At 46.9% G+C, this 144,179-nt stretch overlaps 1 protein-coding gene across 2 annotated transcripts; it reads left to right on the top strand.

The window, feature by feature from the left end:
* Positions 1–50,079: 50,079 nt before the first annotated feature.
* Positions 50,080–111,719, top strand: LOC147677582 (chymotrypsinogen 2-like). 2 transcript variants are annotated; one of them, XM_086945241.1, is made up of 7 exons: positions 50,080–50,213; positions 63,872–63,975; positions 79,842–79,921; positions 92,517–92,595; positions 96,294–96,474; positions 108,273–108,406; positions 111,498–111,719. In XM_086945241.1, the coding sequence occupies exons 1-7, from the start codon at positions 50,162–50,164 to the stop codon at positions 111,657–111,659; spliced, it is 792 nt and encodes a 263-aa protein (XP_086801367.1). In that variant the 5' UTR covers positions 50,080–50,161; the 3' UTR covers positions 111,660–111,719. The 2 variants fall into 2 exon arrangements, with proteins under 2 accessions (XP_086801367.1, XP_086801366.1); XM_086945240.1 differs by lacking the exon at positions 50,080–50,213 and having other exon boundaries at positions 63,814–63,975.
* Positions 111,720–144,179: the final 32,460 nt, after the last annotated feature.

Below are 144,179 nucleotides of genomic sequence, written 5' to 3'. Positions count from 1 at the left end.
GGATGGTTATCAGTGTGTCAAGTTTATCAGCGTGCATGTGGGCAGCATTGGCCATGGAGATCAGAGCTTGGTTGGTGGCAGCGAGAAGTGCTTCAACTTTACGCATTCCTGGGATAGTTTGAGAGGCCTATTGCCTTAGGCCTGTTGTGAAATGATTATTTTCAGTGGGGTGGTTGTAGACCAAAGGTGAATTGATAGGTGAATTAATTTGATAATTTTGAGGATTTTTATTTGAGTCTTGGTTGGAACTACAATCTTTAGTTCCTGTTTTGTGGCTGCTGATAGTTGCTGATGGGACATTTGATGGGCTTTTTTTGGTCGCCGCCTTGAGTGAATCATTATTTCTGGAAAGAGTGAAGTGAAGTGCCCCATTAGGGATCGGAGTGGATGTTTGCGACGAAAAATCAAAACAGCGTTTTTGAGTGCAATCATTCAATGGACCCTTTGGCAGATTTGACGCGTCTTCATTCGGTGGTAGACTTTGCAGGGGCGAAAGCTTTATTAATTGAGTCGAGGAATGAGTTGATGAAATCCAGATTATAGAATCGGCTGGGGTATGTGCCGTGGTTTTGCCTTTATCTATGCCTTTTTCCAACTGGGGGGTTGAATATTCTTTCCCAGGATCAGAGACACTGACAGGGCTGTTGTCGTACGATAAAGCAGGGAAAGCAGACATTGCCGAAGAAAGCATGATTTCAGACGATTTGCTAGGACGTGGTTGTGGAGGTTGTTTCTCTGGGAAAGACAGGGGTAATACCAGATGAAGGAAGGAATGACTGGCTGATAGATTAACTGGATCAGTGGCAGAATCAGTGGCTGTGATCTTGCGACAGATAGTTATTTCGGGGTAAAGAGAGGGTGGATTAGGAGGAGCTGGCGGAGTTGGTGGTTGGTGGGGAGGCTTTATATTCTTGTCTCGTGAAAATTGAGAAACAGAATATTTAGTTGGCCGATCCGGAGAAAGTGGTCTCTGATGTCGGCAGTACCGTTGATTATGATTTTAGGTGAATGTGAAGGACGAGCGGGTTGCGCGAAAGGATTAATTGGCGTTTTTTCCCGCTTGGGGGCTTCCAGTAGGGCCTTTGAAAGCCTCACGTCGGCCTCTTCCGTTCGTTCAAGGTGCAATGGGCGGGAGGGGGATTTATAACCACGCCTGCCTCCTGGGAATACAACAGCTTCGATTTCTGACGTTTGGCAGTCTTATGGGGACGGTGAGTGGATTGCAGTTGGAAACTGCTCCTGGTGCGCATCGTAGTAAAATCGTAGTGAGAGCAGGCGCTACTTCTGATTACAGGAGAGTTTTTTGGTAAATTGAGAGGTGCTTGGTGCCCTCAGTTAAAGTGCTTCTGGCACCTTTCGGGGAGTCTACGTCTCTCTGTTTTAGGGCGCCGCTGAAGGGCTGGCGAAAAAGTGCGGAGCGCACAGAGGGGGCCGCTGGCAGAGTCGGACCTAGTCAGACCTGCCTGGACCACCGCCCCGGGCTCTTACTTTGCAGCTGCCTCTAACGGCAGCCGCGCTCGTGTTTACCCGGTCTAGACTAGGCAGCCCAAAATTAGTTCTCTATAGATCTGTGTAATCTCACCTCGATTTGCAGCTTAGGTGAGGGCGCTGGGTCCCCCGGTGCAGCTTCAAGAAAACCATGCGGGGGGATAGCAGAGACTGCACTGCCGCGGTCTCCCCTGGTTGCCGCTTGATTATGGGCGGTCACTGCAGCGCTGGTTGCTGGTACTGGTTTCTGGAGTGGCTGTCACAGGTTCCTTCGTGGCGGCTTCGCGACCTCTTCGGGGGTGCTTTTACTCTTGTTCCAGGGGGCTCAAAGCAGAGCGGAGCTGCCCCTTTATGCTGCGGTGTCCGCGGCAGCTAACAAGGGTCTTGCATGACGTGGTATCACGGTTACTCAGCTTGCTCAGCTCCTCGCCTCTCGTTGTCCTCGCTCCTCGCTCGCAGCTCTCTCGCAACTCCTCCTCCAGGAAATCTGTGGGTGTGGTTCTGGTCTAAGGAGAAATCACACTCTCTTATCTCCCAACGCGTGACGGAGAGCTCCAACGGTTGGACAATTGACCAAATGTATGGTCTTTTCTAAACAGAGGGCGACCTATTGGAAGAGACGGATGCTGGTAGGTGACACCCCAATTGATGCGATGACCAAATTTGACTATTTAGGCATAAGACTCATGCCTAACCTGTCCTGGGCACTGGACATGGAAACGGCATCTGTCCCTGATCTAGCATGCAGAAAAATATAGTAAAAGTTGCTCTGCTTTTGATTGACTTATCTAATTTTAAGTTTTAAGTTCAATATCTCATTGAAATCCCCTGCTATAAATACAGGATACGGAAAATCCAGCAGAATTGTAAAAACAGCTTTAAGTGGCTTTATATCGTCACAATCTGGACTATAGTCCCCATCAGTGCTATCAATCTATCAAAATAGTTAGTTTTTGCTATGATCCACCTACCACCTTTATCCACAACCATTTCCAAAAGATGTGCCTTTCACCTGTTTTTTCACCAATATTGTCAACACTCTTTCACTCACACTCTGATCAGTACATACTACCTGCTCTTCCCATCTTTGTTTTCTAAATAGCTCAATGCACTCACTTTTCACCAGGTGGGTCTCTTTTAAGATTATACGAATCCCTTAGATATAGCAATATGCTATCCCTTCTCCCTTTTCCTGCTAACCCATTAACATTCCATGTTAATAACTGAGTTTACATACCCTTATTTCTGCCTCCCTGCTCACTACCTGGGCAATTGCCACTCTTCTAGTCGAATCATGGATCGCGGAGATTTTTGGCGATTTTTAATGATTTTTTTCCCTTATGCTTTCCACCGTGTGCTCCCCCACCCGTCCCTGCCCGCTCCCCTCTCACCCTAGAGAACCCACCCGGCTTCCTCATGGACTTGAAGGGCCCAATACACAGAACTAACTTAAGACAAAATCCTAAATTTACTACTTTTGGTATTCACAGAAGTTAGGATTTTGTCTTAAGTTTGTCTTAAGACAAAAGTAGTTTGTTTAGGATTTTGTCTTGTTAGTTCTGTGAATCGGGCCCGATGTTAGTATGTTCTAGTGCCACTGAGCGCCCACCACAAAAAGTGAAAATGTGAGTTTATTTGTTAACCCTGCCCCAGACAGGGCGAGCAATAACCTACAGTAACACTCTCACCCTTAATACTATCTGGGCCACCCTTGTCAGGTTTTATTAGTTTACTGCCCCTCTCTTGTTAATAGCCTTTAACAACTCATCTGCCTCTCTATGACTTCTTGATTTGTGCATTTTGTTATTGTGCATGACTCTTAGAGAGGTAAGAAATCTAAACTGGGCCGTGACCCCATACCTTTTTCATTAATTCTTCCAGGCACCTCCCTATCTCCCATTGCCTATCTAAGGTGGCTCAAGATAAGTCTGATCTAATCTCAAAAGAGAATTCATTCCCCTTAAGGTCTTCATTTTCAATGCACTTGAGAGAATTTTTGCATTCAAAGCATAAGTCTGAAAGTTAGGGAGAAACTTCTTGGGTTTAACCCTTTTGGGATTCTTTCCGAATGGATCTCTATGCAACATTTGCATATCCTTTGTTATATCTTCCTCACTATCCTCAATCTGGGCCCCTACTTTAAAAGAGAAACAAAAAATGCCTTTAATTTATCACATTCCGTCCCCTCCGGAACATTCAAAATCCTAAAGTTATTTCTTCTTGAGTTGTTTTCCAACTGTTCCAACTTCTCCTGTATCTTGCTCATCACCTCTCAGGACCTGAATTGCTGCCTTACTATTCCTCAAGTCTTCTTTCAAATTAGTATAAAAACTCTACAAACTCTGCATCACACAACTCCCTATCGTGGACGACAGACTGCGTACGGAATGAGAGACAGATTCGGGTCACCAGATTACAGACGACCAATGGACAGTCTGTTGCAGGACCACAAAGGACGTTTCACTGAATAGTCGCCATAAATTATTACACTACAAGTTTTTGCGACGAATACACGTGACACCGGCCAAGCTACATAAAATTGATCCCAGTAGACCGCACACATGCCAGAAATGCGGCACTCAGCACGCAGACTCTGCCCACCTCTTCTGGACCTGCCCCTGCATACGCCCCTTCTGGGACCTAGTGCATTCAACGCTAGGTGAGATCCTTGGTCTTACTATTGTTCCTATTCCGGAGGTGGCACTCCTGGGATACACTGTGAATTTTCCTAAAGCAGTCCGGAAATAGGCATCCCTTAGCTTACCGCTGGCGAAGCGAAAAATCGCATTACGCTGGGGCAGCAAGACTTCGCCCACACTACAAGGTTGGTTACATAGCTTAGCACAAATAGCGAGATATACTCCATGACATTACTGAGCACAGCAAGTCCCATATCTGGTGCCCATTGATACCCTAAACAATTCCGCCACGTCACAGACCAGCTCGGGTATAGTACCAACGAGGGTGGGATAGCGCAACTACATCATGCATGAACAAGTCATATTGGACATCTCCCAGCACTACAGGTATTATCACTTCCAAATACACGCCACCTTCATATAGTTTTGTGTTTTCAGGTTCATGACCCCTTTGGATCCACGGGCGCAGCTTGTTACATGAATGGACATGGAGGGACTCGTTGGATGTATGCTTCCTTTATTTCAATTGTTTAACATCTATAGTATATCACTATTACTACGAGACTGGACAATGCTGTTTGTTTTCTATTCAATGCTAACGTGATATTCTCATGTTGAAAACATGTGTGATCTACAGAGACCAATAATAACTGAGATGGTTATGTAAAATTGGATAATCAATAGAAATAAATGTTATTAAAAAAAAGTCTTCTTTCAAATCCCAGACCCTATTCTCAAAGGACATCTATTATTTTCTCAAGGGCCTCAAAGAAGCTCAGTACTCCACCCTGGTTTGCTTCTGAAACAGAAAAACCTTTCCTGATATCCACAGTAAGTGAAGAAAATATGCCTTCTAGAGAGCTAGCCGAAGCCTTCGGATTTGTGTCATTTTTTCCTGCTGACTTTGGGGCTATGTCTAACAGAACTTTGGGGCATATTACCAAGGAGTGCTTTGGAAAACGCGCAACGCACATTCCGGTATCGCCGGCTATCGCCGGATTTCATTGCAGTTTTAGCGCGCAATTATCAATGCGCATCAGGCAGGCGAATTGAAATCCGGCGATAGTCGGCGATATGCCACATTAGCCCATGAAAACACACATTGTTTTCACGAGCTAATGTGGGCCTTGATAATATGGGGGGGTGGATTCAGCTTTATGATCCACACCCCCATGTTATCAATGCCTAACGCTTGGTCAGAGCAGGCGTTGGGAGACCTGCGATAAACGCCTACCTTGGTAATAGGGTGTTCCCACCTCCAACCACATTTTTCATGTGGTTGGACGTGGGAACGCCCACTTTGCATGTTATTAGCGATGTTTATTGCCGACATGCAATGTGGGCTTGGGCCAAGCTTATAAATGCCCATTTTAATAGGGCTCTAGCTTTATTGCCGCTTTCTCTGCACAATTCGCCGAAAAAGCGGTGTTACTTGCCCTTGGTAATATGCCCCACTGTCCTGTGTAGAGTCACTAACTGGGGAACTGACTTTCTCCTGTTGGTGATGTGACTATCCTAGCGCTGTTTGAGGATTCATCCTGATTAATCATAGACCGGTGTCTCCACACACGTGGCTTGGGCATCCTCCGTTCTGCTGCCAGCCCTTATAAGGCCACCTGTCCCCCTACCTGTCCCCCCACACCTATAGTTTTTTTCTCTAATAGTCACTCTAAGGACCTAGAATTCTTCTTGAGTCTTTCACTCATCTGCAAATCTCTTAAAATCCGGTCCTTAGGTATGCACAGCTAGGGCTGGGACAAATCATCTCCTACAATTTTTTCTGGTGTATGAAATACTGAGAGAACCTCTTGAGGGAGTTTGTGAGGGGGCTTTTTCTGGGCACGCTCTGATTTAATGTGCCTTCCTTTTGCAAAAAACTTGCCCCAATCCTGTTGCTCCCTACCTAGACTAACCCAGCTGTCTCTTACTTGTTTAGCTGCTCCCAAAGGTATCAAAATTATAGCCCGAATATCCTGGACTCGCTGTTCGGGAGGATAGACCTGAAACTGTGTTATGTCCATAACCGCTCCGATGAAAAGGAGCTTCTCAGAGGGACTCAGGTGTGACTTCAGTACATTGATAGAGAACCCCAGCAAATGCAGGAGGTCGGCCGTAGTCTGGAGGTGGGAGACGACTGCACTGGGGCGAGCCCGCCTTCAACAACCAGTCATCGAGATAGGGGAAGACTGAAACCCCTGATCTGCGCAGATGAGCTGCGAGGAATGCCATCACTTTCGTGAACACCCGAGGGGCGCTGGTAGGGGCAAAGGGGAGCACGATGAACTAAAAAGGCTTTGTGATCTACCGTGAACCTAAGGTAATGCCGGTGGGATGGAAGGACGGGGATGTGAAAATAAGCGTCCTGCAAGTCCACGCTACCATCCAGTCTTCCGGGTAGGGCGGACAAGACCTGAGCAAGCGTCAACATTTGAACTTCTTCTTCCGGAGGAAGCGGTTGACGTTCCTGAGATCCAAGATAGGATGCAGGCCCTTGTTCTTTTTGGGAACCAGAAAGTAGTTGGAACATCAACCATGACCTACTTCTGGGACAGGAACGTGCTTGATGGCTCCCTTGGCCAAGAGAGCCATAACTTCCTGCTGGAGAAGGGCCAGTTGATCCTCCAACATGCAGTGGTATTGCGATGGCATGGTTGGAGGGGTAGCCTCAAAGGGGAGTGAGTAGCCCCTTCAGACTATCTGTAAAACCCATCTGTACAACGTGATGGTGCACCAGTGGGGGAAGTGATGCTGAATCTTGCCGCCCACTGGCGTTTGATGGGCCTGAAATGTCGGACTAGGAAGGTTTGGAGGCTGCTGCAGAGGGGGGCTTGGTGGACTAGCCCGCCCTCTGGCACCCGGAACTACGACAGATGTTCCCACGTCCTCAGCCGTGATAAGGTTGGGTAACTTGCTGCGGCCTGTGGCACTGGGCTGGATGTAGAGGGGCACTCCTTCAGTAGCCAAAAAGGGGCAAAAAGTGGACTGCGCAGGGAGGCTGTAAAGGCCCAAGGACTTGGCCGTAGCTCGTGAGTCCTTGAAATGCTCTAAAGCGTTGTCCGCTTTGTCACCGAAAAGTCGACGGCCATCAAAGAGCATGTCCATGAGGGTATTCTGGACATCCCCAGAAAAGCCAGTGGATATCATCCAGGCGTAGTGTCTAGGCGTAGAGCTACTGACGTGGAAATCATTCTACCCAGAGTGTCAGCAGTATCCAGTTCACAACTGCTGTGAAACTTGGCCAGATCCCTCACCAGCAGCAATAACATGGGAGAGCACTGTCCGGGCCTCCTCTGGACACTGAAGCAGCACCTGCGCAATTGAGTCCCACACTGAGTGAGAATAACGGCCCAATAGACATGCAGGGTTTACCAACTGCAGTCCCAAGCTTGCGGAAGAGAAAATCTTCTTTCCAAGATGATCCAGCTTCTTGGATTCCCTTTCAGCTGGAGCAGTAGGGAATGTGCTTTTGGAAGTAGAGGCTTGGACCACCAAGCTCTCAGGGGTGGGGTGTTGGGAAAGGAAATTAGGGTCACCCGGTGCCGGGCGGTGGCGTCGGGCAATCTTCCTATCCATGGGAGCCCGTGTTGGGCCTGGACCAGGTGGCCAAAAGGACGTTAGTGAGGGCCTTGTTGAACGGAAGCAGAGGCTCCGAATAGCTCGCTGCCAGCTGAAGCACCTCTGTCAGGAGGTTAGTCCTGACTGGCATGGTAGGGAGTTCGAGGTTGAGAGCTTCCGCTCCCCTAGGCAACACCACTTCGTACGAAGCTCCTCCGTAGCCATGGTAGGAGTAGACAACATGCCAAGGTCAGGGGAGGTGTCCAGACCACTGGCATCCCCCAGTTCCTCTCTCCAGTCCTGTTCACTGTCCAACTGATCAGTCAGAGGGTCCCCTGATGTCAGACCTCCAAATCGTGTGCTAATCATAGCGAGAACACAGGTTGGTAAAGGTCATAGCCTGGGTGTTAAAATGTGGCTAAAACCCAGCAGTTAGGCAGACCTCCATCGGTCCCGGAATTCTAAGATGGCTGCCGATCTCGAAAATGAGATCGCGGTCTAGTTTATTTCTTTCCCTTCCACACAGGTGCTTCGAGGGGAGTTGAAGCGCGCTCTATCAAAATACTGCGCACTTCACTAAACATTCTACACAGTCCGAACCTGTTTCCGAGAAGCTCCGTGAGAATAGCAAATTTAGTGTTCCGTCATCGGGTGTTTGTCCGGGCCTCGTTCCGTATCCTCCGTCGGGGGTTAGGGAACTCCTAGTGACCGCCTTCGTTACAAGGCATCGAGCAGAGTTCCTGTCAATTTGTCATCGCCCCTCCCCATAGCTCATTTTGAAGACTACAACGTTTTCCACTTCAGACTTCTCTTCACACTGGGAGCTCCTGAGAAGTGAAGGAAGAGAAGAAGTTAGAGCTAAGTGTTTTGGGAGTAAAATGACTGGTTAAGTTACTTATAAAGTTAATAGGACATTGCATACTTACTGTTGCCTGAAGAAAAGTTTGCCAATAGAAAAACTCTGAAGAAGGAGAAAAAGGACAAGTATTAATAATACAAATAGAAATTAAGAGAAACTGTATATATTAGAGTTCATTGAAGAAACAATAAAAAGAAGAAAGAAGACATAGGAAATATTATATACGATTAGAACACAGTAAGAGAAGTAAGTAGAAAACACATGTAGTTAAATAAATAATAAATACTATAGGTAGGTTTTGAGGATTGTTAAGAGAAATATCTTGTTTTGTAGGCTACGTATCGAACTGTGTTACATAGATGTAAGAAAGAAAAGAATTTCTAATAGGAAAAGACAGAAGAGGAGCACAGATCTTAGAACAAGTGGTAGGTATAGGTAGTGTAGAATAAGAGTAGGAACAGATTAGAGTAGGTGTTAGGAAATTAACGTTTGTGTTTATATATTTAGGTTCTCATAGAAAGAAAAACAGTCTGCAGGTCGGACACGAGCAAACAGAAGAAGCAGAGAGAACCAATTCCAGGACAGTCTCTTCTTGTTTGTTATTTTATCCACGCCCCCTTCCCCCTGGAGGGTAGTCTGGAGTCTAGGTACACTTATCTGGATCTCCAGGGTATGTTCTGGAGGGATTTGGGAACTAGCGTCTCTATTCCTGTGCAAGTTCGAGGTCAGAAAAATATTGGGGTATATTATCAAGGGGGTTTATCTCCGCTTTTTTAGCTTTAAAAGCCAAGAAAGCGGAGATAAAATTATCTCCCTATTACCTATCTGTCGCTAACACCAGTTAGCGACAGCTAGTAGGGGATAGCGACCATCTTGGGCCCCACTTTGCATGTCAGTGATATTTATCATTAATGACATGCAAAGTGGGCGTGCCAAGATGTTAGCGACTGAAAACAGTCGCTAACATCGCTATCTCCTATTACCAACTTTTGGAGATATTCGCGCTAAGCGCGAATATCTCCAAAAGCTAACACCTGCCCTGAGCAGTTCTTAGCCATGTTATCCAATAGGAGGTGGATAACATGGCTAAGAGCATTAGCTCGGTAATGCATGAATATCGCTGACTTTCAGCGATATTCATGCATCGCGGCCGATTTTTATCGCATTTGCGATAAACCTTGGTAATACCAAGGTTTATTTGCGATAAAAATCGCCGCAGCTCTGCGATAAATTTTTGTCTCTAACCTGACTCCTGAGCCCTCCCAGTCCTCCTACTGATTCTCTGGGTGCCAATCAGGTTGAAAAGGGACCCCAGGAGGGGACAGGGGCACAAAAACCCCTTTCAGCACCGGGTCAATGTCGGGGTGAAGGCCGCGGTTGACGCCGGCTGGGGGATGACCGGCGTCGAATGCGGTAATGGTGCCGGAGGAAACTGCGCCGTTGGAGGTGTAATCAGGTCAACCGGCCCGATCCGATCCAGGCCTGGATCCAAGGGGGGCCTGTGGCACTGGGGCCGGAGCCATCGGCGGAGAAGGCCTTTGCCCCCAAACCGAGTCTGAGTGGCTCGAAGGCATGCCGGAGGGTTCGGCCATCCAAAGATGGCATGCATTGCCTTGTAGAACGCACAAAGCTGGGCGGGAGTAGCTACTGGGAAGGGAGGGAAATGTGGAATCGTCTCTTCGGGCTCAGCATGCGGAGCCGCAGTAGGGACACCACCCGCATCCCTCGTCGGTTCGGCCGACCGATGAGGAGAAGTCGAAGAACGACGGTGCTTCTACGATTTCTTCTTATGCTTCGACATACCCGACCCCGAAGACTTCGATGACTTGGACGAATGGTGGTGGTTCTGCGACCAGTCCCTTGACCTCCCTCACGACTAGGACCTAAAACGTCACGGAGCCGTCTGCCAGCGCTCAAGCAGCTTTCGTGACCGCTCCCGCAAAGCCTTCGGTGCCATCGTCCGGCAGTCGGAGCACGACTTCGGGTCATGCTCCAGGCAAAAGAGGGACATGTGGTGCGTATCTGTCACCAACATCAGTCGGTTACAGGAACCACATTCCTTGAAGTCAGGCATCCCTCTTGTACCAGGAGTCGATGGACTCAAAAAATAATTCGACAAAAGTAAAAAAGTGACAGAAGGTACTGCTTTTCCCGGATCTGCGCTGGCTGGCGCGGAAAAAGAAAGAACTGACATCAGCACGCGAGGGCGGCGTCTAAGTAGCTGCTGCGACGTCATCCTGGCGACACAACGCCAACAACGAACGCTGAGCCGACCAACACCACCTTCCGATGCGCAGAGGTACTTCTGACTAAAAACACTCCGTATCCAGTGTGACGCCTGGGGTAATTCTAAGGTAAGGAACCTATAATGTGTTTCTTTCAGATTTGATCTGCAGGGGGCATATTGGCGCATAAGTGATGCATTTTCTGGGTTAGCAGATCGAGTTGAGAATGCATTGAAATGCCGTGGGCCGTGCACAGCCAAAATTGTAGGGTGGCAGATGGGCCCGCGGGCCGCATTGCAAGAACAAGCCCCGTGGTACCCTGGGCTTGAACGTGGGGACTGCGGGGAGAAGCCCTGCTGCTTGATGCCCACACCGGGCGTATAGGCCAGTGCACTAGATGCTGTGTGCCAGATCTCTTTCCCAAAAACTGCACCACAATTGGCACAACTTCAGTTGGCCCTGTAAGTTCCTTGTAAATTCTACCCCAGGTACCTAGGGCATGGGTACTGAAGAGGGTCCTTTGGGGCTGCAGCACTGGTTGTGCCACCCCAGGAACCCTTCACTAAGGCTATGCACTCTGCCACTACAGGCTCTGTGTCTTGGTGCAGAGAAATCTGAAGTGTCAACATGGCACGCAGCCCTGTGTCATGCCACCAATACACTGCACAAGACATTAGTAAGTCATCCCTACTGCTGGCCTTTAGCCCTAAGGCAGGGTGCACTATATCCTATGTGTGGGCATACCAACATAAGCAGATATGTCCCTACAATGCCCGGTCTATTCTGAGATGTTGTAAGCGCACAGGGAAGCCATGAATAATACATGGGCAGAATACTTGTTAACACAAGTTTCATAGCTCCATGATGGCTTCATTGATCCCTAAGATTTTTGGAACCAAACATCTTGTCTTATTAAATCCTTCTCACTGATGCCAGTGGTGGATCTATTAATAAATTCACACTGGAGTCCCTTTTAGAGAGTACCCTGCAAACCTACCAAACACTGGTGTGGTTCCTGACTTGTTTTCGCTAGCCTGCCACAACCAGACATGTTTCTGACCTCATGGAGTAAGAGCCAGCACTCTCACAGGACAGAGGCAAAGCCTGCTCTGGGCAGAGGTGCCTCACACTCCTCCAGGAAAGGATGGCCTTTCTAGGCGGTAAGCTTCAAAGGTAATGTGGCCTTTGAAATCCAACCCAGGAACCTCAAGATAGTGGGGGAAGCAAGCCCCCTTTCCTGCTCAACGTTTGGCAGAAGGAAAGGTGGTAAAATTAATTGATCAGAAGGAGGGTCCCCACTTAGCCTACACCACCCCTAGGGTGGGGCAGGCCATATGAACTCTTTTCCTGAAATTTTTCAACCTTGATATAGTGAGAAAACCTATCAGAGCAACAGCATAGCAATACTCAGGGTACCGGACACCCAAAGGCAAACACCAAGAGGTAGTGTCCACACCAGACTCTCAAAACACCAGAAGTAAGCACCTGTCGAGGGATGTCGAGACACCTGAGACCCATTTCCTGAGTTGTCCAGCTGTCCCGAGATCGCCTCTCCAAGTTAGCCGGCTCCTGACCACGATGACCTCAAGATGCACGAAGAAAGACAAAAAACTACGCCTTCTTACATGCGTAAGCCTCACAACTATGGGGGAAGCATTCATTAACTACTTCTTTTGACCGTGGAGGACATTTCACAGAAACAGCTACATACCCCATTACTGACATTCTCATATTACTGTCTTTGAGCTGCCCTACGCAAATTCTATTCACAATTCCCCAGGAACCACCTACCTTAAATGCATTGCAAGTCATACTGACAAGTGGTACTCGTAGACACCTGATTACAAAATTGTATAATGTGGCGCAGACAGATAAACCACAAATTTATAGTAAGGCATACTCAAGAAAACATTGGAGGTGGCAGATTGGCAGTTCTGCTATGCACAGCTGCATATCTTCACATCCAACTGAAATTTGTGTTTCATACATTTGAAATATTTGTACCAAATATACTGTATGCCTGCTAAATTGAACAAGTTTGGGGTACTGGCAGATGCACAGTGTATGCAATGTGGGGCGCCAGAGGCAGACTTTCTACATCTAGCCTGGCAGTGCGACTCTGTTAGACGAAACTGGTCTCAAATTCCAGAGACGTCAACAGATATGGTGTTAAAACAAGTAGATGGTGAACCTAGAGTTTGCCTATTGGGATGGGCCAAGAGCTTACAGCCCTCCAACCATAGATTTGTGTCAATGGCCCTCTTCTTAGCACAGAGGAGGTTAGTGCTTCACTGGGGTGCTCCTGCAATTACTACCAAGAAGAACTAACAAGGCCTTCGCGGCCTAAAGACATTTGGAGACCTTTAACTAAATATTTGCTTTCTGCCCCGGATGGGCCATAGTAAACGATGCATTCCGAGCAACTGGTAGACCCATATGTCTTGTTTTAATACTTGCATTCGGACATACAAAATGTTCTTTCTGGTTTAAAATGTTTCCCCTCCCCGGTCTACTGCAGCACTATGCTGTTTGAGTGGAGGAAGGGCTGCTAGGTTTCACTGCTTCCGGTTTCTTCAGCCTTAGGAAGGGAGGCGGTCAAGTTGTCTCTCCCACTGCGCCCTTTCTGTATAAAATACTACAATGACGCTGCCGCGCAGATGATATTAGCGGGCAAACTTAGGCACACTAGGTAATGAGCTGGTGCAAGGCTGGTCAGTGCTTTTAACCTAATGATTCTAAACTAACCCCCACATGCATCAAGCACTTTTTCATTCGCAAACGGTGCGATTCCTTAAAATCGGCCGTTTGCGAATGCAAAAGTGCTTTTTGGGATGCATGAAGCAATTTTAGAATTCGCAACATTGTTGCGAGTTCTAAAATTGCGGGTGCTTTTAAGAAGTCGCAGATGTGCGACTTCTTAAAAGCAATGCATCATCACTTTGACAAGTGAAAATTCGCACTTAGGGTTCCAAATTTACCGAGTGGTTGAACCACTCGGTAAATTTGGAAAAAGTGTTTAAAATGCTTTAAATGTTTTTTTTTCAACATTCATGTTACGGACCCACATGTCCTTAGGACATGTGTGTGTGCAACATGATGCGAAAAATACATTTCAGGGGTGCAGGGGGGGGTCCTTTGGACCCCCCCCTGCACCCATGAAATTTTCTAAGTGCCACTCGCAATTTGCATTGACTCCTATGGGCCTTTTGGCCCATAGGAATCAATGGAAATTGCGAAAATTAACTTAAGAATTCGGTATTTCTTTGGGATTCGGTAAAAAATGCGATTTTTACCGAATCACAAAGAAATACCGAAAAAAATGATGCATAGCATTTTGCATTTCCTAAATAGCGATTCCTTAATTTTCGCTATTTCAGAAATGCAAAATCCTACATTGATGCATGTGGGGTAAGATCTTTAACTTTGGCTCTTTTTAATTTGCCTTTAATTTTATTATTTTAACTCGTATTCCATTTTCAAACTTGAGGGGTAGAGGGCACTCCGGCGGTGGCAGGTGGTTTCTCTACTGCCTCCGGTTTTTCGGCGTTCTTTCCCTCCTCAGCCCACCATAGCAATGTGCTGTTTGAGTGGGGGGAGGGGCTGTTAGGTGCAACTGGTTCCGGTTTCTTGGGCAGTAGGAAGGGCGGGGGTCTGGTTGTTTCTCCCACCGCGCCCTTCCTGTATAAAATACAACACTAATACCGACATGCAGGGGGCGCGACGGCAGCTCATCAAAGGCAAGCCCGTCTGCGCCCGTCCGTGCCTGGCCCGTGCCTAGTGCCGGTCCCCTTGGTGATTGCTCCATCCAATCCCATAGGGCTTATAATTATTCCAAAGATTCACTCCTAGAACTTAACTCAGGCACCTCCTGCAATGGCCTGGCCTTATCACCTGAAAGTTAATACTCTCCACATACCTGATGGAAAGATTGCTACTGATACAAATGAGGTTCGGTGCACCCTTATAAATGCACGTTCCTTGATTAAGCATGCTCTGGAGTTCACCTCTTTTGCTTAACTTTCCCAGGACCAAATTTTAACTATCCTCCTGCAAACTAAATCAGGCTCTCCACAGGATCCATGTTCACCAAAACAATTCATTTAGTGGCTGACACTATTTCAGACCACCTAACATATATTTTTAATCTTATAGTTAGGTCAGGAAAATTCCTTAATGTCTGGAAGATAGCGCATATTCTCCTTCTCATCAAAAATAGCCAATCTAAATCCTTTAGATCCTGGGAATTATTGTCCTATTTCCAGATTGCCCCTTCCGGCGAAAATAATTGAAAAAGTTCTTAACTCACAGCTGACAGCTTTCATCGAGGGCCAGAGCCATTTAGACCCGTGCCAATTTGGATTTAGGAAATATCAGAGAACTGAATTGGCTTTGATAAATGCCTCAGAACAGATTAGATGGACACTGGATGTAGGGGGCAGTGCAGTGCTGGTCCTACTAGATCTCTCAGCGGCATTTGACACCGTAAACTACCAAATCCTGCTGAATAGACTGGAGGATATTGGGGTAAAAGATACAGCCCTCGCTTTAGGCACATCATTTCTGTCAGACAAAATCCAGTTTGTTGCAGCTGATAATTTTAAATCCCCATCCTTCTATCTCACTTGCGGTGTCCCCCAGGGTTCGTCTCTAAGTCCAACCCTTTTTAACATCTATGTGGCCCCTTTGGCCAAACTAATTAGATAATTTGGGTTCTCAGCAGTTACGTATGCACACAACATACAATTAGTGATCTCCGTATCATCTAATATCTCAGAGACAGCAAAGCGCTTTTCCAACTGTATGCAAGAGATTGGAAAATGAATGGCCCTAAATTGCTTAAAGCTGAATTCAGGCAACACTGAGGTGATGCTCTTTGGGAAGGACACTTACTTCTGGTCCCAAGACTGGGGCCACCTTAACTTGGACAACTTCCGCCGCCAGTCACGAAAGTAAAAAATCTTGGATTTATCTTTGATAACCAGTTAACCTTCGATGGGCAAGTGAATACTATCACGTCTGCCTCCTTTTTTTACGATGAAACTCCTATGGAAGATCTTTCTCTTTATTCATAAAGACCAGCAGAAAATGTAATCGCTGCTTTGAAACTTTCAAAGATTGACTACGTAAATGCTCTTTTTGTAAGTGTAAGAAAAAAAGTTTAAATAAGCTGCAGATCCTACAGAACTCAGCTGCTTGCCTATTATTAGGCATTCCTGTTAGAAATGGGATTTCTGGTTGGCTGAGGCTTGCGCCAAAGTCAGCCAGAAACCACCATTCTAGTCAGGGCAAGGGAGTTACACACCAAGATAACCCCTGCTCACCCCCTTGGTAGCGTGACACGAGCAGTAAGGCTTACCCTGGAGGCAATGTGAGTTAAGTATTTGCGCACGCACCCACCAGCAACAACATCCCAGGCCCCCCACAAAAGGAACTCCACACAAAGTTATATATAAAAATAGCCTTTGTATTATACCAAACACATTAGATAAAAATACACACTTTACAAGGTGCCAACAGGCACGGGCAGAATTTACAGGGGATATATGTACAGGACAGGGCCACATGGACCACTGTCAGGAATAAGCACTTTTAGAACTAGGATACTTGTAGGAATTAGCACTTAGAACACAGAAAAATAATAACTGTAACACAAAATAGAAAATAGAGCACACAACCAGTAACCACTAGTGAGAGGTAAGTACCACCTACCCAACCCTAACTACCTTAGGAGAATGTCACGCAGGGAACCAGGACCTCACTAGCAACACCTGTACTAGGAAGAACAACCACCTAAGTATCGCTATACGTTTAGGGGTATAGGCATAAGAACATTACACATGATGCATCACAATATTCAGAGGTGTAGGTAAAAACACATGATGCATAAACATACATTCAGCGGTGTAGGGAAAAGCACATGACGCATAAAAACACATTCAGAGGTGCAGCAAAGAACAATTGCGCAGAAATCACATAGGCCACAACCTGTGACTGTCCCCAGGCCAACTGGCCTCTCTGGGGCTGAAACGCCCTGTGTCCCAATGTCAGGGGGGCCTAAACGGAGCAGCTTCCCACTAAGTGCTGGGCAGCTGTAGATATGATGGGACCAACACGGTGGAGCCTCGCAGGCTCTGGCCACCAAGACACTCGTGGCCCCGTGAGCCTTTGCTGGGCTCGAGAACAAACTGTGGGGCAAGGTGGGAGCGGCCCGCTGCCTTCCGGGGCCACTCTACCACGGAGGAAAATGCTGCCCCCAAAGACGTTGTAGCCTCTCAGGGCTCGAGAACAAATGCGGCACTCAAGAGCCTCTCAGGGCTCGTAAAACAAATATGCCCCCTTGAGCCTCGGGGGCTCAGGAAAAATGTCGCCAAGAACGTAGGAGCCCAGCTGGGGGGGGGGACTCTAATTCACAGTAAGGCCCCACAGGCCTCACGGGCTCCAAACACCAAGGACCTCGCACTGGAGGGGAGGGGCGGGCACCGGCAATGTGCCCCGACACCCCTCTCTCCTCACAAAGGCACTCACCTGGTCTTGCGGCGGCAGGAGAGCTCCCGCTCCTCGGGGCTCTCTCACTCTGCGCTTCTCCTTCGCTCTCCAGGGCTCTCCCTCAGTCTTGGGAGCCCCGGGGGGGAAGAAGCTGGCTTTCCTTTCTTCGGCGCAGGAGCACAGGGTAGGCTCCCGTTGACTTCCTGCTTAGGGGCCAATCGCAGCGCGAGTTGCCCGGCGAGCCTCCCGCAGCCTCCACCAATAGCAGCGCGGCTCCCGGGTGATGTCAGCGGCTGCTCCCTCGTCTTCCTCTCGGCCCGTGTGCTGCGGAGGTGATCCCGGGGGCCAAAACGAGGGGTGGGCTCCCTCGATAAATTATTACTAAATTAGGGCAGGGTCCCTGGCGGGGTGGGCACCCGTCAGGGGTCAAATAAGAGACAGGAACACAGCAATAAGCGGTGTGGGCAGCCGCCAAAGTGAAAATAAAGCGCTCGGAGCGCTAGTGGCAGATCCAGCGCTCCCAGGCACTGTAGTGCTTTAGCAAGTTTAAAAGTAAAGTGCTTCTCATGCGCTAATGCCTCCAAAGTCCAGCAACAAGTCCTTCAGGGGTGGGGGCAAGGCTGGGCCCAGGATCCAGCTCACAGGGCCCTCCAGGCAGGGAGGCAGTCCCAAGTGGCGGTCCTCCTGGCACCCAGCAGCAGCAGCCCCCCTCAAGAAAAGGATCCAGGAAGAGCATCTTGTAAGGGGACCAGCCCCTTTTTATACAGTAAATCTCTTTGTTGTACAAGGTGCAGGCAAGGGGCGAACCAGATACAACTGGTTCCTGAGCACCTCGTTTTGCTCAGCTCCTCTGCCTATTCACAAGGTGGGTCAGGCACATCAGACACACCACAGGGGCCGGAGCCAGCATTGCAAGTTAAGTGGCGCCCTGGAGCACCTTGATGTGTTCAGCCCCTCTCACTATTCAGAGGACAGGCTAGGGTCATCAGTCGCACCACAGGGGGCGGAGCCAGCATTGTGTGGGGAAAGCCCAGCCCTATTCAGGTCCCAGGTGCACCCCTCCCTCACATCAGCATGCTAATCTCTCCACTCACCACCGGGGCAGACCCATCCTGACTCCTGGAGCCAGGCTCACCAGCCAGCTCCAGCCAATCATAAGCTAGCACCTTCACTGCACAAGCACACCAACGTCTAGAAGTGGCACTTCCACACTAGACACAATCACGCCGCATACATCATTGCGCAGCATTTAATCACACGAGTCCGCACATACCAAACTCGAGCCTGTACTCCCCACACATCAGGAACTAACATGGTCACACACATTCCCCATGCATTCCTATAGGAGGGCAGGGGAACCTCACTACACGCACACACATTACCCTGGGACACAGTGGTAAAGTGCGCAGAAACCAAAGATCACTACCACCAATTCACATTCATAAGCAAAAAGTTTAGGGGTGAACCTGCCAGAAGGGCCAAGTCCAACACAACCCCCTTCCAGCCAAAACGCAGGGCAAACCAATCACCACCGTGATGGGCTTCCTTGCTTTGGGCGATAGAACACGGATGTGGGCCCGCAACTGCAGGGACACCCTCCTGTTCTACGCCACCGTGAACCCATGGGGTTCCTTCTAAAACCACTGTCTAGGAAAACTGGGCTACCCCACTGGTACTCCCAAGCTGTCCGCGGCCAGGACCAGGTTCTGGGCCACCCAGGTGCCACCGGTCCTTGCCTATTCACAGATTGGGGGGTAGTAACCCCTGGCATATGGTAGCCATTCTCCACTCTTCCTGTGTGTAAGACAGGGCTAGACTGCCACTGGTTCTCCAGCCTGGGGTCTACACCCTCAGGTGGACCAGGAGTCTCAGGGGAGGCTCTCCTCCCCCTACCTCTCCGTCTAGGGTTCCTCCTCCTCCTGCGAGGGGTACCCTCAGAACGCCATTCTCCAAACCTAGGGTTTAACCCCTCAGGTTACACCGGGGTCAGAGGCGGGCTCTCCCACCCTCTGCACCCCCTTCCAGAGTTCTGCACCCTCCCAACTGGAGTGGTACGCCTCGAAGAAGCACTGGTCAGGACGCTGGTTACAGACGTCCCACCCTTCAGGTCAGGTGGATCCTGAACCTGGCCTCCCAACCTCTGGTCTGAAACCTTTGGTGGAATAATTGCCTGGCACTCCAGGACTTCCGGGGACTTACACACCATCCCCCTGAGGCTAACAAATGACTCATATGTCATGTGACCGTCTGTCTGGCGCAGAACTCCCGTCCCCTGTCCACCTGACAGTGCGCGAAGATCCCCCAGAACAGAAGTGGTGTCACCATGATCACTACACGGGAACTTAGCCCAACTGGGTAGTCCCTGACCCACTGGTTCTTCCACTGGGGAACTCATCCCCCAATCATTCCTCACTTCGGACTCCTGTGCCCTCTCAACTGGAGTAGCACTGCAGGACACTGGAACCCCTGGAACTCTATTTACAGATGCTCCAGTTTCCCTAGACACCAGGTGATCTTCCTCAAATGGACTAACAGGACAGCCTAGGTCCCCTACCTGGTGTTCCCTAAAGAAACCACCCAGGTTCTGAGATAGGGCTTCGGGCATCTGGGGACTCTCAGCCACCTACTCACTATACTGGGACCTAGCTGGTCTACACTGAGCCTCTTCCACCACGCTGGGCTGGAAGATACCTGAACCACTACTTTTGGAATCACTCACCAGTGACTCTTCAGAACCTCTAGTACTTTCCCAGTGCTCTGCTTCCTCTGCAAGCGCCCAAGGACTAAAGTATTCAGACTTCAACAGGTGCTGGCGCAACTCTGGACAACAAACACTGAGCAACTGCTCTTTGAGAAACATATTCACTACTCCGTCCCTCCTATCGTCCGAGTTAGCCGCCAGCCAATCCTCCAGTGCATCCGAACAGTCATCCACAAAATACACCAAACGCTGGTGAGGTGGTTTACTATGGCTCCTGAACTTTAACCTGTTCTCCTCCTCTTGGGAACAAGTTACCATACATTGGGAACTGGGACTGGGACTTTCTGCACTGAAGTCTAAATAGCTGCTACCACTGGACTCAACCCTCCCTGGGGAATCCAGAAAATTATAACTGCGCTCAGGGGACAATCTACCCTCCTGAGCTAATTTCTCTCTGGCAAAGGCCCTCTCAGCCTCCGCCATCCTCTCCTGCATACCCAGCTGCGCTACCTCCTTGGCATGCTCTAACCTGAGCTTCTCCAAAGCCAGCTGGTGCTCCCTCTCCTCCCTCCTATCTACCCACTCCTCTGGGGTCAGGGACAGGGAAAGGGATGGGGTGCTGCACCTGGCACTGGACCCAGCAAGGGACTCCCTATCTATGTGGTCTTCACTATCTGCTGGTGCCCATGCACTGTCATCTTCTTCCTCTTCTTCAGACTCTTCAGGGCTCCCCACAGACCCACCACCCTCATGGTGTGCGGCCCGGGCCCTATCTTCCTCATTATTCTCACGTTCCCGGTCATCCTTCTGCCATAAGATCAGATTGTCCCTCAGTTTGGACGGGGTGTCTGCCCCATTCACTGCTATATCTCTTTCTTCACAGAACTCTACCAACTCATCTATAATGTATCTAAGCAGACCACAGTAATTAAAAGCAGACTCCATTTTGGCAGGATGCTCAGGGACACGTGCAACACAGGGGACTTAACTGCCTGAGCTGAAGCAAGAGTACTCAATTCACACAGTATTCAGCAAGCTCCCTATCCCAGAGAACTCACACTCACTTGTCTAGAGCCACACACCATTCATCCACACACAACCCCCCCTCGGACTGGTAAGGCAGTTTCTACCGCCCCTGATTTCTCAACCTGACCACACGTGGCACAGGTACCAAACCAAACTCTGGGAGTGGGGCGGGGAACAAATGTACTGGACACACTTTAGTTGCCTCCACTGGATCCCACCCTCTGGTGAATCCAGAAAATTCAAACTGCACTTGGGGGATAATCTACCCTCCTGAGCTAGTGACACCTAACTTACAGTGCACAAGAAACATATTTCCAAAGAAATGACATTTTGAACAAAACTTAAAACAATAATCCCCTTCTATGTAACTATCTAAAATGCAGAGTTTTGTAGTGGAGCCAGTTTTTTTTTTAATTCAAAAGTTTACTTTATTCAGTTAAAAAGTTGAAAACCATCAAAGTACAATAGTATACATTTCAGAATCATATTAACATATCACAGTCAAAACATCTAAATACATTATGAAAGTGAAAAGTGCATTACATTTGGCGAACGCATGAACAAGATTAAAAAGTTTGTCACCCACAAAAGATTATTGATTAACTAAATATCCAAAATTCATCTAAAAATCGTCACAGCGTAAAATTTCTTAAAAATACTGGGGCCAGCGTACCAAATGGGGGCGAGACGGGCGATTTAAGGCAATGATAGTTTCTTTCTACATCTCATCGCCCCGATGATATAACTCGAGACCCCAAAACATACCACAGTGTACCCAAGCATTTGTAGATAGACCAGGGCTGGTCTAACCTGCTTTAAATTATAACCTCTTAGCAATGGCAAGATGAATTTCTTACGTGGTAATGCATAAAATTTACAAAAGAAGATCATGTGGAGCACGTTTTGCTCAGAGTTATTGTCACATGGGCACGGCCCCAATGTCCCTCTTTTCGCAAACCCTCTAGGGAAGGATAGCAGCCATGGTAACATATTGTGCTTAAACCTTAATAAGACAAACAGGTGAAAAGGCTTGCTTATATAGGTTAAGTACGGCTGCATCCCTCTCCCTATGCTTAGCATAACAAGTTTTCTGATGGAGGGTTTAACCAGTTCATCTTCTTCCCTTTGTAACATCGCCCTGTTTAAGAATTGGGATTTAACTGCCCTGATTCCATTTGCGTTTTAATATAGCGGATCCAGGGTATCGCCAAGGCCCTACCTAGGGACAAACAATCTTGGATGATTAGTTGGTTTAGATTCGGAGTTTGTTGCGCCCAAATTCTTAACCACCCTAATATCGGTGCCCCTGCAATCTGGTCGGAAATGTAGCCAGCCCCCAGATCTTCATGTATGTTAAAAGTGGCTGCGGATTGGGGAAGCAACAACACTTTTCTTAAAAAGATGTTTTCTACCGTTTGAATCTCACTCACTTCAGTCTAGCCCCATCACCCATGACCTTCTGTCATCAAATACAATGCCCAGGTATGGGAAGGTAGGAACTTTAGTGAGTGCCTGCCCTTTGCAGAAGAAAGATGCCTTTTTTGTCTGTCCGCTGCCTAATGACATGGTATGTGACTTTTTAAAATTATTTTTCAAGTCCAGTGAGTCCATAAAATTAATAAAACAATCTAAAAGAACTTGTAACCCTCTTGCTGTCCTGGCCACTAACACAGTGTCATCTGCGTAAAGTAGAGCGGGAATCTTTTTTTGACCCACTCTCGGGATATCCTTACATGCGGAAATTAAGGCGTCACCCAGCTTATTTATATAAAGAGTAAATAGCAGGGGAGCCAGGATGCAGCCCTGTCTTACCCCTCGCTTCACTGGCCAGGCGTCCGTCAGGCTCCCATTTTCATTATAGCGGACGGCTGCACTAGTGTTCTCGTGGATGTCAGCTAGAAAGGATATCAGTCCGGGGTCCAGCCTAATGTCAGACAGGGAAGTCCAAAGTTTTTGGCGGTTTAAAAGGTCGAAGGCAGTGGGCAAATTCATAAAAGCTAGATGTATGTCCCCCTGCCTTGCGACCGTGTATTTCCCTATCACAAGATGTAAGTTGAGGCACTGACCAACAGTGCCTCTCTCTTTTCTGAATCCGTACTGTAGGTCGGAAATGACGGCATTCTCTTCCAGCCAATTTGTCAGCCTCTCAAGTATAACTTTTCCCATTATTTTTGACGCCGAGTCCAAGAGGGAAATCGGCCAATAACAGGCCGGGTCCTCCCTTGAACCCTTCTTAAATATTGGGACAATGACCGCCTTGGCCTAGGAAATGGGAGGACCCACTTTAGTGGCTGCATTAAGAACAGAAGTTAAAATCTTTGCCCAATAATGGGGATCTGCCCTATAAAGGTTTGCCGGAACCCCGTCCGGACCTGGGGCTTTCCCGTGGGCCGTGGACTCAATGGCTTCCAAAACTTCTACATTCGTAAAATTAATTTTCCCTACCTTATCAAAGTCGCCTTGAGACATGGATGATGGGTTGTTTATATCTGAAAAGAGTCCTCCAAAGTGCTCCACCCACTTTTCTGCTGGGATAAAACAATCCTTATTTTTATTTTCTGACTCACTAAACAACGGGCTATTAATCACTCTCCAAAATTGAGTGCAACTTTTCAGGACACTCACCTTGGAGAGTTCCTCCCAGGCCAAGTCTTTTAGCTCAGTTTTCCTACGTTTAATGGCCTTCTTATAGGCCCTTCTTGCCTCAGCGATCCTCTGTGGATCCTTACCTGGCTATTTTAATGCCTCTAGGAGCACCCCATGTGTATCAGTACAGGCTTGGTTAAACCAATTTTCCAGTTTCTTGGGCCTTGGTTTACTTTTCACAGTCAAGTTGATTGCTACCTGTTCTATGATACGATTAAAGGCGCAGAGGATATCCCTTGGATCTTAGCTTGCACTTAAACATAAAGTCAGGTCCTCGGTGTTGCTCCAATACAAACATTCCAAGAAATCAGTAGGAGTAATCATCTCCCACCTTAATCTTCGGCCTTGGCATTTGGGGTCTATTTTTAAATTTGTAACAGGGGCAGACACAGTCTCGCTTTTAAGGGCCCTAATATTAATATCTAGCGTGAGTGGGTTATGATCGCTGTGTCCTGTCTGTGTGACGGACAAAGACCCTGTTAAATTACTCATAAGGCATGACACTAAAATATAATTAATTGTGGATTTTTTGCCTTGCCCAATAAACGTTGGGACAGGGCACTGGGTTTCCCCTTGCACTGGGGCAAACAGGTGGTGTGCAGCTAAAAAACTCTCTAGAAACAACCCACTCTATGTATGCTCGAAATGAGTACTCCCAAATGGATCATTTTCAAGGTCCATATTCTCTAAGCAATGCAGATGACAAACATGTATATTAAAATCGCCAAGCACTAGGGGATAATAAAACTTATCATACTGCTCATCATAATCATCCAAAAACCCAGATAATGCTTTTAAATGCTCCACTTCATCACATCGGGTGAAAGAGTTGAAAAAATTAATCACCAGGATGGTAGGCAGATTATCATCCTCCAAACTTACTGCTAAAATATTTTGAGAATTTGTCGCTATTTGTGTGGCTTTATACAGTAATTTCAGACTAAATAACAATAAGAGCCCCCCCCTAGCTCTCCCCATCGTAGATGGTGTGGCAAATTTGCTAAATGATTGGTAGCCATCCAGATGGTAGCCTTCGCTGCCTTCCAATGTTTCCTACAGGGAAATAATATGATGGGCTGAGAGAAAAGTCTCCCAGTTTCTATCCCCTCTTTTGGATCGTAGTCCAGCGATGTTCCATGATAGGATCATGATCTTATTATCCCCTGCAGTGGGTTTTAATTCCTTACACTCCTTTTTCCCTATATATACTTGCTGTGTTGTAGGTGCGTTAGTAGCCCCACCTTCCACTGTGGTGCTCATGGCTGGAAATTCCAAAGCTAAGAGGCCCCCCTCAACTACTGGTTTTAGAGTGGAACTACAACTCCTCTGAACCCCTTGACTAGTAATGATTGGTCAAAACATCTGGGAAAATGTCCTTGCGACGGCCATTCACAGCAATCAAATATTAATTCGATTCTTTTTTGTAAATTCTTTGAGGCACCCAGGAAATTGTTTTTGAAACCAATCTTTTTAACTTGGGGCATAAGAGGAAATCGGGCAGCGTATTATAAACTTAAGCAGCTGGAAACAGTCCTGGAGGTCAAAGCCGTGGATTCTTTTTTTGAGAATTTTGATTGCCCTGAGGAAGACCAACAGGTAGATCCATCAAGCTAAATTGCTCTTGCAAAGGGCCAGATTCTGAGAATCTGGCCCTTTGCGAGTGCAATTTTTGCATTTGGTATTCATCATCCCAAATGCAAAAATCGCTATTTGCGAAATCGCATATTTGCGAGGAATTGGATTTAAGGAATCTCTATTAGAGATTCCTTAAATGCAATTCATTAACCAATTTTAAATAGCGAATTCGCAATATTTGGTCGCTATTTACCACTAAGTCTGACTTCGTGGTAAATTGCGAACAAATAGAAAAAAGCACTTTAGTGCATTTTTCTCTGTTGCATGTTACACACACACATGTCCTTTGGACATGTGTGTGCGCAACACCTGTGTAAATTTGCATTTCAGGGGTGCTACAGGGTGTCCTTTGGACACCCCTGGCACCCTTGAAATCGCTATCTTATTTGCGATTAGCTAATTGCTAATCGCAAATAAGGAATACTCCCCATTCATTCCTATGGGCCTTTAGGCCCATAGGAATGAATGGGGAGTTATTCCTTAGTTGCGATTAGCAATTTGCTAATCGCAAATAAGGAATGTGTAGGAATGGCTATTTATTTTGCGATTCCTACATGAATCCCGTTTTGCGAGTCTGTAATAGCGATTCCTTATGAATCGCTATTAAAGACTCGCAAAACGGGTCTTTGATGAATCTACCTGCATGTAACTTATGAGAACTGCCCAGAGGGTCACTAAACTAATGACCCGTATTGTGATTCTTTTTAACCCCATCCTTTTTATTAAACAATTTTTAAAGTTTTTTATGAAACATAACGTTTTTTTATCTGTTTTTAAAATCATGTGTTAATAGTAACACTTCATTTATGTAATACTAGAATAGCTAGTTTTTAAGCATGGCTTATTATTTCCAACAAAACGTCTAGTTCCGGGATTGTAGCATATTTTTGTGACCTTTGCTGATTATTTGAAATGATTTTATTGAATGTTTTCTATACTTGTGCTTTTATGATTTTGTGTAAAAATCGAATAAAGATAAATAAACTGAAACTGAAACTGATATATCTGTAAGAAACATTAGTTGGTTATAGATTCATTACCTTAGAATTACCCCCAGGTGTCAGACTGGATCCGCAATTTTTTTCGTCAGCAGTACCGCTGCACGTCTGAAGGTGACAATGGTCGACTCCGCGTCCGTCGTTGGCGTCGTGGTCACCGGGATGACATCGCGGTAGCCACTTATACACTGCCCTTGTGTGCTGACGTCAGTTCTGTACATGACTTTCCGTGCCAGAAACCCAGAACCATGCAAGACACTGACCCCTGGTGCACAAAACTAGGGCCCTGAAAGGATGTCCTTAACTCTAGAAATCAGTTTGCAGAACAGGGAGGATGGGTGGGGTGGTAAGGAATCTATAAATAACTAATGTTTCTTACTGATATAGCATTACCGAAGGTAAGTAACTTGTTCATCTAAAAGAAACACGTTAGTTATAGATTCCTTACCTTAAAATTGATACCCCAGCAATACCAACCCCAGCGGTGGGCCTGCAAACCAAGATCACATCAGAAAATCCTGGAGAACAGACCGGCCAAAGAAGCCGTCTCTCCGGACTTGGCTGTCCAGGCAGTAGTGTTTGGTAATTGTGTGCAGCGATGCCCACGTAGCTGCCTGACAGATGTCATTCAGAGGAACTCCTCTTCCCAAGCAGTTGTGGCTCCCATCGCCCTGGTGGAATGGGCGCGTAGCCCCACTCGAGGCTCCTTTTAGCCAGAGAATAGCATGCTTTTATTCACAAAATGACCCATTGTGCACGTCCCGACCTTTCTTGGCACCCACGTAGCCACCAAAGAGTTAGTCATTCACCCGTAACTGTTTTGTTCAATCCAGATAGAAAGTGCACGTTTTGGGTCCAGACAGTGGAGCCGCTCTTCCTCTTTCGAAGGATGCAGAGGCGGAAAGAAGGTGGGCAAAGTGATAGTCTGCCGGATGTGGATGGCAGTGACAACCTTGGGTAGGAAGGATGGACGAATCCTAAGGACACCTTTGTCTGGATGTATAGAGAGAAAAGGAGGTTTAGAAGAAAGCACCTGGAGCTTACTCACTCATCTGGCAGATGTGATGGCCACCTAGGAATGCAGGTTTGAGAGTCAAGAGGCTTTAAGGACAGTTGTGAAGTGGCTCAAAGGGAGCGCACAATAAATGAGTTAAAACCACGTTCAAATTCCACTGAGGCATAACGAAGGGAATAGGAGGAAAGAGGTGAGTTATTCCTTTCAAGAAGCGACTTACAACCAGGGACTTGAAAAGGTAAGGCTGATCAGGAAGCCGAAGGAAGGCTGAGATGGCCGAAAAATAGCCCTTGATAGTGCCCAGAGCAGAGCCCTGCTGGGGAGAGAAAGAAACAAGATAACCTCAGAAAGAGGGGCAGAAAGGGGATCCACAGCCTTTGCTGTGCATCATGCCACAAATGTGTTCCACCTGCAGTAGTATACTGTCTTAGTGGAAGGACGCCTGGTTGCCAAGATTAAATCACAGACTTCAGGAGGTAAGTCGAAAGACTTCAACTGCTGTCGCTCAATCTCCAAGAAAGGAGGTGGAGGCTTGACAGGTTCGGGTGGATGACCATCCCCTGCTGCTGTGACAGAAGATCCTCCCAAAGAGGCAGCCTTGTCGGAAGATCGATAGCCATGTTGAGCAGCTCGGGATTCCAGACTCTTTGTGCCCAATCCGGAGCCACAAGAATTACTTGGGCCCAGTTGCGCATGATCTTCTTCAGCCCTCTGGGCAGAAGTGGTATAGGCAGAAAGGCGTACAACAGACCGCAACTCCATTCGAGACCAAAAGCGCTGCCTAGCGAGTGCTGCCATGGAAATTCCATCGTGCAGATTTGCTGACATTGCACGTTCTCTTCGGTGGTGAATAGATCTAACCAAGGCTCTCCCCACTGTTGAAAGAGAACTTGCCCCACCTCGGAATGAAGACGCCATTCGTTATCCGTCATGCACCTACGGCTGAGTTCGTCTGCCCTGGGGTCAGAGAACCTGCCAGGTGTTGAACCACCAGGGAAATGCCCTGATGTTCCAGCCATGTCCAGAGGCGGAGGGCCTCCTGACATAGGGTCCACGACCCCACCCACCTTGATTGTTGCAGTACCACATGGCAGTGGTGTTGTCCGTGAACACCTACACTACTCTTCCCCGGACAAAGGAAAGGAATGCTTTCAGTGCAAGAAGAATCGCCAAGAGCTTCAGAAGGTTGATGTCGAGCCCAGACTCCACCTGAGACCAGAGGCCTTTGATATCCGCCTCTCCCATGTGGCAGCCCCATCCCAGAAGGAATGCGTCCATCACCACAATGTGGTCTGGTTGAGGAAGGGAGAGGGATCTGCCACTGACCCAATCCAGGTCTGTGAGCCACCACTGCAGTTGTCGAGCAGTACCCTCCGAGATCTGGATGCAATCGGACAGATTCCCCTGATGCTGGGCCCACTGGAAATTCAGGTCCCACTGCAGAGCCCACATATGCCACCTGGCATGGCCGACTAGCAGGATTCAGGAGGCCATGAGGCCCAGCAGCCTCAGAGTCATTCTTACCAAACCCGGGATAGAGGCTGAAAGATCGGAATCATAGCCTGAATATCCCAGACTCGCTGTTTGGGAGGATAGATCCGAAACTACGTCATGTCCAGAACCGCTCCGATGAAGAGGAGTTTCTGAGAGGGAACCAGGTGTGACTTCGGCATTGATGGAGAACCCCAGCAAATGCAGGTGGTCAGCCGTACCCTGGAGGTGGGAGATGACTGCCTGGAGCGAACCTGCCTTCAACAGCCTGTCGTCGAGATAGGGAAAGACTGAAACCCCTGCTCTGTGCAGATGACCTGCGACCACCGCCATCACTTATGTGAACACAAGAGGGGTACTGGTAAGGCCAAAGGGGAGCACAGTAAATCGAAAATGCTTGTGGCCTACAGTGAACTATAGGTAACGCCGCCAGGCCTGCAGGAGGGGGATATGAAAATAAGTGTCCTGCAAGTCCAACGCTACCATCCAGTCTTCCGGGTTGAGGGCAGACAAGACCTGAGCAAGTGTCAACATTTTGAACTTCTCCTTCCGGAGGAAGCGGTTGACGTCCCTGTAATCCAAGATAGGATGAAGGCCCTTATCCTTCTTGGGGACCAGAAAGTAGTGGGAGTAACAACCACGACCTACTTCTGGGACAGGAACGCGCTCAATGGCTCCCTTGGCCAAGAGAGCCGTAACTTCCTGCTAGAAAAGGGCCAGATGATCCTTCGACATGCGGTGGCATCTTGGAGGGGTAGTCTTGAAGGGGAGGGAGTAGGCCCTTCTGGACTATTTGCAAAACCCACCTGTCTGACGTGATGGTGCGCCAGTGGAGGCGGTGATGGCGAATCCTGATGCCCACTGGTGTTTACAATGGCCTGAAAGGTCAGACTAGGAGGGTTTGGAGGCTGCTGCAGAGGGAAGGTTGGTGGACTGGCCGCCCGCTGGCCCCTGGAACAACAACAGTTGTTTTACTGTCCCCGGCCACGCAAAGGTTGGGTAACTTGCTGCGGCCTGTGGCTCTGGGTAGGATGTAGCGGGGCACCCCTTTCGTAGCCAAGAAAGGGGCGAAAAGCAGACTGCGCAGAGCAGGAGAGGCTCAAGGACTTGGCTGTAGCCCATGAGTCTTTGAAATGCTCTAAAGCGTTGTCTGCTTTATCGCCAAAAAGGAGACAGCCATCAAAAGGCATATCCATCAAGGTGTCCTGCACATCCCCTGAAAAACCAGTCAAAATCATCCAGGCATAGCGAAGGAGCGCTACTGACGTTGAAATGGTTCTGCCCAGAGAGTCAGCGGGGTCCAGCCCACAACGTATCGCAAACTTCGCTGCATCCCTCCTGGCGGCAACAACATGGGAGAGCACTGTTAAGGCCTCCTACAGACACTGAGGTAGTACCTGCACCACCATATCTCACACCAAGTGGGAGTAATGGCCCAAGAGATATGCAGTGTCTTAAGCTAGCGGAAGAGAACATTTTTTTCCAAGGTGGTCCAGCTTCTTGGATTCCCTTTCCCGTGGAGCGGAAGGGAAGGGGCTTTTGGAAGTGGAGGCTTGGAATACCAATCACTCCGGGATGGGGTGTTGGGAAAGGAAAGTGGGGTTGCCCGGAGCCAGGTGGTGGCGTCGGGCAATCATCCTGTCCACGGAGCCCCCATGTTGGGCTGGGACCATGTGCCCAAAAGGATGTCAGTGAGGGCCTCATTAAACAGTAGCAAGGGCTCCGAAGAGCTCTCAGCCGGTTGAAGCACCTCAATCAGGAGGTTAGTCCTGACTGCCACCGTAGGAAGCTCGAGGTTGAGAGCCTCAGCCGCCCTATGCAACACCACTGCATACAACGCTCCCACCTCTGTAGCCACAGTAGGAGGAAACAACATGCAAAGGTCAGGGGAGGTTTCCAAACATCTGGCATCCCCTAGTTCCTCTCTCCAGTCCTGTTCAGATTTTACTTGATCAGCTAAAGGGTCTCCTGACCCCTCCGAATCATGCTCCTCATCCTCTGGGTGAAAATCTGACTGAAAAGGGACCCCAGGAGTGAATAGGGGAACAAAAACCCCTCTTGGTGCCGGATCCGACGTTGGGTGGCTTTGGTCCGGCTCTGGGTACAGGTCGGGATGGAGGCCGGGGTCGACTCCGGCCGGGGGGGGGGGGGGGGGGGGGGGGACCAGCATCGAATGCGGTAGTAGTGCAGGAGGAAGTGGTGCCGGTGGAGGTGTAATCAGGTCAACCGCCACCGATCCGGATCTAGACCTGGATCCAAGAGGGGCCCGCGGCGCCGGGGCAGAGCCACCGGCAGAGAAAGCCTAAGCCCCCCAACTGAGTTTGTGTGGCCCGAAAGGCGCAGCAGCAAGTTTGCATCGCCGAAAGATGGCATGCATCGACTTGTAGAACATACGAAGCTGGTCGGTAGTCGCTCAGGGTCCCGGAAAGGGAGGGAAACATGGAGTCGACTTTTTGGGCTCTGCACGTCCCACGTCAGGTCAGCCAACCGACAAGGAGAAGAAGTCGAAGAGTGAGGATGCTTCTTCGACTTCTTCTTATGCTTCGACTTACCCGACCCCAAGTGCGAAGACTTCGAAGACTTGGACGAATGGTGGTGGCTCCGCGACGGGTCTCTCAACCTCCATCGCGACTTGGTCCCCGAATGGTGCGGAGCCAACTGCCGGTGCTCAAGAAGCATTGCGCTGCGTTGGTAGGCTCTGGGTACAGGTCGGGATGGAGGCCGGGGTCGACGCTGGCTGAGGGGGCCGACCAGCATCGAATGTGGTAGTGATGCAGGAGGAAGCGGCGCTGGTGGAGGTGCAACGCCGATCCAGATCCAGGCCTGGATCCTAGGGGGGCCCGCGGCACCGGGACCAGAGCCGCCGGCAGAGAAGGCCTAGGCCCCCCCAACCGAGTTCGCAGGGCCCGAAAGTTTGCGTTGCCCAAAGATGGCATGCATCGCCTTGTAGAACTACGAAGCTGTGTGAGAGTCGCTCCGGGTCCCGGAAAGGGAGGGAATCACAGAGTTGACTTTTTGGGCTCTGCGCGTCCCACGTCAGGTCAGCCAACCGATGAGGAGAAGAAGGCGAAGAGCGACAATGCTTCTTCGACTTATTCTTATGCTTCGACTTACCCGACCCCTAGTGCGAAGACTTTGAAGGCTTGGACAAATGGTGGTGGCTCCGCGACCGGTCCCTCAACCTCCCTCGCGACTGGGTCCTCGAACGGCACGAAGCCGACTGCTGGTGCTCAAGCAGCTTTTGGGACCGCTCTCGAAATAGCCTTCGGCGCCATCGACCGGCAGTCAGAGCACAACTTGGGTTTGTGGTCGCGCTCCAGGCAAAAAAGACACATGCAGTGCGGATCCATCACCGACATCATCCGATGACAGGAACTGCATGGCTTGAAGCCGGGCATCCCTCTTGCACCTTAGGAGTGGAACACTCCAAAAAGAAGTTGCCAAAAGTCGCGAAAATGTCAGTCAAAAGTGACTGGAGGTAAGCTCTTCCTGGATCTGCACTACCTGGTGCGGAAAAAGAAAGAAATGATGTCAGCAAGCGAGGGCGGCATCTAAGTAGCTACGTGAGGTTATCCCAGCAACCACAACGCCAACAACGGACACAGAGCCGACCGACGCCCCCTTCGGACGCGCAGAGGTACTACTGACGAAAAAAACTTTCAAGTCCCAGTCTGATGCCTGGGGGTAAATTTAAAGGTTAGCAATCTATAACAGACATGTTTCTTTCAGATAAAGGAATCAGACCTTCTCTGCCTCAGGAAAAAATAAAAAAACATGGGGGCATATTAACAAGGGCCTTATCTCCACTTTTTTGGCTTTGAAAGCCAAAAAAGCGGAGATAATATTATCGCCCTACCTACAAGGGGATGTTAACATGCATAGCGCATGTTAGCATCCTTTTCCCCGACTCCTCGCGCTGCATCTCTAATGAGATGCAAAGTGGGCGTCACTGGGTGTACCTCACACAGACGACTTGTAAAATATCGCTAAGTGCACATCGCAATATTTACAAGGCGGTCCACAGCATTTTAGCAGACATTCGTTTTTGGCGAAAACCACGGTTTTCGCCAAAAACTAACGTCTGCTAAAATCCTTACTAATGTGTGTGTAACATGGGAGGTAGATTATTGTGTCACGACTCAGGGTCGTATCATCAAGCATATCGCCATTTTGCAGGGAATATCGCTAAAAAACCAGCGATGTTCACTGTAAAACGTCGATTTCCCCACTATCGCTGGAATTTATATCGTCATTACGCTATGCGTTGTTAATACAGCGCAAGCATGGAGATAAAGCCCAGCGATTGCCGGCGTTAACAAAAACTGCGCTAAGTGCTGTCAGCGGTATTTAACACTGACTCTTGTTGATATGGCCCTCTGCTTTTTAATCTCTAGGGGGATATTAAGAAAAAGAGCCTTATCTCCACTTTTTTGGCTTTAAAAGCCCAAAAAGTGAGATAATCTTTACGCCTTATTTACAAGGCGGTGCTAACATGCATTAGCCCATTTAGCAGCCATTTTCCCGACGCCTCGCTTTGCATCCAAATGAGATGCAAAGTGGGCGTCACTGGGCGTACCTCACACAGAAAGACATGTAATGGGAACATCATCGCAAAGAGGGACATTGCGCAGTTGTGTGGTTCCCACCGGCACCCCACCGTGTCAGTATGGAAGGAGAATATGGACTGGTGTATGTTTATAGAGAAGACTATGTATTTGGCTAGGGGCAAGCCTGGGGCGTGGACTAGAATCTGGGGCCAATGGAATGCCTATCCAGGAAACATATGTACGCCCCCGTTTGAGGACAATCCAGACATCTCCCTATCCCCCGATCCTACATTGCTTGTTTACTCTACTTTCTTTCCTGATTGTTGACTTCCCCACTGATTCCCCCCCTGACCATCTCTATCACTTGCTACTTTGTTTATCTTGTATTAAGGGTCCCCCCGTATGAGCGCAACATCGTATACATTGTTTTATGCCTTGAGATTTGTTCGTTTCTTTTCTTTGTTTCTTTTTATAAAACACAAAATACCATTATACTATGATTTCATCCTGTGCTGCTACGAATCGTATCCTGTACTATTGCCGGACCTCTAGGAGGTTGGCCGCAGTTTTGTGATATACAATGATCGCTTTTACGTGTTCTAGCGGCCGGCCCCTGTGGTTGGAGGCCCATGGTTGTAATCATATTTAAAATGCACAATAAAGTTTTTTATATTAAAAAAAAAAGAAAGACATGTAAAATATCGCTAACTGCACATCGCAAAATTTACAATGCGATCCACAGCATTTTATCAAACATTAGTTTTTGGCAAAAAACGTGGTTTTCGCCAAAAACTAACGTCTGATAAAATGCTGACTTAGGCTACTTATCCTATGGCAGGTGGATCATAATGCTAAGTGCTCCTTGGCCTATTAACAACGTTTTCGCCATCTACGTAGTAATTTCGCTGGATTTCCAGCGATATCCCCTCAATAAAGCCGCTATCACTGGAATTTTTATCATCTAAGTGATACACGTTGTTAATAACGCGCTAACCAGGCGATAAATTCCAGCGATAGACAGCGATAAATAAAAAAGCGCTAAGCGCACTTTGCGATTTTTAGCGCAGTCTATTGATAATATGCCCCTTGGAGTCTCTAGCCCTTGGCCCGCCTCATAACCTGGTACTGCCCAGTTTGCAAGATTGCACGCCTAGATACCTCAGGGTAGTAGAGTGCATTTATTATACATTTTTATTTCATTTCAATCATTCATTTCATAGAGTGGATGAATTTTAGGAGCATGTGGGGGCATTGGTGGACATAATGAGGCATGTTCTCAAGAACGTGTGATAACCATCGCAAATTTAGCTTAACGCAACTTTTATCACGGATCATCACGAGAAAATAACACTGTCTTAACGTCCAATTCCCAACCCGGCGGCACCATGCGATAGTAGCAGGATAACACGCCAAATGACCGCGTAAAAGTCAACGCGATGCGCAAAAAATGCAGAACACAAATGCCCAAAAAGTTGCGATGCCCCAAATCGAGATACCAAAATCAACGACAACCAGCAACAGGCCTGCAATTCCCACGCATCATGCGGGAAAATGCACTATAAAAACAACAACAAAAACACACCAAAATCAAATCCAACTGCATAGCACCTTGGAAGCACCCAGACCGAGTGCAGAAGACAACCCGAACCCCACAAGCCCCATGGAGGACCAGCCAGGAATCCTGTGGTCGGGGAAGGGCAAGGAGAAGAGGAAGACGGGGTTCAGTCCGCAGGAAGACCGGATCATCGTCACGGAGGTGACAGAACACTACCAACAACTGTTTGTTACCTCCACTGAGGCACTGGTAACCCAAACGGAAATATGGAAGACCATCATCAACAACGTCAATGCAGTCGGAATGTCGAGGAGGTCAATGGAGGAGGTGAAGAGGCGCTGGCATGATGTGCAAAGCCAGACCAAACAGAAACTCACCGCCAACAGGAAGGCAGCAACGTCGACAGGAGGTGGGAGTCCTGTGCTACAAGAGGAGCTGGATGAGCTGGAGGAAACGGTGGCCACAGTCACCAGTGTAGAGAGAGTGCAAAGAGTTGGGGGTCTGGACAAAGCTCTATATGACCTGAGCCAACAGCAACAGGGTGAGTAACGACCAGGGACTGGGGGGAAGGGGGTAGATGGGCACAATGGCACATGGAGAAGTGTGGCTCACTCGTTAGAGCAGGCAGACCCTGAAGCAGAGGTCAGACCCGGGACCAGGGTTCAATTCCCGACGCGGCAGGGTCTTGAGCTCAAATCTCCACGGACTCGATAATTCTCGCTTCGGTGCCTGACCTAATCATGGGTTCACACTCTGCAACTCTGGGCATTAAGCTTGCTTAATCTCCACAACAGCCCCTCGCGGCGGGATGCCTGGCTTTCACCTTGGGGATGCCCTGTAGGGGCTATCTCACAGGGAAAAGCCAGGACGGGTTCCCAAGGCAAGCGCTTAGAGACCCCTGGGTGATAAGCGCTATAGAAATCCAACATACAATACAATACAATACAATACATGCACAATCATGGTAAGCACACTGCACACGCAAAATGATAGTGCAACATGTCCCTGATACCCTTGGCACATTGCAGCACACATAGAAACACCAAGTAGGGCCCCGTCCACCATGTGCACATATGGGCCCCCTCCATATCACCAATGACACAACCTACCCATGCACACGTGCAGAATCCAGAAAAACAGCTGCTGTGTGAGCCACACTGGCTATGCAAGAGACACTGCATGACCGATACATTAAAAATACATAGCAGTTCACGATTCGACATTGAGGTGTCCCAGTGTGGATCACATCCGTAAAGGAGAAGGTCACACTCTGACACATCCACGTGCACCTACATCCCATGATGTTCATTACTCATCAGCAGGCAAACAATGCACAAGACCACAAAATCTGTCCAAGAGCACAAATGACACAAGTCGCAAACATTTCAGCCCCCGAAAAGCACAAAGACACACTGTCTCAAAGGGATAAGGGTCCGCGAAATCAGAGCTGCAGGGGCGACTCTCCCACAATGCAGCCCACACACAAAGCAATCACAACACACCAACATTGATGGCAATGTGGTATAAAGTGCAACACCTACACCACAGGACGGAGGACACAAAAGCTTTCGGATTGTGCGTAGTAACTTGCCACTCACATCTGGCATTGCCTGACACTGTGTGATGATAATGTACAAGTACAACCACACATCCGTCATGTAGTCATAATTTCCAACGTCTGCATCAAATAGCCAACACCACCAAAACAGTTGCAATGTACATTGTCATGCAGTCTGTATGTAAACATCTACAAAGCGTCAACAAACATGGGACACTCTGTTAACCTGCATCTCCCCTTTACATTGCAGAGGGATAATCAACACCTACTGCAGAGCAGACCACAACTCTCATCAGTGATGATGAAGAGGACAACCTGCACATGTGTTCAGACACCCTCCAATGGCTAATGGACAGCCTCCGTACACCACTCCCAGGAGCAGGGCAGCCAGCTGCCTCGAGGTGAACCCACTCCCTACACAGACCACACAGAAGGAAACACTCACCACCACAGCTGTCTCACTGGACCCCGCCGAACAACACATGGAATTCGATCTCCGTGTGTTGAGTTGCTAGGTGGAGATGGCTGATCAGCTGCGGGTGGGTTTTGAGCTTGTGGCAGCCACTCTCAATGCCATATGTGGGTGTCTGAGTCCCATCAGGGGCCACTTACAGTCCATAATGGACACCCACTGTCCGCACCATGCTCCCCGACAATCCTTGGCTGACATCGCTGGGGCCATTACTCGGATACAAGAACTGTCTAGTCAGACAGGCACAGCAATGACAGCACAGAGTTGGCACAGATGCGCAGCACAATGGAGACCATGGAGCTGATGCAGGCTGGAAGTATGGCAGTCAGGGCTGAACACCAGTAAGATGTATCTGGGATCTTCCACGCCTTGCAGTTCCTGACCTTGCCATTGCTGCCATTGAGCCTGTCACAGATAACTGCTGCGGGAACTATGACACTCACATCTCCGACCCCTGATGTGTCAGTAGCAGATGGTGATGCAGTCCTATCACCTTCGCAACCTGATGTGTCAGTGGCACACAGTGATGCAGAGTAAGATGCGGATGGTAATTACTTTGTGAGGAAGGAGGAGGTAGCATCCATCCCCACCATATGGCCTGTCCCTGCCTTGTTCAGCCCTTTGCATCATGCCCTGGGACAGCACCTGCCACTGACCCCCGGAACACTGCGATATTCACCTGGACCCCGACATGGCCTGCCATATCTTCACTGGTTGTCAATTACACAGCAATCCTGCTGCGGACTGCACTCTCCCTCTTCCAATCACTTTTCAATCCCCAAAGGACTCTGGTTGGCCCACCACTTGGCTACCATGTAATGTGGGCTTGGCATGGCCATGCACAGCTTCAGCTCCGGCATTAACAAGAATGTGAATAAAACATTCGAAATCACACAGATGTGTCATGTCTATGTTCACTTAAGTATGAAAGTATTGATGGAGGTAGGGACATTAATTGTACAAGAAGGTACCCCTGGTAAATGACATCAATGCGCATGTTTGACCCTGACCCACATGGTCAATTAGATGACTGTGAAGGTGTGAACTAGCTGTGGCCTCATTGCACATGAACATCAATCACGCAACACCCCAATGTAGGCACACGTCCATGTATTGAATAGGACGGTGTAGAGAAATGACCAAATCGGTAGCAGGCAAGAAGTGGTGTCCTACATCACATGTGACAACACAACATCACTTTGCATACCTACTCACACACATCTGTATGAACACATTCTGTTTTGATGTATAACATTGCTCCACGTAGCCAGAGGTTGGACACCACACTCACATTGCTGAAGACACGTTTGTGCACAGGTCTGCCAGCAACAATCCCAAACACAATGTCTGTCTCACAGAGGTGGACCTTTCAAAAGGGACCCACCCCATTGTACATGCGTCAATAAGTCCCTCCCTATGTAGGGATGATACTCATTGTGGCACACGATTGGTCAACCTATTCAACACTCATCACAGTTAGACACCAGTGAAGTTGCGTAGACTTTATTGGCATGTGCATGCCAGTACGGACAAGGCAACGGCCACAACATGCAGGGAAATGCTTAAGACACTTACACGCAGCATGGGAACGTGTTGAGGTGCAAGAAATGGAGAGGCAGAAATGTACACAAAATCCTTACGGATGGCAACGGTCTCAGCCCTCCTTGCCTTGCTGGACGAGTCATGTAATGCATGGTGTCTGCTCATTGCCCCGTGTGAGGGGACACGACTCACAGCCCATCGGATCTGCATAGTGCTGTGCCACTTGACTTCCCCGACTGTCTGCTCTGCTGACACTGATCAGATGAAAGGGTCCGACAAGGTCACATGTCGTGCTACATTGCCATGTATGTACTCTCCCTCCAGCAGTATGTCCTAATTGGGAACGTTACCAAACAATGCTTTGCTGCTCCGACCATGGAACTGCATCACCTTGCACAAGTGTGGGTACACACGCGTAGTTTCACGCACATGCATTTGGAGTCCAGATAAAGACAGACATGTTGACTGTTGTGGTGGTATATGTGAGCATTCCCCACGATGCAACAAGGTGTTGGAACCTGTGTTGTGGGTGACAATCCGATGTGGCTGCAGGAACGTAGGGGCATATTACCAACTAGCAGCAATATTTATCACTAACTAGGCTTAGCAACAATTTTTTTATCGCTAAGCATTGACGGAAATTATCGCTGAGATAGCGTGCTATTCGCAACGTTTATCTCCATAGCGATAATTTTTCCGGCAATAGCGTGAATATCGCTGAGAATACAGCGATATTCACGCATTAGCGACGAAACACTCTTAGCCATGTTATCCACCTCCCATTGGATAACATGGCTAAGAACTAGTCTGAGCAGGCGTTAGTTTTTGGCGATAGCGGGAATATTTCCATCACTACGCCCGCCTTGCTAAAAGGTGATAGCGATGCTAGCGACTGCTTTCAGTTGCTAACAAGTTGGGTACGCCCACTTTGCATGTCATTAGCAAAAAATATCGCTGGCATGCAAAGCGGGCCCCAAACCGCTCGCTATCGCCTAAAAGCTGTCGCGAACATCAGTTAGCGACAGCTTGCTAATATAGCGATAGAATTATCGCCGGTTAGTGGCCGAAAACGGCCGCTAAACCGGCGATAATTGCCTATCGCCCCCCTTGGTAATATGCCCCATAGTTACTCGTCCATTGAATACGAGGGCAGCTTCATGGGCAATCTGTTCCAATAGTAGGTCGTTGTCGGGTTCAAGGAACACCAGGGTGAGCCAATCCATTAACTGGTCCGGGCAGATGTGCTCAGGCCATGCTGTTTCACCAATCTGCAACACAGCCCAATAGTGGTCACTGCACACGAGGAGTGGTGCAATCTCCCATGCACAACTGCCAGCACATACTCCAAAGATCAGTGCATCCCATGCATGGCTATCCCGGTGAAACTCCTGTTCATGGCCTAACAGGGGGCGCACTGTCAGGTCATAATCCAATTTAGCTACCGTTGCGTTGGATAGGCAGACCTCCATGGGCCACTCAAATGCGCATGATCGACAGTGGAACCAGGGCTGGACGCAGCTGACGTAGGCTAAACGGAAACTCAGACGGTAACTGAATTCCAACACTGCCATTGGCACAGATCCCAACAGATGCAGCATTCGTGCCTGGTACAGTTCCAAGTGACAGGAGTTGTGCATGTGCCCTGGAATGCCTGCCATTGTTTTTGTTGGTCTTGTGCCACTGGCACTCCTCAGACCAGCGGCAGTTCGGTGGACGATATGCCACAGCTCTGGGCAATGAGTCGTATGTGTGTGCAAAGTTAGGACGTATGGGTTGTTTTTAACCAATGTGTCAAGGGCATCCCTTGCAGGTGTAGCACATGCAGGGACAAGTGTGTGTGGGGTGTTGGCATGTTGGTCTTTCATTAGCGCAGTTTGTGATGTGGGAGTCGTCCGAGGCTGGTATGGTATCCCACGCAGGGTGTGCCTGCCGCATTCAGGACCAAGGTTGGGGGTTCGGTTGTCCTTCCACCTTGTGTATTGAGACAAAGGAGCTTTCATACCTAATTTTAGTCTGACTACTGCTTGCATTTCTGAAATGTGATGTGGCCTTTGTGCTGACTTTGAGGCCAGGTCTGTGATTTGGGGTGCACCAATTACGAAACACACACAGCAGTTGGCATGTTTGAAAGAGCTTAGGGCCTAATTGGCCCGGCACCCCTTGTTTAGTCTCTTTCTTTCTCTCTCTTCTTTCTCTCTCCCTGTCCTTTGATGAGTGCCTGACACACCTTCTTATCTTGGATATTGTCTTGCAGGCTGTGACTCACAGATTGTCCAGTGATGCCCCGCCATGACTCTTTAAAATAGTTGTTAGGAGACAAATTGGAATGTGATATTTTGTTTGGACTTTCAATGGTGAATGAATGAATCAGGATTTCTGTATCATATGTATGTTGATTGTTGAAATTGTGCGACATCAGGTGGGTGCTTTTGTTCATGATTTTGTGCCGTTGATGTGCAGTATCTTGGTCCGGGGGAGGTGGAAGTGCTCTGGGTAGGGCCCGTGGGGGGGTGGGCCTGGGGGTGGTGGTGGTGGGTGTTGGGGCCCTCTTGGTTGTCCGCCCACATGATCAGAGTCTCCATTGCATCTGTTGCCCTTCAGGTGTGGCTCTGGGCTGGGCTCCCTTTTGTGGTGCAGGCTGTTGTCCGACTTTGCACTAGGTCAGAGCAGGTGTTACTTTCCTGCTGCTAACGCGCCGTATCACATGTTTTGTCCTCTTATCGCCGATCTGGCTGGTCTTTGAGAATGTTGCAGAGTGGTGTTGTTGAGGCTTTTGGCACGGGAACGCCTACTCTGCATCTCATTAGCAATAGTTGCCGGGGTCATCTGTAGTGATGTTTTTTGCGGCTTACTATCGCTGGTAAACTGGTGATATGGGCTGTTATCACCAGCTTGTGAATGGGGAGATACATTTATCGCGACTTTGGCTGCGATAAAGTGCTACTCAGCGATAAGTCCTTGAGAATATGGCCCAATGTTGCTGACTTATTACATGGTGTTTTTATGATTCTGAACATTGATAAAATGGCAGAAATACAATAATAAAACTTAAACATAAAAAATCAATGCATTTCTGGCTTGTGAAGCCAATGTGACTCCACAATAAGGATCAGTGATCACCAAATATGGTTCAATGGATTTTGTTTTAGGATACTGTTCAATCCAGTATATAAGCAGAATAAAAATACGTTCAAGAGATACAGTAAGGCAACCGGTAAGCTGAAATATCTAATAGATTGAGCCGCAGTAAAATGAGACAGAAAATAGTGACATCAACAACAATAATGAAACATATTAAAGTAAATACTTCCCTCTTCTATTCCAAACCTATATAGACTACAAGATCTATCCAATAATCTATTTAGGAAGCTTAGAAGGTATCGGCATATTATAGCCTCTGTAGAAGTCGCTTGATTGTGTTACAGGGAGAGGGCAGGAATGTGCTGTATTTAGCACAATACTGTGCATTCTAGCGCACACAGGCACTCTTGCACCTTGGAGCAGGGTGCCTGTGTTGCATGCATGATTGTTTTTTTTGCAGGAAGGGATACTTTCCTCCACAAAAAATAAACAACCCCCTAAGGCATATTCCTCGTTCTATGTGTAAAAACGAGTAAAAATAACTATATTTCTGCTTGTTATTTTGCACCTGGGAAGGTGTAGCATTTTGACACATTCCCAGGTTTACTAGTCTTAGGGGCATATTAACAAGGAACAGGGAAAATTAACGCTTAGGGCGCTTAGCGGTAATTTTTTTAAACGCCCGCTATCGCTGGATAATATCGCCTGGTTATCGCGTTATTAACAACGCTAACCGCCTAGGAGATAAAAAATCCAGCGATAGCGGCATTTTAGGAGGTTATCGCTGGTAATGCATCGATAAAACTACAAGGATAGGGATATCCTTGTTGATAGACCATGGTGGACTTAGCCATGTAATCCACCTCTCTTTGGATTACATGGCTAAGTCTGAAAATTAGCAGACGTGAAAAAGCAGCGTTAACCGTGGTTAGCGCAGCTTTTTTTTTATCTCTAACCAGGTTAGCGTGAAGCTTGATAATAGGAGAAATGTCGCTTAGTGACATTTCTCCTATTATGTTGCTCTGAAATGCCCACTTTGCATCTCATTAGAGATCCAAAGGAAAGCGTAGTGAAAAAGGGTGCTAACATGCGATTTTGCATTATAGCACCCTGTTGTTGATAGGGCGATATTTTTATCTCCACTTCTTTGGCTTTTAAAGCCAAAAAAGCGGAGATAAAGCCCTTGTTAATATGCCCCTTAGTAAGTCTGTGAATTAATCAAAATCCATTGGTGGATGCATAGGAACACCCATGCTCCACCTATGGAACACCTTTCCAGGGCATAATAAAGCAAGGCAGTAGTTTGTGCTGCCTTGCGTTACTACTAAACAAAGAGAGAGTAAGGGTATAAAAGATCACTCTCGTACCCCCAAGGAATGACTACAAAAACAACTGGAGAGTGATAGAACAAACCACCTTTAAAAGAAAATTAAGGTGGGATGAAAGGAATAGACAGAAGGTGAAGGAGAACCAAAGGAAGGTTTAGTAAGAACCCTCACTCACCACCTAGTGGTGACATGCTTCATCACTGGGTTCCCACTGGAAAGACCTAGCGTCTTTCCAGTGTGCTACAACGCCTGTTTTGCAGCGGAGCTGGTTGTTGTGAGAGTTGAGGGTGCAAACGAGAAGAAACCAAAAAGTGCTATGTGAGTGCAAATTAAAAAGTGCGTAGTTGTGACAGTAAACTATTTTATTCCAGGTCCAACTAGCACTAGTAAAAACAATGTTAAGTGGAAACTTAGGGAAGGTATCTATAATTAAAGACACCTAGTCCACTGGGTGAAAAAAATGGTCGACATGTTTCTGCTATTGGTGAGCCCAAGTCGCTCAGCTTTCGTCAGGACCAAAGGACAGTGATCCTCCGGTGGTATGCACACACTAAGGTGCACCCAACCGTAAGGAATGTTGTGTGGAAAAAAGATTTAAAATATCTGGAAAATTGTTCCAAAAATAATTACGGCTTAGAGCCGGTTGTGACCCATGCAGCCAGTCGCTGGGGTCTGTACCTGTAAGGAAAAAAGTTATGTATCGTTAACATAACATCATTCCGATATGTTGATCACAATAAATCAATGTATCACGATAATCCTTCACCACATATGACCACCCCAGTGATGGAACTTATATCAACGGGCAGTGTCAATGCTTATGCTAGGTGGGGAGTCATGACAAATCATGTTGTCAACTAGTTCTTAAAGGATTCCGAACGATAATTAATAATTATCAGGGTCATGTGGGTCCAATATTATTTTAAATACTCATCATGAACACCAATCTGTCCCATTACTTTTGAACAGATCCTCAAAAGTAATAGGGATTTAATCTATAAATCAAGGCTCTTTTTAGCCCAAGGTGCAATCAATTTATTGAAGAAACATAGTATGTCCATATCTACTCTTAAAAGGAGATGATAAAGTGAGTAGGAAATTATTGCCAAGTGGTAGGGTCAAATCAGGAAGGTGGGAGTCAGTCTCTAACTCACTTTTAGAGGAAGGCAAACTCTCCTCATGGGCAAAACGCGATGGCGGGAAAGCTTCACGTCGCGTTTCTAGGGGGAGACAGTATTAGTGTTTCACATCACAGTAGTGGTTAACATTATCTGGTAAGACGTCTGATGTGGCAGTGCCTTGCGCACATTATTACAGGTTGTTATGTAAGCGCACCTCGTTGGTTTGTAATGTGAAACACAAAACCTGCTGGTAAAGTATATGATGTGCCATTACCCTATCCATTGTAGTCTGGGTATCTATACATATGCCCGATATGGGAATAGTAAAGGAAAACAAAGCCTGCAGATAAAAAGTGAGTATTACCCGGTGACTCCGGCACTACAATGCATTAAGCCTGAAGTCTCCTACGCAGCGCCGGTCTTTTCTGAGCTGTAATGCGTACAGCTTAAATTTAAATTAGCATCCGTACTCCGGTATTGAAATGCATTAAGCCTGAGGGTTTCCTACGCCGCGCCGGTCTTTTCTGAGCTGTGATGCGTGCAGTTAAAATTTAAATTAGCATCAGTGCTTGGTGGTAGATTCGAGCGATAAAGACCAGGTATTCTTTGTGTACAAACGTGGGCTCTGAGAGTGGAATACAACAACACTTACGATTCCGCTGACGACTCCCCACTCGGGACCTAAGTTCGTCAACCCCGCGGCCCGGAAGAACGCCGAGTCTGCGCAGTGTGGGTTACGATGTCTATGACAGGGTCACGTAAGGGACACGTGACCTGGTGTGAGCCATGGCCGTCATCGTTAGTTAAAGGGGCCCTTCGATACTGATTTATGGTTCAGTTTACATTATAACGGATGGCATTATTACAATAAAGATGTAATACAATTCGAGTTTTTTCAATCAGTCGCTTTTCATTATTTTATTTGGGAGCGCGCAATTTATGTGAACTGATCGTGTTCGGTGGAATGACAACTACTGCGTGTCGAAAAAGTAATTTGTTATTAGACAGCTCATTGGTATATCATGGTTAATAGAATAGTAAAGTGCCTCGTATAAGATTACATATCATGGAGGTTGACGCTGATGGTATTTCAAGCAGAGGTAGGCAAAGACAGGCTATATTATCAGTGCAGGAGATCCTAAATGGCAGGCTGTTTATCAGTACAGGAGATCCTGTGCATGGCGTGACTGAGCTTCGTCACCAGGGATATCAAAAGGTTTGCATACAATATTTAAATCAGGTATTTTTATCCCACTAGGAGTCAGTGGATCATGATTAGGGCTCCCGGTTTTATGGTATTTATTTTTTGACCATTTCCGTCTGTATTTATCCATATTTATTTTTTGGGCATTTTTTCTGTATTTATCCACATTTATTTTTGCCACACGCAAAAGACGCCACTACATCTAGTATTTTTCTGAATTTATTTAAATTGACAATGCACACCAGCGCTGGGTTGTTATTGGTCAACACAATACATTCATCTGAAATCTTTGCCATTGTAGTACAAGCACATGTGCATTTCCAGAGAAATTGCAGACATTGAGGCTCTTTCTGGTTTGTTAATGAAATGAAGACCACTGAAAACCAGTTCAATATTTACTGATGACACTGGAATGGCTCCTCCGAGCCCTACTAACAACTGATGGCTATGGGAGGGACTGCTTGTCCTCACTTCTACCAAATCAACAATGTGCAGGTGAGTTTAGACAGAAAGTGAAGGTGGGCAAGTATAGCATGCAATGGGTATGACTGTGTGCTACCCAGCAATGTGAGGTGAAAGGGCCACTTTAATTCTGCTAGGAGATCGCACCTTCCATGCTGTGCACATTCATCAGATGCCATTCAAAATGTTACTCTCAAACACAGCATGATTTTGTCTTGCAATGAAAAAAAGGATCACCATTGTATTACTCCTCTCTCTCTTCCCCCAGTCTAAAAAGGTTTATGTAAAACATATGCACTGTTGAACTCAGCAGAAAATAAACCAATCTGTGCACGTGTATTGCAATGCGGTTCATCAAATGTAATCTTTATGCCCGATTATATTTTAAAACCCGTCTGGAGCTGATGGTCTTTTCTCTGTTCACATCATAGAGGCTGTGGAAGTTCCATTTCCAACAACAAACTAAATTACAGAAACGTATTTAACATTTCATATTTATTATGCAAGATTATTATTGTTATGAAGTAAAACGTGTATATGGCAAAGACTCATGTTTGATTGGCTAATCACTTGTGTGATTTTATGTAAGGAAATCCCCCCCCCCCCCAAATTCTGGGGCTTAATCACTGGCCTCTCTAAGATGCTTCTCTGTCCCTCTGCAGCCTCGGGCTGCTGCCCTCCCTCCCCCACACCACTTACGCCGCACCAGCTGTTTGCATCCCCGGTGTTCATTTTGGTTTTTCTTGTGATTGTTACTTTTCTAAGACTAATAAAAATGCAAAGTCATATCTTTTAAGATTAAAAATGCAATCACAAGAAAAACCAAAACGAACACCGGGGATGCAAACAGCCGGTGCTGCGTGGGTGGGGGCGGGAGGGCAGGAGCCCGAGGCTGCAGAGGGAGAGAGAGAGGCAGGAGCGGCATTTAAGGCTATCGATCTTTCAACATAATAGGGCACATACAGGTGCCTTGAAAGTGCAAATGGCGGCGGGCTGGCGCAGGCTAACTCCGGTGGTGGAGTCCTGGATCCCTGGAAGGCTGGAGGTATTAGCACGCCCACACTGACTCTCTAAACAACCGGGATTGGCTCAGGGTCACTTGAAGACCCTGAGCCAATAGGTCCACAGTACGTCACTGCAAAGGAATTCCCAGAATCTGAGCAGGGCACGGCAACTCTGAACAAAGGCAGCAGCGCAGCAAAATTGATTTGCTTACTCGTATTTTTCCGCTTTTACATATAAATACAGACAAAGGAAAAATACTTTTCCGTCTGTATTTATATGTAAAAATCCGTAAATACGGAAAACCGGGAGCCCTAATCATGATGATATTGGTGCACTGGTTCGCGTGTTACTAGCTCCCTTAGGACTCCGACTAGTAGTGTGTCAAGCGGAGGGAGGTTGAGGCAGGCTAATACATAAGTACCTGAAATCAGGCACATGGCATGGCTGAGTTTAAAGATTAGATGTTCAATATCAAATTTATACTCATAAGTTTAATCACAGAGCTCTGTAAGGGTGATTTCATGAACAGAAAGGGGGGAAGCAGGATCTACTTTATAGGGGTATCGATTATTATCTCATTTAGCGCCTAAGTACAGAACCCCATGGGATATCATCGTTTAGTCCATGTTTGTGACTTGATAGACGATGAATCCACCGCTGCTCTTTTTCAAACAGAAGTTTTTTGTCACCCTGGATGTGTTCCACCACCGTCCACCGCATATCATTCGGTGTGTGATTGTTGGCAATGAAATGGTTGGTGAGTTTCGTTGCATTGCGTTTGCACCGAATGTTACTGCGGTGCTCGCAGATTCTTAACTTTACTCTTCTGGTGGTCATACCAACATACTTTAAACCACAAGTACAGATGATCAAATATACCACATTACTGGTATTGCAATTGGTATGACCACGTTGTTCCCATTGCTCGCCTGGTTCAAGGTTCAACAATTTTTTTGAGTGCGTGGTAAGGTGACAAATACTACAATCTCCACAAGGGAAGTGTCCCTTCACTGCTGGGAGCCCCCAGGATGATAGGACAGTAGAAACAGGGTTGTTTTGTTTCTTGGCCGGGCGTGTATGGACTAGCGCGTCCTTCAGACTGCTCTCTCTTCTGTAAGAAAAGAGCGTTTTTTCCCATTTCAATTTGTTGCTCGTTAGAATTTTCCAATTTTTCTGGATGCATCGGCTCACCATGTTGGACATCGTGTTATAAGTTGTTACACACGTTAGTGGGACTTCTTGTGCTGTATTTTTAGGGATGTTCTCCAGCAATGCGTCTCTGTCCTGGTTTAGGGCTCTTTTCCGACTCTTGTTGAGGATCCTCTTCGGGTAATTGCGTGCTGCCAGTTTCTCTGTCAAATCATCTGCTTGTTTTTTGAAATCAGACTGTTCACTGCAATTTCTTCTAATGCGAAGATATTGTCCATAGGGGAGATTCTCCCGTAGAGGACGGGGATGAAAACTATTAAACAACAACAAGTTGTTTTTCGTCGTCGGCTTATAGTACGTCTTTGTCTGAAGCAGATGTTCTCTCTTATTTATGGTGATATCGAGGAAGGTGACACTATCACTGGCATATTCATGCGTGAACCTCAGGTGGGGATTGCAGGTGTTGATCCATGTGAAAAAAGGACTCAGAGAGGCTTCATCTCCCTTCCATAGCAACAGGACATTGTCAATATAACATTGCCATAAGATCATATTGGACTTGAAAGGGTTCGTATGACTCAGAACGAACTTCTTTTCAAAATTGTACACGTACAGTCCGGCCACCGAAGGGGCAAATGTGCTGCCCATTGAGGTCCCCGTGGTTTGGAGATAGTTTGGTGCCTTGCGCTACTCCATAATCACCAAAGCATGCAGAGCCATGCAAGGTAGCTTTGCGTGGCCTAGTAAATCTAACAGAAGCCTTTGCGTTGCTTTGCGCCACCTTGTGGGACGAAATGGCAACACCTGGGTTTCATAAATCTGGGCCTGAGTAGGTTGTCTCCTGCTGTCCTGAAAAGTAGATCCGATAAAGATGCAATTCATGAGGCTACACCAGTATTGGAGTTGGGAGTAGTCTCCTTGTACTGAATTAACTGCAATAGCAGAGTAAAGCTCTATAGTCACAGATGAGTTTTATCAAAAGGAATTGAAACCAATGAAACCTTCATCTTTTAAGCGGAAAGTTTATAAAGCATGCACCTTAAATATTGCATAGCAGATATTATTGGAAAATAAGCACCTACATGTGTAAAAAAAAATGCTTTATATCCACTTTGATATCATAATAGCAAGGTGAAACAAATGAACATGGATGAATAGTGAATAGCACTGCACCTTAATGACAGGAAAACAGAAAATGCTTTCTCAACAAAAAAACAATAAATCATCAATAAAAATGTTATGTCTGGAAAGTAAATGCATCAAAGAACATACACTGGGTCTATTTGAAGGCCCCACTCTCTGAACTTCTAACTGTAATTTCTGACAAATTGATAGTATGAAGCCTTGGGGACAGCTAAAGCTGCTTGTAGGCAGACCAAAACAGAAAACGCAGCACATATATGTTTTTTTAGAAGATGTGTTCAATGCATCTGACATGCAACATACAGGGGCATATTTCTCCCAAAAAGTCGGCACGCAGAGCTGTGCCAAATTCAGCGGTGCCGCACTCCGACATCTTTAAAATGCTGGATGCGCTGTATTCACAATAATGTAGCACTGATGCAAAAAATCTGCCTAGCACCAGTTGCAGGCACCCTGCCACAATGTAGCAAGGGTGCCTGCGCTGCAGGGGTGATTCTTTAAGTGCAGGAAGGAACAATCCATAATGGTGATTTGCTCTTTCCAGGTGTGCTGCAGAATGCAGCACACATAGAATGGTGACACAAGGAGAAAGTATTAATTTCTCTTCATTTATTGCTCCTCCCAATGCCTGGTAGTCCACGGCGTTAGGTTTAAGCGCTAACTCAGCCTTGTAAATCTGGGTCAGCATCAAAAAGCAACATGTGTTGTGGTTGAACGCCCACAGCAACTCCCAATACACTCCCTTTTGCCGAGGACTGTGGCAGAAAGGGGCATATTTAGAAGGTGGCATGCCGTTAAGCCACGTTAAGTGGCTTAGCAACAATTTGTAAATAAGGGAAATGGTGCTACGCCACCAGAGCATCAAAAAAGTGACGGACTGGTGGAAATAGGGGCTTGTAAATATGCCCCACAGTCGCTAAACATCAATCTCAATAGCCTGCCTGCAGTGTAATCATAGCACAGCTCATGCATAGGAGCAATTGTCTCAAAACCAGACTTCTCCAGTGGAAACATACCGTATCACATTTTGTCATTCAGAGAACTGGTAACGTGCAACCCGTATCCTTATCTCCCCAAGGTCTGCAGATAGCATGATGCTGCTTGGTCACATTTTCCAATTCTCATTCCTGAAGGCCTTTTCACATGTGGCTGCGCTTGACTGGTTTCAGGCGGATATAAAAAGCCCTTAGGTTAATGTTTCAATCGTGTCTGGCGAAGACTTGAAGCATCATGGCATTCCTCTGGCTCCTCGCCTGCGTTGCCCTTCTTGGTACAGCCTCTGGTAAGTCACACCACCTCTGGTTCCAGGGAAGAGCGACCATGAAGAGATGTCCATAATCGCTGTATCTATCTGGTTCAAAAGAAGCCCAGTCCTAAAAGGCTATATTACTAAACACAGTGGGGCATGTTTGTCATTGTCCTTGCACCACGGAAGGTAACGCAAGTGCAATGCAAAACCTAGATGAGATTTACCATGCCACGCAAGGCCGCCTTGCGCGGCTGTGCAGTGATTGCCAAATCTAGAATAACACAAGGCAGCGCAAGTCGCTGCCTTGTGGTACTCTGCTCTAGGGAGGCATACTATGGGTGCAGCGTGGGTGTTCCCAGCCATCTACCCATGGAGTTTGGTGCATTCCAAGATTTACCATTAGTGGTAGACCTGGGAACGCATCAAAATGCTACGCCTTCCCAGGTGAGGTATAACGAGGAGAAATATCTGCATTATCTTTATTTCACCACGGTGCAAGGGTGTCTACATTGGTGCCAAGCAGTTTCTTTAGAATTGGTGCAAGGGAAACCATAGGGGTCCTTTGTTTTCTTGTGAATACGGCGTTTCCCTGCATTTTCAAAATAACGTGGTGCAGCTCAATTGCTTGCAACGCTGCCTCATTTCTTTGTAAATATGCCCCAATGTTTATAAACCATGCTTGTTTAACCCCTCCCATGCTGGTGATGAACCCCAGCCGTCACGCCCCGCAGTGGACGTGTGCTGATGACGGCTGGGGTTCGTCACGGCCCCGCCCTTTTCTTTTGTTTACCGCACAGTGGTAAAATCGCGGCCGCAGCGAAGGGGTTAAATGTTGTGCACAATGTGGCCTTGTATGTAAAGTAAACCAAACCTATGATATGCACAATTTCGCTGATTAAAATTAATTTTCCACAGGGGTATATTTACTAATGCCTGCACAGGTGCTCCTGCGGTGCAGCGCAACGGAAAGTGGTGCTCACAGGTCTTTGTGATGTACAGTAAAAAGGAGTTACATTTTATGTCACATTTCAACTTAAGTTGCTGTTCAGCGTTGTGCTTGTAAGAGAGCGTTGGGCAGTGCCCTATCTACTTAAATATGCCACTGCTTCTTTCTTCATTAGCGTTAGTGCTCTATGCCTAGCACTGGGCGTTCCCCCTTTTCAACACAGTGCAAGGATGTGTGCATGTTGTCTAGGATAGGTTTTGTACTAAAAGTGTAACATTCCATTACAAGAAACTATTCTGAGACATACTTTAAAGCTTTTCAAACATTATAAGTGTAAATTGCAATCAGCATATGTGCAAAGTTTGAAAGGTTTAGAGAAATAACAAGATTTCTGCAAGTAAACTCCTGGCTCAAGGAGGCATTATATTTTGGTGCAAATCCTTGTCTACTGGTGTTTGTAAATATTTGCATCAAAAACCGTAAGTGAGTGCCTGCTTGACGCAAAGTACCACAAAGCAACGTAAAGTTATAAATTGCGTCACTTTTAGACATCTTTGCAGGTCAAAAAACATTTTGTTGCAGAAAATAAATATCAAATCAACACTGTGCCAGCTTGCATTCAATTTTGATGACTGCACAGGTGCAAAATGGCCTATTTATGTGTGGGGTTGCATCGCGCTTGCACCACGCAAACACTGCATGGCTTCATAAATCCAAAGTAATGCAACGCAGCGCAAATCACTGCATTGCATTACTCTGCCCTGCAAAGGCATTCCATGGGCGTTGTATGGGTGTTCCCGCTCAACTCCTATAGATTTTGACGCAGTCCAAGATTCATCAATTCTGTGAGACCTGGGAATGCACCAAAATGCTACACCTTCCAAGGTGAGGCATAATGAGGATAAATAGCTATATCTCTCTGCGTTGCTTCCTCTTTCTATCTGTGCTGTGTTCTGCAGCACACATAGAAAGAGGAAAATGCCCCAGGAGGTTGTATTTTTTGCCGGAAGGTGGCCCTTCCTGCACAAAAACAATCCTCCTTACAACACAGGCACCCTTGGACCATGTTGCAAGTGGAGAAAGGCGGGAAAGTGCCATAGGGGCATATTACCAACAACTAGTGATAATTATCGCTATGTTGGCTTAGCGGCAATATTTTTATCGCCGAGCTGCGGCGATTTTTATCGCTTAGGAACCCTGCTATTATCAAGGTTTATCTCCTAAGCGATAAAAATCGTCCGAAATGCATGAATATCGCTAAAAAGTCAGCGATATTCATGCATTACCGAGCTAATGCTCTTAGTCATGTTATCCACCTACCATTGGATAACATGGCTAAGAATTGCTCAGGGCAGGTGTTAGCTTTTGGAGATATTTGCGCTTAGTTGGTAATAGGAGATAGCGATGTTAGCGACTGTTTCCAGTCGCTAACATCTTGGCACGCCCACTTTGCATGTCATTAGTGATAAATATCACTGACATGCAAAGCGGGGCCCAAGATGGTAGCTATCTCCTACTAGCTGTCGCTAACTGGTGTTAGCGACAGTTAGGTAATAGGGACATAATTTTATCTCCGCTTTCTTGGCTTTTAAAGCCAAAAACGCGGAGATAAACCCCCTTGATAATATGCCCCATAGTCTTTTAAACATGGTGCATTTCTGCCCTTTCCCTGTCACGCAGCGCGGCAAGATAACTTGCTGCGCTGCATGTGTGACTTTGCCATAAATATGGCTCAAAGTGTAGATAAATCTTCTTCACTGTATAACTGAATTTTTATTTCTACAAAACATTTACAGGAGGCTCTATCTGGTAAATTTCAAATTCATATTAATAAACAAACACGTTTGTCAGTCTAAACCCTCGCATGAGCATTGTCCTAAGCTTTCAATGTTCCTGTTTCCAAGGTTGTGTAGCTCAACCACTGCAGGCCACGTTCTTTGAATTCTGGTGCTTGAGCTCCAGTTCTTTCTTGATGGGGCATATTTAAGAGCCCCTTTGCATCGCTCTTGCAACAAGCAATGTGGTGCAGGAGCGACAACTTAAAAACAAGCATTGGCAATGCCAATCGGTTTCGCCATTGGGATCTTATATGTATTTAGCTATGCAGCACATAAGCAGAGGCGGAGCGCGACACTCTGCATTTTAGCTGATGTGTGCAGAGAGCTTCTGCTGCCTCAAAAAGTTCCTTCCTTATTCATGCACACTTACCCGGACTTCTAGTGCGAAAGTGATTCAGCACCCACGCTAATCTGCTGCATAGCTAAATACATATAAGATCCTAATAGCGAGACCGATTGGCATTGCCAATGCTTGTTATTCTTTTTTCCAATTAGTGTTTTGAAAATGTGACCCAATATTGTATTTTTTGCAATGAACAGAGAGAGCAAGGGTGACAATTTCTCAAAATAGGACAAATGCAAGAGAACAGTCTAGAAAGACTTCCAGTCAGAATAGACACTTCACATGTCCATCTTAGAAAGCACGCAGCGTGGCTTATAAAACATAAATTAAAAATCTGTGCTCAGAATAGTGTGCCGCCCCTCTGGAATTTTTCTGCTTCTCTCATTGCATCCAGATATGTAATGCAACAAGTAGCATCACACCTGAAAGAAGCCAGGCCTTTTGGATTTGTTAATGGTTGTTAGTTGCATATAATAAATAAGCACCCACTATGGCTTTGTTGTATATAATATTGAAAATGCTTCAGTTCTGATGAGACTGTGAAAGAACTAAAACGATTCTCTTTGAAATTACATCAAAGTCTTTGAGCAGCAGTTAAGATTCTATTTTCCAACCTGAGGGTGAGGGCAGAAATGGAGAGCCCGATAGGGGCCCATCTCGGCACCTGCTTTTGAGAACTGCTGGTGCTCAGCACCGCACGACCCGGCCCACTTAAAGCCCTGCAGGCTGCAGCAGGGCCTAGGCCGGTCATTGAAGGAAGACTGCAGTCAGACATTGGGGCATATTAGCAAGGGCACTATCGCCGCTTTAGCGGGACTTTTTCCCCGCTAAAGCAGCAATAATTTTATCGCCCTATTAGCAAGCTGTCGCTAACAGCAGTTAGCGACAGCTTGTAGGCGATAGCAACCGGTTTGGGGCCCACTTTGCATGTCAGCGATATTTATTGCTAATGACATGCAAAGTGGGCGTACCCAAACTGTTAGCGACTGAAAGCAGTCGCTAACACAACTATTGCCTATTAGCAAGACAGGCTGCGCGATTAAAAAAGTTGCGCTAAGCGCGATTATCGCCAGATTCTAATGCCTGCTCAGACCACAACTTAACCTGTATATCCAATGGGAGGTGGATATTCAGGTTAAGTCCCCATTAGCGTTAATGCCTGAATATCGCTGGATTTCCAGTGATATTCACGCATTGAGCCGCTATCGCTGGATATTTTATCTCATTAGAGATAAACGTTGCTAATAGCACGTTATCTCTGCGATAATATCCGGAGATAGGCAGCGATAAAAAAAATGCGCTAAGCGCATTTAGAGATAAATATCGCTATTTGTTGCTAAAATGCCCCATTGTCTTTCTCGCAATGCTTACTTGGCTTTAAGTCCTCCTGACCCCCTCATCGAGCTGTGAGATTCTTGTCAAGACAATTGAGATAGGAAAAGCACAGAGGTGAAGCCGCCCAAATCAGAGTTCTTACTGATACACATCTCGACAACCTCGGGATCCTTTACATGCATATTCCTAGCACAGCAGAGAGGTACAAAGTGCACGCAGGCACGTTTTGATGAAATCAGCCATTCCACAGAGCGATGGATCCAAAATAGTCATTATTATTTTAATAAGCAAAAGTGATTTTTGAAATAACCTGACTAACCTACTAGATGGCATCTCATCCTTAGAAAAAGGCGTCCAACTTAGCAACATGAACATATTTAACCTCAGTAGACCATCACCCACCCGAAAATCCGACGCCATCTTGGCTACAAAATGTCAAATATAAACTGTTGGTCCTGGTCTTCCAGGTACTCCATGGTGTTTCTCCTGCATACCCCACCCACACAGTTTCATGAATCTCGATCCACCCCACCAAAAGCTTACATCCGCCCCCACCTCTGCCCACAACAACCCTGCTTCTCATCCTAATTCCGTGCTTCCATCAACATTCTGGGACACATAGGCTACCGGCTCGCTACTGTCATTTAAATCAACGCAAAAGTACCAGATTTTATAGGTAAGAAGTCACTCCTACCCAGCAGCGAGCATAGTTTAGGACAGAGTTCAGATATGGGACCCCCGCCGAGAAAGTGTACTTTGTCATCTGAGGAGAGGTGGTCCCTGGCTAGTCCAACGTGCGGGGGGGGGACTCTTTCAGTGAGTGTTGCACATAGTCGGTGCATGGGCTGTAGAGACACAGTGAGGAGGTGGTACTAATGCAGAGCCGTGTGCACACTCTAAGATGGGAGACAGGGACGCCTGCTAAAATATGGCGCCCATGTTGATAATGCTGAATGTTTAGCGCGGCGCCGGGGTGTGGGGGAGGACAGCAATGAGAAAGCTGCTTGATGTGTTGCCAAACAAAACGAGCAACAGAGCTGCAAGCAGCTTCCGGGTGAGCCAGGGAATCCACGTGCACGTGGACGTTTAGCGCACATGTAGAATATGAGGCAGCGCGCATGTTAACGCTCACTATTTTAAACAAGCATTTGCAAAGCAATACTACTCGCATTTACGCGAAACGTATTGCATTTGAAATGGGAGTTGGGCTGTTAATAAAGGCACGAACAAGAGTGGGGGGTGAGGGGTTGGCGAACAATCACAGACTGTATGAGGGGAAAAAATAGTGTTCCGTAAAGGGGCCAATAGCCTCGGAAGCCTACAAATTGCACCATGGCCGTCACGAGGAGGGACTAACAAGATGGAAACCAATCAGGAGGCAGCATTAAGGCTAAAAGCCAAATAAAAAAATGGGCGGAGAGTGGGTGGAGCTTATGCCAAGCTTCCCTGGTATAGTATATACACCATGCCTTGGAAAGCGAGCAGCGCATGCACGCTGCAGGCTAGTCGAGACCTAATGAGATTTATGAAGCCATGCAAGGCCACCTTACACGGCCCTAAGTAGCTTCATAAACCTCGAGTAATGCAGCTCAACTCAAATTGAGAAGTTGCATTACTCTGCACAAGGATGGCGTTTCCATGGGGATCGCATGAGTGTTCCCATGCAATATCCATGGATTATGATACTTTCTCAGATTTACCAGAAGTGGTAGACCTGGGAATGCGCCAAACACCTACACCTTCTCAGGTGAGGTGTAACAGGGGAAATTGTGGTTATTTCTCGCTTTTTCCTTTCATCCTGCTGCACACATAGAAAGAGGAAACCGCCCCAAGGGATGGTTTTTGTGCAGGAAGATACCCCCTTCCTCACAAAACAATCCTCCTTACAACCCAGGCACCCCTGCACCATGGTGCAAGAGTGCCTGCATTGGTGCTAGGCAACCAAAAGAGGGCCAGCACAGGAGAAAAGGCAGGAATGTGCCATATTGCTTTAAATACGGAGCCTTCCTGTCACACAGTGCAGCGCAGTAGGCGAACTTGCTGCGCTCTACTGAGCAACTCAGCCATAAATATGTTATGTTAGATAGTTTTGTGTTGAGTAAATATCAACAAGTAAGAGTTGTAGAAACAAGTTTATTCATACAAATGAAGCACTCCCTGCATACAGCTCCAATCTCTGAGAAGATCGCCAGTAACTGACCACTATACAGTTAAGGCAAACAGTACATGTACAGCGAACTGGGGATGGTCTCGAGTGATGCACAATTGAACAATAATAACACTCGAGACCAAATTGAATGAAAACAATAGCACGAGTCGGCGCGAGTCCACGTGGAGAATACACGAGGAAAACCTCGCACCAAGCATGTACTCGCGCTGACTCGCGCACAACACAACACACCTTCCCCCCTTATGAAAAAAAAAAAAAAAAAAAAAACACTGTGAATTACAATTTTCTGGTTATGAAAGCAACAAAATCAGACAACCACTTCGGTTTCTTAGTGACTCTTTTAGGTAAAGAAACACCATACTGGACAGTAACATCTTGATTGATGGCACTGTTATCTGAACACGAAGTTACAGTAGGAGCAGTATCCTGGTTGGTATGACAACTATTTGAGCAGCAAGGTAAAATATCTGCAGTACAAGAATCCTCATCCAAAAAAGAAAAATCAAGATGTTCAGGAACAAGTTCTTTACAGTAAACATCCTTGTCAGCCTTGAGGACAGCAATTCTACTCAGATTCCAAACCTTATTGTTGGATAATCTCACAGAGTTTTTCAAGACCTCTAAAACTTCAAAAGGACCCATAAATGAACTTTCACCTTTCTTGACTTTCCATGGTTTCTTGACCTTTACCATCATGCCAACTTCTACCTTGGGATCTTTTTTTGAACCACATTTCTCATCAAAGTATTTTTTGTTTGAGCAATGGGTGCGAATAAGGTTTTCCTTCACCATACTCAAATCAACATTAGAAGGAGTGGATTTCACCAACCACGAGGGATTCGCCTTTGTCCTAGGAACTCTCCCTCTCATGATCTCAAAAGGAGAATATCCAGTCATTGAATTCGTGGTTGTCCTGTACATCCACACCTTCTTAAAAATCTCTACTTCCCATTTTTTGTCATCATTACTAGTAATCTGTATGGCTCCTTTTAGAACCCTATTGAATCTCTCTATAACCCCATTTCCACTGGGATTATATAAAGAGGTAGTAGAGTGAACAATCCCAAGTCTTGAAAAATAGTCATTAGCTTTCTTGGAGATAAATTGTACACCATTGTCAGATATAATCCTTACTGGTAACCCTTCTTCAATAAAAACTTTATCTAGAAAACACAGAACCGAATCAGTATCTATCTTCTGGACAATTTTGATAATAGGCCATTTGGAGAAAATGTCAATGGCTGCTATAACATACTTGGATTCGTAGCCAATGGGACCCATAATGTCTATGGCAATAGTTTCCCAAGGATTATTTGGAATGCTATGTGCACCCATATTGGGTTTCAAAGTAACTAAAGACTTATCAGAATTGGCACATACCACACAATTTCTGACCAATCTTTCGATAAACATGTCCATCCCTGGCCACCAAAATAAATGTTTAACTTGTTGCTTGGTTCTAACCATGCCACTATGACCTTCATGACCCTGCAGAACTATAATTTCCCTTACGCCCACTGGTGGCACAATGCGCTCACCTCTTTTAATGATGTTCTCACAACATGAAAGTTCTGACCTTACTTCCCAGTAGCTTTTCAATTCTGGACTCAAACACTTCTTTTCAGGCCAAGTACCAACTATATAACTGGCAACATTCTTTAAAATTTCATCATCCTCAAATTTCTCTTTCCACAAGGTCTGATCAATAGAAATGGGACCCTCATCATGGATCATGGCAATCTGGAAATTGTCCCATTCATTATGTAAATCCTCTTGAATAGGTAAAGGCATCCTAGATAAAAAATCAGCAGAAACATTTTCTCTCCCCGGTAAATATTGTATATTATAAATAAAATCCTGCAAACGCATGGACATGCGTGCAATTCGGGCTGAAGCTCTTAACATGCCTTCTGTAGTGAGTAGCCGTACTAACGGTTTATGATCACTCCTAAGAGTACATTCTTTACCCCAGACAAACACTCTGAAATGTTCCAAAGCCCAAATGCACGCTAAAGTCTCCCTTTCTATTGTGGAATACTTTTCCTCAGCAGGAGTAAGTGCCCTTGAAGCATGTGCAATAATAACTTCTTTTCCCTCCTTATTCTTTTGGGAAAACACTGCACCTAGTCCTTTTGCGCTAGCATCGGTAGTAATAATGTTTTCCAAAGAAGGATCAAAGCAGGATAATGCACTTGCTGAGCAGATTGCATTCTTCACATCACAGAACTCCTTCTCACATTCACTAGTCCACTCAAAAACAACCCTATTCTTGATTAACTGCCTGATACTATATGTTCTGCACGAGAAGTCAGGTACATACCTAGCGTAGAACTCAACTAACCCTAAAAAGGACCTTACATCGTCTTTAGATAAAGGATGAGGAGCCGATTTAATCGCTTCTAAAAGTGAAGGTTTAGGCTTGATACCCTCTGCACATAATTCATGGCCTAGGTAATTTACAGAATGGACACCAAATTTGCATTTCTCATGCTTAATGGTAAGGCCATGTAAATTAAGTGCATTCAAGACCTCTTCTAAAGCCATAATATGCTTGTCTTTGTCATCATTGAACACTAAAATGTCATCCTGAAAACAGATGGCATTTTTACAGTCTTTTAAAATATCTTACATGACCCTCTGGAAAATCGCCGCTGCGGACGCCAGACCAAAAGGCATCCTGTTGAATCTGAAACACCCAAATGGTGTAATAAATGCCGTCAAGTCCTTACTCTTTTCATTTAACTCTATCTGGTGATACGCGGCAGATAGGTCGATTGTTGAAAAAATATTTGACCCCCCAACCACAGATAACATTTCGGAAATGCGGGGAAGAGGAAATTGATCTACAACAATATTATTGTTAAGATGGCGAAGGTCAATGCATAATCTCACCTTGCCATTAGCTCGTCTAGCAACCACTATGGGCGAAACCCATTCAGAGGACTCTATTCTATCTATTATACCTCCTTCCACTAAAGCATTTAATTCATTCCTAACCTCCTCTCTGACAGCAAAGGGAATATTTCGAGCCTTATGTATTTTAGGACAAGCATTATCCTTTAAACGGATTTCATGTTTAAAGTTGGTTAACCTTCCAATGTCTTTGGAAAAAACATTTGGAAATTTGCTTAGCATCAAAGAAGAAATGCCATTTTGCTCATCAATCAACATCACTGGATTAGGACTATTAGGATCCAGTACAATGTCAAGTTTACCAAAGTCAAACCAACTAAGGACTGAGGGACCCTTCTTTGAAACATACAATTTCGCAATACACTTTCTGTTTTTAAATCTGAAAACTAAAGTTCTGAATCCTAAAATATCTATCCTTCCACCAGAATATCATTCAGGATTAATATCACTTTCTTCTAAGTGACTGCCAAGTCTAGGTACAAACAATTTCTTCCAGACAGATTCACACACTATAGAATAAGGTGATCCAGAATCTGCGTACATGTTGATCTTTACACCTCCAATAATCATGTCACACAATGGCTTCTTCTTAATGGAATGGTCATTTACATTTAAAACTGCAGAATCTTTTATGTTCAAAACAAATGAACAGTCATTGTCATCTGTGAAATCATCCTCATCACTATTCTCATTCAATTCAATGCACTTAACCTTTTGATTGACATTACCTCTTCTGCAAGCAGAAGTGAAACGTCCTTTTAACCCACAATTGGAACATTTCTGCTTCAAACCAGGGCAAGTTTTATCATTTGCTAAATGTGATTTGCTGTTACATCTAAAACATTTAAGATTACCCTTTGAAACTTCAGAATTAGCTTTGGAAGAAAATATTTGCTTCTTTTTGAGAGCATCCCTATTCTTACTATCATATTTTTGATTAATTTTGGCAACAACATTTTTACTGACGGAAGTTTCCTTCCCTTTAACTTGTAGTGCGCTTCTACAGGAAAGTTCAGCTTTTCTGACAATGGACAAAACAAAATCTAAGTTCTCATCACCATTAATCCAAAGTCTTTCCTGTATAGTCTCATTTTTAGAGTGCATGACTACTTGATCCCTTATAAGATCTTCTTGTAGGTTACCAAATTTACAATCTAAGGCTAATGTTTTCAGGGATGAAACAAAGTTATCTACAGTCTCCTCACTTAATTGTTTTCTTTGAAAAAACTTAAACCTAGAAATTCCTATGCACACTTTGGGAGAACAGTACTTATCAAAATCATATACAGCCTTATCAAATACATTCATGTCACCACTTGCTTGTGAGGTAGGAAGTTGATTGAAGGCTTTTAATCCTTCAGGCCCCAAACAGTGTAAGAAAATACCTTTTTTTTCTGGAGCTTTCATTTTGCCATTTGCGTCTAAAGCCTCAATATAATTTAAGAAGTAAGCTTTCCATTCAATCCAAGGCATACAAGGAGAACTACCAGCAGACCAATAACTCTGTGGAGGCGAAAGGGTATAGCCTTGAGCACACATAGTAACAGAAATAAGCAAATAGACAGGGTACTTTACACTGAATACCAATAGCAAATAGAATAACAACAATAGTCTTAGTTTTTAGTAAAGAAATACTTGAGTGTTGCAGAGATAGAAAAAACAGTCAAACGAATCGTGGAAAATACGAAGATTTCCCTGTGTTCATCTATCACCATCCATTTCTCTGGTAATCACCATCCGTTTCTCTGCCCTACAGGTTTTCACTCCGTTATTTGAATAAATCTCCCCGTTTTTTCAGTAGAGGGAGAAAAACGAAGTCACCTTGTTAGTTTCACCCAAATTAGCAATCCAATGGAAAGCGGCGTCTCAAGCTTTCCTAGGAAATGCAGCAATTGGTTCCGTTTAATCATCAGCCAATGCGCACGAAATGTAGCAATTAGTTCCGCTCTAACATCAGCCAATGCGTGTAAAGAAAGGATTCATTAGCGCGATCAAGAAATGAAGACGCGCGCACATCCACACGCAAATGAAGTGAGATCGGCTTTTCGGATGGAAATTCAGCTCTTCAAAGGGGTTTAACTTCAGAGAAATCGGTTCTTCAGGAGACTGTACATTGCTTTCCATGTAGGTAAAAGCATCAGTGGAAACGGTTAAATGATTTTTTTTTAAAGTTCCGAAAAAAAATACGTAAATAAGTATTATTATCGGACAGGAAGTGCTTCCTTCTGGAAAAGGTTCAATGCTCCGTCCCTCGTCGCCAATTTGTTGAGTAAATATCAACAAGTAAGAGTTGTAGAAACAAGTTTATTCATACAAATGAAGCACTCCCTGCATACAGCTCCAATCTCTGAGAAGATCGCCAGTAACTGACCACTATACAGTTAAGGCAAACAGTACATGTACAGCGAACTGGTGATGGTCTCGAGTGATGCACAATTGAACAATAATAACACTCGAGACCAAATTGAATGAAAACAATAGCACGAGTCGGCGCGAGTCCACGTGGAGAATACACGAGGAAAACCTCGCACCAAGCATGTACTCGCGCTGACTCGCGCACAACACAACATTTTGTTAAGCGCTCGAATGCCCATGGTCGTCTTGGCGCTAGCTGAAAGACCGCAAGAGGAATTAACCCGAAGTTCTTTTTACCTGGACATTAAAAGCCAAGTTTTTAGCAATTTCCTGAAAGCCAACAAATTTGGTATAGACTTGAAAGGCCCCCAGATATTCTTTTGAAAATATACAACGCTAAATGTGTGAGTATAGCTACTTTTGGAGCTGGGATTTGGGGAATTTGTAACTGTGCACCAATTCAGCATGTGGAGGATACCTTTTTGAGATTTCTGTCGGTAGTCCCTGCTAGCTCCCCAGTGCATAAGTTCCATAGTGAGTTAGGGATACAATATATTTCGGACCTAATCAAAGCACAGCCCCCACTGCTCTGGCATAGGATTTGGTCGGCTAATAGTACAGGTTTAAATAAGGAAATTTTAAATGATGCCATGAAATGAGACCATGCTGGTAAAATTGTGTGGTTGGAGTATGTTAAGAAATGTATGTGTGACATTGGAAAACCAGAATATTTTTTAAAGCCAGATTCAATGCTATCAGTTACACGTAAGGAATTTAAAAGAGTCTGTATGTCACACTTAGAAGTCAATAGATTAACACAGGAATTGAATAAACCGAGGGTTATGCAACATCAACTTATCATCACTACACTAAATATACAGCCGTATTTGCTGTTGTGCGCTGGGGGCTATGACAGATTTGTGCTTAGGCGTTTTAGATTTGGAATTTTTCATTGTTTTATCAGCTATCCCAAAATTAATGACTGGTCTGGAGACCTATGTTTGTGCCCCTGTGATGATATATCAGTCCACCCACCATGCATGTAATTTTATTTTGTAAATTTTACATGAACGAGAGGCGCAGATGGATTATTCAATTTTTGAGAAAAGGGGGATAGAGGCAATGTCGACCTGCACTGTATCATTTACTTATGATGAACAGTCCTCACTGTATTGGATCTGTGGGTGGTTTTCTGAAAAGTGTTATAAGGGCAAGGAAATTGGTGGTGGTATAATATTTTTTAATTACTGATGCAATGTGGGCAAAAAATATGTAGACATAGTAATCCCTGATTGTGTATAATCAGTTATGAATGAGATGAAAAGCATCTGATTGGTATTATGAAATGAAACTAGTTTGCTATACATATTTCTGTTGTGTATGAAAACGTTTTTCAATATGTATTAGTATGTAATGTTTTTAACTGTATGCTTTTATGATTTTATGTGCCTAAAATCGAATAAAGCTTATTTTGATTTGATTTGATATGAAGGGAAAGATTATTCCAGGCTTTTGTGGCTCCCACGACAAAACCTCTGCCGCCCCAGGAGGCGGGCTTATACCTATGGCCCTATGTATTCAAGCACACATGTACCTAGATTGTATGAGCTACAAAGGACATTTGAAAGCTCTGCATTATCTAAATGTGAGGTAGAGTATAAAGCTTTAAGTGGATTCATTCTGATAGGGATTTTTAATATCCTACATAGCCTTTTACTGCCTTTAGGAGCCAGATGCTTTTGCTCTGGGTATTTGGTATAGTAGCACTAACCCTTCATTTTCATTTCCCAGGCTGTGGTGTTCCCTCCATTAGGCCTGTCATCTCTGGCTATGCTCGTATTGTGAATGGCGAGCCAGCAGTGTCCGGATCGTGGCCTTGGCAGGTGTCACTTCAGGTAAGGTGACTTGGAAATCTTTCAGCGCATACTTTCAGTATTGGGTTAGAAGACAATAGATCCTATTACTAACCACAAACAGGTCTCTGATCATTGGCACTGCTGATGGTTCACCTAATGTAAATGTTGCAAGCTACATATCATTGGCTCTGGTAAGGGACTGTGGGGCATATTATCAAGGGGGTTTATCTCCGCTTTTTTGGCTTTAAAAGCCAAGAAAGCGGAGATAAAATTATCTCCCTATTACCTAACTGTCGCTAACACCAGTTAGCGACAGCTAGTAGGAGATAGCGACCATCTTGGGCCCCACTTTGCATGGCAGTGATATTTATCACTAATGACATGCAAAGTGGGCGTGCCAAGATGTTAGCGACTGGAAACAGTCGCTAACATCGCTATCTCCTATTACCAACTTATGGAGATATTCACGCTAAGCGCGAATATCTCCAAAAGCTAACACCTGCCCTGAGCAGTTCTTAGCCATGTTATACAATGGTAGCTGGATTACATGGCTAAGACCATTAGCTCGGTAATGCATGAATATCGCTGACTTTTCAGCGATATTCATGCATTGCGGCCGATTTTTATCGCATTTGCGATAAACCTTGGTAATACCAAGGTTTATCTGCGATAAAAATCGCCGCAGCTCAGCGGTAAATTTATGTCTCTAACCAAGCAATAGCGATAATTATCACTATTGCTTTGTAATATGTCCCTGTGATACAGGACCTGTGACGTGCCCATTATGTGGGCTGTGAGTGGTGTCAGTGATGCAAACAACAATCATAATGCACATCACTGACATCAAACAGCACCCACATCAGTGGCATCACCCCAGACCCACATCACGATCATTTCCCTTTGCCAACACCATGAACACAACACAGGCCACACACCACTAAGACCTCTCAGATGATACATCACTGGCAAAATTAAGGACCCATGTCAATGACATTCAGGGCCCATGTCTAACTTCAGAGTCCATGTTAATCACCTTGGGGTTTATGTACTAATATTTCTCGCAAAGCAGCCAGACAAGTTGCATAAAATGCAAAATGCAGCATGCATAGAAAGATTAGGTATAGAAAGAGGAAGTAACAAGGAGAAATAAAGATATTTCTCCCTGTTACGCTTTAGTCAAGATGGTGCATCATTTTGGTGCAATCCCATGTTTACTGACTTTAGTGAATCTGGGATTGTATCAAAAGACATGGGTGGATGCGGTGGAATGCCCTAAGTCCACCCGTGGAACACCTTCCTGACACATTGTAATGCAAGGCAGCAATGTGCACTGCCTTGTGTTACTTCGGGTTTACTAAAACACAGAGCCATAAATGGTGACTGTGTGTGGCTTAGTGAATACCATTTAAGGACGTGTGTTGCCTTGCAATGGCATGTGTCACACAAGGGAAACACAAGCCTTTAATAAATATGCCCTCTTATGTATTGTGTGCAGGTTGTAGGCTGGTGAATAAGGAGTTTGTAGGTACCTTCAGCATAACCACTAGTCACTAGCCTACAAGCCTATCAATAGCTATGTCAAAATGGCAAGGGTGCGTGCGTTGCATGCAGGATTGTTTTTATGCAGGAAGGGGCACCTTACAGCACAAAAATATTCACCTGAGGCATATTACTCTTTCTGTGTGTGCTACAGAATCTGGGAATGCGTCCAAGCCTAACTTGTGGAGTGGTAACAAGGCCCCTTCCATGGACAACCATTGGGGCATATTTACAAGCCCTCAGCACCACCGGAGCATCACTTTTTTGGATACTGGGGTGATTCAGTGCCATTTTCCATATTTGCAAGATGGCGCTAAGCCACTTTGGATGGCTGAACGCCACCTTGTGAATATGCCCCTTTCCGCCATAGTCCTTTGCAGCAAAGAGGCGTGCAAAGAGTGTTGCTGTGGGTGTTCCACTGCAGCACCCATTGCTTTTTGACGCTGCTCCAGATTTACAAGGCTGAGCCAGAGCAAAAAAGGCATTAGAATGGTGCAATGAGGAGAAATTATTAATTTCTCCTTGTGTTTTGCTCTTTCCATGTGCGCTGTATTCTGCAGCACACATAGAAGGTGCAAATTGCCATTATTGATTTGTTTATGTGCAGGAAAGGGACACCTTCCTGCACATAATCATAGTCCCTGCAGCCAGGCACCCTTGCAACATGGTGGCCGGGTGCCTGCACTGGCTCTATGCAGTTTTTGTTGCACTAGGGGAAATACAGGGGTGCCCCATATTCTTGTAAATATGGTGCATCCCTGTGTTTTTAAAATGTTGGCGCACTGCACTGCCAAATTTGGTGCAGCTCCGCGCTTTCTTGGGAATATCCCCCCTAGTCTTATACAAAATGTTCTCCCTACTCTTGCCACCATCAACGCAAATGTCACAGTAACCTTTGTACTCATGCACATTTCAATAATGCTGTGATGCATCCTCAGGTACATCGAAGACATTGACATCTCCTCTCCAGTCTTCTCTGTCCCACCCGGAGTAGCTCACAGGCTGACCAACCCTTCAGCAGCCACATACAGTACTTGCTCCAAGAACGTCACCTGATCCCTGTGCATTTCTCCTTAACCGACAATGCCTCTTTGCTATAGGCTGATGTGGTGCTCATGCTGTGTGCCCACCAGCTAAGACCTGTCATTCTCACTGAACCCGGCTCTCATAGCAGCCTCACCTCAAAGCAGGCACACTTGTAAATTGATACTTGTAAAGCGCACTACTCACCCGCATGGGTCTCAAGGCGCTTGTACAAATACCGCTGTGGAACCCCTCTGGCTTTCCCTGTGAGGCTTCCACTCCTGGGCACCCCCAAGGTGGAGGCCAGGCATCCTTAGCGTTGTGGGGGCCGTTGTGGAGATTAAGCAAGCTATTGCCCTGAGTTGCAGAGTGGGACTCCATGATTGGAATAGGCACCGAGGCGAGAATTATCAGGTCCATGGAATTTTGAGCCCAAGACCCGCCGAGGCGGGGAATTGTACCCTGGTCGCGGGCTAGACCTCTGCATCAGGGTCTGCCGCTCTAACCATTGAGCCACACTTCTCCACTTGTATAATGAAGCATTCCCCAAAATTATCATTAGAGGCACAATACTCTGGTATGTGTGCTTCAAAATGCAGCACTCCCGCAAAGAGGAAGTAACGAGAATAAATATAGACATTTTTCCTTGTTATACATAGGTCGGGTAGTTGCACCATTTTGGTGCAAACCCAGGTTTATTGATTTTAGTAAACTGAGTTTGTGCCAAAATATATGGGTGGATGCATGGGAATGTAGCGTTGCATGGTGCAAAAGTGATGCAACCTCGTGATAAATATGGCCCCTGACTCCCAACTCCAGAAAAGCTTCTCACAACCCTGGACTGGCCGCGAGAGATGTCCATTGCATTAAGTAGCATAACAAAATGATGCCTCCCCCGTAGAATGCGATGAGGAGCCTCCCATGTCTTACAGATATTCATTGGCCGTGGGCTGAGTGGGGCTTCCCTGAATGTCTGGGGCCCATTGAGGTGTTGTGGGCCCCAGGCACAAGAGCAGTAGCAGGGCCTTGGGTTCCACCCTTGATTGCATTAAAAACTTCTTTAGAATTTCACCATGCACGCAACAAGTGCTAAGGCATGCATTACAAATGGGGAGGGGTGAACTTAGGATGACTCTCCCCTTCTACCCTTAGCATGGCAGGTGTTTGCTCCTTCTAGTGGTGGAGTAGGTCTATGCACCGCCTCTTCATTTTCTCTGCTCTTTGCTTCGAGAGCAGACCTACAGGGCCATGTTTATCAAACTTAATGCAGTGCAGGAAGTCATCTTGCTGCACTGCGCTACAGGGAAAGGGCAGTAATTATCCATATTTCCCACATTATGGTGGATTCTTGCATTTCCCAGCTCTGGCACACAATATGCTGCCTAGCGCCAAGGCAGGCACCCTTGCACCATGGTGCAAGGTTTCCTACATTGCACACAGAATGGTTTTTGTGCAGGAAGGGGCACCTACCTGCCCAAAAACGACCCCCTAAGTCATTTCCCTCTTTCAATGTGTGCTGCAAAGTGCAGCGCAGATAGAAAGAGAAAAAAATAAAGATATTTCTTCTCTGTAAGCCTCCCCTGTGAAAGCATAGAATTCTGGTGCATTCTCAGGTCTACCAGTGATGGGATATCAGGAAAAGTGTCAAAATCCATGTGCGTTGCATGGGAACACCCTGGAACGCCTCCCTGAGGCAGAGTAACAAAGGGTAACGATTTGCACTGAGTTGCAGTACTCCAGATCCACTCAGGGCCACTGAAGGGGGACTTGCATGGCTTGATAAATAGCATTTTAGGATTGCATCACGATGCGTGGTGCAAAAGCGAAGCAATCCCTCGATAAGTATGGACCTCACTCTGCGGTGATTCTTTTTACAAAAAGTCATCTAGGTTATTGAAACTAAGAGGTTATCACGCAGCACTAAAAAATGAGCTGTTTTTTATGTTTTATCAGCAAAACCAATCCTATCATTGGTCAAGAAACACATTTTTGAAAGCACAGTTACAAGAGACTTTGCAAAGTGTCAGAACTGCAGGAAATTCCAACATCGTTGCATGTTTGTCCTGTCAAGCATAGGTTTTGTACAAAACTATGCTTTAACCAGTGCTTCATTTGTAAAATAAAGGGTGCCAATGGCCACAACTCTGCTTGTATGCCCGCGGCCAGGGCTTCAAATGTCTGCATGCTGAATACCAGGGCTGTGCAATCTTCAAACCACCTCAGGCTTTTAATTCACTAACAGACACCGCCTTCCACTTTATCTCCTTCAGATTCCTGCTTCCTCTTTTTGTACTGATTTCTCCGTCCTACTCTTCCTCTTTCTTTCTCCTTTTTGTGTTTTTCCATCTTTTGCTCTCAGGAAATGTCTGATGAGGAAAAGTAAGTGCTGATCTCAAACAATGAGTGACTTTGGCCCTCACTGGCAACCAATGGCTCAAATTAGGCGCTTGTTGTAGGAGAGTAGGGTCTGCAATCCTATGATCACCCAGATTTTTTGCTTTTGTTTCACTGGTTTACGACTTTCTCTGGCTGTGGGCCTGCCAATCAGACCCACCGCCTGGCTGTTCTCTTTCTAAATTACGATATGTACCCTAGGTGCATTTACCAATTGGTACTGGGCCACCTTATCAGACCCTGTAACTCAGGGCATAGGTGTACCCAGGGCCGCCCGGGGCTGCAGCATGTATTATGCCACCCCTGGCTGGCCTCCTAAATTTGACACAACTGGCTGCATGACAGCTGGGGCGAAGTCGTGTAATCACCCTTTGCTTTAGATATAGTAGCTCTATACATAACCATACAATGGACACCCGAGTCCCTATCAGTCACTCCTATGGCAGGCCTTGACAATCCTGAAGGCAGAGTGCATGGGCTCGCGTGAACTGTGTTCTGGCCCGAGCCGAGCCGGTTGCAGCTTGCGGAGAAAAGACCCAATGGCTGTTCCATGATAACGCGTGCCACATCGGTAACTTCGGTGTCGCGTTATCAAGACATGTCGAGTAAGGTGTCATACGAATCGGGATGCTGCCCTCTCACCAACTCTGGCGACGAGGTTAGCATTCCGCCCTTCTAGAGGGACACGACATGTACGTAACTGTGAACCCCGGTTAAAGTTAACGAAAGCCTCAGCTCCACAAAATGGAGGCTGCCACCACAGACACGAGTCTGACCTCCTGCTGCTGGGAGTCCTTCCAGCGAGGAGCGCTTGGACAAAGGGTTTCCTGTCGAGGGCGGTGTTCGCACCGTCCCAGACAGGGTTTGTGTATTCTGGGTAGGTAGGGCTTTTGCGAGAAGGTGACTGCGGAGTGGCACCCCGGTGCTCACTACGCATCTGCCGGTTAGAACCAGTTCCAGGGGCGACAGCCCTGGCCTGGGGAAAGTCCGGCAGGGGAGAGGGGTGTAACTACCCCCCTTCCTGGTCCCACCCTTAGGGCAGGACCTAGTCATGTACCCACCCCTTTCTTTAGGATAAAGGCCGGAGCGGGGACCCTTCCAATTTAGATCATCTTTGAATCAAGAATACTTTCTACGAAAGGACTTCAAGACTCTTCTCAAGATTTCTCCCTTGTGGCTAAGGAGTAGTCACCCTGCATCAGCGGGCACCATCTAAGAACTCTGCGGTTTGCTGTAAGTCCTTCCTCAAGGAATCCGACGGCCCAGCTCGACGAGAACCGGCTTCCCTGGCACCTCTGACCTCTACCCCCGTCATCAGCTCAGCTGTGATCTGTGGGTGCGACGAGACCTCGAGGGACCGGCCATCATCAGAACCTGCACGCTCTTAAAAACCAGCACGACCATCGAGGTAACTCTCTGGTGAGTGCTCTGGGGTCCGAGAAGCCCCGACCCTGAGCCGCTCCAGCTCCGAAGTGCAGTCCCCCAGCATCTCCACGATCTGCGTGGGGCCCTTCTGCTCGCTGCTCAGCACGTTGTCTGGTCACTAGCCGCTGGCTTGTGTCCTTCTGTGACGACATCCGAGAATTATCACTGCCGGTCTGGTTGCTCCAGACTGGCCCTTGCTTCCATCTTTTCAAGAAGCACCCCGGACCCTCCTGGTCCACTCAAGACGCCGACAGCGTCATCCGTCGTGGGACAGCTCGCACCTCCACCGTGGTCGCCGACAACGCCTCCTGGTCCGTGAGACTGCAGAGCCTAGCGTCGCCCACTCACCTGGTCGAGGTGACGGCCAACTGGTGCCTTCCTGGTACCCTCTGACTACTGGCTAGTAGTACGAACTTGGTCCCCTCTGCTTTCAGGTTTCCTCAATCTCCGATCCAGGCTTGGATCTCTACGAACTATTCATCACTGGTCGCCGGCCAGCAACTCCTTTTCTTCCGGCTCCTGGCTCATCAGCGAAGACCCCGACGCCTGTAAGACTTGTGCAGCCGCAGCCCTCGTGGCTAGGTAACTCGGCATTTTAGTGCCTGCATAGCCTCCTTACTCTAGGGTCCCGAGTCCCTCGCTTCCGACTTGCCTTAACCTTTCCGTGTCCTCGGACACTTGTTTTAATTGTGCACTTAAAGTATTTGCTAAAGAGATTTGGTTTGTGCTAAGTACCCTGTCCTCATAAAGAGTACAGGGCTGTTGTGATTCTTAATAAATATACTGTTTATTTTCATAACACTTGTGCGGTGTCCTTTCACTGGGTGTTCAAGGGGTACATGTGTGGTAAACAGCTGGCTTAACGCGCCCTCTCGAGTCTTTAGCCTTAGACTGCTCGTATCCACGCTACTAGGATAGCTGGTCTATAGGTTGACTTACAACCAAACACCATAAGGGTCGTTGGAACGATACATAGCGGTCGCTAGAATAGCGAACGTTGCATATCGGGCCAACTTCTCACATTGGTGAGCAGCGGTTGGGATTTGAGCTTGCTGTTGTTTTACCACACGTATCCTAAGAATATCTTGTTGAAAGATCGCGCAAGTACTGCTAGTACATATAACTAAAGCTTAGAATACTCTGAGTTCTACTGAACCAGCTGTTGTAGCTCCTCAAGGCTTAGCACACCTTGGCTACAACTCTTAGCAAGGGATCAGTAGGAAAACACATAGTGTAGGTAGGTGCATCACTTACACCACACTAGAAACAGTATGTCGGGCCAAGGAGGAAACTCTGAGTCTCCCCTTGTGTCAGTTGACCCTCCACAGGTCATCCCTTCAGGATATACTGTGCTGAGCTTCAAGGAGTTAAGACGACTGTGTCACTCCCGGAAGATTCAACAGGGGTCTAACCCCACAATGTCCTTTCTGATTGGTCTCTTGGAGACTTATGATGCCAGGAGAGCTGAGAAACTTCGTAGCTCTTCTAATCCAGAAGGAGACATGCCTCCCCTCGAGGGAACCCGAGATGATCCTGACCTCATCCACCTCGTAACTGAGAACGAAGAGGGAGAGGAGGACGAGGATGAGGACCTCTCTGGGGACGAGGCAGATAAGGGACAGGTAGAAGTCGTCAGACTAACACGGTCCAACTTAAGCAGACACGATAGTGGTACTGGGGGAACCCCGGCGCTACTGTCGGTTCCGCTTAACCTGGGGAATGGACGAGCCCGATCTCTGTCAAGAGACTCTGGCAGATCCCTTCATACCAACGGCTCTCACAACTCTTCTCAAAGAGGGATGACGTCCCCTCAGAGGAGAGTGTACGAAGCGAAGGAAAGGGCAGCTAATCTAAGGATCGAAAGGGAAGAACTTGCCCTGGCCAAGGAAAAGCTTGCTTTCGCTAGAGAGCAACAGTTAAGTGGGGCAATCCCCACTGGTGGCAGCAATGTACCTAGTAATAGGGAAAAGAGTTTCGATACGAAACACCTTGGTAAGATAGTGCCCCCCTTTAAACAAGGGGACGACATCCACAAATGGATTACTGCTTTGGAGAGGGCCTGCACTGTGCAAGGCGTTCCCCAGAGTCAGTGGGCAGCTATCTTGTGGCTCTCCTTTGAAGGAAAAGGAAGAGACAAGCTCCTCACCACAAGGGTAGAGGACGCTAATAATTACCAAGTCTTGAAGAATACACTCGTTGAAGGGTTCGGCCTAACCACTGAGCAGTACAGGGTGCTGTTCAGGGATACCCAGAAAACGCAGGCTCAAGACTGGTCTGATTTTGTCGATTGTGCCACTAAGGCTTTTGAGGGCTGGTTGCTGGGCAGTAAGGTTACTGATTACGCAGGATTGTATAATTTGATGATGAGAGAACAAATTTTAAACAATTGTCAGAACCAGTTGTTGCATCAGCATCTTGTCGACTCGGATCTGACCTCTCCCCAAGAATTGGGAAAGAAGGCAGACAGATGGGTTCGTACGAGAGTTAAACAGAACCAGGGCCAGAATCAAGGTGGTCAGAAGAAAGCAGACCAAAAGGGTAAAGATTCTAAGGGGGAACAAAATGACCAGAAGTCTTCGACAGGTCCCCAACAACCCAAAGAGGGTGGGGGTCAGGCTCCCCAAAAGAAGAAAGAAGGCCAATCCAAAAGATGGTGCCAGTACTGTAAAAGTAAATCTCACTGGTTTAGTGAGTGCACCAAGAAAGGAGGAGGGCAGACTCCTGCCACTGCAGCCCCTAAGGCACCTGTGCCCCCTAGTACAGTCAGCAGTGGTAGTGCGCCTCCCAAGGGTTTAGTAGGGTTAACCCTGGGTTCTGAGGGGCGTGACAACTTAGTTGGCACACTCACTCAGGCTGTCCTTGTCAGTACAGGGGACGCGGACGTGTCCCCTGACATAAGTCCCAATACGCTGGGCAAATACCGACAGACGCCTTTCATAAATGGAAAGATGGCTCAGGCCTATAGGGACACTTGTGCCAGCGTCACCATGGTGACGCCTAACTTTGTGGACCCTGGACAGATCATGCCAGGTACAGAATTCCTGGTGACCAATGCAAGCAATGTCACTACCCATCACAGTATGGCAGTTGTAGCTTTCTCCTGGGGAGGGGTAACTGGCCAAAAGAAGGTTGTAGTTAGTCCAGACCTCCCAGTGGATTGTTTGTTGGGCAATGATTTGGAGTCATCACAATGGTCAGAAGTGGAGCACCGGACTCACATGGAAATGTTAGGTTTGCCAGCACATGTGTTCGCTGTGACTAGGTCACAGGTCAGGAAATGCCCCACTGAACAGGTGCTGGATCCTGGAACAACGGACCAGACACCTCCCAAGAAAAAGAGCAGTAGGGTTAAGGCTGCGCCTTCCCCCTTGCCCCAGGTCGAGGATCAAGTCTCAGAGGAGGCTGACCTACAGGAATTGAGGGAAACTGAGCCTAGGGAGTTCGAACTTGATCAAGTTGAATTCTTGGGCTCAGGGGGACCCTCAAGGGAAGACCTGGGGAAGGACCAGTTAGACTGCCCTTCTCTTGAACCCCTCAGACAGCAGGCTGCTGCTGAGGCTGCTGGGAACGCCACAGGTACCCACAAGGTATACTGGGAAGATGGACTCCTGTACACTGAGTCAAGAGACCCCAAGCCTGGCATGACCAGGAGGCTGGTCGTCCCCTTGTCTCAGCGTGGTTTCCTACTTACCTTGGCCCACGAGATTCCCTTAGCAGGTCACTTAGGCCAGACGAAAACGTGGGACAGGCTTGTCTCGCACTTTCACTGGCCTCACATGAATGAGGATACCAAGGAGTTTTGCCGCTCCTGTGTCACTTGCCAAGCCAGTGGTAAGTCAGGTGGCACGACAAAGGCCCCCCTTATACCAATGCCTGTGGTGGGGGTGCCCTTTGAACGGGTGGGGATCGACATCGTCGGTCCCATGGAACCACCAACAGCATCAGGGCACAAGTTTATACTGGTGGTAGTGGATCATGCCACCAGGTACCCTGAAGCTATTCCCCTTAGGACCACTACAGCACCTGTTGTGGCAAGAGCCCTGGTTGGAGTATTCTCCAGAGTGGGCTTCCCTAAGGAGGTCGTCTCCGACAGAGGTGCAAACTTTATGTCGAGCTACTTAACTGCTATGTGGAAGGAATGTGGTGTCAACTACAAGTTCACTACACCCTATCATCCACAATGCAATGGGCTTGTTGAGAGATTCAACAGGACCCTAAAAGGGATGATTCATGGACTACCGGAAAAGCTTCGGCGTAGATGGGACGTCCTGATCCCCTGCCTCTTGTTCGCCTACAGAGAAGTCCCACAGAAGGGGGTTGGCTACAGCCCTTTTGAACTTTTGTACGGGCATCCTGTAAGAGGACCCCTGTGTTTGGTGAAGGAAGGATGGGAGAGACCTCTCAAAAAGCCGGCAACCAACATAGTGGACTATGTGCTCGGCCTCCGCTCGCGGATGGCTGAATACATGGAGAAGGCATCCGAAAACCTTAAGGCCAGCCAAGAACTCCAAAAAGCTTGGCATGACCAAAAGGCTGTCTTGACTGTTTACCAGCCCGGACAGAAGGTGTGGGTGTTGGAGCCAGTGGCCCCAGCAGCACTCAAGGACAAATGGTCCGGGCCCCACACCATCCTGGAGAAGAAGGGAGAGGTCACCTACCTGGTCGACCTGGGAACTCCCCGGAGCCCCCACAGGGTGCTTCATGTCAACAGGCTAAAAGCATATGTCGACAGGAAGGACATGAGTTTGCTCATGGCCCTAGATGAGGGACAGGAAGAGGAGAGTGACCCTCTCCCCGACCTGCTCACTCAGAATCCTGACGATGGCTCGGTAGATGGTGTTGTCTTTTGTGGCAGCCTCTCCGAACATCAACAGAGCGACTGTAAACAGGTTCTTCAGTCGTTCCGACATCTGTTTTCTCTGACACCCAGTCAGACCGATTGGTGCACCCATGAGGTCGACACTGGTGACAGCTTGCCCGTAAAGAGTAAAATCTACAGGCAGCCTGATCACGTTAGAGACTGCATCAAAAGTGAAGTGCAGAAAATGTTGGAGCTGGGAGTCATTGAACCCTCGGATAGCCCTTGGGCTAGTCCCGTAGTTCTAGTGCCGAAACCTCACACCCAGGGTGGTAAGAGAGAGATGAGGTTCTGCGTAGACTACAGGGGTCTCAATGCAGTCACTAAGACTGACGCCCACCCAATACCAAGGGCAGACGAGCTTATTGATAGGCTGGCTTCGGCCAACTACTTAAGTACGTTTGACCTGACAGCTGGGTATTGGCAAATCAGGTTAGCTGAGGACGCCAAGCCTAAAACGGCATTTTCAACCCCTGGTGGGCATTATCAGTTCGTGGTGACGCCCTTTGGTCTGAAAAATGCACCTGCCACCTTCCAACGGTTGGTGAATCACGTCCTTACTGGGATGGATGACTTCTGTGCGGCGTATCTTGACGATATTGCTGTCTTTAGCTCCACCTGGGAGGATCACCTGGTCCACCTGCGGAAGACATTGGAGGCGCTGCAAGCAGCAGGCCTCACTATCAAGGCCACCAAGTGCCAGATAGGGCAGACACAGGTTGTATACCTGGGCCACCTTGTAGGTGGAGGTCAGGTTCAGCCACTGGAGAGCAAGATACAGTCAATCAGGGACTGGGCTCCTCCAACCACCCAGACTCAGGTTCGAGCTTTCTTGGGCCTGACTGGTTACTATAGGAAGTTTGTCAGGAACTATGGTTCCATCGTGACACCATTAAATGAACTGACAAGTAAGAAAATGCCAAAAAAGGTTCAGTGGACAGCGAGCTGTCAAAAAGCATTCGATGACCTAAAGCAGGCCATGTGCACGGCGCCTATCCTCAAGAGTCCGGACTACTCCAAACCATTCATTGTCCAAACAGATGCTTCTGAGTTGGGTGTGGGAGCTGTTCTTTCTCAACTGAATTTTGATGGTCAAGACCAGCCCATTGCTTTTATAAGCAGAAGGCTGACCCCTAGAGAGAAGAATTGGTCAGCTATCGAGAGGGAGGCCTTTGCTGTGGTTTGGGCCCTGAAGAAGCTGAGGCCATACTTGTTTGGCACTCACTTCAAGATTCAGACCGACCATAAGCCCCTCTTGTGGCTAAATCAGATGAAGGGTGAAAACCCCAAACTGCTTAGGTGGTCCATTTCCCTACAGGGGATGGACTTCACAGTGGAACATAGACCTGGTACTGATCATGGCAATGCCGATGGGCTCTCCAGATATTTCCACTTAGAACAAGAAGACTCACCTGGTCAAGGTTAGCTAGTTGTTCCGACGTTTGGGGGGGGGTCATGTAGGAGAGTAGGGTCTGCAATCCTATGATCACCCAGATTTTTTGCTTTTGTTTCACTGGTTTACGACTTTCTCTGGCTGTGGGCCTGCCAATCAGACCCACCGCCTGGCTGTTCTCTTTCTAAATTACGATATGTACCCTAGGTGCATTTACCAATTGGTACTGGGCCACCTTATCAGACCCTGTAACTCAGGGCATAGGTGTACCCAGGGCCGCCCGGGGCTGCAGCATGTATTATGCCACCCCTGGCTGGCCTCCTAAATTTGACACAACTGGCTGCATGACAGCTGGGGCGAAGTCGTGTAATCACCCTTTGCTTTAGATATAGTAGCTCTATATCTAACCATACAATGGACACCCGAGTCCCTATCAGTCACTCCTATGGCAGGCCTTGACAATCCTGAAGGCAGAGTGCATGGGCTCGCGTGAACTGTGTTCTGGCCCGAGCCGGTTGCAGCTTGCGGAGAAAAGACCCAATGGCTGTTCCATGATAACGCGTGCCACATCGGTAACTTCGGTGTCGCGTTATCAAGACATGTCGAGTAAGGTGTCATACGAATCGGGATGCTGCCCTCTCACCAACTCTGGCGACGAGGTTAGCATTCCGCCCTTCTAGAGGGACACGACATGTACGTAACTGTGAACCCCGGTTAAAGTTAACGAAAGCCTCAGCTCCACAAAATGGAGGCTGCCACCACAGACACGAGTCTGACCTCCTGCTGCTGGGAGTCCTTCCAGCGAGGAGCGCTTGGACAAAGGGTTTCCTGTCGAGGGCGGTGTTCGCACCGTCCCAGACAGGGTTTGTGTATTCTGGGTAGGTAGGGCTTTTGCGAGAAGGTGACTGCGGAGTGGCACCCCGGTGCTCACTACGCATCTGCCGGTTAGAACCAGTTCCAGGGGCGACAGCCCTGGCCTGGGGAAAGTCCGGCAGGGGAGAGGGGTGTAACTACCCCCCTTCCTGGTCCCACCCTTAGGGCAGGACCTAGTCATGTACCCACCCCTTTCTTTAGGATAAAGGCCGGAGCGGGGACCCTTCCAATTTAGATCATCTTTGAATCAAGAATACTTTCTACGAAAGGACTTCAAGACTCTTCTCAAGATTTCTCCCTTGTGGCTAAGGAGTAGTCACCCTGCATCAGCGGGCACCATCTAAGAACTCTGCGGTTTGCTGTAAGTCCTTCCTCAAGGAATCCGACGGCCCAGCTCGACGAGAACCGGCTTCCCTGGCACCTCTGACCTCTACCCCCGTCATCAGCTCAGCTGTGATCTGTGGGTGCGACGAGACCTCGAGGGACCGGCCATCATCAGAACCTGCACGCTCTTAAAAACAAGCACGACCATGGAGGTAACTCTCTGGTGAGTGCTCTGGGGTCCGAGAAGCCCCGACCCTGAGCCGCTCCAGCTCCGAAGTGCAGTCCCCCAGCATCTCCACGATCTGCGTGGGGCCCTTCTGCTCGCTGCTCAGCACGTTGTCTGGTCACTAGCCGCTGGCTTGTGTCCTTCTGTGACGACATCCGAGAATTATCACTGCCGGTCTGGTTGCTCCAGACTGGCCCTTGCTTCCATCTTTTCAAGAAGCACCCCGGACCCTCCTGGTCCACTCAAGACGCCGACAGCGTCATCCGTCGTGGGACAGCTCGCACCTCCACCGTGGTCGCCGACAACGCCTCCTGGTCCGTGAGACTGCAGAGCCTAGCGTCGCCCACTCACCTGGTCGAGGTGACGGCCAACTGGTGCCTTCCTGGTACCCTCTGACTACTGGCTAGTAGTACGAACTTGGTCCCCTCTGCTTTCAGGTTTCCTCAATCTCCGATCCAGGCTTGGATCTCTACGAACTATTCATCACTGGTCGCCGGCCAGCAACTCCTTTTCTTCCGGCTCCTGGCTCGTCAGCGAAGACCCCGACGCCTGTAAGACTTGTGCAGCCGCAGCCCTCGTGGCTAGGTAACTCGGCATTTTAGTGCCTGCATAGCCTCCTTACTCTAGGGTCCCGAGTCCCTCGCTTCCGACTTGCCTTAACCTTTCCGTGTCCTCGGACACTTGTTTTAATTGTGCACTTAAAGTATTTGCTAAAGAGATTTGGTTTGTGCTAAGTACCCTGTCCTCATAAAGAGTACAGGGCTGTTGTGATTCTTAATAAATATACTGTTTATTTTCATAACACTTGTGCGGTGTCCTTTCACTGGGTGTTCAAGGGGTACATGTGTGGTAAACAGCTGGCTTAACGCGCCCTCTCGAGTCTTTAGCCTTAGACTGCTCGTATCCACGCTACTAGGATAGCTGGTCTATAGGTTGACTTACAACCAAACACCATAAGGGTCGTTGGAACGATACATAGCGGTCGCTAGAATAGCGAACGTTGCATATCGGGCCAACTTCTCACACTTGTGTTAAGACATATCCTACTCTACATGTTTGCAGTACAGTTTAGCACCCATGCAAAGTTTGAAAGGTTTGGAGAAAAGAAGTACGCATACGTTTTTGGAGAAAATCCCTATCTTCCATTATTAGTATAGAGGGATTTGCATCAAAACGCACAGGTGGTTGCTTGGCAGCCAAAAGTGCGCTAGCACTCGGAAGAGAAAAACAGCGCCATATCTGCGTAGATATGAGGCTTTCTAGTTTTTCCATTGACACAACACTGTGCTGCATTCATTCAAAAATTAGTACATCTGCCCTGCCTTTGGGGTTACTTTTAGGCAACTTTTTTGCCCAGACAATGTAACAAATCAACACTTTGCACCACTTTGCATCACTTCTGGTGACTTTACGCCGGTGCAAACTGTTCAAACATCTGTCTTGAAGTATTTTAATGCATTTTATTTCTTATTGTGAGTCTAGTAGCATGATTTTTAATCATACAGCAGATATTTATGACATGGGGACATATTATCAAGAAAGGGCAATACATTATCGCCGCTTTTATCGGCAGGAAACTGCAGATAAAGTGGCGATAATGGGCTTGATAATATGACCTTGTGAATTCCCATATCAGCCTAGGTTAACACCAGAACTTGGGCTGCTATGGGAATTCACAAGAGCGTATTATCAAGCCCATTATCCCCGCTTTAGCGGCAGTTTCCTGCTGATAAAAAGGGCGATAATGTATCACCCTTTCTTGATAATATGGCCCATAGTTCTCTGATTTCCATTTAGGTATCTGTTTTCATACTGAACTGACCCTTGTCTCCCTTTCTTACACTTCTCAGGACAGTACTGGATTCCATTTCTGTGGCGGCTCTCTGGTCAACAGCCTGTGGGTGGTCACTGCTGCCCACTGCGGCGTCAGGTATCAATACTTCACCCTTATTTGTTTTCTTTTGGTGGCAGGGAGAGTAGTGGGACTTCAGCAGGGAAGTGGTGTGAACACAAGCGAGCAGTCTTATTTTACTTTCTAGCTGCACACGTGGTTCAGTGAAGTTGTTTATGCAGTAGAGGCAGGGCTCTTCTAAGTGGGCCGGTTCTTGTGGGTGCTCAGCACCAGCAGTTCTAAAAAGCAGGTGCTGAAACAGGTCTCTATTGGGCTCTCCATTTTTGCCCTCACCCTTAGGGTGAGAAAATAAATCTTACATCACAGGCAGTAATGGGTGGCACTGATGCAGAGTTAAATTCAAAGAGACTCGTTGAACAAGTTACTTACCTTCAGTAACTATATATCTGTAAGAAACATTGGTTAGTTAGATTCCTTACCTTAGAATAACCCCCAGGCGTCAGACTGGTTCCAGAAAGCTTTTGTCAGTAGTACCCATGCGCGTCGGTAGGCGTCGTCGTACGGCTCCACGTACGTCGCTGGCGTTGTAGTCGCCGAGATGACGCAGCTGGAGCTACTTAGATGCGCCCACGCATTGACGTCAGTTTTGTACACAACTTTCTGCGCCAGCAACGCAGAGCCATGCAAGATACTGACCACTGGTGCATTGAAACTAGGGCCCTGAAAGGGATGACCTTAACCCTAGAAAATGGGTAGGGCGGTAAGGAATCTATCACTAACTAATGTTTCTTACAAATATAGCGTTACCGAAGGTAAGTAACTTGTTCATCTGTAAGAAACACGTTAGTGATAGATTCCTTACCCTAGAATAGATACCCCAGCAATACCACCCCCGGTGGTGGGTCTGCGAACAAAGATCACACCAGAAAGTCACAGAGAACGGAACGGACAAAGAAGCCGTCTCTCCGGACTTGACTGTCAAGGCAATAATGCTTAGTAAAAGTGTGCAGCAAGGCCCACGTGGCTGCCTGACAGATGTCTTGCAGGGGGACACCACGTTCCAATGCAGTAGTAGCTGCTGTCACCCTGGTAGAATGGGTGCGCAACCCTGTTGGAGGTTCCTTTTTAGCCAGAGAATAACAGGCCCTGATCCACAAGATGACCCAGCGGGAGATAGTCCTCTTGTGTACAGCCTGGCTTTTCTTGGCGCCCACGTCGCCAACAAAAAGCTGGTCATCCACCCGGAATTGTTGTGTGCGATTCAGATAAAAGGAGTACGCACGTTTTGGGTCCAGATGGTGGAGCCTCTCTTCCTCTCTGGAAGGGTGCGGAGGAGGAAAGAAAGTGGGCAAGGTGATGGTTTGCCCGATGTGGAAGGCAGTGACAACCTTTGGCAAGAAGGAAGGACAAGTGCGAAGCACAACCTTGTCCGGATGGACCGACAGAAAAGGAGGCTTACAGGAAAGAGCCTGGAGCTCACTCATGTGCCTAGCGGAGGTGATGGCAACCAGGAAAGCAGTCTTCAAAGTCAATAAACAAAGAAGACAGTTGTGAAGCGCCTCAAAGAAAGCCCACATCAAATAGGTAAGAACCAGATTCAAGTCCCACTATGGCATTACAAACAGAATAGGAGGGAAAAGGTGAGTAATGCCTTTGAGAAATCTACTTACAACACAGGACTTGAAAAGAGAGGGTGGATCAGGGAGCCTGAGAAAGGCCGACATTTTAGAAAGATAGCCCTTTATAGTGCCCAGAGCAGAGCCCTGCTGGGCCAGAGAAAGAAGGAACAAAAAGACTTCTGAAAGAGGGGCAGAAAGGGGATCCACAGCCTTTGCTGTGCACCATGCCACCATTTTTTTCACCTGCAGGCGTATACCGATTTAGTGGAGGGCCGCCTGGCCGCCAGAATGATATCACAGACTTCAGGGGGCAAGTCAAAAGGAATCATATGTTGCCGCTCAATCTCCACGCATGTAGGTGGAAGCTGGACAGGTTTGGGTGGAGGACCGTCCCCTGCTGCTGTGACAGAAGATCCTCCTGAAGAGGCAGTCGGATCGGGGGATCCATGCTCTTACTGAGTAGCTTGGGATACCAAACTCTTTGACCCAGTCCGGAGCCACAAGAATGACTTGGGCCCGGTCGCGCCTGATCTTCTTCAGCACTCTGGGTAGAAGTGGTATAGGCGGAAAAGCGTACAATAGACAGCAGCTCCACTCGCGAAGAAAAGCATCACCGAGCGAGTGCTGTGTTCTCTTCGGTGGTGAGTAGATCTAACCAAGGCTCTCCCCACTGTTGAAAGAGACCTTGCGCCACCTCTGAGTGAAGACGCCATCTGTGATCCATCATGCACCTACGGCTGAGGTTGTCCGCCCTGGTGTTCAAAGAACCTGCCAGGTGTTGAACCGTCAAGGAAATGCCTTGACGGTCCAGCCATGTCCAGAGGCGCAGAGGCTCCTGACATAGTGTCCACGACACCTCCCCACCTTGTGTGTTGCAATACCACATGGCGGTGGTGTTGTCTGTGAACACCTGCACAACTCTCTCTTTGACCGAGGGAAGGAATGCTTTCAGTGCAAGTAGCATCTCCCATGTGGCCCCCCCATCCCAGTAGGGATGCATCCGTCACCACTGTGTGATCCGGTTGGGGAAAGGAGAGGGCTCTGCCGCTGACCCAACGCTGGTTCGTGAGCCACCACTGCAACTGTTGTGCAGTACCCTCCGAGATCTGGACGTACTCGGACAGGTCCCCTTGATGCTGCGCCCACTGGAACTTCAAGTCCCACTGCAGAGCCCGCTTATGCCATCTGGCATGATTGGTCAGCAGTATGCAGGATGCCATGAGGTCCAGCAGCCTCAAGGTCATCCTTACCGAAACCCAGGACAAGGGCCGAAAGATCGGAATCATAGCCCGAATGTCCTGGACTCGCTGATCGGGAGGATAAACCTGAAACTGAGCCATGTCCAGAACCGCTCCAATGAAAAGGAGCGTCTGAGAGGGAATCAGGTGTGACTTCGGCACGTTGATGGAGAACCCCAGCAAATGCAGGAGATAAGCCGTAGTCTGGAGGTGGGAGACAACTGCCTGGGGCAAGCCCGCCTTCAACAGTCGGTCGTCAAGATAGGGGAAGACTGAAACCCCTAATCTGCGCAGATGAGCTGTGACCACCGCCATCACTTTCGTGAACACCGGTGGGGCGTTGGTAAGGCCAAAAGGGAGCATGGTGAACTGAAAGTGCTTGTGGCCTACCGTGAACCGCAGGTAATGCAGGTGGGCCGGCAGGACGGGGATATGAAAGTAAGCGTCCTGCAAGTCCAACGCTACCATCCAGTCTTGCAGGTCTAGGGCATACAAGACCTGAGCAAGTATGAGCATCTTGGACTTCTCCTTCCAGAGGAAGCAATTTATGTTCTGAAGGTCTAAAATAGGACCCAGGCCCTTGTCTTTTTTTGGAACCTGAAAGTAGTGGGAGTAGCAACCACGACCTACTTCTGGTGTCAGAACCCCCTCGATGGCACCCTTGGCCAAGAGGGCAGCAACTTCCTGCTGGAGAAGTGCCAAATGATCCCCTGACATGCAGTGGTACCGAGGTTGCATGGCTGGAGGGGTATCCTTGAAAGGGAGGGAGTAGCCCCGTCGGACTATCTGCAGAACCCACCTGTCCGAAGTGATGGTGCACCAGTGGAGGAGGTGATGGTGAATCCTGCCACCCACTGGCGTGTGGTGGGCCTGAAATACCAGACTAGGAAGTTTTGGGGGCTTAGGCTGCCCCGTGACCCACCTCTGCGGGTCTCACATCCATGGCTGCGCCGAGACTGTTGCTGCGCAGGCCCGTGGCTCTGAAACTAACATGTTAGGGCGCCCCTTCCTTGAACACGAAAGGAGCGAAAAGCAGAAGTGGAAGGAGTGCACGTGGCCGGAAGGCCCAAGGACTTGGCCGTGGCCCGCGAGTCCCTAAAACGCTACAACACACTGTCTGCCTTGTCGCCAAAAAGGCAAGTGCCATCAAAGGGCATGTCCATCAGAGTGTTCTGGACATCCCCAGAAAAGCCAGTCGTCCTCACCCAGGCGAGGAAATCGCTCTCCCCGGCTCAGCGGTGTCAAGGCCACAACGAATCGTAAACTTGGCTGCATCCCTCCCCTCAGCAATAGCTTGGGAGAGCACCATCCGGGCCTCCTCCGGACAATGAGGCAGCACCTGCGCAACCGTGTCCCACGTAGAATGGGAATAATGGCCCAAGAGGCATGCAGTGTTCACAGACCACAGGCCTGAACTGGTGGAAGTAAAAATGTTCTCCCCAAATTGTTCCAGTTTATTGGATTCCCTATCTGGAGGTGTGGAAGGGAATGTGCTAGGGGACGCAGAGGCTTGGCCAACCAAGATCTCAGGGGTAGGGTGTAGGAAAATAGGGTTGCCCAGGGCCGGGCGATGGTGTAGGGCCACGTTCTTATCCACATGAGCCCCTGTGTTAGGCCTGGATCAGGTGCTCAGAAGAACGTCCAAAAGGGCATCATTAAAGGGCAGCAGCGGCTCCGTAGATGAAGACACCGGCCGAAGCACTTCTGTCAGGAGGTTAGTCCTGACAGCCACCGTAGGGAGCTCGAGGTGGAGAGCCTCGGCCGCCCTATGCAGAATATGTACCACCCTCCTCCATAGCCACGGTAGGAGCAGATAGTGTGGTAGGTTCTGGAGTAAATTCCAGGTCACCTGCATCCTCATTTCCTCTTCCCAGTCTGGGTCTAACTCGCACTGGGCTGCGAGAGGGTCCTCAGACTCCTCCCAGTCCTCCCCGTTCTCCACAATCTGCCGGGCAGACGGATAAGAAGGTGGATGGAGAAATGGATAGAAATCCCCCATCGGCATTGGGATCATCTTCAATTGACTCCGGTCCGGCACCGTCCCCACGTCGGGGTGGAAGCCGGGGACAGCGTCAGTCGGGGAGCTGGCCGACGCTGGCGGCAGTGCCGCCGAAGTCAGTGGAGCTCGTACTAGGCCAACCCCCATCAGCTGGGATCCAAGCATGGATCCATGGGGGGGGTTTCTCGGCATCGAGACCGGCGTTGTCGACGATATTGGGGCCAGAGCCGACGAGGTCGAAGAGTGAAGACCCCCAGTCGGACCTGCGGGGCCCGAAGGCATGCCGACGGGGTCCGACGGGCCAAAGACGTGTGCCATGGCTGACAGGAACTCCTGCAGCTGGGCCTGAGTCGCCGATGGATCCGGAAAGGGCAGTTAGGCCATCAGCAAATGCGTAGGCTCCGCCGGAGCCGAGGCGCCACCCGCACCCCCAGCCGTGTTGCACGACAGGCTAGGGAAAGGCGATGAGCAACGTCACTTTTTCGTCTTTTTGTGCTTCGCCTTACCTGATTCCAAGTGCGAAGACTTCGTCGAATGATGGGGATGGTGGCTCCGCGACCTGTCCCTCGTCTTCCCACAGGGACTTTGAACGGCGTGGAGCCGACTCCCGGGCCTCCAACAACTTTCAGGACCTCCCCTGCAAAGATTTTAGAGCCAAGGCCCGGCATTCGGGGCACGACTCGGAGTCGTGGTCGGGCCCCTGACAGTAGAGACACTCATAGTGTGGGTCCGTCACCGACATTGTGAAGGGACAAGCCACACAAGATTTAAAACTGGGCATCACTACACACCAGGAGTGAAAGACTCAAATAAGAACAGACAAAAGTCTCAAAAAAGTCAGTAAAAAATTGACTGCGAGTACCCCTCTCCCCAGATCTGTGCTTGCTGGCACGGAAAAAGAAAGAACTGATGTCAGCGCGTGTGGGCATGTCAAAGTTGCTCCAGCGACTTCATCTCAGCGACTACGATGCCAGCGACGTACACGGAGTCGTACGAAGATGCCTACTGTCGTGCAGGGGAACTGCTACCGAAAGCTTTCTGGATTCAGTCTGACGCCTGGGGGTTATCCCAAGGTAAGGAATCTATCACTAACGTGTTTCTTTCAGATGTAGGGGCATATTACCAAGGCAGGCAAAATGAAATTATCGCCGCTTTTGCGGCTGTTTTCGGCCGAAAGCGGTGATAATTTCTTCGCCCTATTAGCAAGCTGTCGCTAACGGTACACAGACAAAATATCGAGTTTTAAATTTCGATATACAATTATATCGAAGTTTAAATATCGATGGGACAAAATATCGAAGGTAAGTAATATCGACAGTCTTAATATCGATATTAGTATGATATCAGTAATATCGAATTAGCAAGCTGTCGCTAACGGTACACAGACAAAATATCGAGTTTTAAATTTCGATATACAATTATATCGAAGTTTAAATATCGATGGGACAAAATATCGAAGGTAAGTAATATCGACAGTCTTAATATCGATATTAGTATGATATCAGTAATATCGAAGTTATAAATATCGATGTCAATAATATCGAAATAAATAACTTCGATGTTACTAATATCAATTTTTAAATAAATTTAGTGTATATTATATTGTATTTATTATGTTTTATTATTTATTTTTAATGTAATTTAATTAAATATTGTCTTTTACTACTGTAGCGGGTTGTGGGTTTATAGGGGAATAGGGTGGGAAGTAATTTAATTATGTTAAATTAATTATTAATTAATAGGAATTATTAATTAATTAATTGAGAATTAATTTTTAATTAATTTTAATTAATTGATTAATTGATAAATATGTTCTGTAGCGGGTTATGGGTTTATAGGGGAATAGGGTGGGAAGTAATTTAATAATAATTAATTAATTAATATATGTTTGTACATATTTTAATTAATAATTAATTGGTAATTAATTAATATTAATTAGTTAATTAATTAATATAATTTTGTACATATTTTTAATTATTAATTAGTTGGTAATTAATTAATATTAATTAGTTAATTACATTAATTAGAGAATTGTTTATATATAATTTTTTGTTATTCTTAATTAATTAATTGGGAAAAATAATATTAATTATTAAATTAAATTAATTACAGCTAATGTGCTAATATATTTACTTTATTGTTATTGTTAATTAATAATTAATTGGTAATTAAATAATATTAATTAATTTTGGGTAAAGGAGTATTTTTAGGGTTCAGGGTCAGTTTTCAGTTTTTGGGTAAAGGGGTATTTTTAGGGTTCAGGGTCAGTTTTCAGTTCTTGGGTAAAGGGGTATTTTTAGGGTTCAGGGTCAGTTTTCAGTTTTTGGGTAAAGGGGTATTTTTAGGGTTCAGGGTCAGTTTTCAGTTTTTGGGTAAAGGGGTATTTTTAGGGTTCAGGGTCAGTTTTCAGTTCTTGGGTAAAGGGGTATTTTTAGGGTTCAGGGTCAGTTTTCAGTTTTTGGGTAAAGGGGTATTTTTAGGGTTCAGGGTCAGTTTTCAGTTTTTGGGTAAAGGGGTATTTTTAGGGTTCAGGGTCAGTTTTGGGTTTTTGGGGTACAGGGATATTTTTAGGGTTCAGGGTCAGTTTTGGGTTTTTGGGGTACAGGGATATTTTTAGGGTTCAGGGTCAGTTTTGGGTTTTTGGGGTACAGGCGTACAGGGTAAAAAGATTTTTTTTTTACATTAAATCAATTAAATGAAATTAAAAAAAAGAAAATTACATTAAATTATTAAGTGTTTTATTTATTTTAAATGTATATGTATTAGTTTTAATTTTGTTTTAATATTTTTATTTAATATTTGTAAAATTATATGTATTTTAAAATTATTTTTAAATTAATATTAATACATTTTATCAAACGATATTTTTAATTTTGATATTTTTGTACTACGATACTATTTTTTCGATATTTTTGTACTTACCTTTATGAAGATATGACTCGGATATTTTTGATGTCGATATTTTTGTGTCGATATTTTTGTATTTCGATATTCTGTCTGTCGATATTATGTCAGACATTCGTCGCTAACATCAGTTAACAATAGCTTTTAGGTGATAGCGAGTGGTTTGGGGCACGCTTTGCATGTCAGCAATATTTATCACTAATGACATGCAAAGTGGGCGTACCCAACCTGTTCGACTGAAAGCTGTCACTAACATCACTATCGCCTATTATCAACGCAGGCGTAGCGTTTAAAAAATTCACGCTAAGCGCGAATATCGCTGAAAACTAACGCCTGCTCAGACCACTTCTTAACCTGTATATCCAATGGGAGTTGGATATTCAGGTTAAGATCCTATTGGCGTTAATGCCTGAATATCGCTGGATTCCCAGCGATATTCACGCATTTCCCCGCTATCGCAGGATATTTTATTGCATTGGAGATAAACGTTGCTAATAGCACATTATCTCTGCGATAAAATCCGGCAATGTGTGGCGATCAAAAAAATGTCGCTAAACTTATTTAGCGATAAATATTACAAGTTGTTGATAATGTGCCCCGTAGTTCTTTTACAGCCTCATCATTTCAGAGCTGAAGTATTTTCAATATTGTATGCAACTAAGCCATAGTTGTTGGTAAAGTATCTTATGCAACTAACAGCCATTTACAAAGCCAATAACCTTAGCTTGTTGTATGTAATCTTACTTAATGTATTATATATCTGGCATTGTGCTGCTTCTGTGATTGAATCCACTCAGGCGGCACACTATAATAAGCACTGATTTTTACCTTACGTGTTTTAAGCCATGCCCTTAACTGCCTCGGTCACGCCCCTTTGAGACCCCCAATGTTTTTTCATCTCACTTAAAGCCCTGAGTAGAGGTCGAGTGTGCGAAGATGGTATAGTCTACCCTTCACCCTATGCATGGTAGTGGGGTCTTGAGAGAAAGGTGTCCATCTGACATGACCTGCTTTGAGATGGTAAAATGGCAGCGATATTTACAATGAAATTCCCATACGCCAATAACACCTCAAAACTGCTGCTAAGTCCAGTTACAGGCAGTTTTTTAAGACCAGAAAATAGCTGGTCTTAAGATTGGTGCAAACACTTGGGTCCACATATTAGATGTTTGGGTGCTGGCAGCACTGTAAGAAGGAACATTGCTGCAGTGCCCTGCACCAAAACAAAAGGACAGGTATGCGCCCTGTCAATAAGATAGGGCACATTCCTGGGCCCAATTCATGAAAAGTGTTGCATCGCTACGACAAAACAGTGTGGCAACAATTTTTACTGCTCCCTCCTTGCAACATCATGGATGCACCGTATTTAATGTACGGCGCTCCATTTCCCAATCAATGACAGATACATCTGGAATCTGACGTATCTGGCAGCGCTAAAGTCACACACTGCAACCTTTGTGTTGCAAGCATGATGCAACTCCAGCAATGCATGGAGCCAGCCTATCCCTATGGCACTGCGTCACCATTATGCCTGCCATGAGCTAAGGTTTTGACGCAGTGGCGTCCTAGAATTGTCGCAGTGAAATCTGAGACTGCACTACACCAATCCTACAAGGCTTTGTTGCGTGTGAACACCCGCTCTGCATACATCATATCAGCGCTTCACAAGGTCATCCATATACCCAGATGCATCACTTAGTAAATACGGCGCAATGTGGTGCAAGATTCACGCTGCAAGTACGTCAAGGAAATGATGCACCGGCGGCGTTAAACGGCTGGAAAGGGCTCAGGATTAAGCCCCCTGTCTTTTTTCCCTTTGATGGTGCACAAAGACTACCATGCGCCATTGCAGGCACACTTGTGCCAGGGTGCAAGGGTGACTGTGTTGCGCAGTTGATTGATATTGTGTCTCCATCTCCATTCGAGACATCTGCAGGTGCATCTGGACTAGTGGTGGGCGGGAGTGAACCAGTTGGCCTCTTCGGAGTGTTTGGCTGGTCTTTTCTTGAGAGGTGCCAGGGTGTCGGTGCAGTTGGAGATCCATTGGTGGATGATGCGTGCTGCGGTGTTGGAGTTTGTTGGTGGAGTGGTGGTGTTGAGGGAGTTGACAAGAAGTTCTTTGGTGGCCTGATCCTGCAGCGACAGGGGAGTGATGGTGGCGGTGGGGTACGGTGGGCATTGTGAAAGCGTGATGTATGCAATGATGGTCGGGAGAGTTCTGTGGTGTGGCTGTAGTTGAAGTTCCAGCTGGTGGAGAAGACTGGCTCAAACGTGTGTCCCGCTATGTGGGTTGGTGCAGTGACTAACTGTTTAAGTCCGATGTTGACAAGGTTCCCCCTGTCACAGAACTATTATCCAAATACATTGATGATATTCTTCACCCACATGTACCTCAAGTACCCTCCTATGTCCAAGATGCAAGACACATCATCAATCTCATAGAAGAGACCATCTTTTATACCAATGCCCATATATTGGTCACCTCGGACATAGAAGCATTGTACAGCAATATTCCCATTGAAGGAGCCCTAGAGGCTGTAAATTGGTTCATGATGGACAACAATATTGCATGTTCTAAGATGTTCATCCTAGAGTGTCACTAAATAGTTCTAGAGGACAATGTCTATGAACTTAACGGTAACCTCTACAAGCAGACCAAAATAGTGAGCATGGGGGCTTCCTGTGCCCCAACAATGGCAAATATATACATGGCCAAGTTTGTAAAAAGATTCATCTATAACGAGATAGTGCCATTCTTCGAATCCATGACTAAATGGTTGCGATATTTTGATTATATCTGTTTCATTTGGATAGACAACTCTGATACCTTGGCTGCATTCTTAGAATGGCTAAATCTATGTGACAATAACATCTGTTTCACAGCCAATTCAAGTAGAACCCAGGTGGATTTTCTGGACATTGTCATCAAAGAATTAGATGGAACATTAGGTGTAGATCTTTATACAATACCCACTGTACGTAACACCTTGCTTCATTACACCAGCTTTCACCCCCCTGCCCAAAAAAATTGTATACCTTTTGGGCAAATCCTTTGTCTTAGACGGAAATGCACGAGTATCAAAGTCTTAGATATAAAAGCAGTCAGTATGAAAGAGAAGTTCCTCACATGAGGTTACCCCAAAAAATTGGTGAGAGACTCTATAAAAAGAGCTCGGTATTATGATAGACCACATTTATTGACAAACAGAATCATCAAAACTAATACATCAACTGTATTTGTGACAAGACACTCCATGGTAAATGAAAGTATCCGACAAATAGTCTATTCTAGCTGACACATTCTCAACATCAATCAGTCAATCCCCGACAAATTGCCCAAACCTTTATTGACCTACCGTAGAAACAGCAATTTGAAAGATCATATGGTCCATTCCAGGATGAAAAATATCAATTCAGTTTCACAAAGATCCATAGATGGACTTAAACCAGTTATTGGCAACTTTCACTGCAACACATGCAAAGCATGTCCGCAAGCGATAGAAAACCCTGAATTAGAATTTAACAATCAGGTTATTAAATCAAAGGGTTTCTACAACTGTAAAACAAAGGACATTATCTATTTATTGCTGTGTCCTTGCAATTTAGATTATGTTGGGGAAATGTCTAGGGGCATATTACCAACAACTAGCGATATTTATCGCTAAGTAGGCTTAGCGGCAATTTTTTTATCGCCGTGAATCGCCGGATATTATCGCAGAGATAACGTGCTATTAGCAACGTTTATCTCTAAAGCAATAACATTCCTGGCGATAGCGGCGAAAATGCATGAATATCGCTGGAAATCCAGAGATGTTCAGGCATTATCGCTAATAGGGTCTTAGCCTGAATATCCACCTCCCATTGGATATACAGGCTAAGAACTGGTCTGAGCAGGCGTTAGGTTTTGGAGATATTCACGCTTAGGGCGAATATTTCCATCGCTACGCCTGCGTTGATAATAGGTGATAACAGTGTTAGCGACTGCTTTCAGTCGCTAACAGGTTGGGTACGCCTACTTTGCATGTCAGTAGCGAGAAATATTGCTGACATGCAAAGCGGGCCCCAAACCCCTCGCCATCGCCTACAAGCTGTCACTAACTGCTGTTAGCGACAGCATGCTAATAGGGCGAAAAAATTATCGCCGCTTAGCGGCCGAAAACGGCCCCTAAAGCGGCGATAATCTCATATCGCCCGCCTTGGTAATATGCCCCCTGGTGTCTTTCCAATCCAATGAACTTTAGCCTCAACCCCGTTGTGAGGTGTTCTGATGTTATTTTAGTTGCTGCTTATCCTAGAAAAGTTCTTGATTTTGTTGTGCACCAACGAAAACTACATGCCAAAGCGAGTTTCAGCTTACACTTGCAGGCCCTTTTCGCTGCACTCTGAGTGGGGGCCGCTAAGCCTATATTGCTGCTGCTGCACCGGCAGTTCTATTGTAGCCTCAGAAATGCTAAGCATAAGCAAGATGAAAACAACATGTCGCTCACTTGGCATTTCACTATTTGTTTTACAAAAAACCCTAAAGCTGGAGTTTAGCTAAATGACCCGACTGTGGGGCATATTATCAAGAACGGTGTTAAAATTATCGCAGCTTTAGCGGCAGGAAACTGCCGCTAAAGGGGCGATAATGGGCTTGATAAAATGCCCTTGTGAATTCCCATAGAAGCTCAGGTTCTGGTGTGAACCTGGGCTTCTATGGGAATTCACAAGGGACTATTATCAAGCCCATTATCGCCGCTTTAGCGGCAGTTTCCTGCCGCCAAAGCGGCGATAATGTTAACGCCATTCTTGATAATATGCCCCTGTGTTGTGTAACTATTTTTGCTGCAGCAAAGGGTTACCTTTGATTTCAGCATGTATGTAATACTTCAGGAAAGAAGGAGCCTTCACCATGTTTTTCTTCTGATTTACAGGACATCTCACCGTGTAATTCTTGGCGAGTTCGACCACAGTTCTTCTGCAGAGCCCATTCAAGTGAAGAGCATCGCTAAGGTAAGAGTATCCCCATCTCTGTCATGCCACAGGAAGTCAGATAACTCAATGACTTCCTGCACCAGCTGCAGAGAGATTTCCAGGTCAACGAGATGTTCAGCTCCTGACTGAGTGTTGCACGGGTTAACGCCTACACATGCCACTGGACACGCATAAGCAAGGGCTTTTTTATGACATCCCTGCATCACTTTTTCACCACAAAAAGTTGTGCATGCATGACACAGATCTCTCAAAGATTGATAAAGCCACAGAAAGCCACATTGCAAGGCTTTTAGTGGCTTCATCAATCATGAGTAAGATGAAGCAGTCGAATTGCTGCGCCACATTACTCTGTGCCCGGGTGTTCAATGGGCGATGGGGTGGGTTTTCCCACACAACACCCATGCAATTTGTAAATCTGGGCCAGTGTCAAAGTGATGTATGGATATGCCGCTTCCCCAGGTTTACATCTACCGAGGTGAGGCGAAATGAGAAATATGTAAATTTCTCCTCGTTTTTTCCTCTTCCATTGTGTGCTGCATTGTGAAGCACACATAGGAGGAGGAAAATGCCTCACAGGATTGTTTTTGTGCAGGAAGGCGCCCTTCCCTGCACAAAAACACTTGCACTAGGCTGCCAAAACGGCACCAGCGCAAGCGACAAAAGGCACTGTATTGATTAAATACGGTGCATTCTTGCCCCTTCACTTTGGCGTAGGGCAGTGCAGCTAGGTGCCTTGCTGCTGTGCCCTACGCCAACATGCTATAAACGAGGCCCTCAGAGTTTCGGTTTACGTTTCATTCTAGTGCCAGTCTAACCTTTGTTATTAGCCAGTGGTTCTTAACCTGTGTTTTGAGGACCCTTGGGGGTCCTCGACGCATACTCAGATGGTCTGCAATTGTTTTAAAAACTTAAATGATAATAAAATGTAAATTGTAAATTGATACTTGTATAGCGCACTACTCACCCGCAAGGGTCTCAAGGCGCTTGTACGAATACCGCTGTGGAACTCATCCTGGCTTTCCCAGTGAGGCATCCACTCCTGGGCACCCCCAAGGTGGAGGACAGGCATCCTTAGCGTTGTGGGGGCCGTTGTGGAGATTAAGTAAGCTATTGCCCAGAGTTGCAGAGTGGGGCTCCATGATTGGAATAGGCACCAAGGCGAGAATAATCAGGTCTGTGGAATTTTGAGCCCAAGACCCGCCGAGGCAGGGAATTGAACCCTGGTCCAAGGCTAGACCTCTGCATCAGGGTCTGCCGCTCTAACCATTGAGCCACGCTTCTCCACAAATGAATACACTGTGGGCCTCATTTATGGGGCATTTGAGTAGGGCAGTGTTGCAAGTATTCTTACTGCACTCCCAATGCCAATGTGAATGGGGAGGAATGCACCGTATTTATGAAATACCGTGCATTCCTGTCCTTTTCCCCTGCGCTGGTGCACAATTTGTGCCTAGCGCCAGCGCAAGCACCCTTGCACTGTGGTACAAGGGTGTCTGCGTTGCATGCAGGATTGTGTTTGTGCTGGAAGTGGCACCTTCCTCCACAAGAATAGTACTGAGAGGCATTTTCCTCTTTTTCCATGTATGTTGCATTCTGCAGCACATATAGAGGAAAAGACGAGGAGAAATAAAAATGTTTCCCCTTGTTACACCTACTCTGGGGAGGTGTAAGGTTTTGGCTCTGACCCAGGTTTACGTGATTAAGAAACTCTGGGGCAGCGTTAAAATTCATGGGTTTTGTTTGGGAAAACCTTCTGCAATGCAAATGGAACTCCTTCCTGGCAGAGTAAGGCAACGCAGCGACTTGCGCTGCTTTGTCTTACTCAATATCTATGAGGCCATGCAAAGCAACACAAAGTGGCCTTGTGTGGCCTCATAGATATGGTTAAGAGGTTTGAGCCGTGCAAGCCTCTCATAAATAAGCCCCTAAAATTATAAAATAATAAAAAATGATCAAATATATACAAAGAAAAAATGAAAATGTTAAATGTCAAATCTGTATTTGATTGTGAATGAAAAAAATATTTCAATATTTGAGCATGTGTATGGTGTTTTATATTTTTGTTTATTGTTTTGATGTTCATATCACAGAAAATGCTTAGGCAATATTTCAGAACATGCTTAGGCCGGCAGTCCCTGGCTTCCTATAATGACTCAACTTGAATCCTGGGACCCCACATTATGGCTCAGTGGGGGTCTTGAGAGGTCAAAGTGTTAAGAGACGCTGTCATAGGCCCTAGAGCCTGGTTATCTCAGTCTCTTGTCCTTCAAATGTCGGCATATCGAATACCACCATGTAATGAATGCTAACATTTGTTATCCGCACATCTCGCCTGGAGACTTCTACATTTAGGCGCTGCATTACACAAAGTGCCCGGGGGTGCAAATGACGTTTGCACCCACTTTGCACACCCCCGGAGCACTTTGGTATTACTGCAGATCCTTCTGTAGTCAGTGCTTTCTCAAGAGGGAGTGCCACATGCAAATGAGGGAATTGATTTGCCTCTGCACCTGAGCCATAGTATAGATGCGGGTGCAGAGGTAAAGAAGCTCTCAGGATGTGCACTGATATTGCGCCAAGTAAAAGGTGGAGCACTGTCAGTGCGCCCTGTGATAGCAGCTCTCTGGAGTGGGCTAAGTGGGTCCTATGGACCACCCCAGACATCCCCTTGCAGGTGAGTGCAGTCATTCACTGCACCCGCCTGCAAGGGGATCACTAATCCCCTTTAAAAGTGCAAGCGGGTTGCCGCTTGCACAGTGAAACACGCAGCCACTCCATATTTAACTTGAATGCGCTGATCCCAGAGCAACGCGAATCCGCAGCTGTCCTGGGGCGGCGCATTCTGGGCCTCATTTATGAAAAATGTTGCATTGCTGTGGGAAACCAGCGATGCAACACTTTTCATACTGCCATCCTTGCGACACCATGGATGCTCTGTATTTACTGTATGAAGCTCCATGTGGCGAATATTTACAGATACATCAGTATTCGTGAAGTAGCTGTAGACACGTCTGTTTTTAGACACACTTGAGCAATGCGTAATTTTGGAAAATCCAGCAATGTGTCCCTTCACATGGGGCAAGCCTCATGTGAAGGGGCCTTAGTCACTCCTTACGTCTGCTTTTAGCAGGCATAGAGATTCGACGCAGTGGAGTCCTAGAAGTGGCGTAATTAAACCTCATAGATTTCACTGCGCCACTACTACAAGGCTTTTTTGCGGGGGAACTCCCACCCTGCATACATTACACCTGACGCAGGTATAATGTAGCCCCGTCACTTTAAAATATGCGTCCCACTGCACCCTATTTACACTTTGCTGCAGCACCACAAAAAAATGATGCAATGGCAGCGTAAAGGCCCCCTATGTCATAGGACACACTTTCCCTGTTTGCACCCTGGCACACATTAAAACAGTTGCACTGGGCGCAAACAGGGAACGTGCACCCTATACATAATAGGGCCTCTGGTGTGCATTTTAAGTTTATTATATTCCAGATCGCAAATGCATGAAATGTGGGAAACTTAAAAGGGACCAAAAATATAAGGGGGAAGCTAGACAGTGGGTTAAATATATACACTCCAGAATCTGGCTCTGAAGTTGGCTAGTAATTCTTACCAGTACATCTGAAGAGGCCCAATCGTTAGCAGTAAAGTAAATTTAATTTTGCTGTACCTCGTAGTCACCCTAATGTTTAATTTTGTGGTTTCATGTGTAGGTTTTCAGGCACCCAAACTACAATTCCAACACCATCCAGAATGATATCACCCTTGTGAAGCTCTCCTCCCCGGCAACCCTAAACTCCCGTGTAGGGCTGGTGTGCCTGGCAGCTTCTAACGACGTCTTCAACGGGGGCCAGAGGTGCGTCACCACCGGATGGGGCCTGACCAATGCCAGCGGTACGTTCTGACAGTCTTAAAGTAAAGATTCCAGGCTACTTTCCACCATAATTAACTATTTTCTGTAAAAAACTGGGGGCATATTATCAAGCAGGGTGTTAAAAATTATCGCTGATTTAGCGGCATAAAACTGCAGCTAAAGCGGCGATAATGGGCTTGATAATAAGCCCTTGTGAATTCCATAGAAACCCATGTTCTGGTGTGAACATGGGCTTCTATTGGAATTCTCCAGGGCATATTATCAAGCCCATTATCGCCACTTTAGCGGTAGTTTTCTGCCGCTTAAACACCAATAATTTTAACGCCCTGCTTGATAATATGCCCTCAAAATACAAGAACAATATACTAGTATTTACTGTAACGGAATTGGGTACATGTTAAAGCTGGTGCAAATACTAGAACGTCAATCAATTTGCATTGTAATAGGCTTTGCTCGTCACTCTCAGTGCTTGCACAGTATGCTAAGGGCCTCATTTATGAGAAGTGACGCATCACTGCGTGAAAACAGTGATACGTCACTTCTCAGTGCGCCATCCTTACGACATGATAGAGTCATCATATTTACTGTATGATGCCTTATGTCGCAGTTACAGATACGTCAGTATTTCTGACGTATCTGTAGGCGCAAAACTGACGCATTGCTGGAGTGTGTTACAAAAGTGATGCAACTTCTGCAATGTGTCCTTTCACATTTCACATTACAAGTTACTCAATTAGCATATGATAAGTTGCACACATACAGTTTTGCCCTAGGGGCCTCACAAACCATATACTAAGTAAGTGGTATAAGAACCACTTCAGAAATAGTGAATAGGCCTAGGGCCTTGGGAATTGCTGGAGCTACTCTAGACAACCAAAGGTTAGGAAGTAGGAGACCCAGGGGAGACGCGTGCAGTGTCTAAACACAGTCGCGAGTTACCATTGACTTATAATGGAGAACAAAGAAGTTACAAAGTTACTGTTTAAGGACACTTCCGGATGGACTATGACAAAACCCCTTTAAACTAGGACACTTGGAGAGTCAAACCCCACGGGAGCACCGGAGTACTCGAGTTACCTCACCCAGGGAAGCCTGGTGCATAGGTGTCTTTTCGTCTCGGGTTTCGTCGATGCTTTCAATGGAGATCTGCAAAAGAAGTGCTGCAGGCCGCCAGTGGAAGAGTGTCCGGGTGGATCCAAGGGTGGATCAAAGAAGTGAAGAACCTGAAAGCAGAGGGGACAGAGTCTGGGTCACTAGCCAGTGACCAGGAAGGAACCAGGAAGGAACCAGGCGATGTTGCGATGATCTCAGGTGAAGAGGTTAAGCTTGTCTCTACAGCCACGAGGAACAGGAGGCGTAGAAAACAACCAGGAGCTGGATTCATGCTGTCCCACGAAGGATCTAGTTGACTGCAGTATCGGTATCTAGACTGGACCCAACAAGCCTCGGCAAACGCAATCCATGCAGGAAGTGAAGATTGGCTTCGAGTCAAACCAGCAAGTTCTGGGGAGCTTCTCCTTTGCAGGGAAGCTGGAGCAAGCCTGGAGCAACCAGGAAAGCAGTTTAGTTTCAAAAGAAAGTCTTCGGAGGGCTAACGAGCCAGCAGGCTAGCAACCGGGAAGACGCGTCGAACTGAAATGCAAGAGCAGGCCCCATGCGGCACTCATGGAGTGTGGAGGGCTGAGCTTCGGTGCAAATGGTGCTTGGGTCTTGGGCTTCTCATACCCCAATGCACAACTGCGAGAGCACCTCGGTAGTTGAGCTGTTAGCAAAATGCAGGATGCCCAGGGTGTCCGCCGCAGGTCTCAACTTTGCTGTGGATGGGGGTCGGAGTCAGAGAAGTCTGAGAGTTCAGTTCCTGTGTCGCTGAGTCTTTGGGTTCCAGCTGGAGCATCAACAAAGCAGACTGGCAAGTTACTGGTGGTGCCTGTTTGCACAGCGTGGTCACTCCTTGACCACAAGGGAGATGTATTCAGTCTTCTAGTCAGAATAGAACATGGAAGGTCAAGAGTTTCATATCAGAGTTTCATTCCAGGATAATATAAAGTCTGTGGACACAGCTCCTATCTTTATACTGATTTTAGGGGCGGGATTACCGTCTAGGTCCCTCCTATGGGTGGACCTGTGAAGGGGGTGGTTACACCCCTTTCCCTTTGTCCAGTTTTGTGCCAGAGCGGGACTGGAGTGCCCCAGCAACTGATTTGAACCGGGCTATGCATGGAGCAACTTGTGTGCCCCAGGCAGTGTCTGGAAAAGCATCTTTCCATTCAACCCACCTTCCCCCAATACACTACAGGCTGTCTGGGGAGGTGCTAGCACCTACCTCGACAGGAAACCTATTTTGCAGGCCTCCCTTGATGGAGTTTACCCCAGCAGCAGGAGGTCAGACTCGTGTCTGTGGCAGCAGCATCCATTTTGTAATGCTGGGGCTCTGTTTAACTTTAACCTGGTAAAGCAGGAACATACATGTCTTTTCCCTCTAGAAGGGTGGAATACTACCCCCGCTGCCAGAAGTGGCGGGTGGTAGTATTCCAAAGTGTTTGACACCTTACACGACATGATTTGATAAAGCCAAACCAAAGTTAGCATTAACTGCGAGGATTATAATGCACTTAAGAGTATATGGTATGGCTATATCATTGAACAGCTGTAAGGAGATGGTTCCGAAAGCTACAGAGGGGCTCAGCTCATGCTAGGGCACCCTCTCACATAAAACCAAGCACTCTGCCTCCAGGATTGTTAAGGCCTGCCATAGGAGTGATTTATAGGTTACTATGTGTCTATATATAAGGTAGATATAGATATACTATATCTAAGTAAGGGATGATTACACCACCTTACCCAAGCTGAGTGATCAGCCTGTGGTATCAGTTTTGATGGCCAGCCAGGGGTGGCATAATACATGCTGCAACCCCTGGTAGGCCTTGGATGCACCTATGCCCTGGGTACCTATGGTACACTACACAGGGGCTCACAAAGGTGACCCAATACCCAATCAGGTATTTACCTAAAGTACATGGTATCAATTTAGAGAGAGACCAGCTGGGCTGTGGGTCTGATTACCAGGCCCACAGCCACACTAAAGTCGAAAAACCAGAGAATCACATCAAAAAGTGGGGGTTACCATAGGAAGCAGACCCTACTCTCCTACACCTATCATCTAGGATATCGCTGTTTTCCACCATAGAAAACAGCGATATCCACGAAATCGCTGGAATTTTTATTGCCTCAGCGATGCACGTTGTTTATAAGACGCTAACCAGGCGATAAATTCCAGAGATAGCCGGCAATAAATATACAAGCGCTAAGCGCTCTTTGCGATATTTATCGTAGGCCCTTGTTAATATGCCCCTTCGTTTGAGTTAATCTGCATCATACGGGCGCAATGGAAGGGTACCCTTCTTGTACAAAACCTATGCTACACTCACACAGACACCCTTGCACAGCCTGATTGTGTGCTGACGCTAAGGAGAAGAGATGGGAAGAGTGCCATATCTCTGTAGATATGGAGCTTTACTTCCTTAATCCGGCCAGAAGTCTAGCTCCTTTAAATGCAGAAATTATATTTACAACTTGTAATATCCCAACCTATTCCTCCTAATTTGGCAGGCAAAATAATCCATGTATGGCCTCATTACAAGTGACCTGGTAATTGTTGCCATATTTATCACACCTTATAAAATCTGAGTCGGAATTTAGCAGATACGATAAATACCACAAAATTACCACATTTCCGGGAGTGACATGGATATTTTAATGTTTACCACACCACAATCCACATATTCTAGTAAATGCTGAGCATTTTTCCCTCAATAGATGTTGGATTTATTTTTTTTGGTCCTCATTTGGGCGATAAAGAAGGCAAAAGGAGTTCAATGTAGAGAAACAACGCTGGAAGCTTCCCACCTCTCAGCAGAAAAGGAGAAGGTATCTTGGGCCAGGGGCTCTCCTTTGAATGGGTTCACAAGCCACATAAGCAACCTTGATTAATGGCGGAGTTCTTTGGATGGCCCTCGTAGGAAATTCTCTTGAAAGGTTATTGCTTAAATGCATGATCATTGGACATTCTTGTTTCACAAGTCAGATTGTATAAGTCTTGGCAAAATAACAAGTGAAGTAAATGTTCCCATACAACCCAAACCTTTAGACCGTAACAGCTACCCAACTAAGGGGCATATTATCAACAGCCAGCGATAATTATTGTTGGCGGTACATAGCGATAGAACTATTATAGCTGGCTATCGCTCAATATTATCGCCATAATAACTCTATATTTTCAACAGATAGCGCTATGGCGATAATATTTCAGCAATAGCGGTGTTTTCAATGGAACATCGCTGGTTTTCCAGCGATGTTCCATTGAAAACAGCGATAACATTGCTGATACGACCCTGGGGTCGTATCAGCATAATCCATCTCCCATTAAAAGTATGCCTTATTCAGGAATTTAACAGATGTTAAATTCCTGAGTTAAGGCTGAGGTAGCCCGATTTTTTTTATCACTGAACCTCCTTGTTAATATCGCGAAGCTGCCTTCACAATATTAACATGTGTTGTTTTCACAGCCACGCCTTCTTTGCATCCCATTAGCGAAGCGAGGCGAGGCTGTGAAAAATGGGCTCTACATCAAGGAAACATGCGCTAGCGTGTCCTTGATGATATTGTGATATAATTATCGCTGCTTTTTGCCAAAAAAAGGACGCTAAAGTGGCGATAATTATATCGCCAGCCCTTGGTAATATGCCCCTAAGAGAATAAACTATTCACACGTTCAATTCATGCTAGCCGTTACCATAAAGTCTGGAAGCTGGGGAGCAACCTCTTCAAACAGATCACCCTTAATGCCAACAATATCAATGTGAAGAGTAAGGAGTTTGGCTTCTTATGCAATTTTAATGGTAACCCATTACCATCTGTGACCCAAAAATCACCAGTGCCATACTAACCTTAATTATTGACCCATTACCTCTGTAAGCACCTTAACCATTATTGCCAAAAGATCTGGATAAGGGGGCAGTGGTGAATCATATGGACGTCATTCGCCTTTTCCTTGCCATACTTAAGGCACTTCTTTACCTCCTATCCTCCCAGAATCAACAGCCTTTTTGGCATCCAATATGCCCTGTTTACTGTAGTCTTTGGATGTCTACTAAATCTGCCCCTCTCATAAAAAAACATCTGTTTATTCATCAATACTTGCCCTAAGGTTTTCACCTCCAGGGTCGGCAGGTCCCTCCTTTAGATCTCTGTTGGCAAGGTGAAGAATTCCTCCCCAGCATGCACTAGCATCCAATACCACTTAGAGGCTTCTTTACTTTGTGGGGATCTCCTTTTTAATTTATCCTTCCAAATGCTAATTCCTTACTTGTCTTTAGCTACCCCCCGCCCAACTTGCCAGTAGGTAATGAACAAGTTACTGACCTTAGGTAACAATATCTCTGTAAGAGACATAGATTTGCTATAGATTCCTTACCTTTAGAATGACTCCCAGGGGTCAGACTGGATCCGGAGTATTTTTTTGTCAGCAGTACCCCTGCGCGTCGAAAGGTGGCGTCGTGGTTGCCCGGATGACGTAGTGGAAGCTACTTAGATGCCGTCCTTGTGCGCTGATGGCTGTTCTTTTACACGACATCCCATGCCAAAAGCGCAGAGCCACGCAAGACACTGTCCACTGGTGCACAGAAGTAATGCCTGAAAGGTATTCCCTGACCCTAGAGGTCGGTTTGCAGAGGAATGGGAGGATGGGTGGGGCGGTAAGGAATCTATAATTAATCTATGTCTCTTACAGATATATCGTTACTGAAGGTAAATAACTTGTTCATCTGAAAGAGACGATTAGTTAATGACTCCTTACCTTTAGAATAGATACCTCAGCAATACCAACCCCGGAGGAGGGTCTGCGAACCAAGGGGAAAATTATCAAGAAGCGGCGTTTAAATTATCGCTGCTTTAGCGGCAGGAAACTGCTGCTAAAGCAGCGATAATGGGCTTGATAATATGCCGTTGTGAATTCCCATAGAAGCCCATGTTCTGGTGTGAATATGGGCTTCTATTGCGGCGATAATTTTAACGCCCTTTTTGATAATATGCCCCCAAGTTCACACGAGAAAATCCTGGAGAACAGAACGGCCGAAGAAGCTGCGTCTCCGGACTTACCGGTCAGGCAGCTACGTGGGCATCTCTGCACACGTTCACGAAACACTACTGCCTGGACAGCCGTCATTGAGGGGGACTCCCGGTCCCAAAGCAGTGGTAGCTGCTGTTGCCCTGGTGCAATGGGCGTGCAATCGCAATGGAAGCTCCTTCTTTGCCAAAGAGTAACAAGCTTTAATGCACAAAACAACCCACCTAGAGATGGTCCGTTTCTGCACGGCCCAACCTTTTTTGGCTCTCACGTAGCCAACAAAGAGCTGGTCATCCACCCGGAATTGCTTGGTGCGATCTAAATAAATGGAAAGCGCATTATTTGGATCCAGACGGTGGAGCCTCTCTGCCTCCTTAGAAGGATGCACGAGGCGGAAAGAAGGTAGGCAAAGTGATGGTTTGACCAATGTGGAAAGAAGTAACCACTTTAGGAAGAAGAGGGTTGAGTTTGAAGGACAACCTTGTCCAAAAGAACTGCCAGAAAAGGAGGTTTTGAAGAAAGAGCCTGGAGCTCACTCACCCTGTGAGCAGAGGTAATGGCAACCAGAAAGGCAGTCTTTAAAGTGAGAAGTCTGAAAGGACAGTTATGTAGCGGCTCAAAGGGAGCGCACATAAGGTAAGTAAGAACCAAGTTCAAGTCCCACTGAGGCATTACAAAGGGAAAGCGATTTACAACAGGGGGCATGAAAAGTGAAGGATGATCAGGAAGCCGAAGAAAGGGTGAAATGGCTGAGAGATAGCGGTTAAGAGTGCCGAGAGCAAAGCCCTACTGGGCCAAAGAAAGGAGAAAAAAGAGAACCTCAGAAAGAGGGCCAGAAAGGGGATTCACAGCCTTTGATGTGCACCATGCAACAAATTTGTTCCATCTGCAGGCGAATACCGTCTTAGTGGAGGGACGCCTGGCTGCCAAGATTCTGTTACAGACTTCAGGAGGCAAGTCAAAAAACGTCAACTGATGCCGCTCTATCGCCACGCAAAGAGGTGGAGACTGGACAGGTTCGGGTGGAGGACCGTCCCCTGCTACTGCGCCAGAAGATCCTCCTGAAAAGGCAGTCTGATCAGAGGATCGATGGCCAAGTGTAACAGCTCGGGATACCGATTCTTTGTGCCCAATCCGGAGCCACAAGAATGACTTGGGCCTGTTTGCGCTTAATCTTCTCCAGCACAGACCACAAATCCACTTGCGACGAAAAGCGTTGCCTAGCAAGTGCCACCTTGTAAATTCCAACGAGCAGAATTGCTGCCATTCCGCGTTCTATTTGGTGGCAAATAGATCTAACCAAGGCGCTCTACTACAGAAAGAGACCTTGCACCATCTCCAAGTGAAGACGCCATACTTGATCGATCATGCACCTGCTGATGAGTTCATCCACCCTGGCGTTCAGTGAACCTGCCAGGTGTTGAACCACCAGGGATATGCCCTGATGTTCCAGCCATGTCCAGAGATGGAGAGTCTCTCGACTTGGGTCCAGCACCCCACCCTGTTTGTTGCAGTACCACATGGCGGTAGTGTTGTCCATGAACACCTGCACTACTCTTCCTCGGACAGAGGGAAGGAATGCTTTTAGCGTAACACAGATCGCCCAGATCTCCAGAAGGTTGATGTTGAGCCTGGACTCTGCCGGAGACCAGAGGCCTCTGATCTCCACCTCTACCATGTGGTCGCTCCACCCTAGAAGTGATGCGTCCATCACGACTAGAACTCCGGTTGGGGAACGGAGAGGGATCTGCCATTGACCCAATCCTAGTTTGTGAGTCACCACTGCAATTGTAGTGCAGTACCCTCCGAGATCTGAACGCAATCAGACATATTCCCCTGATGTTGTGCCCACTGGAACTTCAGGTCTCACTGCAGAGCTCACATATGCCACCTGGCATGACCCCCCAGCGAATGCAGGAGGTCCGCTGTAATGTGGAGTTGGGAGATGACTGCCTGGGGCGAGCCCACCTTCAACAGCCCATTGTCGAGATAGAGTAAGACTGGAATGCGCAGATGAGTTGTGACCACCGTCATCACTTCCGTGAACACCCAAGAGGCGCTGGTAAGGACAAAGGAAAGCACAGTAAACTGAAAGTGCTCGTGGACTACCGTGAACGGCAGGTAGCGCCAGTGGACCGGCAGGACTGGTATGTGAAAGTAAGCGTCCTGCAAGTCCAATGCTACCATCTAGTCTCCAGGGTTGAGGGCAGACAGGACCTGAGCTAGCGTCAACATTTTGAACTTTTCCTTCCGGAGGAAGCGGTTGACGTTCCTGAGATCCAACATAGGACGCATGTCTTTACTTTCTGGTGCCCAAGAAGGACAGTGGGAATAGTAACTAAGACCTACTTATGGAACAGGAACTCGCTCAATAGCTCCCTTGGCCAAGAGAGCTGTAACTTCCTGTTGGAGAAGGGCGGAATGATCCTCTGACATGCGATGGTATTGAGGTGGCATGGATGGAGGGGTAGTCTTGAAGGGGAGGGAGTAGCCCTTCCGGACTATCTGCAAAAACCACCTGTCTGACATGATGGCGCTCTAGTGGAGGAGGTGATGGCGAAACCTGCCACCCACTGGCAATCTGTGGCCCTGAAAGGTCAGACTAGGAGGGTTTGGAAGCTGTTGCAGAAGGCGCAGTGGTGGACTGGCCTGCTTGCTGGCCCCCAGACCCACAACAGTAGATCCTATGTCCTATGTCCCTGGCCGCGCAGGGGCTTAACAGCTTGCGTCAGCCTGTGGCCGCGGGTAGAACGTGGTGGAACATCCCTTCCTTAGCCTCAAAAGGGGCGAAAAGCAGACTGCGCCGGTCGGGTGGAGAGGCCCATGGACTTGACTGTAGCCCGGAAGTGAGCCTGTTGTCTGGTGTGACACCGAACAGGCGACGGCCATCAAAAGGCATGTCCAGCAAGGTAGCTTTGACATCCCCAGAAAAACCAGTCGACTTCAGCCAGGCGTAGCCTCAAAGGGCTACTGATGTTGAAATTGTCCTGCCTAGTGAGTCAACGGTGTCCAGTCCACATCTTATGGTGAACTTGGCTGTGTCTCTCCACTCGGTGACTCCACAGGAGAGCATAGCCCGGGCCTCTTCCGGGCACTGTGGCAGCACCAGCGCTACAGTATCCCACACAAAGTGGGTGTAACAGCCCAACAGACATGCAGTGTTCACCGACTGCAGTCCCAAGCTGGAGAGAAAAAAACATCTCCTTCCTAAGATGGTCCAGCTTCTTGGATTTCCTATCAGGTGGAGTGTTAGGGAATGCGCCTTTGGATGTAGAGGCTTGGACCAACAAGCTCTCAGGGGTGGGGTGTTGGGAGAGGAAAGAGGGGTCGCCCGGAGCCGGGAGCTGGGCAATCATCCTATCCACAGGGGTCCCCATGTTGGGCCTGGAGCAGGTGCCCAAAAGGATGACAGTAAGAGCTTCAATGAAAAGCAGCAGGGGCTTCGAAGAGGCTGCTGCTGGTTCAAGCACCTCCGTCAGGGGATTAGTCCTTACCGCCACCATAGGTAGCTCGAGCGCCTCGGCCGCCCTATGCAACACCACTGCATATGAAGCACCCACCGTCGTAGCCACATTAGGAGGAAAAAGCATGCCAAGGTCTGGGGAGGTATCCAGACAGCTGGCTTCCCCCAACTCCTCTCTTCAGTCTGATTCATCTAACTGGTCAGCCAAAGGGTCCACAGACACCTACCAGTCCTCCTGACCCTCCTCTGGTTGCCAATCTGGCCTGTAGGAAACACCAGGGTCGAACAGAGGTACAAAAGTACTGCTCGGCACCTGCGTTGGTCTGGCTCCAGTAGGAAAACTCAGAGTCGACTCTTCAGGTTCTGCACACGGAGCCGCGGGACAGGAACCGTCTGCATCCTTCGTCACGTCAGACGACGGACGGAGAGAAGTCGAAGAGCGACAATGCTTCTTCGATGACTTCTTGTTACTCAACTTACCTGAGGATTGCAAAGACTTTGAGGGACCAGTTGCGGAGTCACCACCACTTGTCCTTGACCTTCCACGCCACTTGGACCTTGTACGGCAAGGAGCGGACTGCTGGGCCTCGAGAAGCTTTGGGGACTGCTCCCGCAAAGACTTCGGATTCATGGTCCGGCAGTCGGAGCACGACTTGGGATCATGGTCACTCTCCAGGCACCACAGGCACATGCGGTGTGAGTCCAAGGCCAACATCAGATTGCAACAGGTGTTGCATGCCTTGAAGCCGGGCTGAGGACGACTGGACATCCTGTGTGCACCAGGAGTCGTAAGACTCAAAAAACGGTGTTGACAAAAGTCACAAAAAGTCAGTCAAAAAGTGAACGGAGGTACCACTTTCTCCGGATCTATGCTGGTTGGCGCCGAAAAAGTAAGAACTGACCTCAGCGCGCGAGGGCCGTGTCTAAGTAGCTACTGCGACGTCATCCCGGCGACCGCGACGCCAATGACGAACGCAGAGCCAACCGACACCACTTTCAATGCGCAGGGGTACTGCTGACAAAAAAGTTCTCCAGATCCAGGCTGATGCCTGGGGGTAGTTCTAAAGGTAAGCAATTTATAACTAATTGTCTCTTTCAGATACTTGAATTTGGAAAGGTTACCCTCTGTGATTTCTGACAGGGACTCCTAAGAGAACAATGAGTTATACTTTAAAATTTGTCCCCATTTATTTACTCCCCCTTTAATCAGAGGGCTTGTCAACTTGTCTTGAAGGCATTTGAAAGTCCCCTGAGTTTTCGCTATTTACCACGAGGTTTGACCTCGCGGTAAATAGCGGGACGAAATTGCGAATTCGCAAATTTTAAATGGATGATGAATTGCATTTAAGGAATCTCAAATAGAGATTCCTTAAATGTAATTCCTCGCAAAATAGCGAAATCACTATTACGGATTTTTGCATTTGGGATGATGAATCCCAAATGCAAAAATAGCGCTCGCAAAGGGCCAGCTAGCATATTATCAAGCCTGCGCGATAACATTATCGCCGTTTTATCAGCAGGAAACTGCCGATAAAGTGGCGATAATGGGCTTGATAATAGGCTCTATGTAATTCCAATCGAAGCTCATGTTTGATGTCCTTCTCATCTAACATGAGCTTCGATTGGAATTCCATTGTGCATATTATCAAGCCCATTATCGCCACTTTATCGGCAGTTTCCTGCCGATAAAGCGGCGATAATTTTATCACACAGGCTTGATAATATGGCCCCAGATTCTCAGAATCTGGCCCTTTGCGAGGGGATTTCGGCTTCATGAATCAGGCTGAAAGCACCCATGTGCAACGACACATTGGTAGAGTTGCATCTGAGTCCCACGTAAAAGGGCCTGCGTAAGTCCGTATGCCTGTTGTGAAAAGCAGGAATAAGGATTTGATGCAGTGAATTCATAGAAGTGGTGCAGTGAAATCTCACAGATTTCACTGTGCCATTTCTACGAGCCATTTTTACAATGGAAGGCCCACCCTGCGTACATTATACCCGATGCAGGTATAATGTAGCGGAGGCCTTTACAAAGTGACGCATCTGCCTAGGTGCATCAGTTTGTAAATATGGCACAGTGTGGCACATTGTTTACACCGAGGCAGCGTCACAAAAAAGTGATGCAACAGCAGCATAAGGCCTCATAAATAAGCCCCACAGAATTTTACAAGCAGTTGAAACATGGTCAAGACATTCACTGATCAATATTTTTCTATGACTTTACTTTACAGCCAGCAAAACTCCAGACAAGCTGCAGCAGGTGTCACTTCCGCTCCTGACCAACACTGACTGCAAGAGATACTGGGGTAACAAGATCGCTGACGTCATGATCTGCGCCGGAGCTTCTGGGGCCTCCTCCTGCATGGTAAACAACCACGGCCAGATGTATTAATTTTTTAATGCAAAACAACATAGCAACCCCGGCCCTGATTTACAAGCATTTTGCCTTGGACACAAACGTGAAGCAAAAGGTTGGGTTGGTATTTGCAATCCATCGCAAATCATGGTTTGCGTTAGATTGTCACCCAAAGAAATGTGCTGGCTCGTGATACTTTGTGGAAAGGAGATGTTTCATGGGTGGTAAATGGACATATCCATGCTTTCACCCATGCATTTTGACCCAAATCCAAATCTATAAAATCCTGTGCCTCACTGTTGCTGGCATAAAGAGGAGAAATATGTATATTTCTCCTTGTTTTTCCCCTTTGCATGTGTGCAATCTGTTGCACACTTACAAGCAGGAAATTGCCATTCAGCCTAGTTTGTGTGCAGAATGAAAACCCCTTCCTGCACAAAAACTAAGCTGACCACAACTAAGACATTCTTGCACTATGGTACAAGGGTATCTGCATTGGCATATGTCAGTCAAACATGCACCAGCACAGAGAGGGAGCAAAACAGTGCCACAACTTTGTAGATATGGGGCTGCTCTGCTCTCTTCCACTCATGGAACGCAGTGCAGCACATTCAATTGCTGTGCTGCATTGTGTGATTTATTTGTCAAACTGGGCCCACATTTGCTGAGCTACCATATTAAAAGTGACGCACCGACAGCGCAAGGGGCTTGTAAATAAGCCTGAGATTGCTGCTTCCGTTATCGCCTGCACTTGTACTCCAATAAGGCTGCCTTGCATGAAGCACAGTCAAGCACCACAATGCAGTGGCGAGAGTGCACTTTCCAGCCTAGATTTTGTACTGGAAGCATGGGCATATTAGCAACATCTTGCGATAATTATCAGCAACCCCGCTTAGTGCAAATTCTTTTATCGCCTCTAATAGCTGGACATTATCGCGGAGATAACGCAGTATTACCAACGTTTATCTTCACGGCGATAACAAATCCAGCAATAGCGGCAAATCCCATCTATAAGGTGAGATTTCCGGAGGATAAAAATTCTATCGCTAAGGAAAATCTCGCTAAAAGGCAGGTGTGGACTCAGCTGTAGAATCCACCTCCCATTGACTATTATGGCTAAGTCCGGTTTTTACCAGGTATAAAATCATGGCGCTAATCGTGGTTAGCGCCCGGTTTTTTATCGCGTCGTGGGTATTGCTAATAGGCGATAGCTGGGTTAGCGACTGCTTTCAGTCGCTAACCATTTGGGTACGCCCACTTTGCATGTCATTAGCAATAAATATCACTGACATGCAAAGCGGGCCCCAAACCGGTCGCTATCACCTGGCAGCTGTCCCTAACTGCTGTTAGCGACAGCTTGGTAATTGGGCGATAACAAAATCGCCGCTTTATCGGCAAAAAGTGCTGTTAAAGCGGCCATCTGGCCCTTGCTAATATGCCCCCATGTCCTTCCAGTACAAAGCTGTATGTCTTAACAAACAGAAGTATTCCACTCATTGATGTTTGCTTTGCACTTCAGCACACATGCAGTGTGCGTTTTTGGAGAAATTAACACATTTCTCCTTGATGGTGCCTGTTTCAAGGAGGCATTCACTTTTGATGCAAAGCCTGATTTTAATATCTTAGTAAATCAGGCTTCCGTTAAAACCTATGGGGGCATATTAGCAAGGAATTGCGTTATTTATCGCAAAACGAGCTTAGCGCGTGTATTGTTATCGCTGGATGTGTTAGCGGAGAAAACATGCTATTAGCAACGTTTATCTCCATTGTGCTAATATATCCAGCGATAGCGGCGAAATGCCTGAATATTGCTGGAAATCCATTGAAGAAACAGGTAAGTCATGTTTTTAGGAGGCGTTAGATTCTAGCGATAATCGAGCTTAGCGCAACTTTTTTTATCGATTCGGCTGCGTTGCTAATAGGTGATAGCTGTGTTAGCAACTGCTTTCAGTCGCGAACAGTTTGGGTACGCCCACTTTGCATGTCATTAACGATAAATATCGCTGACATGCAAAGCGGGCCCCAAACCGGTCGCTATCATCTGAAAGCTGTCGCTAACTGCTGTTAGCGACAGCTTGCTGATAGGGCGATAAAAATATTGCCGCTTTAGCGGCAAAAAAGTGCCGCTAAAGCGGCGATATTGCCCTTGCTAATATGCCCCATGGTTGTTTACACTGATCTAGCCACTTAACGCAAAGGTATGCAAAGCAGGGCAAGAGCTTTTCGTGCTTAGATAATGGTACTTTTCCAGCACAAAATACCTTTAGTGTTGTAAAGTAAATACCAATGCTTTGCTTTACAACAGTACATACCGCCATATTTACGGCTTCAGTGGCACAGAGCAACGTATCAAGTCATTGTGCTGTGCTGCCCTGCATCTCAGGAAAAGGGCAGGTATGCTTTTATTTATCCAACATTCCTGTCCTTCTCCCTTGTGCTCGTGCTATTTTGGCAGCTTAGCACCAACACAGGCACCCTTGCACCATGGCGCAAGGGTGCCTATGTTGTAGGTAGGATTGTTTTTGTTCAGGAAGGTGCACCTTCCTGCAAAAAACTATCCTGGGTGTCTTTTGCTTCCTTCTATGTGTGCTGCATAATGCAGTACACATAGGAAGAGGAATAAATTAGGAGAAATAAACATTTCTTCTTGTTATGCCTCCCCTGTGAAGACGCATCTTTTTGGCACATTCCCAGGTTCACAAAGTCTTTTAAATCTGGAAATGCATCAAAACCATAGGAGTTGCGTGGGAACACCCATGCATCGCCCATGGAACACTTACCCAGGGCAGAGTAACACAATGCAGCGATTTGCGCTGTGTTGCATTACTCCACATTTTTGAAGCCACACAAAGTGGCTTTGCTTGGCTTCAAAAATATGGTCATAAATATGGCCCAAAGTCTTAGTAAATCTGGGCCTCCGTCTGTTACTCAGGCAGTCTCTCTTTCTCAGTCAGCCTGCCTTTTTTAACTACTTTGACATCTCCCCATTTGTCAAAGTACCCAGCTCCCATAAACCTATTCCTATCCCTTCCTTCTACCTGGTAATGTCTTTGCATGTGCTCTAAGGTTGCAGATTTCTGACCTGCCCCTTTGATTTTAGGGTGACTCCGGAGGACCTCTTGTGTGCCAGAAGAACGGCGCCTGGACTTTGGTGGGCATTGTCTCCTGGGGTAGTGGCAACTGCTCCCCATCCTCTCCTGGAGTCTACGCTCGCGTCACTTCATTGAGAGCTTGGGCTGATCAAATCATCGCTGCTAATTAAACTTGGTGCCTATTAAAGATTGCAAAGTTAAATCCAATAAATGGAATGCCATACATCCTAGCTTTGCCTTCAAGTTATTTTTCTCATTTAAGATGTGCCGTGCTGGCCATGGTCAGGTCATAGGTGCTGGAAGTAGGGGTGCGGGGGTACTGCATCACCCCCTTGCTGAAGTCCAGAGGTTGAGTGCCTTTGATTGCACAGCAAATGTGACAAGATAAATGGAAAAATGAAAGGAATCCAAATTGCTCAGAGGTTAACTGTCAGGCTTTGTCTTCTGACAATGTACTACTTATTTAGAAACTGTTTTTTGCAGTCAGATAAATAAAAGTAAAGTGAGAGGATTTTGTAAAAGTGACCTAGGTGACAATCTTGCTGGGGTACAGGAAGTGAAAGGAAAGGCACTGGGATGTCAGTTTTTTTTCTAACATGGAACATCATTTCAATTCCTGTAAATTACCTATACACATATTTCAAAATATATCAGCAAATAGGAAAAAATAAAGGAAGCACACTTTTTAATAATTGTGTAGTGGGAGTTTTTAATAGGATCAAAGGAAAGCAAGACACTTTACTTGGTGATATGCAAATGATAAATATTAATTGAAACCCGGTTTCAACACATTATCGTTTGTGTGCTGTTCGACCCAGGTGTTTCAAGATGGCTGAGGCGTATCAAAAAACAGTCAGAATCCACCATTCCAAATAGGATGAGTATGACACATTTGCCCGATAACCTGTGCTCACTCTCTGGTAGCTTGGCATCAAGCAGTCAAGCTTATCCTCAAGCATGAGTGCTAAATATTGGCACTACACCCCTCCTCTCAACACACTGCGTACCCCACAAAAATACTCCACACCCCATGTATAAAATCACTTTTCTTTGTATTGCACACACACACACACTGAAATCAAAATGAAATACACATTGTATATACATTATACACTCTGACAATTGTGTATAACTGTAAATTTCTCTTCTGAAATAAAAACGAAACACATAACTGTAAAGTGTATATATAGTATATGCAATTGTCGGACTGGCGACTGTTTAACTTTGCAGAAGGGTCAAAAGCATACTGCAAAGTTAAACAGTCACCAGTCTCTGACTACGCCTCGTGACACAGCCCCTCAGTCCTTCAACTCCACCAGCCAATGATACACGTAGTCCCAGCTGGCTCCCTGTTGACTAGACAGTCAGAACCACCTAACATGATGAACAAAACTAGGTAACTGTTTCTTTCCAAGATTAGACCTCCAGGCGCCTGACGGCACCTGCACGGGTGCAGGATCACTGTCCCACTCGCAGACAAAAGGCTGGGACCACCCAGGAAGCTGGTGTGCTTCCACTTCTGGAAAAATGTTTCCCCGTCAAGCATGGTGTGGCTTGCCTTAGACTCCCAGCGGTTAGATCAAGGTGCCATAAATACCATGAAACCCCTCGATTCTCGTCAGGGTGTTTTCCACAACAAAGCACCCTATGGCGTGGGGTCAGCGAGAGGGTGCCAACGACCTGAGACAGAGGCCGGGATGTCAGGCACTGTCGTCTGATCTGGAGGTTGAAGACAATCTCAGCTCCCAGCTCAGGGTCTCCCAACACCCCTCAGACACCACAGACTCTGGGGCACAAGCATGCACAGATCCCCTGGTTGCAAACAGGGGTCCCAGGTCCCCTTGTTGCAAGCAGGGGTCCCTCAGACTCTACAGGCCTTTTCCGCAGTAGTCGAGCTCCTCACGTCCAATCAGCTCAGATGGCTGCTGATCTTTGCACACACACTACTTTTGCACAGCGAGATGATGGTGTATGTCAGGACGGTCCTTGTCTCAACCACGATCACTTCCGCTCACTACTATGATCACTGTCTTCGCCGCACCCAGTGTGGTCCTTATGATCTTGTGGAGACAGTGAGATCCTTTGTGTCTCTGGGATCTCATAGGCAGGAGGCCAGCTCAACAGCCCTTGGAAAATATTTCGATACCGAGGACATGACAGTTGGCACTTAGCTGCCGGCCAGTAACATCTAGACAAAGTCCACCAAGTGATAGTCCCCTTCCTGGAGCATGACACGCTCCAAGCCACCACAAGTCTGACAGGCGGAATCATTAGGGCAAGAGGGACTGCAACTGGACCATGAACAATAATCAAGTATTGGACCAGCGTAGTATGGTTCCAAATCCACTACTTTCGGAGACCAAAGCGCCAGTTGGTATACCCATCATGTGCTTTGAAGATACGGTCGGTTCAAAAGTCCACTTTTGAAATGCACAAGCCCTCTCTAAATTGTGTCCCATCCTACCCTGGGAGGTTTATTAAAAATCTTTAGTGGGGCTAAGACCAAGCCCCTTGGAATACAGGTGCCAATTCCTCCCCCACATAACCATCAGAAAGGCCCCTCAGAGTCAGAGGTCCGCAGTTTCCAGAGAACCCCTAGTTTATAGCCCTCTATGTACAGATGTGGCTGCCCCCTAGCTCAGAGTTGTGAATTAGGAGACAGGTCGACAGGCACACAGAGCCAGAAGCATCAAAATGCCCACTTTCCCAAAGTGGCATTTCCACACACGTAATGTCCGATCCACTTGCACTACTGGAGAGGATTCTCCTTTACGAACTCATCAATATGAAACACTATACTGCTACTATTTTGCACATAGGAAATACTGGTCAATAGCTTTTGTCTACATCCCCCATGCTAATCCAATGCAAACAGCAGGCCCGCCATACCAAACCCCTCACCTTTGCCATTCACAACCCTTGCATGTAACACACACGTGTACATGCTCTACCTCTTCCCAACACCACACCCTGTCACCAGGGAGAATTCCGATATAGCAAGAGACATGCAGAACCTTGGCACATAACTTTTTACATGCCAAGCTGAACAACAGTAACCTGAGCACACAGGCCCTACCAGGGCAAACCTGTGGCAATAATAATGAGCTACCTCTGTGTATTGCACAACCAGTGCTGCAGGCCCAGGGAGGAGACTTTGAGGAACATGCCCTGGGTACGTCTTACCCCTAGACAAGGGACTTAGGGGCATATTAGCAAGGGCTGGTGATATAATTATCTCCGCTTTAGCGTCCGTTTTTGGGCGAAAAGCGGCAATAATTATATTGCAATATCATCAAGGATACGCTAGCGCGTGTTTCCTTGATGTAGAGCCTGTTTTTTCACAGCCTCGCCTCGCATCGCTAATGAGATGCAAAGAAGGCGTGGCTGTTAAAACGACACATGTTAATATCGTGAAGGCAGCTTCACAATGTATGTATATGACGAGCACAATGCTTTGGCACTGAATGGCTGTTTTAAGGCTAGCACCTAGATCTGCGGAAAACTTGGAAGGAGAAAACCAAAAAGTCGAGGGAAAGCATCCTAGAAAGGCCATTTTCAACACGCAACTTCTTGTGCTAGAACAGGATGCTTTTGTTGAACACTCTTCACTAGGAAAACTGAGCTGTATTTTCAAAGTAGAGTGTTATAAAAAAAAGTCAGAAGAAAAAGATGATGTTTAAATTGCTTAAGTGATGGAATTAAAAGACACAAATGGAAAATATTTCATGATACTCTTGACAAAGGCCCAGTATTTTTAGTGGAGCTGTAGGAAAGCTTGTGTGTGTGTGCACATCTCTATTTTGTAAACCAAGAGCTGTATAATATGTTGAGTAAAGCAAATGAACCTGCAAGGATGGGTAGTGACTAAGTACAAACAACTTTAAAAAGTTAAGCACATCGGACGTGTACTGTACAGCAGCACTCCCTCCTTTTTAATGCCTGCTTTGAAGTGGTGGTATTTTGTGGTGCAAAACCCTGTCTACTAATATTAGTATATAGAGTATTGCATCAAAAAACATGGGGCCTCATTTATGAGTAAATACAGAGGGGCAGATTTACAAGCCCCTTGCGCCACGTTTACGCCGCTGTTGCGTCACGCAAGGCGGCGTAAACGTGGCGCATCCCTATGAGGTATTTACAACATGACGCATCTATGGAGATGCGTCACGGTGTAAGGCCCTGCGCCACATGAATCCTGCGTCAGGTTTCATGTAGGCGTTCGGGTGCAGGGGGGGCGTTCCGTTGCAGGAACGCCCCTGAAAAGTGACTCCGTGAAATCTACAAGATTTCACTGAGTCACTTTCCCAACGCTGATGCATCAAAACCCTGCGCCTGCTTGAAGCAGGCGTAAGGCTTGACGCACTACGTTAAAGATAGGGCAAGTTGGAAAAGTGCTGGAGTTGCTTGCCGCACGCAACACAACTTCAGCACTGCGCCAACTTTACACCCAAGATGCGACACGCATCTGTTCATTCCTGCGCTATGGTGCGCCGCATTGTAAATGCGGTGCATCATAGTTGGCGCAAGGATGAACTTGCGTGCCGTATCTTTCCTGACGCATCTCTGCCGATTTGCAGAGACGCGTCAGGCAACGTATATCTGCCCCAGAATATATACCAGTGTCTAAGAGGAAGAGAAAGAAGGGAAAAGCTCAACAAAGCCCATGATTCATAAATATGACATATGGTTTATATGTATGGATTCCCATCACTCACCATGCCTGGTGATTAGCTTCATCATTTGGGTATCCTTTTGTAAAGACTGACATTCTTGCTCCATAGATATCAGCGCTCTAGGATGTCAAAAGGTATAGTTACCAAGATGAGCAGAATGTAGATAATGGAGTGTGTGGGACAAAAATAAAAGTGCAGTGCAAAAACGGTGAAGTGAAAAATAAAATTGATGCGTAGACAAACTGTGAATTTTATTGATGTCTGCTAGGATCAAAAGTTAAAAACAGTGTTAATGACCAGTTTTAACAAATAGCCGTCCTTGATAGAAGTGGTGGTCTTCAGAGCTGTCGGGGAGGCCACCTTCCCGACGGCTCTGAAGACCGTTATAGGTACCGACGGATAGAGCGGTGCCTCCTTTATCCTGAGCTGTTGCCAGGTGGGGTGAGGCCTTGTTCTCCAAACTCACGAGACCACTTGTGAGCCTACGAGGAATTCTGGACTGTGAGAAATTATACTCACATTATCAGCCAGAATTATCAAGCGAAATGCGCTCGCAAAAGGGCCAGATTCTGAGAATCTGGCCCTTTGCGAGTGCAATTTTTGCATTTGGGATTCATCAACCCAAATGTAAAAATCGCTAATAAAGAATTCGCAAATTTGCGAGGATTAGCATTTAAGGAATCTCTATTAGAGATTCCTTAAATGCTATTCATGAAACATTTAAAAATTGCGAATTCGCATATTAGGACCGCTATTTACCACGAAGTCAAACCTCGTGGTAAATAGCAAAAACTTAGAAAAATGCATTTAAATAAATTTTTCTAAGTTGCATGTAGATTACATTTCAGGGGTGCTACAGGGTGTCCTTTGGACACCCCTGGCACCCTTGAAATCGCATCCTTATTTGCGATTAGCAAATTGCTAATCGCAAATAAGGAATAACTCCCCATTCATTCCTATGGGCCTTTAGGCCCATAGGAATGAATGGGGAGTAAGGCCCATAGGAATGAATGGGGAGTTATTCCTTATTTGCGATTAGCAATTTGCTAATCGCAAATAAGGAATGTGTAGGAATCGCAATTTATTTAGAGATTCCTACATGAATCCCGTTTTGCAAGTCCTTAATAGCGATTCCTTAATAATCGCTATTAAGGACTCGCAAAACGCGACTATGATGAATCTAGCTGTATATCCTTTTCTGGTTTGCAAAAACGTTGGTTTAGCTTACACTTACAGCAGTAGCTTTATTGTATATAGAGGTCCTGATGAAAGCACATGGTTTATCTTTACCGTTAAGTGCTAAAACATGTTGGCCACTTCTGTCAAGGACGGCTATTTGTTAAAACTGGTCCTTAACACTGTTTTTAACTTTTGATCGGAGCAGACATCAATAAATTACATCATAGTGCATTTTTGCCGCTGTTGGTGCGTCACAAAAAGTGACGCAAGGGCTCATAAATAAACCCTAGCGTATGAAGGAAGCACTCCGGGGCTGGCGGTTCTCAGCCGGGGACCAGATGAGCTGGGACTGGGCATCACCTTCCCCCTGTCCGGGACTCCTTCCTCTGGCCTGCTGTGTGGCAAAGTGCCTGGGATGGGCCCGGACAGTCCTCCCTTGGGTATCCGGGCCTGAGAGCTCTGACTGGGCGCTCACTACACTGGGCCTCTGTCCTCCACTCCGCCATGGACCTGGGACTCGTCGGGGGTTCCCCAGCTCAGTTTGGATTCAGGAGCTCTGGCATGATCCTTGGTGGCCCTGGGGTGGTGGGTGCCCTCCCAACCCAGGGCTCCATCCTCAGGCGTGCCGCGTGGCTTGGCACCTGGGACGCAGGCCTTGAGGATGCCTCCCCTGCGCATGCCAGCCCGAGACCTCCAACCGGGCTTAGGAGAATGGGCTCTGTCCCCCTGCTCCGCCATGGTCCCAGGATGGGGGTCCGTTGGGCCTTAGCAGGCCTCCCTCCTGCTTTGCCCCCCTGTCAAGGTGCCAGGGTGGGGACCCCTGGTTGGAGGTCCATCGAGGATCCCAGTCCACAGCCCTGGGCCCGAGGCCCAGCTGGTATCTCCGAGCCCCCAAGCCCTCCGAAGGGCAGGTGGGAGCCCTCATGCAAAGGCTCGGCGCAGGCAGATAGGTGTCCTTCAGCCATCCGCGTCTTGGTTCCCCTCAGTCTAGCGGTGCACACGCATCACCACAAAGGGGGTACCCTTCCTTCGTTGTACTAGGGACAGGGTACTCCAAAACCCCTCTCGGCCTTGCGGTCCTCAGCCGGCAGCTGGATGGGCAGGTATGCTTCCCTCAGCCCGGGGTTCCATCCCCCAGCCCAACGGATGGCGTGGTGCCCTGGATGGGAGCCTACAGGCCCGGGGAGGCCTCACCTCTGCCCGGGAGCCCCAATGGGGTCCAGGGGCCCCATGCTCAGTCTCCCTGCCTGCCGCTTTGCCAGCAGCCTGAGACGGGTTCAGCCGGGTCAGGGGAGGGTCCTCCAGCTTGGCTGGGTTTAGGAGCTCCACCAGGGGACCCTGAGTAGGGGAGCCTCCTTACCGCAGGCTCCGTCTTTGGGTCTGGCGTGCGGCAGCGTGCCCGGGACGGGGATGGTTCCCTAGCACCTCTGGGCCTAGGAGCCCCCAGTGCGTTCAGGTGCTCCAGTCCTTGCGAGGGTGAGGACCTGAAAGGTATTTTCAGACTTTAAGAAAGAGGGAAAGAACCAGGCCGATGAGGGAAACAGGCCAACATTTCAGAATCTCTGCTCAAAGCACAGGACAGCAAAAAGGTGGGGGCATATTATCAAGGGATTTATCTCTGCTTTTTTGGCTTTAAAAGCCAAGAAAGCGGAGATAAAATTATCTCCCTATCAGCAACAGGGTGCTAACACGCAAATTCGCATGTTAGCACCCTTTTTCTCTACGCTTCCCCTTGCATCTCTAATGAAATGCAAAGGGGGTGTTCCAGAGAAAAATAACAGGAGAAATGTTGTTAAGCGACATTTCTCCTATTATCAAGGATTTCGCTAACCCTGTTAGTGATAAAAAAAAAGCAGCGCTAACCGCGGTTAGCACTGCTTTTTTTACACCTGGGGGCATATTACCAACAACTTGCGATAATTATCGCTATGTTGGCTTAGCGGCAATATTTTTACCGCCGAGCTGCGGCGATTTTTATCGCTTAGGAACCTTGGGGCATATTACCAAGCAATAGCGATAATTATCGCTATTGCTTGGTTAGAGACAAACATTTACCGCTAAGCTGCGGCGATTTTTATCGCAAATAAACCTTGGTATTACCAAGGTTTATCGCAAATGCGATAAAAATCGGCCGCAATGCATGAATATCGCTGAAAAGTCAGCGATATTCATGCATTACCGAGCTAATGCTCTTAGCCATGTTGTCCACCTCCCATTGGATAACATGGCTAAGAACTGCTCAGGGCAGGTGTTAGCTCTTGGAGATATTCGCGCTTAGCGCGAATATCTCCAAAAGTTGGTAATAGGAGATAGCGATGTTGGCGACTGGAAACAGTCGCTAACATCTTGGCACGCCCACTTTGCATGTCATTAGTGATAAATATCACTGACATGCAAAGTGGGGCCCAAGATGGTCGCTATCTCCTACTAGCTGTCGCTAACTGGTGTTAGCGACAGCTAGGTAATAGGGAGATCATTTTATCTCCGCTTTCTTGGCTTTTAAAGCCAAAAAGGCGGAGATAAACCCCCTTGATAATATGCCCCCTTGCTATTATCAAGGTTTATCTCCTAAGCGATAAAAATCGGCCGAAATGCATGAATATCGCTGAAAAGTCAGCGATATTCATGCATTACCGAGCTAATGCTCTTAGCCATGTTATCCACCTACCATTGGATAACATGGCTAAGAACTGCTCAGGGGCAGGTGTTAGCTTTTGGAGATAATCGCGCTTAGCGCGAATATATCTCCAAAAGTTGGTAATAGGAGATAGCGATGTTGGCGACTGTTTCCAGTCGCTAACATCTTGGCACGCCCACTTTGCATGTCATTAGTGATAAATTTCACTGACATACAAAGTGGGGCCTAAGATGGTCGCTATCTCCTACTAGCTGTCACTAACTGGTGTTAGCGACAGCTAGGTAATAGGGAGATAATTTTATCTCCGCTTTCTTGGCTTTTAAAGCCAAAAAAGCGGATATAAACCCCCTTGATAATATGCCCCCTGGTATTTTCCTGACTTAGCCATGATATCCTATGGAAGGTGGATATCATGGCTAAGTTTGTGAGCCCCTATCATCAGGCTAACGGCAAACTTCAAGAGATTATCGTTGGTTTTCCAGCGATAATCTCTCAATTGGCAGTTAGCGCGAGGATTTTTATCACTTCTGAGATAAATCTCTGCGATAATTTCCGGTGATGCTTAGCGTTAACAAATTTGTTGCTAAACGTTGGTAATATGCCCCGTGGACTGTTCACATGTGTCTGTCTGGGAATTTGCTACGTTTTTGGGGGCACACCTCATTAGGAGGTGTTGGGGCTGCTGGGCAAGGGGAACAGGAAGTGTGAATCAAGCTTTAAGTGAAGTGGCACTGTATGCCTTTCGTACCCTAACAATGTTGATATGCTGTGAGCCACCACTGTGCTCTGCACATAACCATGCATGTCCTTTTTTCAAACTTAAATATAGAAGGATATCTCTGTCTAGAATGTAAGCACATGAAACAAGACTGACGTGCCCCTTCAAGTGTACCTGAGAGGAATCTGACTCAGGATTGGCCACCCTCTCAGGGAACCTCGAACGGGCACAAATAACGGGCAAGCCCAATGAAAAGCACAGCATGAGTCTTGGTGCCACCTTTACAAAGGAGGGTGATGTCTGGCTTCTTGCAGCAGGAATGTTGGGAGAAGAGAAAATATACTGCCTGCTATCGTGAAGTTTCAAGATAGTCAAGAAAAGCAATCTCATGCACTGCACAAGGTCTTTCACATGATGCACCTTTTCTGCACTCTGTCCATGCAAATGAGCAAGCAGAGAGATCAGGAATAAAACACCAAGCTCATGTCCCAAATAAACAGCAGCAGACAGCTCCCGAATATTCCACAATTTCTTTTTTTTCTTTTTTTAATTTCTTTATTGTTTTTTTTACACTTACAACATATGACACGTAACGTGTAATCCACATCGCATTTGTTCATACAGGGGTGACAGCCCATGGGGCTTAGCTTCTAGTTGTACAGTTCACTCGTAGCGCACATAAGCTTGAACGTCCCTGCAACTCTACAGTCCCACATATAAAGCATAACCATTGGCGCTTAGTGTTAGGTGTAGCTGACAGGCTGGTCAGAGTGATACGAAATATATATATGACCGCCCCCCTGTCCAGCTGTCTACTCTGACAGAAAAAGAGAACGGGGGAAAGAGGGAAGAGTTTAGGGGAGGGTGTCCTGCTCTAGTGGTTCGAGTGGAGGTGGGCCCTTTGATTGTTTCTGGCTATCAATTTAATGGGGGCTCGTAAGGTACTAGGAACTTGTCCAAGGATGTCCACATACCCCTGTTGGGTTTTTTTCCATGGTGTGTTTTGTAAGGCTGTGATGTCAGCTCCTCTAAGTATGTCACCCAGTTGAGCCACCCCTTGAACGTGGCTTTGGAGGTGTCTTTCCACTTGGTGAGTACTATCTTGACTGCTGCCGTTAGCAGGAAGTCTAGGAGGTTTCTGTCATGTTGGGAGTCAATATCAGATGTTATGAATGCAGTGGTGAGTGAGGCAAACTCTTCTTTAAGTGTGCAGCCTAAGACTTTATTTATATAGTTAAATATTTTTTTCCAATTTTTTTTACCTTTATGCAGTGGAAGATGAGGTGTGCCAGGTCTCCCTGTTCTCTGTCACAGTTCCAGCAGCGGTCGTTTTCCCACAGCCCTAGGGCCTCTAAGTGAGCTGGGGTCCAGTAGGTCTTGTGCAGAAGCCAGAATTTTGTCTGAGCTAATACCGGGGCGATCATGTTTTTCGAAGGGGACAACCAGAGGGTGTGTCTCTGCTGCTCACTAAGTGAGGTGCCTAGGTGTGATTCCCAGAAGTTGGTTGTCTTATCGTTAAGCTTGGGGGAGCTGGGGCGGAGTAGTTTGTATATGTGGGACACCTGGTGGCCCACTTTGTTCAGGTTCTCCATATACTGGATGAGTGAGGGTTAGTGTTTTGCTATTTTTGATTTGGTTAGGGCTGTTCTGATTTTGAGGCAGTTGTGGAGTTCTATATCTGGTAGGTTATGTCGTTTTATTAGCATGTTGAAGCTGTAGGAGTTTCCCCCTTCCTCCAACTGGGCTGGGTATGAGATCCCAAGGGGCCTATTAGCAAGAAATAGCGATATCTATCGCTAAATGCGCTTAGCAACTTTTTTTTATCGCTGCCTATCGCTGGATATTTTAGCGGAGAAAACATGGGGGCATATTATCAACAACTAGCGATATTTATCGCTAAATGAGCTTAGCGATATTTTTTTTATCGCCTCGCATCACCGGATTTTATCGCAGAGATAACCTGCTATTAGCAACGTTTATCTCAAATGCGATAAAATATCCTGCGATAGTGGCTCAATACGTGAATATTGCTGGAAATCCATTGATATTCAGGCATCATCGCCAATAGGGTCTTAACCTGATTATCCACCTCCCATTGGATATACAGGTTAAGAAGTGGTCTGAGCAAGCGTTAGGTTTTGGTGATATTCGCGCTTAGCGTGAATTTTTTTATCACTTCGCCTGCGTTGATAATAGGCGATATCGATGTTAGCGACTGCTTTCAGTCGCTAACAGATTGGGAACGCCCACTTTGAATGTCAATAGCGATAAATATCGTTGACATGCAAAGCGGGCCCCAAACCGCTCGCTATCGCCTAGAAACTGTTGTTAACCGTTGTTAGCGACAGCTTGCTAATAGGGCGATAAAATTATCACCGCTTTCGTAGGAAAAAGTCCTGCTAAAGCACGATAATGCCCTTGATAATATGCCCCATGGTATTAGCAACATTTTTCTCCATTGTGCTAAAATATCCAGCGATAGCGGCAAAATGCTAGAATATCGCTGGAAATCCAGCGATATTCTTGCATGAACGCCAATGGCGGGTTAATCTGATATTCCACCCCCCATTGACTACACAACTTTTTAGCAGGCGTTAGATTATAGCGATAATCGCGCTTAGCGCGATTTTTTTAATCGCTTCGCCAGCCTTGCTAATAGGCGATAGCTGTGTTAGCAACTGTTTTCAGTCGCTAACAGTTTGGGTACGCTCACTTTGCAAGTCACTAGCGATAAATATCGCTGACATGCAAAGCTGGCCCTAAACCTGTAGCTATCGCCTAAAAGCTGCCGCTAACTGCTGTTAGCGACAGCTTGCTAATAGGGCGATAAAAATATTGCAGCTTTAGCGGGAAAAAGTCCAGCTAAAGCGGCGATATTGCCTTTGCTAATATGCCCACAAGGGGCATATTAGCAAGGAGTAGCGATAATTATCGCTAAATGCGCTTAGCACATATTTTTTATTGTCGGCTGTCACCGGATATTATCGCAGAAATAACGTGCTATTAGCAACGTTTATCTCCAAAGCGATAAAATATCCTACGTCAATGCGTGAATATCAGTGGAAATACAGCGATATTCAGGCATTATCGCTAATGGAGACTTTCACTTAACCTGAATATACACCTCCCATTGGATATACAGGTTAAGACGTGGTCTGAGCAGGGGTTAGTTTCTAGCGATATTCGCTCTTAGCGCAAATTTTTTTATCGCTTTGCCTATCTTGCTAATAGCCGATAGCTGTGTTAGGGACTACGTCAGTCGCTAACAGGTTGGGTATGACACTTTGCATGTCATTAGCGATAAATATTGCTGACATGCAAAGCGGGCCCCAAACCTGTAGCTATCGCCTACAAGCTGTTGCTAACTGCAGTTAGCGACAGCTTGGTAATAGGGCGATAAAAATATCGCCGCTTTCGCAGAAAAAAGTCCAGCTAAAGCGGCGATATCGCCCTTGTTAATATGCTCCCAAGTTTTTTCCAAGAATCTATCGCTAGGGGTTTTCCCCTATATTGTATCTTGGAGTTTGCCCACAGCGATTTCCAGTTAGATTTTTTAACGCTTTGTTCTAGTTTTTGATCTACCATAAGCAGGGCGTGCCTAGTGTTTTTAAGCATAGAGCTATTCTTTTGTGTCGGTTTGTTCGCAGTGAGAAGTGTTATCGCGTCGATATTGTTTAGTATGGCTTTCTCAACCTTGAGCCAGATTGGCGAGTAGCATTGGTTAGGCAGGATCCAGTACATTCCCTGTCTCGCTATAAATACAGTCTGAGATGTTCTGAAATCAGCCAGGTTTAGGCCTTCTAGGGTATATTATCAGCAAATAGCTATATTTATCGCTAAATGCGCATTTTTTATCGCCGTCTATCGTCGGATATTATCGCTGAGATAACATGCTATTAGCACCCCTGTCTTGTCCCCCGTTGAAGGCTGAATTGGTCAGAGACTGCCCCATTGACAGCTATCTGCGCACTGGGGTTTGCATACAGTGCCATCACCTTCCTCGTATAGTTGCTTATCAGTTGAAGGAGTACCGTGTTGAGCCTTACGGCTCAGATTTTAGAGCCAATATACTGCAGACTCACCGTTCATTGTCATCTGGAACCCTGCCATCGCTGTGCCCTTCCTTCCGGAGCACAGATCGAGATGTCTCCCGAGGCCCTGCGTCCCTTTGGTGCTTGATCCGGCGCTTCGTGTCTCCTGGGCCCGGGCCCCGGTCTTGTATCCTGGTTGCTCAGCCGGTCTTGGCCAGTGCCGCTATCTGGCTTTTGTCTGGAGGCTGACAATCCTTCCTGTGTGCCTCACAGCGGCTTCCGAAATCTTTGCCGGTGAGTCCTGCTACTGGAGGGGGGGAGCTTTGTGGCGGGGTTGGGGGTGCGTGTGTCACACCACCGACCCGGCCTATTCACGAGTGGGCACCTCATATGGTGCTCAGACACCCGCTGTGTAGGCCTTCCGTCTTCGGGTCGGGTGATGCGGGCGGCACGCTCCCACGACTCCCCGCTGCGGGCTGCCTCCTATCCTACTGTGGCGACCTGCTCACGGCTGCCACGTCCTGTGGCCGCTGTGCTTGCGGCTCCTCTGCCTCCGCCCGGCCTGCTTGAACATCTACGGGCTGTGGTTGGTGGCATATTGGTGGACCCCACGTTCAAAAACTGTGCTGTTCTGGGTTCTCCTGGGTGCCACCCCATCAGCTTCACACACCCATCACTGCCTCGGACAGTGGCTGTCTACTCTCCCTGCTGAGCTCCTCTGGCCCTCCTGCGACCGCCGAGGCTGCCTGTGACCCCCTGCTGCGGGCCGCTTCCTCGCCTGCTGCGGCTTTCTGCACCTTTATCTTGTGGCCACGGCGTCGGCCAGTTTCCCACCTCTACACTGCCTGCTGGTACAAGCTCCTGCTGCAGACTGCTTAGAACTGACGGGCCCTGCTATTGGAGACTGTCTTGACCTGGCCTGCTCCTGCTGGCTGCGTTTGACGGCGGCCCACTAGGCATGACTACTCTGCCTGTGTCTGCTTGTTCCTTCTGCCTGGCCCCGACCCACTTCCATCGCCATGCTGAGGCTTGTGATCTTCGCCAGGGTTGAGTGCACGGACTGCTGGAGTGTTGCGGCGGGTCTGTTGTGCGCACGCCAGCCCCGGGGCCCTGCTCCCCGCTGTCCACAACGCTCACACGGATCAGGCCCCATGCCTGTTGGGTCTGGCCCCGTTGAGGTGGGCAGTGCTTCACCCTCGCAATCCCTTTGTCCCGCTCTCCCCTGGGTGCACTCCTCACTTGGAACCCCAGGGAGTGGGTGAAGAAACACTGCTGCAGACTCACCCCTCAGGTCCTCCCTGCCAACGCAGCTGCACACCACATTAGTGCACCTTCCACTACAGGTCAAGGGTCTGGCTGAGGACCCCCCCCCCCAGCTGGCGGTCTGTAGATTCCTCCTTCACTCTGCCTTGCGCTCCATTCATTCCTACACTCGGGTCGATGTCGGGCTGGTCATCGTTCCTTTGCTTCCTGTAGTGCTCCCCCTGTGCGCTTCCCATACCTGGTGGCCACCATGGGTAAGTCAGACCCTAAGCAGCCCAAACTCACATTTGATAAGCGAAGACAGACGCACCAGGAGGGCACCACTTCACGTGAAAATGACCTCAAAGCCATCATGTTAGAAGTCAAGTCCTCGGGTCTGGAATCGCCGCTTAGCAGGAACAATTACCCTCCCATCTGGACGTGGTCAAGTCCCGTGTGGACTCCCAAGATACCCGCTTGCTGCATGTGGAGTCGAGAGTCTCAGACGCGGAGGATGCCGCTACTCAAGACCGCCAGAAACTCCTTAAAATGGACAAAGTCCTCGAAGTTATACGCTCCAAGAACGAAGACTTGGTGGCGCGCTCATGCAGGAGTAACATCCTTAATACTGGGGTTCCAGAGTCCACCAACATTTCGCTGATGGAAGACTATGTGGAGCAATTGGTGCCCGAACTTTTTGGTGATGTACTTTCCCTGGTTGCTCAGCTGGTCTTGGCCAGTGCCGCTATCTGGCTTTTGTCTGGAGGCTGACAATCCTTCCTGTGTGCCTCACAGCGGCTTCCGAAATCTTTGCCGGTGAGTCCTGCTACTGGAGGGGGGGAGCTTTGTGGCGGGGTTGGGGGTGCGTTTGTCACACCACCGACCCGGCCTATTCACGAGTAGGCACCTCATATGGTGCTCAGACACCCGCTGTGTAGGCCTTCCGTCTTCGGGTCGGGCGAAGCGAGCGGCACGCTCCCACGACTCCCCGCTGCGGGCTGCCTCCTATCCTACTGTGGCGACCTGCTCACGGCTGCCACGTCCTGTGGCCGCTGTGCTTGCGGCTCCTCTGCCTCCGCCCGGCCTGCTTGAACATCTACGGGCTGTGGTCGGTGGCATATTGGTGGACCCCACGTTCAAAAACTGTGCTGTTCTGGGTTCTCCTGGGTGCCACCCCATCAGCTTCACACACCCATCACTGCCTCGGACAGTGGCTGTCTACTCTCCCTGCTGAGTTCCTCTGGCCCTCCTGCGACCGCCGAGGCTGCCTGTGACTCCCTGCTGCGGGCCGCTTCCTCGCCTGCTTCGGCTTTCTGCACCTTTATCTTGTGGCCACGGCGTCGGCCAGTTTCCCGCCTCTACACTGCCTGCTGGTACAAGCTCCTGCTGCAGACTGCTTAGAACTGACGGGCCCTGCTATTAGAGACTTTCTTGACCTGGCCTGCTCCTGCTGGCTGCGTTTGACGGCGGCGCACTAGGCACGACTATTGTGGAGAGAGCGCACTGCTCCCTAGGCCCAGACCTGCCCCTGGTTTGCCAGCTCGTCCCATCATTGCAAAAATCCTAAACTTCCGGGATCGAGAAGCAATTCTCCGGGCAGCCAGGGAAAAAGGTGAAATCCGGCACCAGGGTAACTCACTGTCATTCTACCCCGACTACACTCTGGCGACACAGGCTGCCCGCCGTGAATTCTTGCCTGCATAGTGCATCTTACAAAAACATGAGGTTTCCTATTCTCTTGCTTATCCGGCTAAGCTACGGGTCAGGCAGGGCTCCAAGACTCTGGTCTTCCCATATTCCAGAGACGCCCTTCCCTTCTCCAAGAAAGTGGATCTCACCCATCATTCCACCCAGCTAAATCTAAGGACTCCGAGGCTGTCAACCTCAGCGATAATGACTGAATTGTGCTTCTATATAGTTCCAAGGGGCATATTATCAAGGCGGGCGATATGAGATTATAGCTGTTTTTGCAGCCGTTTTCATCGCCCTATTAGCAAGCTGCTGCTAACAGCAGTTAGCAACAGTTTATAGGCGATAGCTACAGGTTTGGGGCCCGCTTTGCATGTCAGCGATTTATCGCTAATGACATGCAAAGTGGGCGTACCCAACCTGATAGCGACTGAAAGCAGTCGCTAACACAGCTATTAGCAAGGCAGGCAAAGCGATTAAAAAATTTGAGCTAAGGGCGAATATCGCCAAAACCTAACACCTGCTCAGACCACTTCTTAACCTGTATATCCAATGGGAGGTGGATATTCAAGTTAAGACCCTATTAGCGATAATGCTTGAATATCGCTGGATTTCCAGCGATATTCACGCATTTCGCCGCTATCGCCGGATATTGTATTGCTTTGTAGATAAAGGTTGCTAATAGCACATTATCTCTGCGATAAAATCCGGCGATGTGCTGCAATAAAAAAATATTGGTAAGCTCATTTAGCGATAAATATCGCTAGTTGTTGATAATATGCCCCCTAGTTATTTATCCCTCCCTTTATAACTGAATGCTTTTTTTACTTTACATGTTAACATTTTGTATCCTTGGCCTGCTGACCATCGGCCTCCCGTTATTGCGTCTAAGGGCCGGGCTGGTTCTCCTTCTCTAGGTCACGCTGTATTCTGTAGTCTGCTTATATGTCCCTGGGGGGCATATTATGAAGACAGGCAATACAATTATCGCCGCTTTAGCGGCAGAAAACTGCTGCTAAAGCGGCGATAATTGGCTTGATAATATGCTCTATGGAATTCCAATTGAAGCCCATGTTAAATGTGAAGGACATCTAACAAGAGCTTCAATTGGAATTCCATAGAGCATATTATCTAAAGCTGCGATAATTTTTTCGCCTGTCTTGATAATATGCCCCTGGGTCTTTAGTTGTCAATCTATGATCGGGCCTACATTTACTGTGTATTTCTTACCTCTCTGTATTAGGTGTCTGCTGGTTCTTCAGGCTTGGCCACCCTGTCTTTCCGACAGGGGTGTAAGCTGGGCTACACTATGCCTTTATGGGATGATTCCCACTTTTGTCTTTGATTTTTCCCTTCCTAGTTGTGGGGCCCTGGAGGGGGAGCGGGAGGTATCTCAACCTGATTGGGGGGTTGGTGTGGGTGGGGGTTGTTTTTCGGGATCTGCTGCCTCCTTCCGAGGTGTGTTTGTTTTTGTTAGAATGTATTGTTTTTTACTTGGTTATTTCTGGGCTGCAAGGATAGGGTAGTTGGGTGGGTGGGTGTGTTTTGGGAATGTTGTCACCTGTTCTTTGTCTATTATTGACTTGCCAGAAACTGGATTCCAGATTGCATTTTGTGCGGTTGGTTGGGGTGGGGGTTCTGTGAGTTTGAATATCATTTTATGGGGACTCTCTTGTTCTTGTGTCCTTATCTTCCGCTTTTAATCAGAATGCATAAGTTTACAGTTAGCCTTTGTCAATTCAGCAATACTGTTCATGACACCCTTTTCTTCCGGATTGGCACTGCTTCTCCTCCCCTTTTTGTTCTTAGCGCATTTGAGGTTTCCCCAAGATCTGGCCTTCTAGCATTGCAGACTATCTGGTAGATCCAATATCTGCTTTAGGCGACTCCCTTGCTCTACCTCTGGACAGGTCTTGCTTGCCACAGCGCACTCACTGGCCTATTCCGCAGTCTGGCCTCTTGCTCTGCATCCCATGTTTCACCTAGTTATAGAGTAACATGACTGACACCTTATGTTGGACCTGGAATATCCATGGTCTCAATGATCACCCTAAAGCCAGGCTCATCCACTCTCACTTGCACCACCACAAGGTTGATATCTGCCTCCTGCTGGAAACCCACCTGCTGCCTGCGACCTCCTCCAGCCTACAGTCACGCCACTGAGGTGAAACGCATTCTTCTTTTTATTCCTCCTATTCAAGGGGAGTGTCTATACTGATACAAAGGGGGCTCCCCTGGCAAACTACTCAGGTATTGACGGATCCTAATGGACGGTATGTGACTTTGCATGGATCCTTATTGTCCCAACCCATGACGATTGCTGCGGTGTATGGGGCTAACTCGGATGACCGCTATCTCTTCACTCATATATGGCACCTCATTACATCCCTAGGCCCGATGGCTCTGCTCTGGGGGCATTTTATTGTCACTCTTTCTACATACTTGGACCTCTCTGGCCCCCACTCCTCCCACCCTCGCTCCACTGCTCTACTTCATTCCATTCTCACTGACAACTCGTTATATGATGCCTGGCTTCTTATGTGGACCGAGACCCGTGTGGGCACTTCAGTCACGGGTGCTCGGGCTGCTGGTCCCGTATTGATGTATGGATTACCGCACCTATCCTCACTTGGCTTATCTCCACCAATCGTATGGCATGCACTTTCTCGGATCATACCCCAGTCCAGATTTGTTTTCATGTTCCTCACTCCCCACAGCGCGCTATCACATGGTGGCTTTCTCCAAACGCTCTCCGAGATTCCGTCTTCTCTGACGAGATCCAAACAGCGATTACCAACTATTTTGATTTAAATGTCGGTTCTGTGGACTCTGCATCCATCCTGTGGGAAGGCTTTAAAACCGTGATACGCAGCGAGTGTATTTCTAAACAGGCCGGGTTCCTTCGATCCATCCGTCCCACATTGGACAAGCTAGAATCGGAGATTAGGGATTTGGACGCTGCACAAGCCGCACACCCCGGGTCTGAGACCCTCGCGCGCCTGCACGAAAAGCATACTGAATTTGCAGAGGAGGCCGACAGGGAACTTAGGGGCATATTATCAAGGGCACTATCGCCGCTTTAGCTGGACTTTTTCCCGCTAAAGCGGCGAAAATTCTATTGCCCTATTAGCAAGCTGTCGCTAACTAATGTTAGCTACAGTTTTTCAGTGATAGCGAGCATATAAACTATTGCCCTGCATGGAAGCGATAAATATTGCTAATGATATGCGAGGTAGGCGTACCCTCGCTAAATCTCACGAAAAATGTCGCTAACACACTATTGCACTATTAGCAACGATCGCATGGACTTGCTTAGCGACAAAAAAAAGTTGCGCTAAGGCCCTTTAGCTGGAGCCAAATAAGAACTGCTAAAACCAGTTCTAAAATGGAAAAACTGGAGATAAAATGAGACCATATAAAGGGAGACCAGCCCAGCCCACCCCAGACACAAAGCTGAGGACCTGCAGATGCCATGGAGGCGGTAATCATTCAGCTCGGAGTCCCACAAAGGCAACAACCACCACTGCCACCACCACCACTTCCTGGACCACCACCAAGGCAGCGCCAAAGACGACGGCGGCCAATGCGCATACAAATCATCCTTGGAGACCTACAACCACAGGATGTCATAGCCCACTACAGGCTCCAATGGACATCAATAGACTACATCCTGAACCAGATAGCCCACAGACTGACACCACCAACACAGCAGATAACAAATATCCCCCGCAAACAAAGCTGCTGGATGTGCTGCATTTCTTGGCCTCAGGGACTTTTCAACCCACAACATCCAGACTTGGAGGAGTCTCACAGGTAGCCTTTTCAAAATTCCTCCCAACTGTGTTGGATAGCATAATCAGCCTGATACCCCAGCAACTCTACTTCCCCAACACTGTGAGGGAACAGCTCCTGGTCAAGCAGGGATTCCATGCCATAGCAGGATTCCCACAAGTTCTGGGTGTCATAGACTGCACACATGTCCAATTTGTGCCCCCTGCGGACAGGGCACACATATATCGCAACAGAAAGCACACTCACTCAATGAATGTGCATGCGATAGTGGACCACCGTGGACTGTTCACAAATGTCATCGCTAAGTTCCCAGGGTGTGTGCATGATTAGTACATCTTCAAGCAGTCTGTCATAAATCAGCGCTTCCAGGACGGGACATATGGAAATGCAGTCCTAGTTTGTAAGTACCAATCCAACATACCACTTGCATCAGCATTACACATATGCAAAACAGAAATGTGCAAATGTCCATGTCACAATATCCCATGCAACAGGTCAAACAACATCACCCCACACCAGACACATTAACACCATGAACTGTGGGAAGTGCAGCTAGATACATTGACCAAACTCACTCCAAGGCGTAGACCCTTGCCCCCCACCAGCAAATGTGGTGTGAGGTGGGAAACATGCATGTGTGATGGAGAAACATCACTTACAAAGAAACTTGAAACACAAGTCCCACTGTGCATGTCTTGTGCTGGACAGGCAGGATGAATCCCACAGCAGATGTGGTCATGTTGCCATATAGTGTGCAAATGTAGCACAGCTTGAAGTCACTTACTGCCTGTGACCCAGTAGAACACAACAATGTGGGTAAACTTGTGAAGGCTGTATGAAGGATGCATAGGCAGGTGAGGCAGATGCAGATCACTGGGTACACCTGTAGGTATATGGAGATGGAGGTCTCAAATATGGTGCCCATGTACCAAGCTCAGTGGTGTGTACATCTGAAGGCAATGGCCAACCAGGTGTCACACATGTTGAACGTAACGTCACCAGGAGGATGGCCCATATATTCCCTGTGTAGATGAAGTACCAGCTGCAGACTGTCAATGTTGCAAATCACAGAAAACCCACATGGAAGAGAATTTGTGTCTGTGTGTTGTTGGTGGTGAATAGGAGCCTCATGTCAATGTTGGTGGTGCTGTCCCATTATATCCCAAAGCCTGCACCAGCTCCACCACATGTTTACACAGATGCATCAACCATGTTGCATGCTGGTGCTGACTGCTTTGTCCTCCAGTACCTGTCGTGTGTAGCAGTTGAACAATGGGACACGTGCATGGGCAGTTGTAGATACACGCATACAAACATGTAGGGGCATATTATCAAGGGGGTTTATCTCCGCTTTTTTGGCTTTAAAAGCCAAGAAAGCGGAGATAAAATTATCTCCCTATTACCTAGCTGCCGCTAACACCAGTTAGAGACAGCTAGTAGGAGATAGCGACCATCTTGGGCCCCACTTTGCATGTCAGTGATATTTATCACTAATGAGATGCAAAGTGGGCGTGCCAAGATGTTAGAGACTGAAAACAGTCGCTAACATCGCTATCTCCTATTACCAACTTTTGGAGATATTCGCGCTAAGCGGGAACATCTCCAAAAGCTAACACCTGCCCTGAGCAGTTCTTAGCCATGTTATCCAATGGGAGGTGGATAACATGGCTAAGAGCATTAGCTCGGTAATGCATGAATATCGCTGACTTTTCAGCGATATTCATGCTTTGCGGCGATTTTTACCGCATTTGCATTAAACCTTGGTAATATCAAGGTTTATTTGCGGTAAAAATCGCCGCAGCGCTGCGGTAAATGTTTGTCTCTAACCAAGCAATAGCGATAATTATCGCTATTGCTTGGTAATATGCCCCGTAGTTTTGTGCCATTGCTTACAACTGCAGGTTTGTGGCCGTTGCTGTTGAAGGTGGTGTGTACCATACCACAGGGTGACTGTGCATCACCAACTCAGTGGTGGCCTACATGTACTCAATGGTGGCTTGGGGTACAACAACAATGTTGTGTGTGCATTAGTGGACAACACATGTGCGTTCAGTGTGCCTGATGAACTAGATGTAGTCCACATATGCAATAAAAATAGTCACACATTCATCCTCTGTCAAGTGTATGTTCACCCCGCTGTTGTGTCCCTGTGACAATAGCAGGTACCCAGATGGTGGACCAAGGTAGAAGAAACAGCCTGCATGTCTGCCAGTTCCCAATGCCTTTTGCCAAGCGCAATGTAATTAGCCTTTTACAGAATACGGTTACCCATGGCTCAGTGCTCAGCACCACTGGCAACGAGCCCCAATGTCTGCCAGCCAAAAGTCTGATAGGCACATCATCAAGACCAGTGTCAAAATTAACACTGCTTCAGTGGCAGTGTCCAGCAATGAATCTAATGCCGTACCTGATAATATTCCCAAATCACTGGTTCGATATACACAATGCGAGCTGCTGCATATCCAATAGGTATTACTGTTTCTCAGGTCAAATCATTGATACACCAAGGTACAAGGAAATCCGCCAAATAAAATAGAGATGTGACCACTGCATGTACAACGGTTTGCTGACCAAGATGTAAAGTAGGCCCGGACCCGACTCAGGACTTGCAGTATTCCTAAACATATCCCTGCTACTTTACTCATTCTGCTCCCATACGGAATGCGGAGTCATGCCATATGATAAAGTAAATTCCCTCTGTTTTGTGATTTGTGAGTTGACCAAGCATATGAGGCCACCAAGCATTACGAATGACGCTCCTCCTACGAGTATCACCTGTGTTGAACCACCATCAAGTTACAGGCAGTGATCAGCTATCCATGCAGCAACTGCCTCCATACATGTTTAAATTGTCATGCGATGAGGTCTGGCTAATGGAACAGTCTGAAGATAATCAGAGTATCATCAGTGTATGATACAATTGAGACCCATTGCACCTACACCATGCAGGAAAGTGGTTACAAATAAAGATCAAACTGTTTGGTGTCCAATATCGAGCAATGAGGGTCTCCATGTAGGAGTGGAGTAATTTATGAAGAGAATCACGCTTGTATCACATGAACGCTCCTTGATGTAATGAAATAACTCATCAATCTAAGGGCTAAGGTCTTGACTCCACATGACTCCAGTCACAGGAGATTTAGCCCATGAGAGACGGCGCCAAGTGCTGCACTGAAAACCTTCAGGATCTGTGCATCAGTCTGACCCACGGCTGCTCGTTGTCCCAGAGTTTCACTAGGCAAGAGCAACGCCGTTTCAGTGGAGTGTGCAGCATGGAAACAAGATTGCGACATGTGTTGCAGGGCACTTTCAGTGCAATAGGTTCTGATCTGCAGATCAATTTATTTTACATCAACTATTCCCCAGGAAAGGTAGTGTCAAAATGGGCCACAAACAAAAATGCACTTTATGGTCTATGTGAGGTTTCATCTAAATGGACAGACCATGTCTTGTTGACATTCAAAGGGGACTGTACATGATTTGAATGAGTGGGAGAACAGTATTGACATCAATGGCATGATGCAGTGACCTACCTGTATCTGCATTTCTGTGTGTGCAGGTTCCTCCAGTGAGCCTGTAATGACAACAGTTGCTAGCTTCATAATCACATCTGTTGCCAGAACTCCAAACTCATCTAAGGTTACTCCTGTGACTGCTATATTCATAGTGGTTATGCTGCCCATGCCCTGGTGAGCCTCCAGAGGAAAATTGACAGAAACCTCTATCACCTCATTGGACAATAAATTTAATAATCCATTACAGGACCCCTCAGATGTATGAGGGGGCCGAGTCCATCTCACATATCATTGTAGGACATTCAGTAAGCTAAACATGTTTGCAGATGAGGATTCAGACATATCAATTTACGTGTCATACAACTTGCTTGGAATTTCTTCATCAGTTTGTAAGATTGGGATTGTACTTGCTCGTAAGCCCCCTTAACTATGATAGATTCGTTCTCAGGCCATTGGAGTGTCAGCTGTTTGCATCATTGCTCTTCCCTATCGTAAGTTCCTGTTGAACTTAGGTGCAGAGGTTATAGTTCTCCTGGCATTATCAGTGGACCTTGGTGCCAACTCATTGAGTGCCTCTGTGAAGCAGGTTTCTACTTGTCTGTAGGCTATATCAATGTCCTTAACCAAAATGGTTTCATATTCATGTGGAGACAGTGCAAATGTCCTTGTCATAAATCATCCCACTGCCTGTGGGTCACTGTTTAATTGGGTTTGCATGTTGTTACAACTAGACATGGGATGTGAAAAGGGATACTATGGTGGTCGGACATTGGAAATGGCCTTGAGCATTCACAATTCCTTGGCTGTCATGTCATTGAAGAATGCATCTAGGAGTGGCAAGCTTGGTGTGTGGGAGCAATGTTTCATTTGTGTCCAGTGGAGCATAATGAGCCCATCACAGACTATTGGTACCTCTGATTTCCCAACATTATCAAAGTGTATGTTGAGATACCCTAAGATGATGTATAGGTTGTGTCGGGTTGCTCAATGTATCTCTGAATACCTACAGCCACTGGACAAAAGTGAGATCCTGTGCCAGTGGTGCCGGAAATCAGGAAGCATGCTGTGTTGTCATCGTCACTAATGTTGATTGTGGATACACATCCTTCACATTTGGACATGTCTGCCTCTCCCATTCTGCACGTGAAAGATAATTTGTAACTCATTGCTAGACCTCCCCTTCCTTGTCTCACCTGATCCTTACTTGTGATCCCATAGCCTCCGGGTACAGCATCAAGGATGTCAGGGGTGGAATCATCAACAAGCAACATCTTGGCAATGAGCATCTCATTTGGGCTTTTGTCCCTTGAGTATGGTGTGGTCTACAGATTCATGTTAGGTAATGGATCGACTATTCAGCTTGAGGAAGGATAGGTCTCTACCCAGTTGTGTGACTGTAATCAAGTGTGTGATCTCATTGTTGCAGTGTCCACCATTTAAAGTCTCCTTGTCACCCAGGATAAATTGCTGACATACACTTCCAAACGTTGCTGCCCTGCTCTGCAGTTCATTGGCTGTGTACTCAATGCTTTGATGGGGGTATGAGCTGCAGGAATTTGGGACCTGGTCCTGGCTGTGTGCGGACAGGTGCCAACGTGCTGGCCCTAGGTATGCATAATGACAAGTCTAAGGTGTGCCCTGCATTGTGGATCAGTGTGGTAACAACCCTAGTCAGCCTGATTTCAGACATGTCATATGTCAACATGAACAATGTATGTTGAGCAGTCACGTGCTCCTTCCTGGCTTGGACTCCAACTCACGTCTTCATGGTGCTACGTAGGTTAGACAATGTCAAAAGGTTGTGTCCCCTGAGTTCAATACAAGCAATCTAGGGTGTTGTTTTTGACGAGGATGAGATTTAGAATCTGTTAACATTGCCCAAATCAAGGTATATTGGAGTGTGTACGTTATGTGACTTTTCAAAATAAGGAGTCTGTGAAATGGTGTAAAGGATGCAAATAGTGCATGCAACCTCCCAATATACAATGGTGCATATCATCCAGACCCTAGTCAAAAATTATGTCTGTCTTATAGTGTCATACATTTGACACACTGCAATGCATATCTGTACTGTGGACACATTCCCAACATCAATGGAGTAGTGTTTTCTCTTACCTCATGTTGAGCCACGTAAGTGTTTCATGAGCACAGTGCCCATGGCAGACAGTGACACGTAGACATGGTATGTGTTTCAGACATTTTATTTGACACACACCATGTGTTTGGCCAGTTATCTCTGACATGCATCAGAGGGTGACCGTCACAATTTGACTGACTCAGTCGAAGAAATTGTTAATGATACGGTTCCTTCTTGCAAGTACTGCAGCATTAGCTGTGGGGTGTACAGCACCAGCCTCTTCTTCGTCCTCATCTTCATCAGGTGGGTCTGGCACTTGGATCCATGGGCTTTCGTATGGACACATATGTTGTGCTAACACACAACATGCCAGGATGATTTTATTCACCAATTCTGGGCAGTACAGCAGACTGCCACCTGTGATATTCAAACACCGAAACCGTGACTTTAACACACCAAATATCCGTTCCACAATGGACTGTGTGCGTCTGTGTGCCGCATTGTACTGCCTCTGGCCTTGGGTGGTGGGGTTTCGTACTGGTGTCATCATCCATGGTCCACGTGCATATCCTTGGTCCCATGTGACATATAAGGGAAAGAGGAATTAGTCATTGGTTGTGCTGGATGTGTTGTTGATGTAGATGGATTTGAGTGTTGGCATATTTGACATGTTGTTTCTCAGGTAAGCCATGTGTTGCTGCAGAATACTTTAGTGCATGTTTGCAAATAATATTGGCTCTCTGCTGTGACTCCCTCCACCACCCAAAATCAATTTGGTGTGCAGCTCAGTTGCATGAGTGGCTCTTCTCCCGTCTGCCACTGACACTGATCCACCTGATGCGCTGTCATTAGCATTAGCTATGTAGGATAACACACAACACACAGTTGACATTCTGTGCTGCTGCAGCAGGCCAGCCTGCAGCGACGCACGACAAATGCTGTTTCCTGTCATGAGCTGACCCAAAACAACAGTTAGCTACCCCTTACATGCATGGACCATTGTAGGCTTGTTTGCTTCACCAACACCATCGACTTCAGCAGATGCAACACCAACCACTTCCTGTACTACGTGCTCCTTCCTGGCTTGGACTCCAACTCACATATTCATGGTGCTACGTAGGTTAGACAATGTCAAAAGGTTGTGTCCCCTGAGTTCAATACAAGCAAACTAGGGTGTTGTTTTTGACGAGGATGAGATTTAGAATCTGTTGACATTGCCCAAATCAAGGTATATTGGAGTGTGTACGTTATGTGACTTTTCAAAATAAGGAGTGTGTGAAATGGTGTAAAGGATGCTAATAGTGCATGCAACCTCCCAATATACAATGGTGCATATCATCCAGACCCTAGTCAAAAATTATGTCTGTCATAGCGGCAGGAAACTGTCATGAAAGATGCGACAATGGGCTTGCTAATCTGCGTGTTACAATTCCTATAGAAGCCTGCGTCAGATGTGCAGGATATCTAACCTGGGCTCTTATTAGAAATATATCATGCATATTAGCAAGCCCATTGTCGCTGTATTATTGGCAATTTACAGCTGCACAGATGGCCATATGCACCACACAGAGCTGTGCTTTAGCAAACAACAACTCACTCTCCAGCTAGACACTGTCCACCAACCCGCCAACCTGTTGTCACGCCTGTAATGTAGATCTACAGTTGCCCTACACTTCAGCCTGCGCTCCCAGCTGAATGGTGCTGCCCTGGTGTGGCTGCTTCACCTGCAACGGGTTGATATTCCAGAGCCCCACCTAGTCCACACCAGGTGGCATCATGTGGCTGAGACCCCAGCCACATGTCACACGGCACTCGTGCCAGGGGTGGTTCCGGAGGCGCACTGACCTCCCCTCTGTCCTTCAGGTGCAAATCAACTCCGATGGCAATGCAAACCACAATGGATTATGGCTCTGGCAAGCAGGATGCAGTTTTAGTAGCAGTTGAAAAGCTGGGTGAGTCACTACAGCAAGTATGCTCTTCCTCAATAAACAAAATTGTGAAGGTGGCTATAGACCTCAAACATCTACGTGCAGATCATCACTAACTGGTAGATTGCACCATTCACGCAGAAGCTGACATTGCTCAAATTGCCCTCCATGTTGCAGCTACAGACCTACATATACTGGACTTATTCAACCATGTTGAGTTGCTGGAAGACAGAGTTGACGTGCCGAAGGACGGACACAACGCTACAATGTATGCATGGTGGGCCGGCCAGAAGACCAGGAGGGTAAGGACCCGGATGTGTACACTGAGACTATGCCCTACTCGGTGCTACCTGAAGGCACTCTCTCATCTTGCGTCATAGTGTAACGGGGAAACAGGGTGCCTACAAGACCATTGGCAACAGGTTTGAAGCCACCTATGTTCTAGACCCGCATACTCAACTACAGGGACAGGGATGCCATAAAGCAATAAACTTTAAAACAACAAGACATTCAGGTTGTCAATCAATCTAAATTTTCATCCAGGACTACACGTCACAGGTCACTAAACACAGATACACATTCATGACAGTCAAGAAACGTCTTAGGCAATACACGCTTCTGGACTCTACCCTGTTCCCAGCATGTCTACGTGTAGTAGCAAAGGAAAATACTCACTTTGTTCTAAATCCAGAACAGGCTGAAGAATGGATGGACTCTTATGTCTCTGCAAACAATGAGACTGTGCCCACTTATCCGCTACAGCATTCGGAAAATGTATACTCCCGCCTCACCAATGCTGGTTAAACGCGGAGCCAATCTCACACTTCACAATCTGCAGGACCGGCATTGAGCCAAGCGCAGATTTAATGTTGCAAGGTACTCAAGGCCACAGCGGACATCACAGGATCTCAACTGGACCACCTGGCTCTACCATGAGCCAACAGGACCAGGTCAGACACACTCACTCCTCCAAAGTTACACAGGCATCTCAATACTCTCACAAACTGCCCAATGTCACTCCACAAATACCCAGCTACATCGCCTAACAAGCTGCACTTGTACGCCACTTGGGTGACACACCCTTGGGAACTACAGGGACCAGCAGTCATGGCATGCCTATCCTGAACTCTCTTGTGTCACAATTCCTGTGAACTCCCACATACTTGATTTTTGCCTGTGTCACAATCACTGACTCCATGACGAACCAGAGGTCCCTCTCATTTCAAAGCTGTGCTCCCACACGTTGCACCTATGTCGGTATGTATCTTCGGGCTGGGATGTTGCACCGTGCGGCACATGCCCACTTGCAACTGTCTACTAGAAACAGAAAGGGGGGGTTGTGCCCAAATTACCCTCATGTACATGAGCACATGACATCAAAAAGATGTATATAAATACAAAGAGGCACAGAGGGATCGATTCAGTGTTTATTTGTAATCAAGGTTAAATTAAAAGCCTTGATATATCCAAAAATGAATTTTATAGAGTAATAAATACACAAATTATGGTCACATATATAGCTGTATCAAACAACTAGGTGGGTCACGAAAAACAAGCAACAAATGATTATATACAACAAAATTACCTTCACTTGTACTCAATCTTTCCATATAATACAATATACAACATATACATCACATATATATATTTACACTCAAATTGCACAAAGAACACAGCCCTACAAAAGACAAAAAACCAAAAAATACACAAAAAACACACTTGTATGTCCATGTGCGCATTCCTGAATTCCTTTTTTTTTTTTTTAATACATTTTTTATTTGAATCAGGAAGCAGCAAGAGACATTATAATAGAACAAACAAAGACATACCAGAATAGCAACACCATGGAGTACCATGTAGCAATAATTATAAATACAGCATAAACACTTAAGAGATACATAACTAAATGAGAATGAAAAGAGAGAAAAAAAAAGAAAAAATAAGAAACAGCAGGGCGATAAAAGAAATATGAGAAGGTATAAGCTGGGGCAATATGTACTCAATTTTGATCCAGCAGGGCTATTAACAATATGTGTTGGAATCAGCCAAATCAGGTACTCCCAGAGGCAGGGGTTAGGCCTGCTTTTCAGTTGGTAACCGGTCGCCAGATTGCATCCCCCCGCTTCCTTGATTTATATCCCCTAGTATCATAAATGGCCACTTCATAGCTATAAACCGCTAAAAAGCGGGCTAGCCACATCTGAAAGCTGGGGGGGTCGGGCTCTTTCCAGCGAGCAGACAAAATTAACCTTAATACTGCTGTGCCAATAAAGAGCAATCTTTCTTCGGTTTTCGATAATTTTAAAGAGTGATCATGTCCCAGTAAAAAGAGGGTTTCCGACTCAGGCTATTTCTGGCCAAATATCTCTTCCCAAAATGCAGAGATCATACTTTTAGTTGGAACCAGCTCAGGGCAGTTACTAAACATGTGGATAAGAGTCGCAGGTCCTTGTGAACATCTGGGACATAAGTCATTCTCTCTTTTACCCCAAGCAAACAGTTTGTCGGGGGTAAAATAGAGATCAAATAGTGTTTTAAAAAGCTGTGCTTTCAAATTGCTAGCCATGAAAAGATTGTGGCTCAGCTCCAAAACTCTATCTACATCAACATTAGGATTATTTAATTTAGTCGCCCATTTTGTTTCGATTTTTTCTAGGTCATCATGAGTTTTAGTTAAAAGAATATTGTAGAATGTTCCTATTCTAGTATTTACTCTAAGCATAAAATCAATAATTTCAATTCTTGACAAACAAATCAAAGACTCTTTAGCTTTAAGTTTAGCAAATACTTGCGCAAACTTGAGAAAATCTCCGTTAGACAAATCATATTTAATTTTCAGATCAGAAAAGGTTGTATCAAAGTCATTTAGCAAAAAGTCATTGACAGTTTTAATACCCAGCCTTTCCCACTTCCTTGCGATTAGATCAAACTCAAGACCATGTGTTAGATTTGAATGCCATAGAGGTGTATACAGATTTATTTTCCCAAATTGCATATGCTTAGTAATCTTATCCCAAATTTTCCAGGCACTGATTATGATTTCTCCCTTAAATTTCTTGTAATACTTTGCTTCGGTTTGTTTTAAAAATAAGCCTTTTGCTTCATGACCAAGTAAGAGCTCATAAATTGAAGGTATTGGATCAATGTCCATCATACTTTCTTTAGTTGGAAAGTTGATTAAAGGGGTGAGGTGTTTAAGAAATGCTGCCCAATGATAAAAAATAATGGGGCATATTATCAAGGGGGTTTATCTCCACTTTTTTGGCTTTAAAAGCCAAGAAAGCGGAGATAAAATTATCTCCTTATTACCTAGCTGTCACTAACACCAGTTAGCGACAGCTAGTAGGAGATAGCGACCGTCTTGGGCCCCACTTTGCATGTCGGTGATATTTATCACTAAAGACATGCAAAGTGGGCGTGCCAAGATGTTAGCGACTGGAAACAGTCGCTAACATCGCTATCTCCTATTACCAAATTTTGGAGATATTCGCGCTAAGCGCGAATATCTCCAAAAGCTAACACCTGCCCTGAGCAGTTCTTATTTACAACAAGGGGTGGTGAGGGACAGAGTCTCTGAATTAAGCAGAAAGCTCTCACCCAGTCAAGAGATCAGGGCTAGATCCAACACCGTTTTTTAGCTCACTGCACCATCCCAGTTTCAGAACCTGGCTGTATGCAAATAAGTCTGTTCCTGTCCCAGTGCATGATGGGAACAGGGCAAACCAAACTACAAAAGCCAATTCTTACACTGGGAAGGAAACAAGCTCCTGGGGACCGGTTTCTGGCATTACAGCCGTCTCCGGCCCGGTTTGCTTGAATCCTGATGGTGCAATGAGCAAGGGTCTCACATCTGAGAATACCCTTCCACACTTAGGGTGGACAAAAATATTTACAACAAGGGGTGGTGAGGGACAGAGTCTCTGAATTAAGCAGAAAGCTCTCACCCAGTCAAGAGATCAGGGCTAGATCCAACACCGTTTTTTAGCTCACTGCACCATCCCAGTTTCAGAACCTGGCTGTATGCAAATTAGTCTGTTCCTGTCCCAGTGCATGATGGGAACAGGGCAAACCAAACTACAAAAGCCAATTCTTACACTGGGAAGGAAACAAGCTCCCGGGGACCGGTTTCTGGCATTACAGCCGTCTTCGGCCCGGTTTGCTTGAATCCTGATGGTGTAATGAGCAAGGGTCTCACATCTGAGAATACCCTTCCACGCTTAGGGTGGACAAAAATATTTACAACAAGGGGTGGTGAGGGACAGAGTCTCTGAATTAAGCAGAAAGCTCTCACCCAGTCAAGAGATCAGGGCTAGATCCAACACCGTTTTTTAGCTCACTGCACCATCCCAGTTTCAGAACCTGGCTGTATGCAAATTAGTCTGTTCCTGTCCCAGTGCATGATGGGAACAGGGCAAACCAAACTACAAAAGCCAATTCTTACACTGGGAAGGAAACAAGCTCCCGGGGACCGGTTTCTGGCATTACAGCCGTCTTCGGCCCGGTTTGCTTGAATCCTGATGGTGCAATGAGCAAGGGTCTCACATCTGAGAATACCCTTCCACGCTTAGGGTGGACAAAAATATTTACAACAAGGGGTGGTGAGGGACAGAGTCTCTGAATTAAGCAGAAAGCTCTCACCCAGTCAAGAGATCAGGGCTAGATCCAACACCGTTTTTTAGCTCACTGCACCATCCCAGTTTCAGAACCTGGCTGTATGCAAATTAGTCTGTTCCTGTCCCAGTGCATGATGGGAACAGGGCAAACCAAACTACAAAAGCCAATTCTTACACTGGGAAGGAAACAAGCTCCCGGGGACCAGTTTCTGGCATTACAGCCGTCTTCGGCCCGGTTTGCTTGAATCCTGATGGTGCAATGAGCAAGGGTCTCACATCTGAGAATACCCTTCCACGCTTAGGGTGGACAAAAATATTTATAACAAGGGGTGGTGAGGGACAGAGTCTCTGAATTAAGCAGAAAGCTCTCACCCAGTCAAGAGATCAGGGCTAGATCCAACACCGTTTTTTAGCTCACTGCACCATCCCAGTTTCAGAACCTGGCTGTATGCAAATTAGTCTGTTCCTGTCCCAGTGCATGATGGGAACAGGGCAAACCAAACTACAAAAGCCAATTCTTACACTGGGAAGGAAACAAGCTCCCGGGGACCGGTTTCTGGCATTACAGCCGTCTTCGGCCCGGTTTGCTTGAATC

Source organism: Lissotriton vulgaris, chromosome 12 (genome assembly GCF_964263255.1).
Source record: "Lissotriton vulgaris chromosome 12, aLisVul1.2, whole genome shotgun sequence".
Lineage (NCBI taxonomy): Eukaryota > Metazoa > Chordata > Amphibia > Caudata > Salamandridae > Lissotriton > Lissotriton vulgaris.
The sequence above is the reverse complement of the archived record's forward strand: the minus strand, read 5'-3'. Positions and strand labels throughout refer to the sequence as shown.

Bases quoted from the DNA above. Each gene is read 5' to 3' on its own strand.
- LOC147677582 (XM_086945240.1), top strand. From the start codon at position 63,814: ATGCTTTTGCTCTGGGTATTTGGTATAGTAGCACTAACCCTTCATTTT. The intron at 79,922-92,516 runs GTATCAATACTT...TCTGATTTACAG, and splicing joins GCTGCCCACTGCGGCGTCAG to GACATCTCACCGTGTAATTC. The intron at 92,596-96,293 runs GTAAGAGTATCC...TTTCATGTGTAG, and splicing joins AAGTGAAGAGCATCGCTAAG to GTTTTCAGGCACCCAAACTA.